Consider the following 144,179-nt stretch of genomic DNA (forward strand, 5'->3'; position numbering starts at 1 on the left):
CGAGTAGACCTGTTGTTTACCAAATGATCATATGCCTTGTTCCTGACAATATTGTTGACAAAGAGAAACTACTGGAGATGCTACTGCAAGTCTGAATCATACTGACAGGTGCAATCTGCAAGACCTATAGAAAAGTGCCACTGAAGAATGGCATTAAACTTAATTGTACCAATAATAGATTGAAGGGCCAGTGGGTGGTGTGATGCGGGTCATTGGGCAAGTCCGAGTTCAATAACTGAGAACAGGATGAGAAATAATAATAATAATAATAATAATTGTACCGGGCGGTACACCTCCACTCCGCTAATTTAAAATGTGCGCCTGTTGAAACTCCTCTGCTGGAGGAAGTCTGAACTTGATTGACAGTATTCATTTTCTACCGTCTCAGAAGATGTCACCACGTGGAAAATTTTGAGTTTTTGAACTGTGTCATTTTTGATGTGTTTTTGTTTTGCTTGAAGTAAGAAGTGTGAACTTTCTCTTCTAGAGGACACTACTGAAGATCTACAATAGTGCAACCTAGTGCGGAGTCAAAGAACTATTTTTTTGGAGAAAATTTAATTTCAAGAGTTTGTTCTTTGTTAAATTTCTTTCTATCATTGTTTAAGTTGGCAATATTTACCCCTTTCTTCCCCTTGTGTTGAACCTAACCAATCCCGAATTTCTTAAATTAATTTCTATCCAATCAGATGTATCTTCCCCCAACTTTAATCTGTTGCGGGGTCCTATCCAATAAAGAGTTTGTGGGAGGGTGTTTTCTTTCCCCTAACACCTAGAACCTTCCGCGAGAGGATATAAACTGCTGATTTTTGGGTCTCCGGGCCACTTCTGTTCCATCTTTCGGTGTGTTAAGTACATAGCAGGGGGCGGGAAGCGCCTCTTTCTTCTCCAGCCGTTCTACACAAGGTAATGGCCGATTAATAACTTCTTTCTTTGCTAGCTCAGCAGTTTAACTTTCGGGGCGGGTTCTAAGCGTTCAGCCATGTAACCTTTTCCTAAAATGTAACTACTCCTTTCATATATTCTCTTTTAAAACGACATATTGGGATAGAGAGTGCTAACCCTCTCGAGCTCCCACTCACATTGTCTTGAGGTGAACTTATTTTCTCAACCTATTTTTCGTTAATGTAAAACAAATTGTTCTTTTCTTAAGTCACCGCTTTAGCATGGGATTAGCCCTTGTATTAACGGCCTAGTGCCAAGTAGGTCTTAGTCAAAGTGTATTAGGAGTGCAAGTTCGCCTCCTCTCAAATTGTTATTTTAGAGGTCATTTAATTAACCTGCTTTTCTTTTAATAGACCTCAGTAGATTGGGTATTTTACCCCTGTGTTTATGTCCGTTGAGGACAACTTGAAGGTGGAGTTTGGTGTGGCCTGGGAGAGGCTTAAATTTTGAGAGCGAGTGGCTCTTTTGAAAATTCTGGGTTGTATGCCTCATGGAGGTTTTTCAGTGTAATTTGGAGCAAGGGCTCCTAGGTATAAATGGGGTTTTCTCCCCCTCTGTTAAAACTTGTGTTTGAGGTAAAACTGAGCTGATTGCCCAAGCATTGTGAAGTCAGGGCGCGAAGCCCAAATTCTGTAAATATTGTAACTAACCCCTTTTGAATTGCTACTTTGTACCTGCCATGCTTGTTATTTCCTTGTTTTCGAAAAGAAAATATAACCTTGTTAACTTTTAAATTAATTTTACATTGCACTATAATTTCGCAGCTTGAAACCCATTCACACCCGCACCTTCTTTCACCTCTACCTACCACGGAAAAGTCCGTAACAATAATAATAATAATAATAATAATAATAATAATAATAATAATAATAATAATAATAATAATAATAATAATAATAATAATAATGATAAAGCACTTATTATAGCGAGCATATGCAGTGCAAAATAATAAGACCAGAGGGTTCCAGGAATTTAGAGAGTGGCAATGATAAATGTAGTTAAAGGAAGTGATAGTTTCAATAATAACAGTTACTTTTACTTCAATAAATATAGTGTATATTTCCGACCAGCAGGAGATAAAAACTAACAGTAGGAGGAATAATTTCCTATGCGAGTTTAAGATAAGTTACACAAAAATGTTAGCTCAAGATGCATAGGTGAACTAATTACATTTTTTAAAAAAAGTGATGAAAACAACTTTGCTGTAGTAAAGGAAGTTGAGCTAGGCCCATATATGTACATACATCTGTGCTGGAGATTTTTACAAACACTAATGTGCCAGGGGAATATATTTGGACAAGAAATAAGTGCTATATAAATTTAGGTAAGAAAATAAGCCTATTTAACATGATCAGCAAACAAATTCACTGAAAATTCCTGGACAGATAACTAAGTAGAAGCTAAGGTTGTTAAATTCTTATACAAAATATCTTAAGGATCTATATACTGTGGTAAAGTAAGGGTGTATTCTGCCCGAAGGCAGGCCCGAACCTCCGCAGAGGTGTGCCTGAGCTGGAGTTTACGCACGGCCGGGTGGCCAGTTCCTTTCCGCTTCTCCATTCCCTTACCCCCTCTCCCAAACAGCACGTGGCAACCCATCCCAATCTTGACCACGCCCAATGTTGCTTAACTTCGGAGATCTCACGGGATCCGGTGTTTCAACACGTCTAGGGCCGTTGTGAATGGTACAAAAATTTTTAACAAGATATAGGATAGGCTGGGAAATGTAGGAAACCGAGAGACACGACCTGAAAATTTTGTTGTTGGATGCACGAAGCAAGGAGTCCAAAACACGCGCAGATTTGCATAATACATTAAAGGTTAGAACAGTTAATAATAATAATAATGCTACTTGCTTAACGTCCCACTAACAACTTTTACGGTTTTCGGAGACGCCGAGGTGCCGGAATTTTGTCCCGCAGGAGTTCTTTTACGTGCCAGTAAATCTACCGACACGAGGCTGACATATTTGAGCACCTTCAAATATCACCAGACTGAGCCAGGATCGAACCTGCCAAGTTGGGGTCAGAAGGCCAGCGCCTCAACCGTCTGAGCCACTCAGCCTGGCGGTTAGAACAGTTTGAATGCACTGAATGACAATGTGAGCCCTAGAGTAGTTCAAAAAGTCTGTAGCCCATTGACGCAGAATGAAAAATAGTGGCCTGTAAGTCATGACTCCCCCAACTCCTTCAGCATTGACGAACAGAATAATAAGAGAAGATATATCACATTATTTGCTATCTGTTTCTCACCTGGAAAATAATTGCAGTATATGGAGCAGAGAACCAGCTCTGTCCAAGATAATGTGCTCACACATCTAGCAGGAAACAGGCCCTTGTTCTACCTGCCGGGTTAGGCCGATAGCAGGTATTTATATGAATGTGAATTCGTCCTGGAAATGACGAGAAATAGAATTGACGTCAGGGGAGTGAGAGAGTCAGGTGATTGACTAAGATGGCGCTCAGTATGAGAAGAACAAGAGTGGAAGAAAGTACTGTAGTTTTAGAATGAAGTACCGGGGATATGCCAAGTAAGTCCGGAAGCGCTCAGTATGAGAAGAACAAGAGTGGAAGAAAGTACTGTAGTTTTAGAATGAAGTACCGGGGATATGCCAAGTAAGTCCGGAAGCGCTCAGTATGAGAAGAACAAGAGTGGAAGAAAGTACTGTAGTTTTAGAATGAAGTACCGGGGATATGCCAAGTAAGTCCGGAAGCGCTCAGTATGAGAAGAACAAGAGTGGAAGAAAGTACTGTAGTTTTAGAATGAAGTACCGGGGATATGCCAAGTAAGTCCGGAAGCGCTCAGTATGAGAAGAACAAGAGTGGAAGAAAGTACTGTAGTTTTAGAATGAAGTACCGGGGATATGCCAAGTAAGTCCGGAATATTTGTATCACAGTATAGCTGTGCCATTTTAATTCAGGCATGTATCACCATTTTTGAATGCGGTTGTTAATCTCATGCTGTATTCTGTTATCACTTGAAATGATGCACCCAAGATATTTATATTGGTCTACTGTTTCCAGTTGTGTACCTTCCAGCATTATTTTTCCTTTCTTCTTCTGCCTGTTGACAGACATAGTAACAGTTTTCGATTTATTTATTGTTAATCCGTGTGCTTTCAAATGTTCATTCCAGGTGTTCAGCCTCTCTTGGACTTCCTTCTCTGTATTTCCCCAAATTACTACATCATCTGCAAATGCAAATGCATTGATGTCCATATTGTTCTTCTGCTTAATTTCTTTCATGACTTCATCCATGACAGTGATAAAAAGTAATTGTGAAAGGGTACTGCCTTGTTGCACTCCTTTAGTGGTTTGGAACCAATCAGAATTACCGTTTCCTATCTGTACGCAACTGCAGCAGTCTTCGTAAAGCATTTAAACTTTCTGGATAAGCCCTTTGGGTACATTCTTCTTTCTTAAACATTCCCATATAGTCTTCCTTGGAACACTATCAAATGCTTTTTCTAGATCCAAAAACACTAGTGTTAAGTCTTTGCTCTTCTCCCAATGCTTTTCTAACAGTATTCTAAGTGCAAATATGAGATCGGTAGTTGATCGGTGTTCTCTGAATCCATATTGTTCTTCCTGTAGTTGTGGTTCTATTATTTTCCTTAGCCTTTTTTCAAGTATTTTCTCAAATATTTTCAAACCATGAGACAATAAAGTGATCCCTCTATAATTGCTACATTTCTTCTGGCTTCCTTGTTTGAAGAGAGGTATTATTATTCCCTTTTTCCAATCATCTGGGACTTTCCTATCCTTCCATATTGCATTAATTACTCTATGAAGCCACTGTATTCCTATTGCACCAGTTGCTTTGATCATATCTGCACTGACTTCATCAAATCCTGTAGATCTTTCTTTGGGCATACTATTAAGGGCCGTCTCTACTTCCTTCCATGTTGGCGGACTCTCTTGGTCAGGCTCATCATTGCAGCTTAAACTGACCTGCGTGGTTACATCATTGGAGTCTTTCCCAGTACTGTTGTATAAATTATCAAAATAGGATTTCATGGTCTTCCTTATTTCTGTCTCCTCCCTAACTATGTTACCATCTGGTTCCTCTATTGCTGTTATGTATTCATTGTCTCTTCTTATATTTCGTATTGTTCGGTAAAGTAGTTTAGAATTAGCTTTGCTGTCTTGCTCGAGTTTATCTGTGAAATCAGTCCAAGCTTTCTGTTTTTGTTCGGCCACAATTTTCTTTACTTGTAACTTCTGATCTCTGTATTTCTGCTGCAGTTCGTTTACTCTAGATTCGTTCCTTTGACTTCCTTTTTGCATTTCTTTGTCTCTGGCTTTCCTGGTTTCATTTTTCACTTTCACAGCAATCTTCACCCGATTGTTCCACCAAGGAGTTTCTTTTCCCTTCATTTTGCTATTAGTTTTACCACAAACTTCTAGTGCAGCTCCGACAATGCTTTCTTTGAATCTAATCTCTGGTAATTGCCTCAATTTTTATTCTGCAGTTATCAGCAATATAAAGTGACAAAATGCAATTTCATCATAACGTTTAACGTTGTAATAACAGAGGTGGGATTTTGGCGAGAGTTTAAAATTCATGATACGGAGAAGCGTCTTGTTCATCGAAAAGTCATGGTTCTGATAAGCATGTGCTAAAGAAATTTAATTGATGTCAGATGTTATGAATCTCGAAGAGAAACAATAGTGGTCCTACAGAGAGTGCAATGCACAGGACAAGGAATATGCAGAAATGATAAAGCCATCCTAAAAGAACGTAGAACCCAGGACATGGCACAAGAGGAAGGAAAGTTGTTAGAAAAGATGGAGAAGGATCCCTTCAAAGCTCTCAACAAGGAAGCCATGTTTCTCCGTATACATCACTATTCAGTGATGGGAACAACGCTTTACAGCCGTTCTCTCACCAAGTAATGTACATGTGCAGGAGTTCGTTTGTGAACTACCCTGCCACTTGGAAGAATTCACTGTCCAAGAAGTGACAAAAATCATAAATAAAACTAAAAACAACAAAGCTGAAAGGTCTGACTACAAATATCACACTCTCAGAACAAGACTGTTGTCATCATCATAATTTCTTCGCTCCAGCAAGCCGGGTGTAACAAGCCTCTTTTAGTTTGTCCTATACATCCACAGATGCTGCTCATAAATGCGACGCCAGTTCACATTTCTAATTTCAAGGTACTTCAATATCTGTTTTTCCCTAACATCACAAGGTCTTCCTCTTAGTCTCTTCCCAGGAACATGGTGGTCAAAGTATGTTCGAGGAGTCCTGTGAGGGTCCATTCTTTTCATGTGACCATACCATTGCAATCTCTTCACTTCTAGAGTCTCCAGCAAGCTTCTTTCCAATCCAAGCTGTTGCCTGAAATCCACATTCCTTATTTTACACATTTTTGTTTTTTCTGTAGACAGGAACGGAGGAATTTAATTTCTGTTGCCTGAAGACGACTCTTTGTTGGTCCAGTAAGTGTTGCTGCTTCCAAGCCATACGTCAATATAGGTACTAGATATATTTTGTACAAGCTGATCTTGGAAACTAATGGTAATGTTTCATCCCAAAGTATTTGAAGTACAGTGTGATAGAATTTGGAAGCTTTCTGTATCTTGTTGCTAATCTCTTGATGTATGGTATTGTCTGATGACAGAACACTGCCTAAATACTGGAAGTTGTCTACAATATCCATCTCCTCATCTCCAATTCTTAGATGAACAGTTGGAGAGTTTCTATTCATCACCAAGCCAACTGTCTTCGTTTTGCTGATTTTGAGACCTAAGGTTGTAAAAGCTTCATGCCAGAGATCTAGTCTAGTTTGTACTTCCGCTTCTGTCTCACCCCATACCATTACAACAACGGGGGTTGAACGTTACTCACGTCCATAGGTATTACCTAACATTAACCTACACATGACCCCTGGGTGGTGCTAAACGAGTGACAGCGTTAAAGGTGACATACAATATACCCAGAAACATAACAAGTAACGGTTCTTTTCAGAACCATCAAACTAGAGGTGAGAAACATCCAGTCTGCATTATGCAACTTAATATTGAAGGCATAAGTTCAGCCAAATGCGAATATCTGCAAAAACAACTTGCATGACCTTAACATTGATGTTGTTAACATTCAAGAAACCCATACCAAAGATGAACAGGATCTCTAGCGTAGAGGACGAATACCCGGTTATACACTGGTCGAAGCTATCCACCATTCACAATATGGTATAGCCACTTATGTGAAGTCAAGTTTAAATGTAGTGCAAGTAACTGGTTGCACTGAAGATGGCTACATTTATACTATAGCAATTCAGATAAATGACTTAAAAATTGCCAATCTTTACAAGCCTCTATGTGCGAATTGGGCTCCTACAGTACTGCCTGCTTTTGATCACCCTTGTGTATACACTGGAGACTTCAACAGCCATTACACAAACTGGCGGTATGACGCTGTGGATGTGAATGGGGAGTCTCTAGTTCTATGGGCAGAAACTAACAATATGCATTTGGTTTTTGATGTAAAAGACAAGGGAATTTTCCACCCCGCATGCTGGAACAAGGATTACAACCCAGACTTGACATTCATGTCTCAAGATCAACTAGACCAACCACTCAACACCACTCACACTGTTCTGTCCAACTTCCAAAACAGTCAACAGCGACCTGTTATGGTGGAAATCGGTCTGAAAATTCCCCTTGTAAACTCAATGCCCTTACCCAGACGGAACTTTTAATGAGCCAACTGGTATGGATTCATAAAAGATCTTGACTCCAGCCTAGCTGCGGAGAATCTTCAGCCGACAGCAAATAACTACGACAAATGTTAAACTAGCTATCAAAGCTACCAAGTCCAACATTCCTAGGGGTTACAGAAAGGAATATGTACCTGGATGGAATGAAGATAATGAGGCTTTATACCAAGAATACCCAAGTTCTGGAAATCAAACAGTGGGCTTACAGCTACTCCACTCTTTAAATAAGAGCAGAAGAGAGAAATGGGAAGCTACAATCAAAGAAATGAACTTCGCAAAGTCAAGCAGGAAAGCTTGGAAAATCTTGAATGGGCTAACTGGCAAGCAACACCCCAAAAAGCCGCATCCTAAACTGAGTCCTGTTATTGCCAACAGGATTGTAGACCTCACAAGGACAGAGGGACAAGAATCACACTAGAATAGTAAAATGTAACCTTTCTAAACTCAAGTGCAGTGCCCCAAGAAACAAGCCGCTTTCCAGACCCTTTTCCACAGTGGAAGTAGAAAATGCAATTAAACAACTGAAAATCGGCAAGGCTGCTGGTCCCGACAACATCTATAATGAATTTATTAAGAACATGGTCATGCATTGTATATACTGGCTCACTTCTCTCTTCACTTACATACTCCAAGAGAACAGATTTCTCAGACAATTCAAACTGTCAAAAGTCATAGCCATTCTCAAACCTGGCAAACCTGAGGACAGCCCCAAAAGTTATCGACCAATAGCACTGCTCAGTTGCATATTCAAGCTTCTTGAACGAATCCTCCTAACCAGAATAGCTCCGTTCATTGAAGCTGTTACTTCTCCTGAACAAGCTGGATTCAGACATGGACGCAGCTGCACCGATCAAGTTCTTGCCCTAACTACACATATCGAAGCTGGTTTTCAAAGACAACTAAAATCAACAGCTGTTTTCATTGACTTGACAGGTGCATATGACACTGTTTGGTGACAGGGACTGATCTACAAACTATTTCAAGTTATACCAAGTCGAGAAATCATGGATCTAATATCCAGCATGCTTAGTGAAAGACAATTCGAAGTGTTTCTAGGCAACACTAAAAGCCACAAACGAAAACTAAATAACGGTCTACCACAGGGATCTGTCTTAGCACTATTGCTATTCAATTTGTACATTCATGACCTACCAAACACAACATCAACCAAGTTCATATATGCTGATGACATTGCATTGGTAGCACAGAGTAATAACTTTGAAGACGGTGAACAATTCTGACTGAGGACCTTAAGAAGATGTCAACATTTTTTTTTTTTTTTGCTAGTTGCTTTACGTCACACCGACACAGGTAGGTCTTATGGCGATGATGGGACAGGGAAGGGCTAGGAGTGGGAAGGAAGTGGCCATGGCCTTAATTAAGGTACAGCCCCAGCATTTGCCTGGTGTGAAAATGGGAAACCACGGAAAACCATTTTCAGGGCTGCCAACAGTGGGGTTCAAACCTACTATCTCCCGAATACTGGATACTGGTCGCACTTAAGCGACTGCAGCTATTGAGCTCGGTCAACTTACTTTAAGACCTCGAGATTGATCCCCAGCACAACAAAAACTGAAGTCTCTTGTTTCCATCTAGCGAATCGTGCTGCAAACTACAAAACAAGAGTAAGAGTTCTGCTCAATGGACAAAAGCTGAGGTACAACCCTTTCCCAAAATATCTTGGAGTCACTTTACATAGAACCCTGAGCTACAAAGAGCACATCACTAAGCTTTCTCATAAAGTCGCCGCAAGAAGCAACATACTGCATAAGCTCTGTGGCACCTCCTGGGGAGCCTCTGCTGATTGTCTACATTTAATGGGCATTAGCCTTGTCTACTCAGCTGCTGAGTACTGTCTCCTGTCTGGTTGGAAAGCGTACATGCTAAGAAGGTAGGCACAAAATTGAATGATACAATACGTTGCATTACTGGTACCATCAAATCAACTCCATGTCACTGGTTATCTGTGCTGAGTCACATCCCTTCACCTCACTTAAGACAGAAGCAAGCTCTACTAAGGGAAGCTAAGAAAATCTTTGGATCACCCTCTTTGCCACTGCACCAGGAATTCTGCCATCTGTCACAGCAGCGACTTCAATCAAGAAGACCAGCAAGTGTCACTGCAGGGCAACTCATTGTGGATGGGTTTGACCTAACTGAAAGCTGGAAGCATGAGTGGTCAACAAAAACATTGGGAACAAGTGCCCACCATTTTGATCCCACGAAGAAGCCAAACGGTTTTGACCTGCCGAGGAACCTCTGGTGCCGTATCAACAGGTTAAGGACTGGACATGGTTGTTGCAATTATTTCAGGTACAAGTGGGGTTGGATCAGTTCACCAATGTGTGATTGTAACCTGGAAGAACAGACAATTGAGCACCTGGTCTAACGATGTCCTCTTCATTCGTACTCTGGCACTCCTGATGATTTGTTCGCTCTCACGGTTAGTTTATCTGAATGTCTGAGAAGAATGGACTTTAAAGTTTGATTCAGCCTTGTGTATATATATTGTATAAATTCATCATACGATTAAATAAATAAATATTACATCATCAGTAAAAACCAGGGCAACAGTTGATGGATCCTTTCTTATAACCACTTTTAAAACTTCATCCATTATGATTATGAAGAGAAGTGGTGAAAGACAACTTCCTTGCTGGACTCCGCTCTTTGTTTTGAACCAACCTGACCTTTCATCCTGGACCTGGACACAACGCTTGGTTTCATCATATAATCGTTGTACTCGTGCTATGATGTCAATGTGCACTTTCTTATGTCTCAAACATTCCTATATATGCCTGTGTGGTGCACGGTCATATGCTTTCTCGATGTCCAGAAAAACAGTTATAAGTGTTTTACTTTCTCCCAATACTTCTCATAGAGCATTCTGGTGGCAAAAATGAGGTCTATAGTTGATCTATGATGTTTAAATTCGTGTTGTTCCTCCTCAGATATATGTTCAATATACTTTCTAATCCTGTTCTCAATGATGGATTCATAGATTTTGAGGCCATGTGACAGCATAATTATACCTCTGTAGTTGGAACATTTCTTTCTATCACTTTTTCAACAATGGGATGATGACTCCTTGCTTCCAGTCATTGGGTATTATATTCTCCTTCCAGATTCTATTTAGTACCCTGTACATCCACTGTTGTCCAACCTCTCCTAGTGCTTTGATCATCTCTAATTCATCTGATCCAGTTGATGTGTTGTTTTTCAACTTAGATATTGGTGTCTCTACTTCCAACCATGTCAGACTAGTGGTATTTGTGCTGCCAAAATCATAAGGTTCGTCGTTTAATGGAGTGATATTTTCATAACAGTTCAGCAAAGTTTCAAATTGCCTTTGGAACTCCTGTAATATTTTGGTCTTATCCCTAGTCACCTCACCATTAGGAAGTTCTACATATTGGATAGATTCATTTTGAGTTCTTCTATTCTTAACAATACTGTATAACAGCTTTTTATTTCCATCCTGCGTTATTTTGGTAGCCAGATCTTCCTTGCATTTCTGCTTTTCAGCTACAACCAACTGTTTGACCTGTAATTTTTTCTTCCTGTAAAGTGACAGCTTCTCCTCTATTTCATGTTGGTCTCCCTGTGTTCTTGGTTGATATAAGGATCTTCTTGCATGGTTTCTGTCATTGATAGACTTTTTAATATCATGATTCCACCAGACAGTTTCTTTAGGTTTTCTTATTTGACTCTGTCGTCCACATACTTTTTCTGCTCTACCAACTACAACCTTCTTTAGAGTATCCCATTCTTCATCTACCAATTTCAGTTCTTCTCTCGGCAACAACCTGTGGACAGCTTCCCTGAATTCTTCCTTTACACTTGGCTCGGTTAGTCGCCAAGTTTTGATTTCTGGGACTCTTTTGTTACAGACTTTGGGAGGTCTTTTCTCTGCAATAACTGCAACCAACAGTCTATGGTCTCCACCAAGATCTTCACTTGGAATGACCTTGACATCATTGACATTTTTCCATACATTTTGATTTATCAGAATATAATCTATTACTCTACCTATTTTATCATCCCAGCTATATCTTGTGGTTTTATGGGAGTCCCTTTTCTTGAACCAAGTGTTACTTACTATCAGGTTGTTTCTCATGCATATTTTTTGCTACCGTAGTTGCTTTACGTCGCACCAACACAGATAGGTCTTATGGCGACGATGGGACAGAAAAGGCCTAGGAATGGGAAGAAAGCGGCCGTGGCCTTAATTAAGGTACAGCCCCAGCATTTGCTTGGCATGAAAATGGGAAACCACGGAAAACCATCTTCAGGGCTGCAGACAGAGGGTTCGAACCCACTATCTCCCGGATATGAGCTCACAGCTGTGCGCTCCTAACTGCACGGCCAACTCGCCCGGTTTTCTCATGCATAGATCTAGCATATATTCTCCCTCTTCATTTCTGTTTCCCATTCCATGCGGGCCCAGTGTGGATTCATATCCTGTTTGTTGTGAGCCAACTTATGAATAAAAATCACCCATTACAATTAGATTGTCATACTCATTGTGTTCTTCCAAGTTATTAAGGAAGTTGGCCTTTTCCTCTTTTGAGCATCCTACCTGTGGAGCATAGACTTGGATCATTTTGTACATCTTTTCTCCTAAGTTCACAGATAACTAAATTATCCTTTCACTAATAAACTCAACTTCACTACAAGCATCTCTGTCTTTATGTATTAAAAATCCTACTCCACTCTTAGACTCTACTTTATTTCCAGACCAGTAGAGACTATAGTCCAATATGATATTCATTTTCCTAGTTTTCTTCAACTTTGTTTCACTCAGTCCCATGATCAGAAGTTTCCTCCTTTCCATGAGGTCGATCAGCTCTTCGGTTTTGTTTTTCAATGTCAGAATATTTAATGTTCCCACTCTGATACTTTGTCTTAGTTTGGTTTGGGTAGCGGGTGTAACATCGGGCTGTAAACTGTAATTCGCATCAAACTGATGTCGTTGTCGTGAATTCCTACATCCGAGGCTGAAAGCAACTTCTTCAATAATCCCTCTGTTGACCTGCTGAGCCTAACACAGATGGAGATTAACCTTTGCTGTCCAGTCACCTCAAGCTACAAGGCAGCAGGTTGTACTCATATTAATCCCTAAATACAGGGCTGCCTCTTCTGCCATCTCCATTGTACCAAAGTCCACCTTCTCCGCTGTAGAAGTCGTTGAGGTCTTCACTCGTAACCCTGAGCTGGGACCCTTACCAGATGTTACACACCGGGTCAGTGTGCTCTGGGACTCACATAGACAGGGGCGCCACTCCCTGGGTAGGACTGCCTCCGAAAAGGGTCCCTACCTGCTACCCAAACAAGACTGTTGTAACTCCCAAAAATTTAATTTTGAGTTACAAACACAAGCTGACATTTTGTCGCCTATCCAGGGTTCCCACTAGTAACCTAAATCTGTTTTCCTTGTATTCACCCTGTTTTTTCCCTGGGATATTCATGTTTTCCCTGCATTAAATTTAGTGGGACATGGTACATAAGGGTGACGCTCGAGCACGTTTATCATACTCTGGAATCACCATCTAGAAATATATTTTGTACAAACACTTACAATGGCATAAAGAACTTGAGTCAAACAAGCTAGAACTAGCCATAAAGTGCCAATCTGTGAAGTGTGTTATCAGTAGGGCTAGGATTATGATTACCTAAAAAACTGCCAAAAATGCAAAATAAAAAATGCATTTATGACCTAAAAATATGCAGAAAATGACCTAAGATGTAAAAGAAATGACCTTTGATTTTCTCTGATTTCTGTATTATTTTATTCTTGTGTGATAACAAAATGAATTCAAGCTATTAATATTGGCAAAACAGACATTTTGTAATACATTTTTGAGTTATGAATTTTGAATTACGTGTTTACAAAACAGACATTTCTCAGTCATAAAGGTCCCAATTGTTCATTCCAAAATGTGTGAGTTGCAATGAACAACTAATACATGGTGTTGATTTTCAAATGATCATGATTGTCTATTATCAGCCAACAAAGCTTTATACATAGAAAAGCTCCTTTCTACCTCCACCGACACAACAGGAGCATACTTAAAGGAAACAATATCACTTGAATTTAAATCTATTACAGAACTATTTTAAATAGTCAGACAAGTCAATACAGGATCAAACAACCATATTAACCTATTATGGTCAAGTTTATCAACAACTTGAATTTAATTCACTGTCGTCAACATCACAAAGAGAAAATTTTTCACCTGATTAACAATTGAACACATGGTCTGATACCCTTTATCTATCTCCAAAACCTTCATCTTCTCAGACACAGCTTGTCCCACTTTGCCACGTGCGCGATCCAAATCATTCACCACTTTCAGCACAAGTTGTAACTGATGCACTAGCGGCACTTCCGACTTTACCAGAGAAGTTATGGGAGTAGGAAGCAATCCAAAATTTGCTTTTATGTAAGCAAGTTTCCCTGCAATTTCACTATCTGCCGTAAGTTTTTGCGCTGCTTTGATTGATGCAGCTTTATTGTTGTCGAATGAATCCACGATTTGTTTCACCACTTGTAAATTCTCGCTATAATACGTGCAGGCTTCAATCCAGATTCCCCATCTTGTCAAAACACGAGGAGGAGGAAGGAATCATCTGGAGCTTCTGACTTGAAAGCTGAAACTCTAGAGGATGCCTTCAAGAATACCTTTTTCACACAACCTATCAATTGGTCAACATCTGGAAAATGATAAATGTTAAAAATTAAATAATTGAAAAGGAGGTTCAACCTATTCAATACTTAAAAGAAGGAAATGCAGTAATCACATTCCTATTTAAATGGGACCGGTTTCGACCTTAGTCCAGGTCATCATCAGCCATAAAAAGATGTACAATGTTTATGAATATTGGAGGTCAGTTTCACACTTTGATAGGCACAAAGACACGACACCACATTCTGTATGCACAAAGTCACAACACTATCAATTAATATACGAAGTTCAAAAATAACTAGAAGTCGCAGACGAATAGATTTGTAGTAGAAAGCCGCCAGCTCCTGGTGATCAGCGCGGCACATTCAAGGTCAAACGCCAAAGTAGAGTGGAGAATGTTTTTGAAGGTCTAGAATTTGTCACGGTTGCGGGAAGTTAAGTACGTATATAAAAATATACGACGCAAATCAGAATAATTGAGTGAGTACTTGTACTCCTGCTAAGTTCTTGGAAAACAGTTGACATTGAAAAAAAACAATTGTAGAGAGAAGAAAAAGTGTAGTAAAAAGCGCAATATCGGAAAACAAATGAAAACTTATATGCACAGTGCGCTATTTTTAAATGAAAAATTTTTAGGTTAAGATTGAAGTAGTCAAAGTTGGTGCAAGACAAGAGTTAAAATTTGAAAGAGGAGAACCGAACTTTTTTTTTTTTTTTTTTCTAGAGAAGGAAGAATAAATTAAACAAGGAAGAGTGATAGTGAAATAAGAGAAAGAATAAAAGAAATTGAAGTTAGATGGTAATGAGGAAGGATAAGATAGGGAAATGAAGGAAAATGATCGCGAAACTCCTCCGCAACTCGGTGTAATGTGTGAGCCAACAAGTTAAAGAGTAGAGAGCACAAAGCGAATTAGCTGCCTCGACTATATAGGGGGCTGCATCCATTACTAAAAGCAACACATTGTCATGGCGAATGCCATCACGACACAACAATATCAACGATTTATCAAGAACATTGCTGATTGTTGAGTAGTTCACTTTTCTAAATGCTCACATTAGAGTAGAAAGTGTTCCCCAGGAACATCCTCGTCCAGTGTTCCTACCACCAAGTTAGCTACATATCGTCCTGAACAGTCTGTCATCTTCGTCCTTCGATACCCATATTTTTTTATTTCCTACTCTTTTTCTGATTTCTTCCAAAGTTTTTTCATAGCATTGTCTAATATAGATTTTCCTTAACGTAGAAGAATCCGGTATGGATTTGCCCGTGTGCTTCTTGTAAGAAATTGTGCACTTTAGGGTGGTTTAACTTACTCAATGGAATATCGGCACAAAGAAACATTCTACACATTTCTTCAAAGAATGGTGAAAAGGATGAATGGGTTTCTCCAAGAAGCTTCTGTTGTAGTAATGTTCCATCATCCTGAAGTCGTTGCAGACAGTGTTCGTGTTTCTCACGCGATATATGTTGTTCAACCGTAAACCTTTTTACAGTGGCCACTCTCACGTCACAAAGTTTGCAGTAAAGTATTGTCTCGTCAGTGGTGAAGACCCTTTCTCCATATTGCAAAACAAATTGTTTTAGTTTAACAGACACACTTTGCTTCACTTTAGACATATCGTAACTCCACGTCTAATAGAACAGCACTTCCAGCTCGAAGAAACACCACAAACTCAATGACTCATTACTAGCTGCAGCCTTCTACCTATGCGAGAGGCAAATGTACTTCCTTGTACGGGCGAGTCCATTATACGCATACTTTTGGGAATAGGGGAAGAGGGTATCCATTTCCTGGAAAATACATGTTATGCTTGTATGAAATCAAACAAAATATTCAACACAGAAATTTAGTAAAATACAGAATTAAAATAGCTAAACATAAAAAAAAATTATCCTTCTTTCTTGAAAATAGTACAAAAAGGACCAAATTGACCTAAAATTTCTCCCCAAAATTCCCTATCCCTCAAAAATGGCAAAAATCGACCTAACAAACAGACTTCATTGAACTCATTCTTTCATGAAACATATATATATAATTGAGCAATGTGTCAGTCTTACCAAAAAAAATAATGCAAAATCATCAGAATCCTAGCCCTAGTTATCAGTAATCCCACTGTACACAGCCACTAGAAGAAATACTAGAACCAAGGAAAATGAACTACATTGCTCACAGCAAGCCATCAGTCAATTGCTCTTCAAACTAATGGCTGTGTTCATCAGGGACTTCATTCTTGAAATTGGCATGAGTGTGCTGGCCAGTTTCTAAACACATTCATAACAGAAACAAATGGGTCAGTGTTCAGAAACTCAGTTTCTTTAGGAAATGGAAGTGTTGTTTGAATACATATGCTGGTCAACTAGTGTGCATAGAAACAAACAACATCAACACATTCCATTCTTTGTAGAATTTTTTTCTGTGATAATTTCGCTTTTCCATAATAATTTCTCCTTAATATGAGACGAAATACGTAATAATTACGAGCAGTCATTAATAGTTAGCACCTCTACGTTATGTACTTGTAAATTGCATGGGTAGCTTTTAAAACACTGGGCGTTTTAAAAAGAACATTAAGAAGACAAGAGTTATTATCTTTTTAATTTCTAATACACACCTCAAAAAATTGTTTGCACCACCTGTATTTTTTGTGTACGTGTACTAAAATTGTTGCATGGCAGACATACATCTGAATGACCTGTAACACTACCTTCTAGGGGCCGTGGAGGTAATACATGCAGTCTCAGAACAGTCCAGAAGATAATAATAATAATAATAATAATAATAATAATAATAATAATAATAATAATAATAATAATAATAATAATAACAACAACAATAATAATAATAATAATAATAATAATAATAATAATAATAATCGTATGGCCTCAGCTACCGTGTGCAGACATTTCGATTTGACACCATCTGGCTGTATGCTCGTCAATTTTGACGTTCCGTTTTACTCTTTTTTTTTTTTTTTTTTTTTTTTTTGCTATTTGCTTTACGTCGCACCGACATAGATATGTCTTATGGCGACGATGGGATAGGAAAGGCCTGGGAATTGGAAGGACGCGGCCGTGGCCTTAATTAAGGTACAGCCCCGGCATTTGCCTGGTGTGAAAATGGGAAACCACGGAAAACCATCTTCAGGGCTGCTGACAGTGGGGCTCGAACCCACGATCTCCCGATTACTGGATACTGGCCGCACTTAAGCGACTGCAGCTATCGAGCTCGGTCCGTTTTACTCTAGGCCCCCACTAGATGGCAGACAGAGTAAACTGGATCTCTCTTGGGTGTCTATGGCTGAGATTTAATGAATTTTGTCGGGTAAATACCAAATGTATCACCAGAGATCTTTTACATGCCGACATCGTACAACATGGAGTGTCGAATGGACTTTTTTCCGCCCTTCATCTGTGGACACATGACAAGAGCATATTTGTGTGCTGCACATTATACAGACATGTCTTGACAAGAAATTACTGCTTTTGACCATATGCGCATAGTGACATTGCATCAGCAAGGCCTGTCTCTGAGGACAGTTGCCGGCCTGGTTGGTGTACACCATAGCAATATTGTCAAGACATACAGCCGTTATCATGTGACACAAAATGTTGAAGATCGTCCTTGTCTGCGATCAACAACAGGAGTTGAAGACCATTACGTGCGAATCCTGCCTTGCGGGAACCCAGTACACACCACAACAGAACTGTGTAATGCCTTATGGCAGGCAACTGGTAGGTCTGTGTCTACACAGACAACTAGAAATAGTCTCCATAGGGACCACCTACATTCAGTTCATTCATTCACAGGAGTTCACCTGCACGTACATTCCAACACCATGGCGCCAGGTACAGATGGGCAAGAGAACACTTGGACTGGACTCTGGAAGAATGGCGGCGGATCCTCTTCACGGATGAGAGCCGAATGTGTCCGATGCTGGATTATCGTTGGAGGAGCGTTTGGAGAGAGTGAGATAATGCCATATGAGTCCTGTACGCCATCCAACATGCCCATCAGGGAAGAGAATCTATCGTTTTGGTGCAGCATTATGTATGAATGTCGGACGCCACTCGTTGTAGAGGGCAATATGTCTGGCACACAATACCAGAACAGCATCCTAAACTCTTTTCCACTAGAGAATATAGTAAGCGTAAACAAAACCACGTGACTTCGACTGCTTCACACTTCTTTCCGTCTTCGTCCGCCCAGTAAATAGTCCATTTTTAAATTTTAAAATATGAGTTGTTTCTAAAGTTTGAAGATTAAAGTACCTAAGTATAAAGTTTTGAATGCAAAAGTGTTTTATTGATTGAAAATTATATTATTGTTCTAAGCTTCTGTTCAATACCCGATATCTGCTTGCAGAAATATCTATTTATCTGATATCGGTAGCTGTCAGCCACGAGGAAAGTCACGCGTGCGATTGCACAATCTTGAGTCAGTTTGCTTTAATGGCTGATGTTGTAAAGTATAACCGAGGGAAACCTCTGAAACGCGGAGAGAAGACCATTGTCTTAAACGTATTTAATGACTTTATGGAAACATATCCTGACAGTTCAATTGACGATATCGTGAAATTATCATCCAAGTTCACCGGCGTGTCTGTTTCAATTCTTTACAGTGCATGGAAAGAATTTTCTAGTACCGATCGTGTTATCACACCAGGTAAAAAGAGGCCAAGTGTTAGAAGTGTTTTGGATGTGGAGTGTGATGAAGTTGTTTCTTTCTACTATATGGAGAAAAGTGCACATATTTTTGAAACACAACGAACCCCCTATGGTTAACAAAGTATTATCTATAAATTCTGATCCTGAACTCCCAGATATATAAAAATCCTCCCTTCACACGCTGTTGAAAGAAACAGGTTTCAAGTTGATCAGTACTTTCAAGACTAATTACTAAGGAACTAAACAAACCTGTAGATGGCACAACACCTGAGGAACAATTTGGCTTCAGAAAGGGTAGATCTACTCTTCAAGCAACAGGCTACAGTATCTTTTAAATGATGTTGAGGAAGCCCTTCAAAACCAAGGGGCAGAACGGTTTGCATATTCGTCGATTTCACCAAGGCTTTCGATCTTCTTGATTATGAAAAAATGATAAAGAAACTGGCCATTACAATTGGGACACACCATTATATTACAAATGCAGTAAGAAACATCCTGGCTAGGAACTTTGTCCAAATACATGACAACCTAACAACATCTAGGCCCATCGAGCAGATAGTTCACGTCTTACAGGGGGGTCCTTTAAACCCGCTGCTGTTTAACTTGGAAACAATGGACGCTATAAGTGTCATAAAAAGAAAGAAGGTGAATGTGTATGTAATGCTGAGGCCATAATTTCTCAAAAACAAAACCTTCTGCAAGATATCTTCGATATATCAGAATGGGCATTGGAGGCAGATCTTAAAATTAATGACAGTAAAACCGTAACTACCTCCCCCAGGGTCTGGTACCTTGACGTGGTGGGGAGGCTTGCGTGCCTCAGTGATCCCGAGAGCGATGCCGGCGGGAGCTTCGGCTCCTGGCAGGGTTACCCTTGCCGGTAAGGTCGAGGATGAGGGGCCAGACTAAATGACAGACCTTCAGCTGTAGGTCCTGAAGGAAGAAAATCTTTGTCTCAGGGAGTAGGGAATGAGAACACCACCAGTCCTGAAGTTGCAGCATGGCAGGGGCAGAGGCCAAAAGAGGGCAGCCCCCTCACTGCCCTATAGGCACTGTGGGCCCATATCTCACATGCCGAAATAATTCTCATGAAAAGTCAAAGCGAGAGATACACCGGACTGCTGAACCCGATGGCAACATGGCGAGGAAAAAGGATTATGAGATTTGGAACATGGAATATAAGAGGATTAGCTGGAAAGGAGAATGAATTAGTGGCAGAATTCGAGAGAGCAAGACTTGTAGTGCTGGCACTGACAGAGACAAAAAAGAAAGGTCAAGGGGTAGATACAATGGTGAATGATCATGTGCTCATTTATAGTGGAGTTAATATCAGATTAAGGGCCAAATCAGGAGTAGCACTACTGATACACAAGAACTTCAGAAACAAGATTCAGGATTGGAAATTCCACACGGATAGAATTCTAACGGTCAGCATACGATTAGATCCAGAGATGGAGCTGATGACATTTATTGTGGTTTACGGAGTGAACGACGATGTAAGAAAGGAGGAGAAGGATAGGTTCCACGAAGAGCTACAGAATGTGGTGGATGACACTCGAGGGGAAATCATTGTATTAGGAGATCTCAATGGCAGAGTCGGAAACCAGCCAGAGGGAAGTGGCGGAGCTGTTGGCCGGCATGGTGAGCCTGTGGTTAACAACAATGGTGAGAGGATTGTTGATTTCTGCGTTGCCAATAATCTCGTCGCAGTGAACACCATGTTCCCGCATAAGATGATACATATGTACACGAGGGAGGAACCCAGCCGAGATGAGCGCTCCATCATAGATTATGTGTTAGTGAAGAGAGATCACCTCCAGAAGGTGACAGACTGTCGAGTATACCGTGGCTATGAAATAGGAAGCGACCATTTTCCCTTGATAACAACAATGGAAACAACAGCAAAGGTACAGAGGAAACAACCTAAGAACAAGAAGCAAGAAAAGATTAAGGTGTATAAGTTAAGAGAGAACAGGGAGGTACAGGAGCAGTTCACACAGGAAGTGGAGGAGGAGTGTCAGAGGATAGAGGAGAGGATCGAGGAAATGGACCTGGAGGGAAAGTGGAACATGTTCAAGAAGATACTATTAGAAGTGGCAAGTAAAGTATGCGGAACAACAAAGGTGGGGGAGTACAATAAAAGAACAAGCTGGTGGAATGATGATATCAAGGAAGAAGTAAGAAAGAAAAAGGAAATGTGGAAGAAATACTTAAGAAGCAAGGATGCTGAGGACCATGAGATGTATAAGGAACAAAGAAGAAAGGTTAAAGACGTAGTGAAAACAGCGAAAAGACAGTCTTGGGAAGAATTCGGACAAAGAATGGAGAAAAATTATAAAGAGAACCAGAAGCTGTTCTATAGAGCACTGAAAAACATGAGAAAGGAGAAACAGTGCCCTCTAGAGTTTATAAAAGATAAGGAAGGGAAAATCTTAACAGAAGAGAAAGAAATAATGGAGAGATGGAAAGAATATTTTAATGATTTACTGAATGGAAATGGGAATGAAGACAGCCCATGGTCAAGTGAGGAAAGAGAGGAGACGGGGGGAGAAGGAGAACAAGAAGAAGGAGAGGACTTAAGGATAAATGAAATGCAGTTGGCTATTAAACAACTCAAGAATGGGAAGGCCCAAGGACATGATGGAATCGCCCCAGAAATGATTAAGAACTTGGGAAAGAAAGCAGAAAACTTTCTATTCAAGATTATGGTGGAGGCCTGGAGAACAAAAAAGGTACCTAGAGATTGGGAAGTAGCAGTCATCATCCCCATCTTTAAGAAAGGAGACAATCGAGAGTGCAGTAATCACCGTGGCATATCCTTGTTATCAGTGCCTGGGAAGGTCTTCTCAAAGATCCTGGAGACTAGATTAAGAAAGGAGGTAGAGGCTAAACTTGAAGAAGCCCAGTGTGGCTTCTGCCCAAATAGAAGCACGCAAGATCTCATATTTACTGTTAGGATGGCCAGTGCAAAGCTACTGGAAAAGAACAAGACCCTTCATGCTGCCTTTATTGACCTGAAACAGGCATTTGATAGAGTCCCGAGGTCCAAACTCTGGAAAGTCCTAAAGGAGTATGGAGTTCGCAAGTCACTTTGCAGTTCAATCATGAGTCTGTATAAGAACTGTCGGAATTACGTGCGGACAGGAAATGTGAGGTCAGCAGAGTTCACTACGAGACAAGGAGTCCGGCAGGGCTGCAGTCTTAGCCCTCTTCTTTTCATCATATACCTCGACCATATTATGAAGCTGTGTCATGAGAAAATCAAGAAATTGACGGTCGGAAATTATCTCATGGGACCAGTACGATTTTCTGACCTGGCATTTGCTGATGACCTGATTGTTGTTGCCTCCAGCGAACAAAACCTGCAGCACAACATCAATGTATGGGTGGAAGAGCTTAAGGAAAAAGGTATGGAGGTGAATGCGGACAAGACAAAGACTATGGCTATCAGCAGGAATGAGGAGAGACACTGTATCATGGTCGATAGTAAACCATTAGAACAAGTCACCAAGTTCAAGTATCTTGGCTCAATCATCAGCTCAGATGGGAAGATGGAGGAAGAAATAACAGAAAGAATAGGAACAGCAGGGCGCTTGTTTAATGCCATCCGAACAAACTTCCTCAACAAGAAGGAGATCTCAAAGGGCACAAAATTAGCCGTTTACAAATCCACCTTTATTCCCACATTGACCTATGGCTGTGAATCCTGGGTGCTAACAGAAAGAACCAAGAGCAGAATCCAGGCGACAGAGATGAGGTACCTCCGGAAAGTAGAGGACAAAACCAGGAGAGACAGGATCAGGAATACAGCCATCCGGAAAGTATTGAATATGAAGCCACTGGAGAAAACCATCCAAGAATATCAATTGAGATGGTTTGGCCACGTCCACCGAATGTCGACAGACCGCTTGCCGAGGTTAATGAGGGAGGTGAGAGTGGAAGGAAGGAAGGCTCGAGGAAGACCACGGAAGACATGGGAGGAGGGGATTAGAGAAGCACTGCAGGAGAGGGGACTGTTGGTACGAGAGGCCGTTGCCATTACCGGAGATAGGAGTAGATGGAGATCTCTCGTATCCTCGACACCTCATGGTACAAGAGGACCAGATTAAGTAAGGAAGTAAGTAAGTAAAGGAGGCAGGGCATCCAAAACTGATGTTATAAAGCTCAATGGTAACCCCGTATCACATAGAAGCAATTTCTTGTATCTTGGAGTCACCCTATAACCACACGGCATGACTTTTACAAAGCATGTGAAGGAGAAACTCAGAGCTGCCATGATAGGGATTCATGATATAGTCAACCTGAGCAAACTATCTGTTACAAATGGGCTGAAACTATTCCAGTCGAGCCATACCGGTATGGGCTTACTGCAGTAATGCAATTTGTCAGATGTATATTGAACGTATTTTGGAAGTACTATTGTTTCCGTAGAACTCCGGGGTGCTGTCATTATATGGTTCTTTGGTGAGAGTTGACCTGTTTGACAAAATATTGATAAAATGGTATTACCGTTAATAAAGTATTATTATTATTATTATTAATACTCCCAATCTTGACCTATGGACCAGAGATAATATGGCTATATTTAGCGGAAAATATAGCTGATCTAGAAAAGGCAAAATCAACATATTGCAAGCATATAGTGCATGAACTGACCAAGGAACCCTTCTTGATGGAGTACCTAAGATACCAGCTCCCACTTTCAGCTACAAAAGCTAGCACAAATTTTCTCAAGATGTGCCAGGAGAAAAAAAAAAAAAAAAAAACATATGGTCTTAATTTCACTGCACGGAAGCAATGACGTTCGACCACTGGAAACAATGCAACTATGAACGGAGAATCTGGTGATGATGTAGATGTTGATTCCCATAGGGAACCTGAAATATTTGTCCCGAATGGTATTATAATAATAAAGTTTTATGATATCTGGTGGACTGCTATTCATGGGTTTCACCAGTCTGTAAGATCACTAGATTCCTCTACCTAGATGAGAACTGAACTATGTGACAAAATTTGTGAACGCTATCATATTCTATGGCAAAAAAAAAAAAAAAAAAAAAAAACAAATTTACACAATTCAATATTATTAGGCCTCCGTGGCTCAGACGGCAGCGCGTCGGCCTCTTACCGCTGGATACCGTGGTTCAAATCCCGGTCACTCCATGTGAGATTTGTGCTGGACAAAGCGGAGGCGGGACAGGTTTTTCTCCGGGTACTCCGGTTTTCCCTGCCATCTTTCATTCCAGCAACACTCTCCATTCTCATTTCATAGCATCTATCAGTCATTAATAAATCACTTTGGGAGTGGCGACCCCATCGTACTAATAGCCTATATCTGCTTCATTCATTCCATCCCTGACCCGGTCAATGACTGGAAAACAGGTTGTAGGTTTTCATTTTCAATAAATTATTAAATACATTAAATACCAGGCTAGCCGTGTGAATTCAAATTGGCGGGTTCGATCCTGGCTCAGTCCGGTGCTCAAATACGCCAGCCTCGTGTCGGTAGATTTTATGGCACGTGAAACTCCTGCATGCCAAAATTCCAGCACCTCGGCGTCTCCGAAAACCGTAAAAGTAGTTAGTGGGACGTAAAACCAATAATTTTATTATAAAATACATTATAACGAGTATTTTTATCTATAGAATTTGTTGGTGCTGTTAAGTGAACACCATCAGAGGACCTGGTGCACGTTTCAAACTTATTTGAGGTAGAACTCCATGAATGAAAAATTCAGAATTTCCAATTTCTTCGCAATCATTTAAGAAAAGGCTAGGAAAACAACAGATAGGGAATCTGCCATCTGGGCGACAGCACTAAATGCAGATCAGTACTGATCGACTGTAACCTTCAAGGATTTAACCAGGGTTTGTTCAACTCTTCATACACTCACTATATTCATATTTTATGTAATTAATTTCAAAAACAACGTAAATGCAGACTACAGGACTGATAGGTTATGTACACAAATATTTCATTGATCAATATTTTAACTTTAAAAAATATATATATATAAGCTGCGGTTGTAGTTAGTCACTTGTTCATATTTTGCACCATGTGGAAGTCCGTTCGTTTGATTGGTAGAACCCCTCTAAGGAGCCATTGGACCTAGTAACGTGGAGCGCATGCGCTGTAGGTCTTCTGGTCAGAGTACCCATTTTGGTCACATGTGAGTATTGCAGCAAAGCGTTGCATTTTTACGAATTATTTTACTTGTTGGGCTTTCTGTGTGTGTTGTGGAGCTTCAAGCTTGTAGAGTGTATGTTAAAGTTCTCGAGAAACTTTGCTGTTTATCTTAATGTCTAGTTTTACGTATTTAAGAAGCTAATGACCGGCAGGTTTGGTTGACATTGCACGTTAGGTGAAACGTTGTTTCCCGCCATGTTGGGGTTTTATTTCGCCGTCTAGATTATTCTCTAGCTTAAAATTTTCTACCCAACACGGCATTTTTGGGACTTTATGCTTAAATAAAGTGCATTTTGTTTGAAGAACGCGTACACGCTTGCAGAAGTGACTGTGTTGTTGTAGTCCTGTTGGGTCTGGTATCCATATTTGCTGTGCAGTGAATTTTTTAAGTGTAATTTCTCACTTTCGTATGTATTTTTCTTTCAAATCAATTATTTAAAGATATTGGGACTACTTGTCAAAACGATTTCAAATTGATCTTTAATTCAGCCGAGTAGCATGGTTTTAACGGGGTAGCCTAGTTGTCCCCACATGGTCGATTCATTCGTATTCATTTGTTACGATTGTCACGTAATTGGAAAATACTCGTGGAATTGTATTTTGTCATCTTGCCCTTTTTTTCTCCTAATTTTCTTATCGCACTTTCTCTGCAGTGGACGGCGGAAGATGGAATTACTTAAATAATGAGCCATATGGGCTTACTGCAGTAATGCAACTTGTCAGATGTATATTGAACTTATTTCGGAAGTACTATTGTTTCCGTAGAACTCCGGGGTGCTGTCATATGGTTTTTTTGGTGAGAGTTGCCCTGTTTGACAAAATATTGAAACGTCTTTTTATTTTTGTTATTGCTAGTACACTTGAAAAATAAATAAAAGCTATTTTTTGGAAAGATCTGTGATGGGTGTTTACTGTTAAGGACAGGCATACTGTAATAATTTTTTGAGCTTATATATTTTATGCACCAGTGGTTAATTCATTAGAATGTCTGTTTAGTAGGAACCCCTAGGGCAATATTTTACTTCTATATATCTGGTTGCAATTTTGAAGGTTATGTGCATGTAGATCCTTAATGTCTTGAATATCAAGGTATAGTGCTAGCTGTGGTATTTTCTCTGGTGATGTGGCATGATAGTTCTAGAATAACTTGGTGTAGTACATTTTCTTAAAGTAACTTGCCTGCTGATGTGGCAGGTATACTGCTTTATTACATTATTAAATGTTTACTCTGAATGAGCAAGAAATCACTCAAACTTCTGAAGAAGGTTCTTGATTATTCAGGTGAACCTAGTTGGATGGTAGTAAACAGATGTTTCAAGTCTTTGTGTTTCCATTCACATGGAGAATTTGTCTTACAATGTAAGTGGTGTTTTTTCAGGGTAGAAATCTTAAATCAAATGACCATCCTTTACAAGGTATTCCACATAAGATTTTTTACATTTCAAATCCCTTATGATGCTATAAAACTTATGCTGCACATACTGAATTTCTACCATGCAAAATAGTCAGGTGTTTCATGCCAAGGAAGATATTTGAGCAAGAAGTTGCCATTGTGTAGTGATTTTTAGCTTAAGAAATTAAACTAAAATCCTAGTGGAGGTGATTATTGTTTAAGGTAAAGCTTCCGTACCCGATGTGCGAAAGTGAGGTTAGACATCCAACATGGCGCTACTCAGGTGACGTCATGTAACACTCAGCAGGCTTGCCAACTTATGCACTCTTAGTGACAAGACCACTGGCCTGGGGGCATAAGCCCCCATGTTAGAAGCCGCGGAGTGGCCCTTAGGCCTCTAGTGTCCCGCGTGACACCTCCATTGGTTTGGATAGTATTTATAGCGAGTTTTCTTACTTTTATTGAACTTTGAAATTCGTGGTTGTCTTGCTTTTAGCAAATATGGCAGCCCTGTACTTGCACGCGATGCAAGTTCTGCCAGAGACATTAGGAAACTTGTCCGGCCAATAGGAACACACCACACGGTAGCAATCAGCTGATTTACACAGCCTCTTGTCTTAATTCTTCTATATAAGTAAAATAATACTTTCTTGGGCGGGGAAGGATATCTCGTTTCTGCTGATTCAGGTATCGTTGCACATAATTTTTATGATTTTTATCATCCCTAAGTCTGCACACTGGGTAAGGAAGCAGCACCCTACTAGGATTATAGAGGATGGTTGTCTAGTTGTACTTAAAACAAGGTGAGGAGATTCGACGCAGGGTGATGCTCCTTTATTAATGTAGATGAGTGCCGATGGGAGCTTCCTTACATGCTATCAACTGATTGGATTAGATTTTGTTTACAGCTTTTCTTGATTGGTTTGTGCATGTCTAGGCTAGTGACAAAAAAACCCATTGGCCAACACATCAGGGGTGTTCAGCAGAAAACCTCTTGATGGGACCGAACCCCTAGCGGGGGCTCTGTTTCAAGTCTGCCATTGGTGTACATTAGAGGTTAAGTGAAGTTTGCAATTACGCCTGATTGCTTCGAATTGTGGGAAGAACGATATGCTAAGTGAATTTTTTCTTAAGGGTATTGTGTTCAGTTGTGGGTAATGGCAGAAGATTTCTATGGTTTGGTTATGTCAGTTTACTTTGAGGCAGGATGTAGGATTCTAGCATTGATGAACTCCTCTCCTCTACAAGCATTTGAAGGTAACATTTATTTTCTCTTGGATTGTTTCATATGCTACCCCCTCCCCCTTCGGTGGATGGTACCAAAATTAGTATCCCAATATAGATGGTTAGAAAATCGTAAATGATAGTTTTTCAGTTACTGTTAGTCATTTACTTGACAGTTTGATAAATAGTTCACTTGGAAAGCTGAAGATGACTGAGTGGTGTTAGCCTGCATTGTTTATGTACGTGTGTATACGAAACTAAAGGCTTGTTAAAACTAAAGGATTACATATAGTATGAACATAGTGGAGTTCATCTGCACTCTGATGAAAGTAACCGAAGAAAGAAAATGTGGTTAATTGAATTATCGGTAACTAATAACATTAAGTGAATTGTGCAAGGTAATATGCCATTCAACATTGACTTGGATTGTTGTAAAATTTACAAACTTCATCGTATAGATCCGTAGATACTTAAAACTAAAAATCAATGTTGGGTTTTGGTCCACCCAATCAATACTCACTAGAAGTGAAAACTATTTAATTATAAAAAACATATTAAATATATTTAGGGACATGTTTTTCTCTATTTGAGACTTCATCGGCCATAAAATCACGTGGCAGATTGATACAAGCCACAGAAATGAAGTTCCTACGTACTATGGTACAGAAGACAAAAAGGGACAGGGTAAGGAATGAAAGAATAAGGGAGGAAGTTGGTGTGTACCCATCCCTGAATGAAAAAGTGACAAGGGCCCATTTGAAATGGTTTGGCCATGTCAAACGATTGGACGATGGAAGGACAGCAAAACAATGGCTACACACAGTCGTGGCCGGAAAACGACCGGTAGGAAGACCTAGGAAGAAATGGCTGGACCAAGTGAAGGAGGACATAGGAACAAGAGGAGTCAGCTGGGATGTCGTCTTGAGAGAAGAGTGGTACATGGACAGACAGAAGTGGAGAGTGCTCGTAAACCACACCCGGGCAACTGGAGTGGAAAACTGATAATTCAGAAATTGAAGAAAATGGAAGAACCCAATGTCTTTTTAAAGACTATTTGAGAAAGTTATAAGGAGATTCCCTTAGTTGTGTTGAGCCAATACGGGACAAAATGAGATTTATAAGCTATTTGAAGAAATGTAAAAAGATATATATATACACATTAACGCAAATTGACCTCACTTCTTGCAAAAACCTTTTTTTTTTTCAATGTTAAAAATGAAATATGACAAGCCTGCCATAATGTCTCGTACAGAATACTTGTTTCTTAGTTTTTTCAGATCGTTTTTTCGAAGCAGTTTAATTCCTGTGGGTAGGGGCTGTAGAATATATCCACAGTATCTGCCTGTAGAATGGAAGTGGAAATGATCCTACATGTACAGTAATGCACTTTTATCCCGAAGCAGTCCAGTACAAAATTAAAAGAAATGTCTTGCAGAGAGCAAAGGGGAGGAAAGAGTACCTCATGGTTCAATCTTTAAGCCACTTGTTCTGGAATCTGATGACACTGCTGTTCATAGTTGAAGCTCTTGAGAATGTTGTCCAGGGTTCCATTATTCTCTTGTAGTTCTTAAAGAACTCCATTGCATGAGTTTATAGTTTGTAGAGTTCTGTTTTCTAGCTTGTTCAGGCTGTTTCATATTACCTTGAGTCTAAATAGTTCATTGTCATATGAAGCGACACTGCTTTAAATGCCATACTGAAACACTATGGGCCGATTGCAGAAACGATGACTTAGACATCGTCTACCTAAACAACGTCTAAATCATTCACAATCTTCCATTGCATAAACAATGTTCAGTCGATGTTTAACTAGACATCCCTTAAAATTTCAATTTTGGTTTGAAAATGGAGACAGAAGTATCTTTCATGCAACTCTTTGCTTGTCGCAACCAATGAAATTCGTTGGTGCGCGTGCCGAACGCCAGTCAGCTGTTTCTTTCTACACATTACTCAAATATGGCTGAGTATAACTTGCCCACAGATAAGAGTATCGCTTTCGGTGCAAATTAAATCTCATAGACACTAAAGCTACATGCCACCATACGGGAAGTGTAGCTTTCATTATAATGTTGTTACAGTGAGTGTAATCTACTCATAAATACAGTAGCTTCGACGAAGGGAAGATGAAGCAATAGTAATGTGTAACCGAGTGTGTTTTACGGGCCATATAGATGTAGCTTGCATTCTGAAGATCGTAGATTCGAAACTAAACATCGACAGCCGTGAGGATTGTTTTCCATAGTTTCCCTATTTTTACACCAGGCAAATACTAGGGCTGTTATTATGGCCATGGCTCTTCTTCCCCAGTCCTCTTTAAACGATAATCACCACCACTTGCCTTTTCCTATCTGATAGTTGTCGAAAACCTATGCGATAATATATATAAAAATCCCATACAACCTACTTTTTAGTTTTCACTATTATGTGTGTTTACCTGGCAGTAAATATAAGTGAATCTCTCCCCAGATCTTTTCGTTAAGCCAGGTGGCAGGAATGAGTAGCCATGTGGGGAATACATAAAAAATCATAACATTTTAATTTATTCCCCTCAGGGCATTTACCTGTAATATCATACAGGTAAACAGCAGAACTGAACTATTTTATTGTCATCACGAATTAAACATAACAGTATTTCATACATGAAGTTATTTTGCTCGATCATAATCGTGTAATACCGGGGCTTACCACTTGGTTGCTATGGAGTGTCATTTGGGTTTGTGACATTTTGCGGAATCGAGTGCTTGCATGCGATTCCACACTTGGAGACATCACTTGCATACGACGTTTAGGTTTGAGGTAGAATGAAAACCGTTCACTTGGGATTCCAGAACTGAAGCTTACACTGACAAAATAAAAACACTGAATTCTTGGAACAGCATTTTAAAGAATTTTATTCCAGAATTCGAAGCAAAACCCGTAGGCGAGAAGAATACTCTAGGTGAGCATTATAATTTTTTTTGTTAGTGGCTTTACGTCGCACCGACACAGATAGGTCTTCTGGAGCCAAGGGGATAGGAAAGGGTCAAGAGTTGGAAGGAAGCGGCCGTGGCCTTTATTAAGGTACAGCCCCAGAATTTGCCTGGTGTGAAAATAGGAAACCACGGAAAACCATCTTCAGGGCTGGCGACAGTGTTATTCGAACCCACTATCTCCCGGATGCAAGCTCACAGCTGTGCGCTCCTAACTGCACAGCCAACTCGCCCGATGTGCGAGTGTTATAAAACGTTTACTACTCATATATGGAAATACAGTATGTAATGCCCATATAAATTCTATAATTGTTTAGATGTACAAGTACCATTGATCCATTATATGGCTATATTAGTGAATTCCAGCTCAACTGGGAAACACTTGTTTAGTCCTTTGTCGTTTCCCGTTATTTCTTCTTTTATGTGGCCAAGCAGTTCGCAAAATGACGACTTTGACATGCGCAGGTAATTGAAAAACTTACTGTCATCGTCATTTAGATCGTAAAACAATGAATCCTCTAGTCAGCTGAGAAATATAGGATGTTTCTGCACTTTCCTAAACCTTCGTTTTTTCCTTTTTAATAGATCGAGAAGTAGTTCTTCGTAGGACGCCATTCTCTCAACTGACTATTCCCCAGTATGAACCGAGCAAGTATTCACAAGTTGCGCCACTGATCGCCTGGTACTTGAATCCACTGGTAACTAGTTGCGCCACTAGTCGCCCATGGCTAATAGCGGCTTAAGGAAGAGATCTGTGACTTTGACAATCCTATTTGATTACCCCAATCAAGACCTTTTCTTTAATTAATACTAGGGTATTTACAGTGATCCTTATGAGTTACTTTTACCCCATCTACACAGTAATTAAATCTGAGCAGACTTTTCTCTTGACGAAACATAACTTGACTTTTCACTCAAGTTACCATCATACCATTTTGTGCTACCCATCCCGCAACCTTGAGATCTTTTTGCAGTCTCTCATAATCCTACAATTTATTTTGGCAAAAGGTACCCTTGGTAACATTAGTACCATGCGTCACCACTTTCATGGCAAACATTTATGCACTGTATGACTGCCGTTTATTTCATGCGGGCAACGTGATAACACGTTGCACAAGTTGCCAACCTGTGTATTTAGGAACTAGGAGCAAGATTATTTGTGTGGTTTAGTGTGCAGCCGACCTGTTTTCTTGCCTGCGGACAGTATGTGTCGCGGGTGGCCTCCCTTGCACGTAGTAAATGACCTGTTCTTGCCGTGTTACAGCACTGCCTCTGTGGGCTAGTGGTGAAAAGCTGGGTAAAGCGTTGCGTCGCGGTCATAGAAAAAAAAATCTTTCCAAAGGGGGTTTTCATGAGATTGGCCTGGAGCTACTAAATGACCTTTCTTCCCGTGCAACAGCAGTGCATTCTGTGTGGGCTAGTGGAGTGGGTAGGCCTATGTATATTTGTGCTTTTATTCTGCGTGGATTGGTACTGGGTGCGGGTATAAAAGTCTTAATATTATAGAGATGCTGCATAGCACAGTGTTGTTTCAAACGGCAAGTTATTAACAATTTTAGGCCCGGATTTGAGTATTTATTATTTTTGTTTCCCTTGCAAAAATATGTTACACTATGTTACCTATGACGATGTCACAGATGTGACAACCAACCACAACAATCCCCCCTATGGGTAGGGGGCGGTAGAATAACACCCACAGTATCCCCTCCCTGTCATGAGGCAACTAAAAGGGGCACCAGGGGCTCTGAACTTTCGAGTGTGGATTCACTCTAACACTCTTCATGGCCCTTGACTTGGTTTGACCAATGCCTTCATTTTTTTGAAGTGTCGGATCCTTTCCAGATTTTCTTAGTGTTTTATAGAGGATGGTTGACCAGTTGTACTTGTTAAAACAATCACCACCTGACACAAACATGGCAGGACAATTCGCCTGGATACCAGGCCTCTAGTATATGTGACACTACTATACAGATGGCGCACAAAGATGGCGCGACCAGTGGTCTGGATAAGCAAAGGGGTCTGGGGGCGAGCCTCCGTGTTCGAACCATGAATCGACCCCAAAGCCTCAAGTATCATAACGCTACCATTGTGCTAGATAGGTTAGGTCTGGCTAGTGACAAAACAATTGGTCTGGGTTAGGTTGGGCTAGTGACAAGACCATAGGGTTAGGTGCAAGCAAAGGTGGTCTGGGGCCTTAACACTCCCAGTTTAGTGCTGTGAAGCAGCTCCCAGCCCCATGTAACATAACCCTTGATCTGGATTGATTAGGTCCGACTAGTGACAAAACCATTGATCTGGATGGGTTAGGTCCGGCTAGCGACAAAGCAGTTGATCTGGATCGGTTAGGTCCGGCTAGTGACAAAACCATTGGGCTGAATAGGTTGTCTTGCTAGTGACATCGATTGGTCTGGATTAGTTAGGTCCAGCTAGTGGCAAGACCATTGAGTTAATTGCAGGCAAAGGGGGTCGGGTGGTGGTGGTGGTGGTGATTGTTTTAAGAGGAAGTACAACTAGGCAACCATCCTCTATATAACACTAATCAGAGGGGGAAAATGGAAGGGATCCGACACTTCGAAAAATATCGGCCAAAGGAAGACAAGGGCCACGGAAGGGCGTGAAAATGAAAGGCTCCCTAGCTCTCGCAAACCTAATAGCGTCGGGGTCGGAAAAGAACAAGAGTTGACCAAGTGAGGTCGGATAGGATAGATGAAAGGGAGGAGCCTGGCACAAGTAAGTAGAAGGAATGCCAGGACTCAGCCGCGGGCCCCGTGGTCGCCAACCCACGCTTCAAAGTTCAGAGCCCTTGAGGCCCCTTTTAGTCGCCTCTTACGACAGGCAGGGGGTCGAGGGAAGCATGTCCTCAGGTTAGAGCCGCAAAGTGACGCCACTATTGGTCTGGATTGGTTAGGTCTGGCTTGTGACAAAATCATTTGTCTGGATGGGTTACGTCCAGTTATTGCAAAGACCGTTGGGCTGGAATTTTCATCACTGATGATGGGAATGTCATATCAGATTAAATGTTGGGGTCTATGGCAATGCTAGTAACTATTCCAGCAATGGAGAATGCCGTGTGCTACTGTTTATTAAGGTTATAAATGTACTTCTAGGGTGGGCTGGTGAGTCACGGGACATGTTAATGAGCATATCTCTCCTCTAAAGGGAATTCCACATAACATTTGCATCATTTCTACTTATGTTATAAAGCTTGCATGAACTATTACATTTTTACCCTTTACTCTTACCAACTGCGACATCATGAAATGTAATTTTTTTTTTTTTATCTCTACAAGGGGGATTGTAAAGTGTTCGAACCAAGAGCTTCCTGTAAAACTGCGTTACTGCGGCCATTGGTTATGGATAGGTTTGCAATCATGTCACGGAGTAGGATCAGTGATGTTAGTGCTGATTTTTTTTTCAATTTTACTTTCATTGTAATCTTGAAAACCTGTATACATGGGTGACCTTGTGCATTCCTAGAGATAATTAAGATGGCGCACGCGTGGCAGTGTTCCGTGTGATGACAAGGCATTTCTACATTTATACGTAGATTCCTTATATGATGTGCTACATGGATGACGGGAGACTTTTATGCAACTCGTGTATCCTTGATCATTAATACAATTGTGTGCGAGAGCGAGTTCCAAACCGTGTAGTCGTGTAATATAAACTATCGCATCTTTCTTTTTTAAACCTTCCTATAGTTATAAGAAAATACTGGAAATGTAGAGCTATTTCCTGGGGCTCCAGTGTGGATGTCAACATGGTGCAGTGCATTCAGTTGCTGAATTATAGATATTTGCAATTATGTGCAGACCGGTTGTCATAAGTATACTTAGCGAATGGGATGTGTATGATGTAACTGCTGACACTAAATGGGGAATAACGGTGAAGAAAAATCTTTGTATACTTGAATAAAATTGCACAAATGGGGCATTTATTACACTGCTCAGAGGGGCTATTAAATGGAGCCACAAACCGTACTGCTTTGAAAGTTATCACACCATACATACTAAGCAACCTAGTGAGTATATATTCAAAGTTTGAGGTTAATATCTTGAATACTTTCAGAGTTCTTTTCTTCATGGGGCCTAATTAGTGTTATAAGATCTTTTGCTACCATGTTTTTCTTTCATTCAGACCTAGATATACCTTATTGGATATTCTGTGATTTTTTTCTCTCTTCACCTGGTAGTCCTAGAGTGGAGAGTCTGATTCTATCCAGCGCCTCGCATTCGAAAAGTATGTGTTCAGCTGATTCCTCTGCTTCATTGCATATCCTACATATATTGTCTGTTAATACTCCAATTCTTTGTAGGTATTTCTTCAAATGGTAGTGTACTGTCAAGTCCTACTACCCATCTTATATTTTCTCTGCTGAGTTTCAACAGTTCTTTAGTGTGCTTCCTGTTTGGTCCTTTTATCAGTTCCTTTGCAAGCCTGCATCCTTGAGTATGTTTCCAATTCTCCATTTGTTTTTTTTGTACCTATTTTCCTATGTAGTGTCGGGCTTGTCCATAAGAAATCCTGCATACTGGTTCTGGGCCTACAAAAAGCATTTCTGCCCCTTTCCTGGCCAGTTTATCTGCCTTTTCATTTCCTTCTATACCTACATGCCCTGGTACCCATATTATTTTGACAGTGTTGTACTTTGAGAGCTACAGGAGAAGTGAATGGCAATACCAGACAATTCTGGATATTATCCAGACTGCTTCTAGTGCCTTAATGGCCGCTTGGCTGTCCGTAAAAATGAAAATGTTATTCCTATACATCATTTTCAGATTTTTTTCAAGGCGAGTGACAGCGATCACTACCGCTTGAAAGGCTGTAGTGTGTTTGCCCAGGTTCATCTGGATTGATCTCTCAGGTCTTCTCCCGTTGATCCCTCCTCCTGTGCCATCCCCAGTCTTTGAGCCATCAGTCCACCACACTATATCTTTTTCAGTATTCCATTTGTTGATATCCCCGTCCTCTTTTTTTATTATCTGGTTCTCAAATGGTTTTTCAAAGTTGGTATATGATCAGAAGGCCTGTGTAGAACTTCCTGTTATTACTCTGTTAATTTTAGTGTCCTAGATTGTGTCTTTGTGCATTCCAGCACACTGATTGTGCCAGTCTATATGAACTCATTCCAGCCTGTCCTTTTATGAAATTGCATAGCGATGGGAGGTCTAGTAAAGTATTCAACGCTTCTGTCGGTGTAGTTCTCATAGCCCCAGTTATGGCTATGCATGTCATTCTCTGTAGGCTATCCAATCTACTACTGAGGTTTCCTTGGCTTACTTTCTGCCACCAGATTATTGCAGCGTAGGCCATCAACGGTCTAATGATCATTGTATGTATCTACATTACCATTGATGGTCTTAGGCCCCATGTCTTCCTGACGGCTCTTTTACGTGCATACAGCAAGTTCTTGGGCCGGGTTATGTTCCTTTCTATATGTGGATTCCAGGTTAGATTTTTTTCTAACACTACACCTAGGTGCAGTGCCTGTTCTTCCATATATACAGGGTTTTTATTTATGCTTGGCAAGGACTTTCTTGCTCGACCTTGGCCGCCAGTGACGGTTCAGTTGCCGGCTACCGCGTGTGCGTATGTACGGTAGAATACGGTGCTCAAAATCATGCATTTTACTCACCATGTTTACAATTTATGCTCAAAATTATCATGCATTTTACTCACCATTTTTACAGTTTATGCTGAAAATGTTCCTCATGCGCTGCCAAACAGTCACCATCTCCTAATGAAGTTTCCGGTTACTAACAAGTTCTTCAGCACTGATGGATGAAATTGCAGCTCTGATATTGTCTTTAAGTTTAGTTTGTGAGGGTTGTTCCCATATACTACATTTTTAACATTCCCCAAAAATAAAAATCACATGCTGTTAAATCTGGGCTACGAGGGGGCACAGATTTTTAACTATGATTCTCGTACCAAACATGCTTCAGTAAGGAGATAACAACCTTTACGTCTATTTTTGTTTCCTGAACCTGTACGTTTAAATCTCTTCGCCAGTCGTTTTATTGTCCGATTTATAGGAATGGGTCTCCCTGAAAATTTTGCTCGAACTTTTGTCTTAACCTAGCACACGATTTTCTGCATTTAATGTAAGTATTGTGCAGATATACACGTTCACGTAACGAATGTTTCACATACATTACAGCACTATACACAATAACACTATAAAATACGACATAAAGTACGCAGTAGCTTCATTGAACACCCTACTATCTCAGAGCTCAGCTCTCAGCAACTGCAGGAAGTGCCGGAAACTGCGTGCGGTAGCGGCCTGTCATCGGCAGCCAAGGTCGAGCGAGAAGTCCTTGCCAAGCATAAAGACCCTGTATATATATCTTGCCTAAAAAGCTTCAGTGATCTCTTTCCCTCTAATTTTCTCCTTCTTGTGATAGGGACTAGTTATCTTGTTTGGGTTGACTGATAAGTTAAACTTCCCTACACTGGAGAAAGTGGACAACATAGCAATAATTCGCTTGTCCTTCCAAACCAAGCAAGAAGTGTTATCTGTTTGGAGTGCAATGTCATGTTTCATTCTCTTTGTTGCGGCTTTTCTCACTTGTAATGGTAGACCTCTCCTATTTACCATTACAGTGCCTGTAATATGGACCTTTAGTTTCAGTAGCTCAGCTGCAAGGTCGTAACTGGTATAGAACCGGTCCGTAAAGACATGAAACCCAGTTTTGTTGGTGGCTTGCAAAACTTTTGTAACCAAATGCATAACTATCCTGCAAGTGAAGGGTAAATCTTGCCTAACAAGTGATTGTGTGGCTATTGAACCATTATGGTTCAATAGCACATACGTATCCGGTACTAGTCTGACAGTACATAAATACGGAGTCCCCACTTTGTTGGTTTCTGCTTATTGTAACACTTAACACGACACGACCCTTGAAGCCTTCAGTGCTTTCATCAACACTCAGATTTTTTCCTGGAATGAAGTGTTCCCTGAATTTTGTGTCCAGGTACGATACTATATTTCTGACCTTCAAACCTCTAGATTGTGGGCCTGCCCTATCAGCATCAGGGGATGAAAGGTGGAGATTCCAGAATATCTGTAGAAATCTGTCTCTAGAGAACACATCTTTGTAGAACACCTGCTTATCCAATTAGTCTTCACTAAAATAATCCTGCATTTCTGCCTTACTGTTCATCCCCAGGTTGATAATTACACCAATAAATGCCGTCAGCTCTTCTAAAGTCACAGCTTTCCAAGTAAACCAGATAGATCTCTTCTGACGGAGTATTTTGCTGTATTTTAATTTCGGCAAATTTGTTCGTCTCGTGGACAATAGAGGATAGCAACTGTTCAGTAAAAAATAGGTGCCAGTACTCTAGTTCTATTTTAGGTCTGTTGCCACAACATATGAATCCACTGACTAACCTGCAAAGAAATTTGGGTAAATCCTGCATCACCAGTTCTCCACGATCTCCAAGGTATATTTGAAGTCAGCACTGTATGACTGGAACCGGGACAAGTCATAACACTACCGCCTCCTCTATGATTTCTTGCGACACTGATATCGATATAATCACTTGAATCACTAATGGATATATCACTTTCATCGCCAGATCCAAAATTTTTGTCACTTTCATGGTCACTATCAACAAAATCAGCCGAAAGAGACTCAAGAATCTTGGCTTCGGTCAGACTGTGCGCCACCATGTTGCTTCACGCGACTGCTTTCCATTGTCAAGGAAACGGAACAATTTTGCCGAGCAAAGAGAAACGAAAACACTCCTATTTGGTTTATTTCGGTTTCCGGAAGGGACCAGCACTTATGAAACGAAGTACAAAAGTCCTGGCTTGCCATGTAACCTAGCAATGAGCGGCGAAACATTTGTGTTGACTCAGGGTCGACACACGAGCTATAACTCTTAAGTGACAGCTGTTGACCTCAGGTCGACACACGAGCGGAAAGGGTTAAGTGATCTTTGCATGTGGTCCTGGATAACACTCATCACCTTACCTCGTACCACAATCACTAGGTCAACTGCATATCCTTGTGTATAAAAACCTTGTTCGTTGAGCATAGCTATGATTTTGTTCACCATGAGGTTCCATGGCAGAGAAGAAAGAACTCCTCCCTGAGCACAGCCTCGGTTGGCCCTAACCGTCAGCGTTTCTTGAAACAGGGTTGCTTTTATCTTTCCGTTGAACTTGGATTTAATCCATTTGACAGTTTTGCTCGCCTTGCTCTTTTCCAATGCTTTTATTATAGTCGCAGGTTGTATTGCTGAAGGCTCCTTCTGTATCTTGAAATGCTGCCAGTGCAATTTCTTTATATTCTAAGCTTTCCTCTAGTTTACAAACCAGCTGGTGGAGTGCTACTTCAGTGGATCTGCCAGGTCTATATGTAAACTGATTTTTTTTCAGTTGCTCTGTTCTTCTGATATACTTATCCAGAATTTTCTCCATTGCTTTCAGCATGAAGGAGGTTTAACATAATGGTCTGTATGCTTTGGCTTGGGCATAATTTGCCCTTCCAGGCTTAACTTCCACAGTTACAGTAGTTTGAGTTCAGCAGTGTAATATCTTTCTTGGAGGTTTGAACTACCTGGTGTATGAGGTTTCCAAAATTAGCTTATTTTTTCACCTCGTGCATTATTTAAGGCCCTTCTGTTTATATGTGCTGGTTCATTGATTCATAATATGAAGGATTCTCAGGATATCAGATTTATAGGAAATATTTGTACTCAAATACCATAAACGGCTGCGTGTTTTAATATTTCCTATCTTGTGCTGTGTGGGATGCCTTTTTTTTTAGCTAGGTTTTATTCAAATGATTTGATTTTGGAAATTGTAGGGTTGTCTTATATAAGTATATATTTACCCCAAAGATTTAAGTTACGGGAAGAAAAAAAAGTTAAGCTTCAGCTGACAATTGGCGAAAGGTAAGGTAGGGATACAAAAGCGTGGCTTCAACGTCGTCACCAGTAATAAACAGGGGTTACCAATACTGACAAATTAAGAGGCATTGTATGGAATTTCTTTCTGGTTCTTAAGACAAGAGCACTGGTCTGTGGGTGTAAGACCCCCCAGGTTTGGGTCCCAGAAGAGGCAAACAGTCCTCTAGCATCCCTTCACTGCGATTAGAAATGGTTGAAGTCCTGATACAAGCTTTATCGGAGACGATAGGAAAATTATCACAGCCAAATTTACAGTCTGTTTTAATTCTCCTATAAGCAAGAATACATTTGGAAGTAGGTTGGTGGGCCTCTGGCAAGCATAAAGGAAGTACCTATCTGGGAATCACCTCTTCCCATTTTTAAATTTCTACATCTTTACGTGGTTTCAAGAAGTTTATCTTTAGAAGTTTTGTAGTTGGTCTTACAGCCTGCAACAAAGCAAGTAGGCATTCTTTTCCTCAGTATGTTTGTAAGTTTAGTTCAACACTATGTTGACTAAATGAAAGCTTTTACCAAATCATGCGCTCCTCACTTGGCAATAATGTACAACACTTAGGTTCTTACCTTTGCAGAACACTACAGTACATGCACATTACAACTACTGATATTAACCCTCACATAGCAGTGGTGCTGCTTCTAGCGGATAATTCACCACAATCCCCATACTAGCCAGTAGTGATCAACTTAAGAGCTCGCCCTTTCTCTTCTATTCGCTCTGGTACCATTACCCCCTGTGGGTGGGGGGCGGTAGAATAACACCCGCGGTATCCCCTGCCTATCGTAAGAGGTGATTAAAAGGGGCCTCACGGGCTCTGAACTTTGGCGTGTGGGTTGGCGACCACGGGGCCCTTAGCTGAGTCCTGGCATTGCTTCCACTTGTGCCAGGCTCCTCACTTTCATCTATCCTATCCGACCTCCCTTGGTCAACTCTTGTTCTCTTCGACCACGGCGGTATTACGTATGGAGGTCTAGGGAATCTTTCATTTTCACGCCCTAAGTGTCCACTAATGACATATTTTCATACCCAAATAATCTGGATTAACCCCTAGCACAGGGTAACATTGGACATGGATATAAAACACATGCTAACTCTCTATGCACTTTCTGGGGGTAATTTTGGAGATGCTTGTTTACAGGTCAGGAAAGTTAATTACAAAACAATTTTACATTTTAAACGAATACTAAAAATCATACCTGCAATAATTATAATTGAATAAACCATGTACTATGTACACTGTATGACCATTGATCCGTACCTTACATCACACACTTCTGTCACTCCTTTTGTGACTCTAACTTCTGTAACGCGAATTTTCAGATGACCAACAGCCGTAGGACATTTAAAACGGGCAGCTTATTCCCTGCTACAAATGTTCGTTTCTCTGTGGAAACTTGCCGGTTAAACAGGTTAAAGGCTAGGGGTCGGGATATAGTGCCATATGTGAAATACTTATTTGATTACAGTTTGCATGAAGGAACAATACCAAATGAAAGGGAAACTGCAATAGTAGCCCCAGTGAAGAAGGGAAAGGGAGACACATAAAGCAGATGATTACAGGCCAGTCATATTGACGTGTTTAAGTTTTGGGAAAGCATTCTTTCAGATTATATTATACATGTTTGCAAAATTAGTTTGATAGAAGCTTACAAATTTTTACCAGTGTAAATATTAGGGATGGACACAGGGTTACATTACAGAATCATTTCAGTTTCCATTATAGTATAATATTAGGTTGGAATATTAGGATATAAAAGTAACATTACAAGTTGCAGGTCAACTTTCAGGAGGAACAGTCACTATACCTGCTGCCTCTTGCAGCTGCTAGTCTTACCTTAAGTACATAAATAGCCCTACTCTATCTCTCCAACTCTCTCCCACTGTCCTTTTCATCTGCTCATCATTCACATTCTTAACTATTCCTAGAAAAATGTTTGCAGTGACCCATTTACACTTTGAGAACTACTGTAATATTTTAAAACCTTGATTTATGAAAAGTGCTGCAACTGCTATGTAGCTCTGTGTATTCCTAGATGTGCAAAGGATCTGTAATTAAATATACCCTGGGACCCAACATTATAAAATATGTTGATTGGGTGTCGCACACTGTTTATATCCTGCCGGAGTGAGGGATAAGAAAATAGTCCTATCAAGCAATACATAAGCAGATTTGAAGATCCAGTACTTTATTTTTGCTATTTGTGTGGGTTACTGTAGTCACGTCCTAGTTCGTGAACCATGGGCAACGGCTGAGTGGCCTAGTAAGTGGTCTTGAGAGTCGGAATACCAGTTGCTATGGAATGGGAGTGGGCATCTCGGACATATTCTGAGTCATGGCCCTCCTTGTGCTCAGGCGGCTAGGACTATACAATTCACCGATGGTCCATAACCTGTTAGGGGAGAGATGCCCACTTGGACTATGTGCAAGTAGGGCAGTATCCTGCTTCACGACTTTACCAAGCTTGAAACATTTTAAGCAGTCCTCGGACTTATGGGAATAACGGAGTCCCACTCCCATTTGACAAGCAAGGGACTCCTTGGAAACAGCTTGGCGAACGAAATGGAATTCGATGGGGAGCTATCAATATTAATGGGGCTTATGGAAGAAAGTAGAACTAGCTGAGTCAGCAAAGAGGATCCATCTGGATGTGCTAGGAGTAAGTAATATTCGGGTAAGGGGAAATAACGAGGAAGAGAGAGATTATAAAGTGTACTTGGCAGGTGTTAGAGAGGGAAGAGCAGAGTCTGGGGTAGGGCTCTTTATCAGGAATACCATTGCACGCAACATGGTTTCTGTTAGGCATGTACAGTAAATTAGCGAATGATGTGGGTAGATTTGGCAGTTGGAGGAATTAGGACAAGAATTGTCTCAGTGTATTCATGTGAGGGTGCAGATGAGGATGAAATTGACAAGTTTTATGAAGCATTGAGTGACGTGGTCAGGGTCAACAGCAAGGATAGAATAGTGCTAATGGGCGATTTCAATGTGAGAGCTGGGAATAGAACTGAAGGATACGAAAGGGTGATTGGTAAATATGGGGAAGATCAGGAAGCTAATGGGAATGGGAAGAGTTTGCTGGGCTTCGGTGCTAGTATGGGTTTAGCAGTTACAAATACATTCTTCAAGCATTAGGCTATTCGCTGCTACACATGGGAGGCTGGAGGTACTAGATCTATAATAGACTATATATCTTAACCGACTTTGAATTCAGGAAATATGTTAGGAATGTATGAGTTTTCCAGGGATTTTTTGATGATACAGACCACTATATGATCTGTAGTGAACTAGGTATCTCTAGGCCTAGGGTAGAGAAACTGAAATCTCTCTGCAAACGAATAAGGGTAGAAAATCTACAGGACTAGGAAATTAGGCTGAAGTACATGGATATGATTAGTGAGAAATTTCGAACAGTGGAAAGTAAGGAGGTTCAGGATATAGAAAGTGAATGGGTGGCATAAAGGGATGCTGTAGTAGAAACAGCAACGGAATGCCTAGGAACAACTGTGTGTAAAGATGGGAAAAGGCGAACATCTTGGTGGAATGATGAAGTGAGAGCAGCTTGTAAATGTGATAAGGCCTATCGGAAATTGCTCTAAACAAGGGCCGAGGCAGACAGGGATTTGTACGTAGATGAAAGGAACAGAGCGAAACAAATATTTGTTGAATCCAAAAAGAAGTCGTGGGAAGATTTTGGTAATAACCTGGAAAGGCTAGGTCAATCAGCAGGAAAACCTTTCTGGACAATAATAAAGAATCTTAGGAAGGGAGGGAAAAAGAAAATGAACAGCGTTCTGAGTAATTCAGGTGAACTCATAATAGATCCCAGGGAATCACTGGAGAGGCGGAGGGAATATTTTGAACATCTTCTCAATGTAAAAGGAAATCATCCTGGTGGTGTTCCAAACAGCCAAGCTCATGGGGAGGAGGAAAAAGATGTTGGTGAAATTACGCTTGAGGAAGTGGAAAGGATGGTAAACAAACTCCATTGTCATAAAGCAGCAGGAATAGATGAAATTAGACCTGAAATAGTGAAGTATAGTGGGAAGGCAGGGATGAAATGGCTTCATAGAGTAGTAAAAATTAGCATGGAGTGTTGGTAAGGTACCTTCAGATTGGACAAAAGCAGTAATTGCAACTATTTATAAGCAAGGGAACAGGAAGGATTGCAACAACTATCGAGGTGTATCTCATTGATTAGTATACCAGGCAAAGTATTCACTGGCATCCTGGAAGGGAGGGTGCGATCAGTCGTTGAGAGGAAGTTGGATGAAAACCAGTGTGGTTTCAGACCACAGAGAGGCTGTCATAATCAGATATTCAGTATGTGTCAGGTAATTGAAAACTGTTACAAGAGGAATAGGCAGTTGTTTTGTAGATCTAGAGAAAGCATATGACAGGGTACCAAGGGAAAAGATGTTCGCTATACTGGGGGACTGTGGAACTAAAGGTAGATTATTAAAATCAAAGGCATTTATGTTGACAATTGGGCTTCAGTGAGAATTGATGGTAGAATGAGTTCTTGGTTCAGGGTACTTACAGGGGTTAGACAAGGCTACAATCTTTCACCTCTGCTGTTCGTAGTTTACGTGGATCATCTGCTGAAAGGTATAAAATGGCAGGGAGGGATTTAGTTAGGTGGAAATGTAATAAGCAGTTTGGCCTATGCTGACGACTTGGTCTTAATGGCAGATTGTGCCGAAAGCCTGCAGTCTAATATCTTGGAACTTGAAAATAGGTGCAAAGCGTATGGTATGAAAATTAGCCTCTCGAAGACTAAATTGATGTCAGTAGTTAAGAAATTCAACAGAATTGAATGTCAGATTGGTGATAGAAAGGTAGAACAGGTCGATAATTTCAAGTATTTAGGTTGTGTGTTCTCCCAGGATGGTAATATAATAGTAGTGAGATTGAATCAAGGTGTCGTGAAGCTAATGCAGTGAGTTCGCAGTTGCGTTCAACAATATTCTGTAAGAAGGAAGTCAGCTCCCAGATGAAACTATCTTTACATCGGTCTGTTTTCAGACCAACTTTGCTTTACGGAAGCGAAAGCTGGGTGGACTCGGGATATCTTATGAGTTAGAAGTAACAGACTTGAGAGCAGCAAGAATGATTGCTGGTACAAACAGGTGGGGACAATGGCAGGAGGAAACTCAGAATGAGAACGTAAAGGCTAATTTAGGAATGAACTCTATGGATGAAGCTGTACGCATAAACCGGCTTCGGTGGTGGGGTCATGTGAGGCGATTGGAGGAGGATAGGTTACCTAGGAGGGTAAGAGAAGTAGAGGTTGACCACGACTACGATGGTTACTCGGTTTCTATCGATTTGAAGATGAGAGGTATAGAACTAAATGAGGCCACAACACTAGTTGCAAATCGAGGATTGTGGCGACGTTTAGTAAATTCAGAGGCTTGCAGACTGAACGCTGAAAGGCATAAGTCTATAATGATAATGTATGTATGTGTTTTACATCGCACCGACTCAACTGTTCTTAAGGTGACGATGGGGTAGTATCGGACAGGGCTAAGAAGGAAGCGACTGTGGCCGTAACTAAGGAACAACCCTGTGATTTGCTGGGTACGAAAATGGGAACCTCAGAAAAGCATCTCCTGATTGAAAGCTAACAGCCACATGATCCAAACTGCGTAACCAACTCAGTTGGAAAATCCTGTATAAAAGTCTCCTAAATCTAGTCTTCTGCCGTAGAAATATGGTTGAAAATATAAGGTGAACTGCTTAAGTGGTTTATACAGTGCCTTTTCTGTATATCACTCCTCTTTTATACTGTTAAAGATAATAGCAGCTGTTGCTGCACTGACCTCCAGGTTGCAGTCGATGACTAAGTGATGGCATTTACGATAGCTTTTCAAAGGACCTGATATTTGAGTACTTGGTACATTATCAGAACTACGTGAACTGGTAGAATTTTTACATTTTTTTAAATGATCAATTGTTATTGGGTACGTTTTTTCAATAAGTTTCTTGAGATTAGAAACAGTTTCCCTGTAATTGAGGTAATATGTACTATAGATCAAAGAATACTTGGAGAGACAGATCATTGAACACTGGACAGACTTCTGTAATTAGGTGTTCTTTTGTGAACGTTCTTTTTGTGGAAACAGGGGAATTGCTGTATACTTGAGGTGCGCACATCCTGGCCACAGCTTGACGTCAAATACCCACATCGTCCCTTATGTGACCAAACAACATTTGATGTTTACATCTAGCGATTGCATTGATACCCAAACATTTTGGGAACGTCAATTTATTTGAAAACAAAAACCGTTCACGAGAGACTCAGAAGGTCAAATGCCAATGCTGTAGCCAGTTTCTTTTTGTGGAGCGTGGGGTGTATCCATTGATATTACTTGTTCTTGTCCTGACAGACACCACAAAAGATAGCTTCAAAATCACAAGGCTGAAGTATGTCAATTCAATATATCCAGTTTCAGTCGCTAGCAAAAATCTGAATCCTAGCTACAGCGGAAGGATATCAGATCATCTCTGAAGTAGTGAGAAATTCAAATCTGAACATGTCAACAATCATGATTATAAGAAATTGGTTCAAGATTTCACATTCTTCAATCAATCAATACTGATCTGCATTTAGGGCAGTCGCCCAGGTGGCAGATTCCCTATCTGTTGCTTTCCTAGCCTTTTCCTAAATGATTTCAAAGAAATTGGAAATTTATTGAACATCTCCCTTGGTAAGTTATTCCAATCCCTAACTCCCCTTCCTATAAATGAATATTTGCCCCAGTTTGTCCTCTTGAATTCCAACTTTATCTTCATATCGTGATCTTTCCTACTTTTATAAACGCCATTCAAACCTATTCGTCTACTAATGTCATTCCACGCCATCTCTCCGCTGACAGCTCGGAACATACCACTTAGTCGAGCAGCTCTTCTTCTTTCTCTCAATTCTTCCCAACCCAAACATTGCAACATTTTTGTAACGCTACTCTTTTGTTGGAAATCACCCAGAACAAATCGAGCTGCTTTTCTTTGGATTTTTTCCAGTTCTTGAATCAGGTAATCCTGGTGAGGGTCCCATACACTGGAACCATACTCTAGTTGGGGTCTTACCAGAGACTTATATGCACTCTCCTTTACATCCTTACTACAACCCCTAAACACCCTCATAACCATGTGCAGAGATCTGTACCCTTTATTTACAATCCCATTTATGTGATTACCCCTATGAAGAGCTTTCCTTATATTAACACCTAGATACTTACAATGATCCCCAAAAGGAACTTTCACCCCATCAACGCAGTAATTAAAACTTAGAGGAAATTTCCTATTTGTGAAACTCACAACCTGACTTTTAGCCCCGTTTATCAACATACCATTGCCTGCTATCCATCTCACATTTTCGAGGTCACGTTGCAGTTGCTCACAATCTTGTAACTTATTTATCACTCTATAGAGAATAACATCATCCGCAAAAAGCCTTACCTCCGATTCCACTCCTTTACTCATATCATTTATATATATAAGAAAACATAAAGGTCCGATAACACTGCCCTGAGGAACTCCCCTCTCAACTATTACAGGGTCAGACAAAGCTTGTTCACGGCTGTAAATCTCCTGCCTGGTCCTAAACATCCAGCAAGCCAATTTTGAGGCTAGGTAAAGAATGTCTTTTAGCCCTTGGTGATAAACACCATAGTCTCTTGTCAAGTACAAAGCGTGCAGATAAACCTGCACACGAAAGGCGAAACAAATATAACTGAACCTACTCTACCAGTTTTAGAGAGCCAGAAGGCAGTGAGGAGGGTGTTGGAAAACAAGCCCGAGATGTGTAAAATTGGAAACATCCATAGTTTGTTTTGATACCATTTCCCAAAAAGGAAACATCCTTCTAAAGTCACTGAATTGTCCGCAGTTTCACAACTATTTTTTATTTTCCACCTTGTTGATACATTAATTGCTTATGTTAATTTTAAGGACACTTCCTCTCAAGCATTGATACTTTGTCAATATATGAATTTTTTATCTAAACAGTATTATGTGGCTGAAGATGTTAATATATGAAACGTACCATTTTTATCCAATAAGTTGCCTTAAGCAATTAATGTATCGACAAGGTGGAAAATAAAAAATAATTAGTTGTGAATCTGTTCAAGTGCAATACGGACCATGAAGCTGATTTTGTGTCCACAGTGTTGAAGTAAATGGCTGTTGCCATCTTATATCGCAGTAGATACAGCACCAGGCCCAGATCAGATTTTGATGTGCCCTTAACCCTTTCTTGAACCTTTGCTTGAAGAAGCTCAAACTAATTTGTGATTTTCCAACCAAATTACAAAAAATCAACATGTAAACAGTTTAACACATTAAAATAAATTGCACTAATACAGGAAACTATGAGCATTTCAGAAATGAATATACCTTGTACGTATTATTGATAAAGCCAAATAAAAAAAAAATATTCATCATTTCCCTTTATCCAGCTGTAGCCGGGTAAGGGCAAATATGGTTCCTCTCCATTTTCTTCAGTCTTTCCACCACTCCTCTTCCAACACTGTGCCCAGTCCAGGTTTCTTCCTATAATACTGCGTTGGATTGTGTCCGTCCATCTCAATCGTGGTCGTCCACGGCCTCTCCTTCCTTGCATTTGCATTTCCATCACCTTTTTTTGGCATTCTTTCATCACTCATTCGCTTTATGTGCCCGAACCATCTTAGTCGGCTCTTCTCATTTCTATCCATTTTTTCCACTCCAATTTCTTCCCAGGTGTTCTCATTTCTTATTTTGTCTCTTTTACTCTTCTGTACCATACTCCTCGCCCCCCTGTGGGTGGGGGATGCAGACGAAGAATACACCAATGGTATCCCCTGCCTGTCGTAAGAGGCGACTAAAAGGGGCGACCAAGGGATGATTGTCTTGCAAGCATGAAACTACTTGTGATTAGTACCACCACGCGGAGGACATCATGGGTCGCTCTTGCGCGTAGTACCACTATATCAGGTACCAAATAGGTTTGTGATTACTAGCACACAGGAGCACCGTGCGGTCGGCTTTCGCAGTACCTGTGATTGGTACCACCATATGAGCGGGACCATGGGATGATAGCTACCATGGTTCTGCCTTGCCTATGATTAGTACCCACTATATGAAGAACATCACGGGATAGCCGAAGGTCCCTGTGGTTAGTACTCTTGTGTGCTGAACACCATAGGGTTGCGTTGCCTGTAAATGGCGCCGCAATGTGAGAAAAACCATAGGTCTGTAGTATATGTCGAATTTCATAACCTGTGAGTAGTACCATAATATGTGCAATACCGCGAGTCTCTGCTACTTTCGATTAATACCGCAGCATTACAAATACCATGGTTCTACATTCCTAGTGATAAGTACCGTTATGAGGGGCCGATAACTAGGATTTTGGACCCCCTTTAGACTGCAAGCATCATTGATTCCATGTTATGCTATGGCAGCATTCCCTTGGTCAGTAATCATATTGTGTTATGTCAGAATCTGTGAATGTAAGGCATTGCAGGTTGCATCCACTGATTGTTTTAAATTCATCTCCATCCATTCATTCTTCGTCCTCACGTTTTGAATTCTGGTCAGTGGAGAATATTGGACTTTTAATTTGTCATTTCATTTCGTACCATTAGGGGCCGATGACCTCGATGTTAGGTCCCTTTAAACAAGCATCGTGTCACACTCCTCAAGAACTTCATTTCGGCTGCCTGTATTCATCTCTCATCCGTTGTCATTGTCCAAGTTTCTGCCCCGTAAGTAGTTATGGGTACGTAATACATTTTGTACATAGTTTCCTTTGCTTCCATTGGCACATCTTTGTCCCATAACATGTTTTTTACACTATGATAGAAACAGCTTCTAGCTTGAATCCTCGTACTAATTTCAGCATCCAGCCGGGCATTCACCATAATTTACTCCCCAGGTATTTAAATGTTTAAAAAATATATATATGCTTTGAAAATTAATTTTTAAAAAATTATGGTTTTCAGTGACAAAGATCAGACATTGTCTTTCTTCTTTACTCTTAGACCTGAAAGAAAGAACATTTAATTCTGAATGATTTGATATCAATATGAAGTGTGTGCTGCAGTTCACTCCTGAAGCACGGCACAAAGTTATTCACTGTACATGTAACTGTCATGTCAGTTCCTTGCGGTCTGATGCACGGTGAGCAGCTGTGACTGTGTCGCTTCCCACGTAATGGGAATCACCTTTGGCAAAAAGCGGTCATTATTACTGTCCGAATCATCTGAAAATTCAAGGAGATCGGCGTTGGCCTAGCCATTATGATAAAGATGATGCAAGCATGTGCAACAACAGAGTAATGAGAAGGTGTAAAATTATAGTTCGCGAAGTACAGCGAACATATGATATACCAAAGAAACAAAATAAACTCTAAACTAAAACTGATAGCAAAATCAAATCGTTGTATTCATAAGCCAACCAAAACAGTTCCTTGCAATAACTTTGAATAACTACAACATAAACATGCATGGTAAACAGATTTCATTTGTCAAAAATAAAAATATTTTGTAGGGCTGGTGGATATATCTGTAGAGTAAAACTCAAATTCAATGCTTTAAGTTACTGTCACGATCAACTTTTACCATTTAACAGCCACGCAAATGACCAAAATCCCTAAATAGGCTGTGAGCATTCTCGCCATAACCTCTTGCGCCGATCTATCAGCGCACTGAGTGCAAGAGGGGTAGGTGACATATAGACTGTATTCTCAAAAATAGCAACCGGAATGATACACACTGGAGAAATTCTTGAATGTTTACAGAAGGTACGTACAGTTTTGTTATATAAGAAAGGTGACCCATTGGTAGAGTCGAATCGGCGACCCATGACTTATCAAGTATTTATTTATTTTCCACCTAGTCGATACAATGATTGCTTAAGGCAATTTTTAATGGTCAAAAGTGGTACATGTTTCGTATATTATCAACATCTTCAGCCACATAACACTGTTTAGATGAAAAATATATAAAATTGACAAAGTAATGCTTTAGAGGAAGTGACCTTAAAATTAACATAAGATTGACAAGATGAAAACAAACAAATAACTCAAGAGAAAATATATAAATTATTTCTACAATAGAAAGCAGTCGTCAAGGAAACACTTGTACAATATTCCATAGAGAAATTGTCCTAATAAATATTCTTTTCTTAATAATTCATGAAAAAAGATCAATTTATAAATTAAAAATTATACAATTTATAAGTAATTATCGAAATGAAGAAATCCTGATATCACAGTGTGGCTCTTAACATAGATGAAAATATAACTACTAATTCCTAGTTGTCAAATCTTATTAAGCCTGCTTTCCTTTGGAACAGTAACTCCTGTCATTCTTTCACAGTTTTGCGCCGGGTGTAATATTGATGATGCGTTCTTCCTTGCTCTTGCACCTGAGGAGGTGGAGGAGCGGGGGATATAGGTGTGTCAAGAATTTCCTTGCTGTCACCTATAGCTTCAACTGAGGAGGAATAAGTTGTAGGGCTATATGTAGGTGGAGAAATTCCAATTCTTTTTTCTTGATCCTTCTCAAGCATTTTCAAATATACTAGAATTTGATAATATAATGGATTCTTATATTCTACAGCCTCATTAAGGTTATCATTTTTCTTTACAAGTTGGTCTAATGAATGTACAGGTCTTCATATGTGTTCATTAAGCTGCCCTTTTTTAACTTTTTTATGATGGTCAGGTCTTGTTCTATGTTGGTAAATTTATGACCTGTGGCAGTCATGTGTGATCCCATTGCTGAGAATCTTCTATGTTTTTCAGCATTCACATGTTCCAAATATCTAACTTTAAAATTGCGGCCAGATTGTCCTATGTATGTATTCTTACATTCAAAGCATGTAAGTTTATATATACCGGAATCAAAAAATTTATCTTTTTCCGAGAGATTTATTGTATTAAGGTTGAAAATACTATGTTTCATGTTGTTATTGGTGGAAAATGCAATTTTGAAATTTTTTCTCTTAAATAAATTTGTTATTACATGAATGTTTGGATTATTATATGTGAACTTGATATATTTTTCAGTTTAACTAGGTTCGACTGCTAATTTAGATTATTGCTTCTCCGAAAATTTATTAATTATTTTATCAATCATGTTATTGTTGAAACCATTCAAGAGGGCTTGTTGTCGGATAAACAACAGTTCTTTATTCCGTTCAGATTTGGATAAAGGAATACTAAACGCTCTGTTAACGTAACTATAATATGCTGATCTTTTCTGTGCCTCAGGGTGTAACGAGTTGTTCTTGATAGTGGTCAGTGTGAAAGTGGATTTTCTGTGTATTTTGAAAGAAAATCCTTTTTCTTCTCTTGTTGTGTCTATGTCCAGAAAATTCAGTGATTTTTCAACCTCTTCTTCTAAAGTGAATTTTATATTGGAATCCAAATTATTCAATATATTTAATACTTTATTGCTATCGGTGAGTCTGTTATCTATTATAGCGTAAACATCGTCCACATAACATGTCCAAAAATCCAAACCCTCTATTTGATTAATAATTTTCGTGTGTTCCAAATAGTCTAAGTATATATTAGCCAATATTCCTGATGCTGGGGCTCCCATTGAGAGTCCTTTTTGTCGGTAAATTTTATTATTAAACGTAAAATAATTTTGATTTAACATGAATTTTAAAACATTAATAAAATCTTCAATTTCTGGTATGCTTACTAATTTGTTCTTCGTGGCTGAAGATGTTGATAATATACGAAACATGTACCACTTTTGACCATTAAAAATTGCCTTAAGCAATCATTGTATCGACTAGGTGGAAAATAAATAAATACTTAATTATGAATCTATTGAAGTGCGATACGGACCATGAAGCTGCTTTTATGTAATCCATGACTTATCAGTCGTTAAGGGGGTGGTTAGAAAATCTTTGACTCCATATTTATATTAAAACATGCTTTATTTTCTCTCGTGCAAACTCAATTGATATTGACCTGCAATTTTATAAAATAAAACAAGAACCACATTATTAGCATATTACCCCATGATAGTTACTCCTAAGAGATCTGAATCAACAGTTCATGAAGATAACAAATTCAGAGAGTACAAACAAAGAAGTATTTATACCTCCAGAGGGTAAAGTCTTTCAGTTGGGTGAATCAGAACTCCTTTCGTTTTCAGTTTAGCCACACGTGCTGCACCAGCGCGACCAGAGAACATTAAAATTCTCACAAAAGGCCATTCTACCCTTTTCAGTTTCTCAGAACCGAGTAATACCATGTCACCTCCTTTCAGAGATTTTGCCGTCTTTCCTTTGGGACTTCGGACCAACTATGAGAGAGATTCTTTCCTGAAGCGCTTTTTCAGTTCTTCGTTTGTACTCTTTGAATTTGTTACCTCCATGAACGTTTTGTGTTTTTGATCTTCATAAGAGCTCTGAATCAACAGTTCATGGAGGTAACAAATTCAAAGAAACGTAAGCGAGAACAGAACCTTTCTCCCTCTAATTTATCTAGATCTGATAACATGGGTAGGATTGATCTTGTGTAGAAACATACTTGGAGTTCAGTCTCCTGAGTCCTCCGATACGTTAGTGGTGGGCCATTAATCAGACTCTACATTACACAGTGAAGTTGACAGTTCATAAGTCAGAACTATTTCCTGAGCATCCTCTTCAGCAGCTCCTTGACAAAACTAACCAGGTGCTCCCACCAACCTCCCCACCAATAAGCTGTGGGAGGATTGAACTTCCACTCAATTTCTTGTAGCTGAGATTCATTTAGGATTTTTCAGACAGACATTTCTTTTAGCATATTTGCAGCTCCAATAAAATTAGTTCCGTTGTCACAATATACAATGGATGGACGTCATCTTCTTGCAATGAATCCCTTTAATGACGGAAGGAATGCTTCAGTGCTGAGTGAAGATAACTGTACAGCCCTATAAATTGCGCATGTATACAATGCAATCCAGACCTTCGAATCATTCTTTAAAATCAATGGTCCAGCTAGATCAATTCCAATAATGTCAAATATTGCAGCATCCTTGATACGATCTTGTGGTAGCTGAGTACTCTCTGATTCTGCGTGCTTAGCACTGTCGCTTGCACTGTATGCACTTGGAAATCACATTTCTAATGGTTCTTCTACTTTGAATGATCCAAAACCTTTTTCTCAGATGTACAAGGAGAAATTATATGCCAGTGTGACTGAACTTTTGTTCTTTGATCTTCATAAGAGCTCTGAATCAACAGTTCATGCAGGTAACAAATTCAAAGAGTACTAACGAAGAAGTATTTTTAACAAGAGTAATGGGAGTATTCAGCAGTCATCTACATGAGTACATCCACTTTAATGAACATCAGCGAGAATTCTGTTAAACTCCAGGCACCGTATAAATACTTCCATCCTCAGTACATTGTTGAAATCTGTTAAACGAAGGAAAGAAGTCATTGTAATATTTTTGATTTTAAAGGTACTTGACCGGTCAATGTCAGGAATCTGTTTATTAGGATGTGGCTTTTTGGGTGTTGGTTGCTAGTTAACCCATTCAAGATTCTCCCAGCTTTCCTGCTTGACTGTTCTTATTTAAAGAGTGGAGTAGCTGTAAGCCCACTGTTTGATTTCCAGAACTTTGGTATTCTTGGTATAAAGCCTCACCATCTTCATTCCTTCCAGGTACATATTCCTTTCTGTAACCCCTAGGAATGTTGGACTTGCCAGCTGTGATCACTAGTTTAACAAATTCGTCGTAGTTATTTGCTTTATTTAAACCTAAGAATTTCATTTCTGTCTGTATTGAACTGAGAATGGATGATAGGAAAACTTAAAACGGTCCACCTTTTCAATACAAAAATGTTAGTTTATTTATAACATGTATTTGCACTTGGAACTAGTTTCGACGCTGTTTTGCGTCATCAGCCAAAATGTGGGAAATAGGCCAGCATGTAGGCATTTATATTACACAAGGCGTTACATTAAACAATACACATCTTACAAGGAGATAAAAACAGGGACGAATATAGAAACAAATGAATCATTGAGAAGGCAAAAGTTATACATATTAAAAATAACCTTAACACACATCTTGCAGTGTGAAAGTGTTCTTCTTGAAAGATTCCTGAATATAAAACACACACGCACACATTTCTGAAGAGCCAGCAGGCAGGACAAAGTAAAGTGAAACCTTAAGAGTTCTTCTGAGAAGAGTTCATAATTTTTTCTATGTTCCGACTAACTAGTGAAGTCTCCCTTGAGTTCCTGATAAACATACACAACAGGAAATTCTCCTTCACTCTCAACAATAGCTATAAAGACCAACGGTAAAATTTCATTTTAAATATTGTGCAGAGACGTGAAAGCATGATCTTGAACATGATATAACTCCTTCATATAACCCAATTTTTTACACAAGGTGTTACATTAAATAATACACATCTTACGAGGAGATAAAAACAGGGACGAATGTAGAAACAAATGCATCGTTGAGAAAGCAAAAGTTATACATATTAAAAATAAGCTTAACCATACAACTTGCAGTGCGAATAGTTATTTACTGTCGAAGATTCTCCGGAGCTAGACTGGAGTCAAGGTCTTTTGTGAATCCATCCCAGTTGGCTCGTTGAAAGTTCCATCTGGGTAAAGGCATTGAGTTTACAAGGGGAATTTTCTAACGGATTTCTGCCATAACAGGTCGGTGTTGACTGTTTGGGAAGTTGGACAGAACAGTGCAAGTGGTGTTGAGCGGTTGGTCTAGTTGATGTTTAGTCACGAATGTCAAGTCTGGGTTGTAATCTTTGTTTCAGCCTACGGAGTGGAATGTTCCCTTGCCTTTTACGTCAAAAACCAAGTGCATATTGTTAGTTTCTGCCCATAGAACTGGAGACTCCCCATTCACATCCACAGTGTCATACTGCCAGTTTGTGTGATGGCTGTTGGTCTCCAGTGTATATACAAGGGTGATCAAAAGCCGTCAGTACTATAGGAGCCCAATTCACACACGGAGGCTTGTACAGATTGACAATTTTTAAGTCATTTATCTGAATTGGTATAGTATAAATGTAGCCATCTTCAGTGCAACCAATTACTTGCACTCCATGTAAACTTGACTTCACATAAGTGGCTGTTGCATATTGTTGATGGTGGATAGCTTCGACCAGTGTATAACCGGGTATTCGTCCTCTACGCTGGAGATCCTGTTCATCTTTGGTATGGGTTTCTTGAATGTTAACATCAATGTTCAGGTGATGTAGTTGTTTTTGCATATACTTGCATTTTTTGGCAGAAATGCCTTCAATATCAATATTCTCAGCTTTCAAATTATATATTGCAGGTCATGCTTTTTATGGACAGAAAGCATAAAGTAGTTGTAGACAGCTACCTGCTGGGTGTCTATGCATGAATGGTCACTGCATATGCCTATGAGTTAATGATTGTGATTAGTGCCATCTGGCTAGAATAGTCTGTTGTAACACAGCTACAGTGGCTTAAATCACATCCTCATTCAATGCAGGAGGTACCAAGAACCGTTACTTGTTATATTTCTGGGCATATTGTATGTCACCTTTAATGCTGTTACTGTTTTAGCACCACCCGGGGGTCATGTGTAGGGTAATTTGAGGGGATACCTACGGTTGTGAGTAACGTTCAACCCCATTTTTCTGAAGTAATGAAACTTTGGTAAAATTTGATATTATGTTACCTTACTTTAAAGGCATAGTGTAAAAATAGGAGGTTGTTCCTTAATAAATGGAAATATATACACATATGTTAAGGGACTTCAATATTCTTTCATTTTCAATTGAAAGAAGGAAGTATTATTGAGGATGGTAAATTTCTGACAGGGCAGCAAGAGTGGAGAAAATCTCTATTGTTCAGGTTTATTATTAAGTTGCGGATGTGGCTGCAATTTCGAATGCAGTTCCTTTTGTATAATTTGTTCCAAGATAACGCGTGTTCAGTTTCAAGGTTGTATATAGGTGATAGTTTGGAATATATCTGAAAATCAGAAGCTCTGCAAATATAGAGTACGTGGAATTGTAAGTGATACAGGATTCATATTGTTCGCTTGTTTATTTGCCTTTTACTTTGCAACCTTTCCCTAGGATTTTTAAATATTAACTGTAGTTTTCATGTATGATATAGAAATATGGTGCTATGTATGGTGTCTTATGTAAAAATGCACTTCTTTTTAGAGCATAGAAATCTCTCATCATGGCTGATATCGAAGATACTCATTTTGAGACTGGAGACTCTGGAGCTTCTGTAACGTACCCTATGCAATGCTCTGCACTTCGTAAGAATGGTTTCGTTATGCTTAAGGTATGTATTATATTTCCCATTCAGCAATACCATTCTCTTTCAGTGAGTTTAGATGACATTTTATGTGCAGTCCTGATTTGAACAGTGTCAACAGGTATAAATTACTGTATTTATTGTTTAATTGACCTTCTCTTTCTTTTGCATTAACACTGTTAAATCTTGTATTGCTGTACAGTAATAATTAAATCATATTACACAATTAGTACATTGAAGTATAATTGTATTCAGTTTATTATGGTTTAAAGGTTAGATCACTTGTTTTAGTGAAAGTTTCCTTTTGCAAATTCTTTGGTTTGGTTTACCCCATTGGTAGTTTGTTGAACTTGAGTTTTTGCTGGAATGAAACTTGTGGACAAATAGAACCTCAGTTGTCAAAATTTTTTCAATTTTGAGAATGAACAAATTCCTGTTACATAATGCAATCTATGATTATTCCAGTACCAAGAAAGAGGAGATTCTCAGCTTTCAAATTACATACTGCAGGTCATGCTGTTTATGGACAGGAAGCATGAACTAGTTGTAGAAAGCTACCTGCTGGGTGTCTATGCATGAATGGTCACTACATATTCCTATGCGTTAAAGATTGTGATTGGTGGCATCGGGCTAGAAATAGTCTGTTGTAACAGACAGCTACAGTGGCTTAAATCACATCCTCTTTCAATGCAGGAGGTACCAAGGTCAGTGCAGCATTCTTTAATGCCCATGTAATATGGGAGCAGAAGACTTACCAGAGTGCCCTTGTTAACACCCTCAGGCACAGCATTGCTAATTACTCTTGAGGACAGGCGACATGTAACTTGATCTGATGCGTCAGTGTTTCAGTTGTTTCGATGGTAGGGTTCTGATGCAGCTCAGGCCCCGTGAAGCCACGGATCCCAGTTGTAACAAGGCACTACACAGGCTGGTGGTAGCTCCGTAATGGTGTGTTTAGCTGCATGGATCGGATCCACTGATCCGCCTGAACACGGTCATTGACCAGTGACTACTACATTCAAGTGCTTAGTATGCACTTGCTGCCCATCATGGACTTCGTGTACCCCTACAACTATGAGATATTCCAGCAGGATAATGTGCAGTGTCATAGGGCCCAGCTTGTCAAGAAGTTGTGCGAGGAGCTTTCTGGAAAGTTTTGACTACTTTGGCCACCTCGTTCGCCTGATACGAACTCTTTTGAGCATTTATGGGATGTGATGGTGAGGTTTTCACACCGAAGATCCTGCAAATTGCAGGAAGCTTTGGTTAGCCATCCAAACAGCATGGTTCAGAATCTCAGGTTTTTCTCTTACTTGTGGATTAGATTCCACGAGGAGTTGCTGCACTCGACAGAGTTAAGAGGGCCCCTATCCCATGACTTTCAGCATGTCAGTGTGGTTTGTTTGCATAGCTGAGGGTAAATAATGAAACCTTTAGTATAGGAGCAGTTGAGGAAATATTAAACTATAAGTTAAACAAAGCTCAAGAAACTAGTGTGAGTTTGGAATTTTACTCACCTTGTAGAGAATTTTAGATTGGAACATTGCAGCTATTTCAAACACTGCAGAAAAGATCATAAACACTGTGTTTTTACATAATCTTGTTAAAAAGGAGGGATAATGCCCTTGATCGTGTGGGCAAATTCATTTCAGAACTCTTTAAAGAAAAGTTCTTCTCGGAACATTCAACACAACATGGCAACAGAGTAAGAGAGTATTGGTGGTTAGTCTGAAGATTTATTGTGTTTCTATGGATATTAGTGATTCTTGGTGACTTAGTTATGGGTAACAACTATCTGTGTGTGTGAAAATTGTTTGAGATCAGAATTTTTGTTTGAGGTTATCTCCAAGAACAAACAAAAGAGTCGCGGTAGCATGGAGATGGCAAGCTTGGAGCAGCCACAGCAGTGCAGTGCAGCAGATGGGAATGTGAGGACTCCACCAAACGTAAACAGTCGCTCAGAGGATCTGTCGGCGGTGGTGGATAAAATACTTCGTGAGTCAACATTTTTAGATTCAGTTATGGATGGATTAGTTGAGTTATTGACAGGCTGAAGGAATTGATTTCAATACTAAAGTAATTGAAGACTTAAAACTGGAAATCAATAAACGGGATGAAAGGATCAAGGAACTTCAGCGGGAGCTTCACAAGATGAAGGCCGATTCCCATGATGAAGTGGAGCATGTTAACCAATACTTAGAGAAACAATATTGAAATCCATGGTGCACCAGAACTTCTGAACGAAGGCGTTTATAGTGTTGTGACAAATATTGGTAAAGCTATTGGATTTGAATTAAATAAGTGTGATGTAGACATTGCTCATAGAATTCCCTCGGCAAACAAGACACTGCCCAGACCATCATTGTCAAATTTGTAAACAGATGGAAAAAAAAACAGGAATTTATGGCAGCAAAGAAGAATGTCCGGCAGATATCATCTGTAGCAGTGGGCTTCAGTGCTTCAGATCATGTGATTTACATCAATGATCTTACACCCAGGGCCAAAGGTCTTCTTAAGAGGGCTAAGGATTTAAGACTGAAAGGTTATAAGTATGTGTGGACATGGGAAGGTAAGATTTTTGTTAGGGAGGAGGACAACTCTGTGATAAGCATACGAAATATTGAAGATGTTCTTAATTTAGAGTCAGTTTGAATGGAAATTTTAGAGGCTCAATTAACAAACTTAAGACAACTTGAAACCAGAGATTGCCATCTGAGAATTTATGCTAACTCGCACAGTATCTGTAATAAATGTCTAAACATAATCAGTTTAATTGTAGATGTACAGATGCCAGAAGCCATTATACTGTAGTCAGCGTGTGTTGGGGTAATACGAAATCACTCGTGAAAGTCCGTTGAAGTGAGTTTATGAAAATTAATCTCGTCTTTGTAGGTTCTCTTATTGGATTCTTCATCACTGTCCTCACTTGATGCTAACAAAAGCTCATGTCGTAGCATGTGTATATCACTAAACAAAATTCTACGCCGAGAAACTAGTGTATATACTTGTTAATTAGCAGATGAAAAGGGAATCATCTCTTTGCAAGATTTATGAAAACTTTTCACTTCATTTCTTTGCACTTTGCATTTCTGTACCAAGGGAGGAACATAACAGGCTTGAAAAGTGAAAAACAAACAGGGAGAAAAGGAAATAATTCAGTGTCCTATAGCAGTTTCTGACTATAACAAGTTCATGGGAGGGATAGACAAATTTGATCAGCTGATGGCCACATACTGTGTTTCATGGAAATCTAAAAGTTGGGGGCTAAAATTATTTTATTTTTTGGATGCTGCAATTGTTAATTCATACATTCTGTATTATGAAACTGCTAAATTATCTCAATTTTACAAACGTAAGCCTATGACATTTACGGTTTTGAAGTGCACTAGCCAATCAATTGATAGGAAGCTTTTGTTCCAAAGGAAAACATGGGTAGGAAGCTTCTCCCAAAATTGTCATATTGAAGGGAAAAAAAATGTTAGAAAAGAAGCAGCCACAGAAGCAAAACGATCCAAATGTAATACAAATGCAAAATGTAGGAGTACATATGTCAATGGTCACCACAGGCAGGTGGTGTGCCTGTTGCAGCACAAAGAACAAGCCCAAGTGCAGTACGGTAATGTGTTCAGACTGCAAGGTGGCATTGTTTATAGAGGTTTTCTGCATTCCATCTTAAATGAAGAGCATTCCTGAAAACCATGTTTCATTATAATATATATATTATATAGTCATTTAAGTTCCTTGGAGTTCATTGTATTTTTATGTATGTTGGGTGATGTGGTCTATGTATATATTTTTACAAGGCTTACCATAATTCGAACTTGTCATTGTTATACAAATTTCTACAATACAAACTTTTATTTCGAAGATGTGTATCTTAGGAGAGGTAGTTGATATGACCACTGTCCACAAGTAATTCAATGTCATCCTAAATGAATGGTGGTCACAATGCTGACCAACTATTTCCTTCATTTATTTTTGAAACCTGACACTATCTCTTTTCAATGCATTTTTACTTGCAAATTAGACCCATTTGTACATACTAAAACAGAAATGACCTTTCTGAAAAGAAAAAAATAATTCTGTCCTATAAAGTGTTAAGAGATGCTGGCTCTTCAAATCATGTCGTTGGGTGCTGTTCTTATATTTCTCAGGCTAAGATAAAATTAATATTGTGTGGCTGTTCCAGCCTGGTGGAGCTCTTGTGAATGCAGATCCTCCATTGAGGGTGGGAGATGTATGGGAAGGAATCTGTTACTGTAATGTAGGAAAGTATACAGTAGGTTGTAAGTTGAAGACATGTCAGGTGCAGAACAAACATCCTTTGGTAAACCAGTACAAGTATGCATACACGATTAACTCATTTATGCCCAACTTTTTTTATTTCACAGACTGGAGATTTACGCATAGATATGTTCAATATGGACTGCTACTCACGTAAATATGAACTGAAATTATTTCTTCCAATTTATGAATTTCATGTTTTTGTTCCATATTGACTTACTAGAATTCAATTTTTTGTCCTTCATTGGAAAATGGCATCTTGTTTCACCTATTAAATAGTGCATGTTTCTACGGTGATGTGCATTAACCCTTTGCCGTTCACCATTTAAGGGCGGCTGCCTGCTCTGAATTAGTGTTTTCTGACGGGCATTGAAATCCCAATAGATGCAGCAGCATAATTGTCACCCTTAGAGAAAATATGGAAGTCAAGTGAATAAAAATATGAATATAATTCCTTTTGCATTTAGTTTCTAAATGATCAGTACGTATATATTTGTACTCATCCTAATTTTGTATCTAAATATTGCCCAACTTTCCTAAACCATGCAAGTTTCATTGCTCACCTTAACGGGCACAGGCAAAAGTATCATGGGGAGTAATTGTCAGTTTCAGATAAAACTACCAAGCCTGCATAAATTAAACACCTACATATGCCCTTATGTCAGTGTAATGTTTTGCCAGGTAGTATCAACAGTGCCAGTTTTTCTTTGTAAGTATTTGGCATGAATATTAGTCTGTTTTACTAAAAGTTCATAAAATTCCTAACCTACAAATAATTTAAAAACTTGTTCCGAACCTCTGGAAACTAAAATTCATGATTTGAACCAGCATTGTTTTTGCCATATTTCCAGTTCATTAGTACGATTTTAGGTATATTTCTAGTAACATTTCTCTGTAGCCCTGTCCATTTTCACACTATTTATTCATGTTTAACAAACTGGGATATTTCCCAATGGTGATAAATATTTAATAATAATGATTCTCGGAATAATTATCACTACATTTATCAGAATATTATTCTGAACCTCCTCAACTAGAAAGTTTACTATCTCCTGGTTTCTAACGTACTCTAATTTTGCATTATTTCAAACCTTGACATCTTCCTCGGTAAGTAGACAGTGTGATGAAACCTCTTACATAATCTCTAACGGCAATACAGTGTTGATAAACTAGGTCTGCTTGTGAAATACACACACCAAGGTATGCCAACAAGGTGCTGAGAGCTTATTGAGTCATGGGAATGCACCATGGTTTCACAAGACAAGATATTTGTCAATACACTTCTAATGACACCATATGATGAGTTCTTTGGAGCATTCAGCACCACAGGCGAGTTGAAACTTCAGCACTCTGGAGTGTTAGGAATGGCATAGGGTAAAAAATTGTGAAAGATCCTCTTAAAAACTGTCAAACTTGAAAACTGTTAAGTGTTTTAATTCTGGTATTCTCCATGTTGTTGGATGTCTATTAAAATACACTGTTGGTAATGAACGTAGAATGTGTGAAAGTAAGGTCCGCTTATTTTTATTGCTGTAAAATGTATGCTCATTGTGGACTTTTGAGGTATGTTGATAGCATGAATCATGGAAGGAGCTTAAAAATATTTTTAGTGCCAACACAAAGCAAAAAGATGTCAAATCAAATGAGTAAATGAGTTTTCTGAATTAACATCTACAAAGAAACATGAAAATGAATGTCATTATACTCCGCAGGCCTTACTTCTAAATTGAAGTTTCGCAAAACAAATAAGCATTGCCTTCCCTCCGTTGCCAGCGCGCTACGCCTGCGAGAACAGCTGATGCAATATGACTGCGGTAAACAGCCCTTTTAAATTGTAATACACACTCAGAAAAACGAATGAATATGGACTGAAAACTAATTCACAAGAACTACACTTTCTAACAATATCTGGTACTATATTAACAATAAAAGAGAATAAGGAAATAATACATCACTAACGGCTAATAGCTGGCACAGAAAGGAGGTTATGGCCTACAAAGGGAACACTCTACTGATCTCTGAGTCACTGGAACCCTCCAACAATATGAAACACACTAAATATTGAAGGAAAATGCAAAAGAACGCGAACCGTACCGTACCGAATACCACACGCTGAGCAAGATAGGTTAACCACGTGGCGAATGTAAATATTAGAGTTGGCAACTGGGTTTCGAGATCGTGCTCTTCCGATATAAATCGATATGAATGGCAGTTTGGGATTGGTTGGATGTCTATGCTTCAGCGCATAACCACCAGACAGAGCCAAAATCTGCTAAAACGTCAATTTAGAAGTAGAGCCGTACGGAGTATAGATGAATAAGAGAGATACCATGTACAAAAGACAAGTTAAAATGCAGACTTGCTCCTTGAGATAATTTTAACCTAGTTACAGAGCTCTTGAGGATCCAACCAGCCTTAGGGCTGAAGACTGAACATACTGTTGTGTAGCGTGTATCCTGCTTTGAAGACTGACTGGGTTCTAATCAGGTCTGCGGGATCTATCTAAGATGCACAAGATGCACTCCCATCAGACCCAATATTAATTGTAAAAAAATTCTTGTTTACAGAGGCTGTTTTATCAAAGATTTTGGAAAAAGAAATTTACCAAAATTAGGTATTCCATACAATTTTGTGATGGTTACAGTTTAACTACTCAAGTCATTCCTTTGATATGACGAAATATGTATTCTAATATTCCCTCAGCTGAGACTATTCAGATAACCAACAATTTAAACTTGCATCCGGGAGATAGTGGGGCTCTAATCCCACTGTTGGCAGCCCTGAAGGTGATTTTCCGTGGTTTCCCAGTTTCACACCAGGCAAATGCTGGGGCTGCACCTTAAGGCCATGGCCGCTTCCTTCCAACTCCTAGGCCTTCCCTATCCAATAGTCGCCATAAGACCTATCTGGGTTGGTGCGACGTAAAGCAAATGTAAAAAATATTTCTTGCATTATTTTCGCAATGTACAAATTTCATTACATAGGTCCGTATTTATACAGCTTAATTAAGAACTACAGTAAAACCTTGTTAATTCGAAGTCGTTGGGACTCAAAAATCGGACTTCGAATTATGTGATTTCGAATTAACCGCCAATTCGCAATTCAGAAGCACCCACCCTTGCCGCGTTACGAAATATTCTAAGGCCCGTTACTGCATGCAGTTAACCTTGATTCACAGTTTATACCTTTCAAATGCCATGAAAAAAGAACTAGTTCCAAAATGTATCCAAGAAGGTGCATTTACAGTATTCAGATAATGCACTTGGATATCTTACTGGCAAACATAACCTCACGCAACAAAAGAAAGGGAAAAAAAAAAAAGCACGATTCAAAAATGGGGAGAAATCTGTGCTGGCTCCCATGTGCAAGTGCTTTATTCATTGGAGTACTGTACTGTATGCATTTTAGATGCCTTGTATTTACACAGAAAGTACCCGATGCCCTTAACATCAAACTTTCCTATGACTATCCTTGTACGATTTCCCGCAATGGCACTTCTCTCGTACTTCAGAAATGTAAACACTTGCCGCGTCACGAAGTATTCTAAGACCCATTAATACATGCAATCACCTCGATTCACAGTTTAAACCTTTCCAATCCCATGGAAAAACTATTTCGGAAATGTATCCAACAAGGTGCATTTACATTGTTCAAATAATGCACTTGGATAAATCACTGACGAACATAACCTCACGCAACGAAAGAAAAAAATCACACAATTCAAAGATGAGGATAAATTATGCTGGTTTCCCTGTGCAAATGCATTATTTTTTGGATATCTCTACTGTTTGCATTTTTAGATGCTTTATACTGGGACGGAAAGTGCCCGGCGTCCTTAAAACATTGTAGCTTATCGAACTTCTCTATGACGAGGGAATAAAGTTTCTCGGTTCCATGTGCATTGCAATTGCAACGCACTACAATGACCCCCATCCCCGACCCTTGTAAGATTCTCCGGCTGGCACTTTCTCCGTTAAAACCATAAGACCGTTTGGGCTCGCATTAAAATAAAGCAATGCATTTTCATCGGCAATGATAGTATTCGGTGCCTACGAATTTATTATGAGCCACGCTTTTTCGTCAACTGTCGGCATCGCCAGTGTTCGTGCATTCTGCTTTCCCGCACACTGCCTGTTGCGTGGTATTACGGCGTTCCTGAAAAGATTGAATACAAAAGAATTCCGATTTCATTCATAAATAACACGCAAAACTGTATCTCATGTCTCCGGGAACGAGAGCTTCTTCGAATTACGTGGGATTTTGAATTAACCGATTTCGAATTATCGAGGTTCTACTGTAATATTTGGTTTAATGATCCAGCCAATCAATACACTTCACTTTACACTTTGAGAATACACTTAGTCTCAAAATAGTTTATGCTTTCTTTGGTACATGTTTAGTCTTTTATTTAAGACTTCCTCAGCCCTAGTATCTAATTACAGTTTTGTATCTAATTGTAAAATGTTTAGAAAACACTAAAATTAGTACCTTCTGTTCCTATAATACTGTCCACCACTTTTAGAAGAAATCTTTTACTTGTTAAAATTTGATTTCATACCTTTATCCTTTAATTTTGCTAGAGGTTTGACATAGCTTCAGTGTATTGCGGTAGAAGTTGAGCTTTGGCCTTGGAAATGGGAGAATAGGACCTTATTTCTTAATTCGTCAACTGGAGAGTACTGAAGCTTTCAGTCTGATAAAATTCAAGAGACAAGGTCTGAAAAGAAAAATATATTAGTGGGTTTGAACTTTCGGAGGTAAGACAAGTGAGTTTTTTGTTAACATTGCGTGATAAGGAAACTTACCCTCAAATTGATGTTCTTCCCCATGGCTTGGATGAGTGTGAAGGAGAGAAATGGGCATGACAAAGATAATGGACCTGACCTTAATTTTGATATTATACTGGCAAAAAGAAACATGCGAGTGCCAAAAATTCCTGACCAGACCTGCTATTATGATAGACAGCGGTATGTTTATAATTTTACAATAGTAAAACAATAGGAAAATGAGGGAATCTGCCACCTGAGCAACTGCCCCAAATGCAGATCAGTGTTGATTGAGGGCTTGATGCCGTTTAAGTCTTAGTTTAGGCTCAGCCGAAGTGGTGGTTAAGATGGGTTGCAAAAGAATGTCCAGGATGTTATAGTTTATGGATGTATTTATGTATGTTCCAGAAATGCTCTCAACCAAACTCTGACGGATATGATTTACTATCTTGAATAGATACTGTAGGGGTAACACACCCCTAGGGGAGGGTGCGACTTGTAAAATAGTAAACTTCAAATATTTTTGAATCCGTAGTTTCAGTGGTTGCTGAAATGTATTGTGACACTGGATGCCGTTTAAGTACCAGTTCAGCTGCGTAGGCACGGAGAGATGTGGTGATAAAGAAAATGTTCAAACTGGCAGAGATTAGTTTAATGAACAAGAAACAAAATAATTATAACTAAAACTTGACATTAAATGCATAAAAATAACTTAAAATACAAAATAGTTCTTAAAATATCAAAGTTATAAAGTAATGTACAAACTTTTACTTCGCACAGGTAATAAAATTCCTAAAGGTAAACAAAGTGCTCGAGCAGAGCCAGCTAGTATAGCTATGGGTGGGCCGGCACAAGGTTGCACTTCATAGTTGTAATTCACGTTGGCACCACTACAAGAATGGAATGATATCATCCGTCAATCAGAATCACCAACTTACTACTTTTTATGTCAGATACAGTTAAGCATTTAATTCCGTATAGTGCTTATAATCATTAATTTTCTTACATATATATGAGAATTTAAAAAAAATATAAGGTTTAAGCGAGCCACAAAATAAATACGAACTATTTTCAGTTGATTGTTGTTGGCAATATGGGTAGTATACTGGTGCCATCTATAACTAGCTTGACTACCTGTTGGAGTGTTGCAGTTTTATCTATCGCCGCTAGCAGATGGTCAGGTGTGATTCGCGTGTTTATGAAAGTTTTGTTTTCTTTGTGAGAATTGTGAAATTTTATGTTAACGAATGCAGTGCGATGTCACGGAAACCTCAGTCGTGAACCACGAAGTGATAATGTGTGTTGAAAGTTCTATTTTTGTCGGCTGATTTCATTTCTATTGTGTATCATCGCGATGACATTAAAAGCATTTCTCCCATGTTTTTAAAAACTCGCGTGTCTTGGAAGACACGGCGGCGGCAACATCGCTTCGTGCTCAATTGCAGTGTGACCAACATTATGCACAGCTGTCATGTGCAACCTTACGCTGGCCCACCTTTAGTAACCAATATAGACCAATGGGTCCTACTGCTTTTATCATTTCCACACATTTCATCCATCCCTGCTGCTTTTACTGTTTTCATTTAACAGCCATTTCCACCTCTGCCATTGCAGTGTCACTTCTGTTTCTGGATAATCTTAATTTACCACTACACTCTCTCCTGCATCATTTCTCACATTCAGGAGTTATTAAAATAGTCTTTCCATCTATTCTTTATCTCCTGGGTCTGTTGTTACATTTCCACTTTCTTCCATCACTTTTGTGTAGATTTTGTTTTCTCATTTTTCAGTCCATACATCCTTTTTCCACCATTTAGCTACATCTTTTTCCAACTCTTCTGTGAATCTCTCCCAACATTTTTTCTTTTACTCATTTACCACTTTTTTACACTTTTAATTTCCTGATAATCTTGCTTCTGTCTTTGCTATCTCTGTTCCATTCTTGCCGTGCTTTTTTAATAACCTAACACACTATCAATATATATTAGCAAGGAGCATATAGCATTGGGGAGAGAGTTAACACAGGTCACAAATGCAACTCGCTCTGTCATCTCACGAGGAAAAGTTGAATTACTAGTAAAAATGAGATGATGGAACAGTTCTGTGGTCCGGCATTCGATCCACCAAGATGAAGCGCGCGACGGTTCCGTGGCATACGCCCAATGAGTTAACAATGTTCTACTGTACCAGTAAAAGTGTAAATTATCTTGGATATGTTGTGATGTCTGAACACCTTCGCCAACCTTGCTTGTCTTTCCTACAGTTAAGTTTAGAACACGGTATATATTACTGTATGTTTTTAATGTTATAATGTAATTTTCAGTCACGTCCCTGTAAAATTGTTGAAATGTCTACATCGAAGACTGGTAAACACGGGCATGCCAAGGTACATCTTGTGGGTATCGACATCTTCAATGCCAAAAAGTATGAAGATATATGCCCATCAACTCACAATATGGATGTGCCTTTTGTCAAGCGTGAAGATTACCAAGTGAGTATTTTACAAGTTCTTTTTCATGTTGACCTGTTTTGCAAGTTATTTTTTCTCATGTTTTGTAAGGTGAGACAATTTGTAACATATTTCTAATGCTCATTTTTTGGAATGCAGTGGGAAGGGGGGTGGTTACTTTGTGGTTTTGAATTCGGGTAGGCTCTGCTGATGGAAATTACTCTTGGTCTATAGCAGTTTTGAATCTTGCTGTTTATCGTATGACTTTTAGTGCTGCGATTGTCAGAGGACATGTTCAGCTCACCCAGTGCTGGTCTATTTGACGGTCATGGGCAACCTGAACATCTGCGTGTGAAGGGATGATAATGCGCTAGGGAGATGGTGAAATCTAGTGTCGGTACATATTGGTATTGAATAGGTGGACCTTTCTCTACCCTTTAATAGTGATCAGTTCTCAATACGGACCATAATGAAATTCATAACTTATGACAAGGCCTTCTCCTGTAAAGTAACATCTCAACGGGTCTGCTCTAGTCTTAACATCTGCATCACTTCAAATCACCAAGTTATATGCCCTCGCTTCATATGAACACAACAGAGCGGTTTGGAATTTAATCTGGACTTTTGGCACACAATCTAGTGATTTTGAATTGTACTCTGCCAGCAAACATTCTGATTTTTTCCACAAATGGGACAACCTTCTAACCTGTGTCAGACCATATACAATTTTGACACCTTAATGATCATAGCCACTGGGGAGGCTTATCTTGAAGTGCCAAATAGGTTGAAGTCAGGTATGTAACGCACCTTGGGAACAAGAGGGCCCCAAATGCAAAAATAATACCTCTGAGAAAATTGCGATGTATAGTAGAAGTCCGTTATAGCGAGAATTCATAACAGCGAAGAATTTACTTGCTATAACGGATTGACGTTATAAAAGTATAAAAGTTGGAAACCCCCCCCCGCCATATACATTCAAGTCAGTATGAAACGGCAATTGGTTTGTTCAAAACTTGAGTTTCTGCAGACGATATCCACACTACGGCTTGTTTATTTTTCAAAATCCGATACTATATGAAAGTGTGTGTTTAATTTCATTCTGAAAAAAATATAGTACCGTATTTCTTCGAATCCAAGACGATCCCCACTTTTTCCTTCAAAAAATGTAAATCAGGCTCAAAAAGTACTTTGTAAAATCACGTGAATGCCTTTGTTGTACAGTAAGCCTACGCATTTTAGACTATTTTAGACGCCGTGCATTAACTTTCGTCATGCCGTTTTTTGTGGTTTTTTTTGCGGCTGCACAATTTATTTTCGCAGGTTTAAGGACCATTAACTTAAAATTGGCATCATAATACCAAAGAGAATCCGTCGGAAATTTGCCGGCAGTACCTACTCCATGCGTCTCTACAACACGATCCATCGGGAAATTATTCTTCCTGTCTGTAAAACTGTTACATTTACTCGGCGTCAGATATAACAGGCTACTGCTACACGCACGTCTCGCTTGCCGGGTCCGGCTAAATTCAGCGGCTAGCGATGTGTAGGTCTAATCACGGATGTTGAAAGTCAACGAACGAGTTTATTGCGCCAACGTATGGCCATTCCGCCCTTGTGTTTTTCGTGCACATACCTTACAATTTCATCTTTGACTTCTTTAAAGCGTCCTTGTTGCGTACCACTGTACAGTAGGCCTATGCATTTTTTAGCTCTGTCTTCACGCTAACGCCAAATATTGGCTTTAGTGAAGCCTATGCCGTATTTTCTTGCGGCTCCACAATTGTTCATTTCTGAGTGTTTAATAACCATTAACTTAAAAATTTTCATCAACAAGAACCCGTTGAAAATTTGCCGGGAATACCTTTTCCACGTATCTTTAAAATACGACTAACCATCACGAAAATATTCCTGCTTTTTATAAAACTTATGTTTACTAAGCGTCAAGTATAATAGAAGCGTTATAACTCTGCCACTGAGTAGCCATGGCCTTTCTAAGAATCAAACGGCTCGCCTGTTTTGATGCCATTCTGCTGATTTGAGAGACGTTTTTGTAGAAGCTAATAGAGCACCATACTGTGTTCACTGTTTCCTGAGATCCAGCGACGTTACACAAAGGCACTGTACAACCGGTTGTCGCGGCTAGCAATGTAGCCTATAGTAAAGAGGCGGTCGTTTATTGTCAATGAGTTTTGTGCGTGTGTGAAAAGCAGCAGCGTGGTTACCGCGGTAGTTGCCAGTGGCATCCATTAACCTACTGTTAGGCCGCAAATGCAAGACAACCCTCGAGTTTTCGCATGAGATTCTGAGAAAAAAGTTTTGGATTCAGAGAAATACAGTATCACTCCAGAGGTTTCTGCGGCACACACTTTTCTTCTTCAAATAGCGTCACCTAATGTAATATCAATATAATGGTCCATTATTGGACATCATAAATTTTCCAGCTAACTCATTCTTGGTTGCCTGCGTTTTGCCCTCGTGTGCTAAGTTGGACTAGTCAGTTGGGACTTAGCACACCTCCCAAGACGCAAGGCTAGTGCATACCATGGAGGCCACTGCATAGGCTACCTGAAGCCACCAGCAGTGCCAATGCACTATGAGAGCTATGTCTCATTTCCAAAAATTGATGCCTGCCTGGCCATCAGATGATAAAGATGTTGAATCCCATGGGGAACTTAAAATATTTGTACTGAATGAGTAAATTTATAATACCAATATAATGGTCCATTATTGGACTTTATAAATTTTCCAGCTAACTCATTCTTGGATGCCTGCGTTTTGCCCTCGTGTGCCAATTTGGGCTCGTCAGTTGGGACTTAGCACACCTCCCAAGACGCAAGGCTAGTGCATACCATGGAGGCTACTGCATAGGCTACCTGAAGCCACCAGCAGTGCCAATGCAGTACGAGAAGCCTATGCAGTGGCCTCCATGGTATGCACTAGGCTTGCGTCTTGGGAGGTGTGCCAAGTCTCAACTGACGAGCCCAAGTTAGCACACGGGCGAAACGCAGGCAACCAGGTATGAGTTAGCTGGAAAATTTATAATGTCCAATAACAGATCATTATATTGGTATTATAAATTTACTCACTCAGGACAAATATTATAAGTTCCCCATGGGATTCAACATCTGTCACCTAATGTAACCGTATATGTATCACGAAAACATATTTACAACGCATGTAGAGAAATGATAACCTACTCGCGAAAAATTTACATGTAAATAGCCTTTCCGAAATTTAACTAGACGCGAGAAGATATGGAATATCCTCTGAAATCGGTGATGTACTCTGCCATATCTTGAGGTGTATCACATTCTTACTTAATTTCCATATACAGTAGAGTCTCGTTAATCCAAACTAATTGGGACCGCAGTCTGTTCGGATTACGAAATTTTCGTATTAACCGGAAATATTTTCGAATAATAATGTTATTGCTTTTACGTCCCACTTACTACTCGTACGGTTTCTGGAGACTCCTAGGTGCCGGGATTTTCTCCTGCAGGTGTTCTTTTACGTGCCAGTATATCTACTTACACGAGGCTGACGTATTTGAGCACCTTCAAATACCACAAGACTGAGCCAGGATCGGACCTGCCAAGTTGGGGTCAGAAGGTCAGCGCCTCAACCGTCTGAGGAAAATAGTTTCTACAATACAGTACAAGCTGTAATGTGAAATGCCTATTATTTAATAGTTACATTAATAAAATACTGTATAAAATTACAGTAGGGTAGTTAAGAACCCGTAGAGGAGAAAACGACTAAAACTAGGTTAAAACTTGTCTCCTAAAACTGCTAAAATACGGTAACAGGTTACACTAGTCTCATATGCAGATGCCGCGGCCGCCTAGAACTTGCCGTACGCTACGTCGAGCAACACTCCGCTACTACGCCCATTGATGTGATGTTTGAGATTCTGGTTTAACACTGCATCTTCGAGTAGGTCCCAATCACTACGGCAAATGAAACTAGTAGACTTTGTAAAGATGAACGCGCAGTGATTGATGGTTTATGATGTGTAATTATGTTTACATTAAGTTATTCTAGTAAAATATGACTAATAAAGTGCAAGTAAGTCTTCATTCTATAATATGTTCTTCCATTCCAATAGGAAAACTTTTTTTTAAAAATTGAATATTTCAGTTCGGATTAACCGGACTTTCGGATTAACGGGACTCTAGTGTATAACATTCAAATCAAGATACCTTTTACTTCAGTCATTATTTTTAACGAGTTAACTGCTATCGGCCATGTTATTTACGCATTTATTACGAAAACGTGTTATCCTTTTTCATTTCGAATTTTCTTTAGACAACAGCAGTCGACGGGTATTACTTATTCCAACATCGCCTTTGAATGTCCACGAGAGCTCGCAAATGCACCAAATGAGAAAACTATACCGTACCGAAGATGATCGATCGCATGTTGTTGCAAACGTTGCCGTTTTCTTATTCAAGCGGCGTCACCTATCCAAACTTAACCGTACTATACGTATGATGAAAACACACTTCATGCGCCAGTAGAGAAATTATAACCTTCTCGCTATAAAGTTTCATAATAGCCTTTCCGTAATTTAACCAGACCCGAGAAAATATAACCTAACCTCTGAAATCAATTAAGCACTCTGCCATATCTCAAGGTGTATCCCATTCTTGCTAAATTGCAGTATTTAGCCTCAAAATTAAGTGGTCGTTTAGTCAGCCTTGATTTTTAACGAGTTCACAATCTTAATCGGGCACGTTATTTACGCATTTATTACGAAAATGTGTTATCCTCTTTCATTTCGAATTTTCTTTCGACAATAACAGTTGACGGGTATTACTAATTCCAACATCGCCTTCGAATTTCGACGAGAGCACTCGCTAGTGCACATAGCGAGGAAACGATGCCCAACGTAATCAATCGCATGCAATATAATCACTGGGGTACCTAAATATCAGTAATGGACAAAATTGTACGCACTTAATCATTTGTAATAACGGATGTCAGTGATGGGGCTCTCGCTGTAACTGAAGGACGATACACATTTTAATATAGGAATTTTGAAGGGACAGAAGACAATCATCGCTATAGCGGAGTTCGCATTATATGCCGAACTCGCTATAGCGGACTTCTACTGTATATAAAAATGTATCAAATACATAATACAGTCGAAACTAGTTAAGGCGTCCCTCTCTAGTGCGTTTCACTGGTTATTACGCCATTGTTCCGAAGTCCCAGGACGAGTCCTATTAAATACATGCTGGAGAAACCTGGATAGCACATTTACGTCGCTCTTTAGTATGTTCGTAACTCCCACCATAAGCAATATAAATTATCTTTCCCAGCCACATTGCGCGCACGACAGGCCAGAGACAACTGGCCTGGTTAAGAATTTGGTAGACAACTCAATTTCACAGCTGCAGAGCGCGGTAGCGTGTCGGCGTACAGTTGCAGAGGGTGTCAATCCCAAGCCAGTCTTGTTCTCTTTGTGTCTGACGTGTTGGTACTTAATTTTACGTTCATGAGGCCTCTTTCGGACGGCACGTGTTCAGCCCGCTTCTGCGCTGAGTCGCCAGTCTGCCTAGACCTAAACTAACAATGGATTGTTCAGATGATGCGGAGGCAGAGAGTAACAGCGCGCGGGGGAAATGTTTGAGCGAGCAGTCCGTGGCGAGTTGCTGTCTCAGGCCCACAGTTACTTATTATTGGACATTAGTTTTTATGCATGTCGTCGTACTCAACGGATCGGCCATGCTCGCGACATCAGTACAGAACCTGATAGTGTACCTGTAAGAAGGTAGAAATGGATTTAGACGAAACAAAAGTAGGTAGGCCTGCTCCTGCCCACCCATTTGACATACCAGTATCATTTTGAATTTAAGTTATTCGTGTGCTTTTTTCTTTTACTGTGTGATGTACAGCAGTCATTATGGAACTCGAAATAGACCTTGAGAACTTAATAATCTTTAATGTCGGAAATACCAGTGGTCTCGTGTTTGGGATAACGTGATATCATTTAGACCCGTTATTGAGAGCGTATCTTCAAAATTGTACCTATCTTCTCTAACGAAATGTGAAGGACAGAGCATGTGTGAACTATTTTTGTATTTTCTTAAATGTAAACAGACTGCAATGGTCCATATTTATTAACACACTGTAAAGAGTGTTGAAAATGATCCATTGGAAAGTGCGGTGAGTTTTTCACCACTCGACCTGTTGTGTACATGTGTAATGTATGTAAATTAGGCCGGCCTACTGTACAGCTGACATGTAAGGTGCTTACTTTTAAGTTCGTGAATTAATTGTGTAACAACGTACATAAATTTATTAGGCCTACTGTACTTACGCATAGTGGTTTGCAGGACATTATGGAGAAGAAAGCTAGACAGTTTACAGATGATAAAATTAGTATGTTGAGAAAGTGGACACTAAACCACACATTAAACGTGTGCAAATCGCCCAGGTGTTGGGCTTTCCAGTGACAACTTTAAAACATAATTGTAAGTGACGTGTATAGTTCGCGTTTCTAAGAACATTTTCCCTTGAAGTTTTACGATGTTGGTGTTCTTGAAATGTATTATATCTTTATTTCATTAATTATAATTGTAAACATTTGTTTCTTTGTTTTTATCGTATTATTTTTACGTTCAAACCTAACCTTAAATTTAACAGCAAAATTGTTTTTTCATTTTGTAACAGGTTTCCCTCTTCATGACGTTTTTCGGTCCCGATAAAAAGTCCTAATCAGTTTTGGCTCGATATTAAAAAATGAATTTACTAGACCTCTCCAAACCTTACATTTCAATTATCTCATAAGTATCATTTTGATCTCTTTGGCCTTCTTCCCAAGGTGTGATAAGTGGGTTGATAGGTACTAGCCATGTGCCTCAGTTTTAAGGCTAATTTTGTGCTCTCAGTACACACGAGTTCATCTGTTTATATATGTATGCAACTAAAGCTGCTTGGAAAATGAATTTTTAATGGGTAATTAGGCTGGATATTAATGAAACAGCAGTGTGAGAGAGGGAAAGACCTAATTGTAGTTTTTTTAGACCTTAAAAAGGGCATACGATAGTCATATGGGAGTGCCTGAATATTTCATAGGCAAGGTCCAAATGCTGTACCACAACTGTAGCAGCTGTGTACATGTTGGGGATAGCCATTGTCAGAAATCACCAATGTGTGTGTTTCTCTATCGTTCTCTTTTCAGGTTTTTAAGAATACTATCCACGACAGTAATGAATTGCAATGGTGAGAGCTCGCTCCCTTGGACACCCTGTGTGGTATTAAATCTATGAAATTATATGAAACAGCAGTCCGAGAGAGTTTCTTTACAAACACTACAGCATTGGCGCTCAGATGGTCAGAAAATTGCACCTGTTTATTTCTGTGAGAGTCTGCCGAAAGGTCATAAATCAGTGCCACTACAGCAGGGCCAAACTGTCATATACTTTACGTGAGAAACTAACGGCCTGGAGTTCTTCTCTTAGCTTAACTTCATAAAAATAACACCACCAAAACTTGAATTATCACTCTTTTCATCCTTAAGAAAATCTGAAGTAGCTTTTATGCTATGCGTATTATCTCCATAACCACACTTAACCCTTCTGCAAGTTTTCTCAAGTGATTTTCTGATGGCAGGGGCAAGAGGTTATGTCGCCGGTAATGACTGAATCCGTTCGATGATATTATTCTCAACAATACTCTCTCTAAAATGAATTCATTGCTGTATCTCATTCCATTACAATTCACCTGGCATTTCTTAAGCATGGTGTTGATCATCTTTTCCTTCTTGCTAAGGTGTTTGTGTAATTAAATTCCTGTGTATTTCTAACCTGCTTCTCCAGCAAATTCTCTATTTTGCTGAGTTGAGACTGGATCTAGCTCGAATTCAATTTCAATTGCCGGGCGAATTGGCCGTGCGGTTAGGGGCGCGCAGCTGTGGGCTCGCATCTGGGAGATAGTGGGTTCGAATCCCACTGTCGACAGCCCTGAAGATGGTTTTCCATGGTTTCCCATTTTCACACTAGGCAAGATCACAGCCACTTCCTTCCCACTCCTAGCCCTTTCCTATCCCATCGTGTCGACGTAAAATAGATTGAAAAATCAATTAGCATTTTTAGACGCCTTTTGAGCGATAATGAATTTTCGGCATCAGAAAGTATACTGGATTAACCCAAATTTTGATCATCATTAGACTGCCCTTTTAATTCTACATTCGCTGCTGCACTCCAGTCTTCAATCTTTCTCCTTTTCCTGGTGGTGTCTAGGTTCTTGTTCCTGTTGGGAGTTTCACAGGATTTAATTTCACTTGACAGTTATTTCGACAAATAGGGAAAATGTGAGGCTGTGCTCCTGGACGTAATTTCCATTTCACAAAATAGCCACTTTTCACGATTCAGTATAGTTATCTGATTTTACTATCAGATCTTCAGAGAAATGAACTTACAAATTCTACTACTACATGTTAACTTGGTATCCTTTCATGGAATAGTTCTGGCACATTAAAAAAAATTATTTTTATCTTTCGGTGGTGAAAAGAATCTTGTATAATTAACTACTCAACCATAGCCTGACTTACAGCCAGGCTCAAAACGATACAGAACGTTGAACTATTAATTTAATCAAGCCACGTAAGATTCGTGCTTGAAGTACACAACACACAATGAACTGAGTTTAGGAACTGAAAGCAAAGAAAATTCAACTTATTGACCAAAATATCTTGCACAGTAACGTCTCCCGCACTTTCCTATACCTGGCTTGCCGGAACTACTGTATAGCACGTGTTGGACAGAATCGCTTGCAGAGGCGGGGCCACAAACTACCATGCTCACACTTGGTTTTTATATTAGTCATGGTACTAGTATTAAATGCATTGGTTTGTTTTGGAAAGTATGTTGAAGTATGAGAACATCCAAATTATATTATTTATAGTACTGTTAAGCATTTTAAAGTTAACATTTTTATGTTAACAGTTGACGGACATTTCTGACGATGGATATTTGTGCCTCATGGCTGACAATGGTGACCTCCGTGAAGATTTAAAGATTCCAGAAGGTGAATTGGGAGCACAACTAAGGGCTGATTTTGATGCAGGGAAGGAGCTTTTGGTAAGTTTTCTGTATAATTAAGGCAATTTTTATTAAGGATTCTTGTACTGAATATCCACTTTTCTTGGCCTTTATATCTTGTCATATCTTTTCTCTTACACAGGTTTCCCCCCAATACTGCCTTTTCAAAAACATTTTGGAGCTAAAGCATAAAATTTGAGATTTTTTGGGTTTCATGCTTTTGTGTCTTTTGTCTTGTTTGGATTAGTAGGCTCTGCAGATTCAAGATTCAAGATACCCGTCTCCCTTAGTCTCGAAAATCATAGATTAGGGAGAGGGTATTGTTTATTGTAATCGTCTCATAATTTCATAATTTGTGATACATGCCGTATACAAAATTAGGAGTAAACTTAAATAACTATTGTGAATAGTGTTAATAATTGTTACATGCGATGAATGTTCATATAAAGCAGGTGCATAGAAATTGAACAGAGAAAGAATACTATAAACTGAATGTTGGAGTTCCATTCATATATAGTATTATGGCAGAAAAAACCAAAACATCTATTTATAGTGATATCTTTTCAGATTTTCAAAGATATTGCCTTTGCTGGCTGTTAAGAAAAGAGAGAAAACGGAAATTATTATTAGACAATACATAAAACTAGTAGAACTAATGTAACGAGGTAGTTCCATGCTAACCCTTAAGCCTATGTACCTAATGGCTCTAGACTTCAACGGAGTTATATTGTCTAGTTTACCTTAGGCACAATTCGGTTCCTGGCTGACATGTATCACATCCTTTCCTTCCTTCAATTTCCTGCTCCACCTTCCCCTAATAATGTTAAATAATTTCGCAATTCTATCTGGGTGCATCCATTCTCTGTTCAATAACTTTACAATTGTATACAACTGATTTTCGTTCTCAATTTTCTTTACATCCTCATCGTCTATGAATTTTTCTCGTATTTCCTTTGTCATAGGGCAATCTTTTATAAGGTGTGCCCATCCCATCTCTTCAGAGCATATTAAACATTTTCATCCCTGTTCCTTCTATATGCTTTATTTTTATGTATCCCCATTAACCACCATATTATACCCCTCATTCTCTTTGTTATAAACTCTACATTTATTCTCATTCTTCCCATATATATTACAAAATTCTTCTAATGACCTCTTATTTCTACATTGTGTATCAATGTCTTGTTTTTCAATATACTTAATTCTTAGAACTATTTTTTTACATATTTTCCACTTCTCTATACATTCTTTTTCCCAGTAACATCCCATTCCAATCGTTTCTAAAATATTCCGTACCCCATCCACCCAGTATCCTTGGTTCTGATGTTTCATTTGGTGTTGATATGCTATCTGTAAAATCTCGCCCCCTTCTCGCAACTTCATTCTCAACCAATACTTCATTATAGTAGGCTCTGCAGGTTTGTCACGTCACAACCCACTGGTCTTTTGTATCAGACTGTTAAGATCTTGACCTAGTTAGTCTTTTTTAGGATTAACTACCTGCTATGATCTCAAGACCCTTATTACTATTTAATAGTAACTTACATTAAATTTACTGTTTTATTTTTCCATTTCCAGAACTAACTAGATTGGTACTTTAAGTTCCTTTCTACTTTCCCATAATCCAGTTCACTTTCCTTTGTCGTATACTCGTTCTAACACGTTTACATTGTTCCTGTTGATGTTTGTTGCTCTCTTTCAATGTCTAATATGTCCGGACCATCTATTTCTCCATTTGTATCCTTTTGACTTTTCTACCGCAGAGTAATTCTTATTTACGTGCATGTCACTAATGGCTCAACCAGTTCAATCATGATATGATCTGGTTGTATTTGAAGGTTTTGTTTGCCTTCCCATGGTTGATGGATTTACGACAATAATACCTCTCCGTTTATGAAAATAGAATTTTGGCTGTAAAATTATTAGTTCGAGGCACGTTTGGAACTGAAGCACCTTTGGTCTTTAAAAAAATTGTTTTGTATTAATTCCAGCATCCCCTTTCAAGGGGGCTGAAACTCTTCTACCAGCAGTTTTTATAACCCAGGTCCCGTTTAAAATTGCCTTTCATATTACTGCAAAAATTTTTGTACCTTTTTTTTGGTGTTCTCGTGAACTTGGCTTTGCAAGAGTAAATAAGTTACCTGTAACCATGCGGGCAGACTCACATACTCTCAAATTGCTCTTGTAAAGAATGTTCATTAAACACTGGAACATTTTTTCATTGTTGACAAAGAGTGCATTATAATTTTTTCTGTTCAGTTTGTTTGAAATGCCCTCCACATGTTGAATTTATGACTTACAGTGTGTCCCGCTCCCAGCGGGACCGGCAAAGGACATGCACAGGCACACACTCAGTAAGGATGGGACAAATGGTTACTTTACGGTATCATGTTCCTTTGTATCCGTTACACTGTAGTATTAGGTTGGAGTATTACGATATAAAAGTAACATAATACAAGTTGCAGGTCAACTTTTGAAAGGAACATTCCGCACCGTAGTAAATACTTATAAATAGCTATACTATATCTTCATCTCACTTTCTTCTCTCCCACTGTCCGTTTCATCACCTCGTCACTCACATTCTTAACTATTCCTAGAAAAATATTTGCAATGACATTTACATTCCGAGAACCAATACTTCAAAATCTTCATGCATAGAAAGTGCCGTGGCTGCTATTTGCATTCATAGATGTCCAAGGATCTGTAGTTGCAGACATTAGGACCAGACTTGATAAATTTTGTTGATGAACGAGTGTCATATTCACTTCTGATGCCACCGGAATGGGTCATGAGGAAATAGCCCTACCAGGCAAGACGTAAGCAGAGTTTAATCCGGTACTTTATTGTTATTGGTTTTTTATTACACCGACACATACTGATTTAAGTAACTAATCTCATTTTGGTCCGTATTGAAGATGCAATAAGTAAAACACTTTCAAGGTTAAAATTATTGTGTCTATCTTTTCAATACAAATATATTTTTTGTTGTTTGAGTCATCAGTCCATAGACTGGTCTGATGCAGCCCTCCATGCCACACTATCCTGTGCTAACCTTTTCATTTCTACGTAACTATTGCATCCTACATCTGCTCTAATCTGCTTGTCATATTCATACCTTGGTCTAACCCTACCGTTCTTACCACCTACACTTCCTTCAAAAACCAACTGAACAGGTCCTGGGTGTCTTAAGATGTCCTATCATTCTATCTCCTAGTCAAATTTAGCCAAATCGATCTCCTCTCACCAATTCGATTCACTATCTCTTCGTTCGTGATTCAATCTATCCACCTCACCTTCAGCATTCTTCTGTAACACCACATTTCAAAAGCTTCTATTCTCTTTCTTTCTGAGCTAGTTATCGTCCATGTTTCACTTCCCACTTCCATACAATGCCACGCTCCACACGAAAGTCTTCAAAAACATCTTTCTAATTCCAATATCAATGTTTGAAGTGAGCACATTTCTTAAGAAAGCTCTTCCTTGCTTGTGCTAGTCTGCATTTTATGTCCTCCTTACTTCTGCCATCGTTAGTTATTTTACTACCCAAGTAACAATATTAATCTACTTCCTTTAAGACTTCATTTCCTAATCTAATATTTCGTAAATCACCTGCCTTCGTTCGACTGCACTCCATTACTTCTCTTTTGGACTTATTTATTTTCATCTTGTACTCGTTACCCAAGACTTCATCCATACCATTCAGCAACTTCTCAAGATCTTATGCAGTCTCAGATAAAATAACAATATCATCGGCAAATCTCAAGGTTTTGATTTCCTCTCCTTGGACTGTGATTCCCTTTCCAAATTTCTCTTTGATTTCCTTTACTGCCTCTTCTATGTAAACATTGAAAAGGAGAGGGGACAAACTGCACCCTTGCCTCACTCCTTTCTGGATTGCTGCTGCTTTTTCAAAGCCCTCGATTCTTATCACTGCAGACTGATTTTTATACAGATTGTAGATAATTCTTCGTTCTTGGTATCTGATCCCTATCAACTTCAGAATCATAAATAGCTTGGTCCAATCAACATTATCGAATTCCTTTTCTAGATCTACGAATGCCATGCACGTGGGCTTGTCCTTCTTGATTCGATCCTCTAAGATCAGACGTAAAGTCAGGATTGCTTCACTTGTTCCTACATTTCTTCTGAAGCCAAATTGATCTTCTCCCAACTCAGCTTCAACTTGTTTTTCCATTCTCCTGTACATAATACGTGTTAAAATTTTGCAGGCCTGAGACACTAAACTAATGGTGCGGTGGTTTTCACACCTGTCAGCTCCGGCTTTCTTGGGAATAGGTATAACAACATTCTGCCGAAAATCGGATGGGACTTCTCCTGTCTCATACATCTTACATAATAAATGGAATAACCTTGCCATGCTGGTTTCTCCTAAGGCAGTCAGTATTTTTTAGCGATTAAAATCTACATGAATTAAAAACACCAGTTAGGGACATTTGCCCTAGTTATGGGCATCCTCAGCTTAATATAAATCTTAAGGTCAAGAATTAAAACTATAAACATCGGAACTTAAAAGTAAACTTAATACTAAATACAATGGTCTTATGCTTTTTACATAGTTTACAATGTACATTAACTTTGCCAGAATTTACGAACAATGAATTAATTCATTTTATAATGACTAGACATCCAATGTAGATTTGATTGATCCTAGTGTGAATTGGGGTTTCTCAAATTGTATTGACTAGAGATTTGTCACAGCGCGAGTTGGGGTTTCTTCAATTGTTATGGTCGCCTGAGTCGTAAGAAGTGTTACAAAACCGGAACCTTGGTTAGTCTTTCATGTTAGGGTATGAATCAGTTTGAATATTCCTTTAGAAAGAAGCATGGTTATGTATTAAGGTTGAAGCATGTATGTTGGAAACTATTGATCGGATAAAATTTTTGGAATATTAACGTCATTCTTGTTGGTTAACTTTCCATTGGTGCATTGTTCAAGCTTGGGAGGAATAAGAGTTGTCTGTAACTGGATAAGAGAAAAAACGGGAAATTAGAATGATGAATGTGGAACCCAATATAATTGCAGAGTGAGTGTTTATCACATGAACGTGTCTTGTCGACGTTAGCTGGGACCGGTTGTTCCGGTTGTGTCTGAACGACTAAGCTTGCTACTCCTAGTGTAGTATTGATGCTGTAACGGATGGGTGGAGCGTGGAGGGGAAGGGGGAGCAAGTTTTAAATCGTCCGTCCGTGTTGTTGCTTGAGAGGTGTTACTCGAATTGGATTGGGTGGGTCTAGCATTAGGCGTGGCTATTGGAGCGCATGCGTTCTGTGCTTTAAACCCCTGGGAACTTTATTCTGATTTACGGCCTGGATTAACCTCGAAGTTGTCTCATAACTGATTTTTGTTATGAACGACATCGTTAAGATTATTATTTTTATTGTAAGTTTGTTCCAAATAAATGTGCAAGTTCTCCGTTTCGTTCAATAATTTCCCTTTGCCTAGGCTTTTAACGATCGTCAAATCATTCTCTATTGAGGTGAACTTATGACCTGTTTCAGTCATATCCTGGCTCATGGCATGTTCCAGATACCTTGTGTAAAAGCTCCTCCCTGTTTGTCCAAAATGTGTGCACTCCCATTGGGCACATTTTAACCTATAAACACCAGATCCTGAGTAAATATTATTGACTCTATTGTGGTTGAGGAATATGTTCTGATTATTATTTATTTTCCTGAAGGCTATGTTGACACTGTGTTTTTTAAAATATTAGTGATATGATGGATAGCCGGGCTATTATACGTAAATGTGGAGTAGCTGTTGATCTTTGATTACGCTAGGATTAGGTTGGAAGATAGCCTAATTTTGATCTTATTAATTAACAGATTGATTACATTTACCTTAAAGCCATTGAACAGAGCTGACTGTCCTATGTAATTCAGCTCTGTTTCCATACTTTTTGGCGAAAGAGGAATTTTTAGTGCCTTATATATTAGACTATGATTAGGCAGCTAGTTTTTTTGGGTCTTAGGATGTAAGGACGAACCTTTGATAGTTATGGGTGACGGTACTCTGATACTTTCGTGATCATCGAGGACATTACTGACAGTCACGATATATTAGTTTCACTGAACGAAATAGATCCCAACGTCAAATTCACCAAAGATGACGAGGTCAATAATTCTTTAAATTTTTTAGATTTAACAATTACACGCTTGAATAATACTTTAGAATTTCAAATTTTTAGGAAACCTACGCATTCACCCATAACTTAAAAGATTTGTCCGTACATCCTAAGACCCAAAAACTAGCTGCCTATCATAGTCTAATATATAGGGCACTAAAAATTCCTCTTTCGCCAAAAAGTTTGGAAACAGAGCTGAATTACATAAGACAGTCAGCTGGGTTCAATGGCTTTAACGTAAATGTAATCAATCTGTTAATTAATAAGATCAAAATTAGGCTATCTTCCAACATAGTCCCATAGAAATCAAAGATCAACAGCTACTCCACATTTACGTATAATAGCCCGGCTATCCATCATATCACTAATATCTTTTTAAAAAAAACACAGCGTCAACATAGCCTTTAGGACAATAAATAATAATCAGAACATATTCCTCAACCATAATAGTCAATAATAATAATAATAATCATAATAATAATAATAATAATATTTACTCAGGATCTGGTGTTTATAGGTTAAAATGTGCCCAATGTGAGTTCACATATTTTGGACAAACAAGGAGGAGCTTTTACACAAGGTATCTGGAACATTACAATGCTTCCAAGCATAACAAGTATTCGGCCATGAGCCAACATATGACTGAAACAGGCCACAAGTTCACCTCAATAGAGAATGATTTGACGATCATTAAAAGCCTAGGCAAAGGGAAATTATTGAACGAAACGGAGAACTTGCACATTTATTTGGAACAAACTTACAATAAAAATAATAATCTTAACGATGTCGTTCATAACAAAAATCAGTTATGAGACAACTCCGAGGTTAATCCAGGCCGTAAATTAGAATAAAGTTCCCAGTATGTTTAAATCACAGAACGCATGCGCTCCAATATCCACGCCTAATGCCAGGCCCGCCCAATCCAATTAGAGTAACACCTTTCAAGCAACAACAAAGACGTACGATTTAAAACTCACTCCCCCTTCCCCTCCACGCTCCACCCATCCGTTACAGCATCAATACTACACTAGCAGTAGCAAGCTTAGTCGTTCAGACACAACCGGAACAATTGGTCCCAGCTAACGTCGACAAGACAAGCAAGTTCACATGATAAACACTCACTCTGCAATTATCATATTGAGTTCCAGATTCATCATTCTAATTCCCTGTTTTTTCTCTTAACCAGTTACAGACAACTCTTATTCCTCCCAAGCTTGAACAATGCACCAATGGAAAGTTAACCAACAAGAATGACATAATATTCCAAAAATTTTATCTGATCAACAATAGTTTCAAACATACTTGCTTCAAGCTTAATACATAACCATGCTTCTTTCTAAAGGAATGTTCAAACTGATTCATACCCTAACATGAACGACTTTAACCAAGGTTCCGGTTTTGTAACAATTCTTAAGACTGGCGACCATAACAATTGAAGAAACCCCAATTCACGCTGTGATCAATCCAATCTACAATTTGGATATCTAGTCATTATAAAATAAATTAATTCATTGTTCGTAAATTCTGGCAAAGTTAATGTACATTGTAAACTATGTAAAAAAGCATAATACCGTTGTATTTAGTATTAAGTTTACTATTAAGTTCCAATGTTTATAGTTTTAATTCTTGAGCTGAAGATGCCCATAACTAGGGCAATACATGTCCCTAACTGGTGTTTACAATTCATGTAGATTTTAATCGCTAAAAAATATATTTGTATTGAAAAGGTGGACACAATAATTTTAATCTTGAAAGTGTTTTACTTACATACTGATCTTACGGTGACGATGGGATAGGACAGGACAGGACTACGACGGAAGCAACCGTGGCCTTAACTGAGGAACAGTCCCAGCATTTGCTTGATGTGAATGGGAAACCACCGAAAACCATCTTGAGAACTGCCGACAGTGGGGTTCGAACCCACAATCTCCCGAATACAAGCGCAGCTATGAAACAGTGTAGCCAACTCGCTCTGTAAATCAAGTACAAAAGGCTCCAAAATAGTCTTTCGTCATATACAGAAGGTTGTGGATATGTGGTAAACAGTGTAAGCGGTCTGTCCAGAGTCTTTTTCTTTCTTTCTGTATATCACTCCTCTTTTGTGCTGGTAAAAATGATAGCAGCTTTTGCTGCACTGCCTCACAGGCTGCAGTCAATGACGAAATTTCAGGATTTACAGATTCACGTGATGGGACTTGCGATAGCTTTTCAGGACCTGATATTTGAGTACCATGTACATCATCAGAGTATTTCAACGTGTTTCTAAGAAACAGTTTTCCTGTAATTGGGTTTTTGTCCACATAAATAGTATCGGATGTAATATATCCACTCGCTCATTGTTCAAAACATGGAGTGAAACTAGAGATGCAAGGTGGGAAGACCACGTGTAACTGTTCCGGGGAACTACGCTACTGTAAGTATTACCACCAGTAAGCCTAATACAAATCACTTCAAATAACTAAAGAATATCTGTAACCGACCAGCAAGTAACAAAGTAGGAATATCAGTACTGCCAGTAAACTCTTAAAGTATCACTCGCGCCTGCGCAGGAGTGCACGCTTAAAGTGAGCTGCTATGCTTCCTAATACCCGTTAGCCAATGAGAAACTCCCTACCCTTCCCTTGGTTTTGTCTATTAGGGTCTCCGGAGGAACATAACTTTTGTATTAGGGTGTCTGGTGGAACATAACTTTTGTATTAGGGTGTCTGGAGGAGCATAATATTTATGGAACAGCTTACTGTTGTGGATTAGGATACAGTATCGTGTTAAGATATGTAACTCCCATCTCTAACACTGAGTGGTTTACTCATAACCTCATGCTAACTCGCTGCCTAGCCATGAGGCCGTCAATTACCAGAGTATGTGTGCCATGGGAAGCCATGAAGTGATAACGGGATCACTTGAGTTTTTTCAGGTAGAGAATCAGTCTCGTGATTAAAGAACGGGATCACTTGAGGCTGTAATTCTTGAACAGATTACAAGATATTAGAATCATTCCGTATTGACGGTTTTCACTTTACAATGGCGAAAAATGAGAGGAGGATACTCTCATTTTTTGCCATTGTAAAGTGAAATTCTTGAACAGAAACGAAGGGTTCTATCAGAAGAAAGTCTACATTAACAAATTATTCATACAATCTCCCACTAAATCTGTATGACGTGTTGTACAAGAAGGTGGTATTTGAATATTCTTAGTATATAGGGCTACTAAAATATTGAAATTAAAACCTTACAGAGCGACTCATCCTCCAATTAAAACCCTGTGATGAAGACAGGGTAAATTTCTGTAATCGGTCATTGCAAAAATATTGCTGACGGCATTGTTGGCCCACATTTAATACTTTTATTGGATGAGGCATGGTTTAATTTGAGTGGTATTTTTTCTTCACAAAAGAATAGGTATTGGAGCACCAAAAGTCCATGATTAATATCTGTATCAATTCCTTTACATGATCAGAAAATTGGTGTATGGTGTGCTGTAATTGCAGAACAGATGTTAGCGACTGTATTTTTCGATGATACCTTAAATTTAGTCCTACCGCGTGAATATTCTCGCACCAGTTTTTCAAATGCCGGCAGATAATAAGATATGGCTATTTCCAACTGGATTCTGCCGTAGTTCATACTGCACAGGGTTCTTTGCAGGACAGGCAATTTTTGATAGGATGATATTGGAAGGGTTATGGCTTCCCGATCTTAACTGTGCGACTTTTATTCGTGGGGAACCCTAAAAAGTAATTTACAGAAATATTCTTGCACCATAAATGAACTTATAAAACAATATAATAATAATCAGGACAGTTATGCAACAGGAACTTCTGAGTGTGAATAGCAACTTCATTAGATACCAGGAATGTTTGCATGCCTAAGGACACCATGTTTATCACTGACTTCAAAAAATGGTTAGTACTCATGATAAAGGTTGTTTGATGCATAAATGAGGCCCCATTGGAAGTGGGACACATTGTATTGAAAAATATACTTAGGTTGTTATTTGTGATATTATGATATACTAATTTTTTCCAGTTCATCCTATTTGACATACAAGAATTGAATCGAGTCTAGAGTCACCAGTATTGTACATTCCTGACATACTGGTGCTAAATGCACTCGGAAATTACTGGTCTCTTATGCCCTGGGTGATGCATTCATAATCACTCAGGTACCTGGAGAACAACACACACAGTATATTCTAATGAACTATCCTTGCTTTCTCTTTGTTTTTTCTTTCAAACTCACATTTTTTGTGATGGAATGTAATTCTTGAATATAATAAGACTACTTGCATGATTTGTACTCTTATGTGAATTTTCACATGCCTGACATGTGAGAAGTCCTGAAAAACCATTTTGACCCCCTATTGAATAGACAAGTTCAAGAATGAAATGAAGAACTGGAAATCCAAGCATGCAATGAGGGTACCTCCCATCACCTGGACAGAGACTGAGACAGCCTTAACCCATTGCCATGCAAATATTTTCCTTTTGAAATGTACCTTAGAATGCAATTCTTTTTTCTACATTTTGTGTTATGGATGCTTAAATGGTTACAAAAGCATACTGCATCAAACTAACAAGATTTCGGGTTAGAGTTTGCACTTGAACAAGATTCCTTCCGGATTCCATGCTCTAAACAGACTTTACATCTCCTTGATGTGGCTGATTTACTTGCTGTTGGAGCAGTCGTTTCAGGAAAATGACCCCAGTGCCTTCCCTGTAGTCTCGTTGTGCTACCTTGATGTCCCTTCTGTAGTGGGGTAATAAGGAAGGGTGACATCTTCCAGAATTTTATTTGGATATGCATTGGTTTCCTTGCAAATTCCCCCCATAAGTGTCAGCAAGGAACTGACTCAAGTCATTCTGTTGCTTTATCATCCAGACGCTTCCTGACTACATTATTTAGCTCCCGAACAATTGCACACGCATTGCCTTTCGGAAAATTACTTGCCAAACTCGGTTTTCAATCGTTTGATGCGGTGAGGTTACAAGAGATAAGATCTGGGATTGCCTAAAAAAAAATGTGCCTGAAGGACTGGTAAGGAAAATTCAGATGTACAGACTGTTCCAGCTGTGTACAAACTAGAGAAGGTTGATCATGATGGTTTGAGACCAAGAGTGGAGTTCAGCAAGGAAGTGCACTGTCCCCACTACTGTTAAGTCACTGTTAATGGATGATATAATGAACATCAAGGAAAAGTTAGGTGAACTGAATGTGGTGGCCTTTGCTGATATGATTTGGGGTGAAAGAAGAGGAAGTACAGACCAGACTCAACATATGGAAATCCCAATTCCAGCAATATGACCTCAACATTGAGACCAAGACAGTGGTGATGACAGTCATCAGAGAAGGCTGTCCAAGTGTAAAAGTAGGAGACCACCAGCTAGAGTGTGTGGATAGTTTTCCTTACCTTGGAAGTGTAATCTCCAGTGATAATTTGGTCAAAGGAATTTAGAGTGCAAAAGGGATCAGAATTCTACCAGTGAGTAAGAACATTTTTATAGGATGACATGATTCCAAAAGCCCCAGGGGCTCTGAACTTCGGAGAGTGGGTTGGCGACCACGGGATCCTCAGCTGGGTCCTGGCATTGTTTCCACTTGTGCCAGGCTCCTCACTTTCATCTATCCTATCCGACCTCCCTTGGTCAACTCTTGTGCTTTTCCGACCCCGACGCTATTAGGTTTGCGAGGGCTAGGGAGTCTTTCATTTTCATGCCCTTCGTGGCCCTTTTCTTTCTTTGACCGATATCTTCATTTGTCGAAGTGTCGGATCCCTTCTATTTTTCCCTCTGATTAGTGTTATATGGAGGATGGTTGCCTAGTTGTCCTTCCTCTTAAAACAATCGCCAATCGCCATGATTCCAAAACCGGCCAAACTGATGTTTTAACAGCTTTCATACCCATGTTGACCTATGGTATTGAAGCGTGCACCCTCACAATAAGATTCATCAAGACTGCAAGCATCAGAGATGAAATTTCTTAGATCTACCATCCAGAAGACCAAGATGGACAAGTTAGGAAGGAGGAGGTGAGGAAAGAAACTGGAATAGTCATCCCTATTAGACTGAATCCGCACATCCAGACTACGGTGGTGCGGGCATGTGATGAGGATGGAGCCTACAAGAACAGCCAGAATAAATTTGGAAAGACAGGTGTAGGGGAAAAGACCAGCAGGAAGACCTAAAACCTGATGGGTGGACATGATAAAGGTTGATCTAGTTGCCAGAGGATGGACAGTGGGTGGTGTTCTCCATGGCAAGTTGTATATGGACAGGAAGAAGTAAAAGAGGCTCATTAACAGTACCCGGGAAACTGGAGCTGTACGATGATGTGAATTTTTATGTTGGTTTGCACAATGTTTTCTTAGTCGGTACACCTTGATCTTCTATTTCTGTTAGCTCTCACTTCAATTAAAATCCAGAGACTGAACTTAAAATGGTAGCTAGGCACAGTATCTGAACTTTGCATTTGTATAAATTTATTACATTTAATTCTTTTTGCTTGAGATGTCCTAAGAAATCAACCTTGTAAGTAGCATTGCCTCTTGTTAATTGCTCTGTATCAGTAGTTGTGACACTGAAGATGATCTGATAGTGAAGGTTAAGTTGGAATCAGAGGACAAATTAATGCAAATACTCACTCATAGTAATTAGGGATTGGAATAATTTACCAAGAGAGATGTTTGATACATTTTCAATACCTTCAAAATCATTTAAGAAAAGACTAGGTAAAACATAGGTTAACTTGCTGCTTGGGTGAAAGCTAAATACAGATCAGTGGTGAATAAGTGTAAATGTGTCAGGAGTGCAATATTAATCCTGTATTTACTTTTTGAAACTATCCCCTAGGTCCCTGAATATTAGCCATAAACACTATGCATAATTCTGTGCCAAGATTTGGTGCAGAACAAAATGGATTTGCTCAATGAAACTAACTGAATTATGCAATTTTGAGCAAAAGAATGCATTCTCTTTGAATATCCAAAGAGTTGTGCTTTCACACAGTATTTTCAGTTTAGTTTAGCAAGTTTTTCTTGCTTCATTCCTTTATCCATTCAAGGAAGCACTGGAACCAAATTTCAGCCACATAACCAGCACACCAAAACATCCTGGGTTGTATGCAATATAAACTGTATCTTTTTCAACCTTCTGCAAGTACAAATAAATTCAGCAACCACCACTCTCATACTCAATGTGGAAGTTTCTTTCAAGAAGCAAATGCTACTTTTTATGTGAGTTAACCAATTAAAATTATGATGGTAAATTTTTAGATCACTAGGGATGAGTTTTTGCTTATTTGCCTATTTCATTCCTGTATATGGAAACGTAGGCTTTTAAGATATGTTTTAAGCTCTTTTTTTGCAAAAATTTATTGATTTTATTGTGCCTATAAATGTCTATATCAGCGTTCTAGTTTATTTGGAATATGTTTGCCTATTTAATGCCTCTTTTACAGTCTTTTAGACAATCCAATTTTCTTCAAGTACATTATATTCTAGCTGGTGTGATCAACAGAACGAGAGAATAATTCTGTTGATCACACCAGCTAGAATATAATGTATTTGAAGTAAATAAGGAAAACTCTCGAAAGTCTCCAGAAATAGTGCCTGGGGAATTTTTCATGACAAGGAACAATTTGACCTCAGAGCCTTCCAATCCTCCCATATTCTAAGATGATATGCGAGAACCAAAGTCTGTTATACCCATCTGTATCCCCTACCTCTTGCTGCAAATTATTGGACGATTTGTCTTGATCGTTTTGAGATGTACCTTGAAGAACCGATTATTGTTATTTATCGTATCAGCACTAATGTGTACATATAAATACAAACTGTAAAACCAGAATATAAATATATAACAATCGTAAAATAAAAGGGTGGGGGGGAAAGGTCGCAATGTGATACATTTGGACTCGAGTGACTTTCTCCGTTGGCAGAACTTGCGTGGTTGCTGATCAATAGCTGCTTTCAGGGACTGAGGTGTTGCTTGTGTGAGGTCTTCCTTAGTACATGAAGTTGGACACAATTTGCATTGGAGAACCACAATCACATTACGGCGAGTCTAAGTGAAAACCCCTTTTCAACAGATTAGATTTGCATCTTGTAACACCTGAGTGCAAATGTTAGCCAACTTTCTGTATGACCAAGATGGAGTTCTTCAATTGGAGTCGGCTATTATTCTGAGCGTTTAAACCTCCCTCGCCATTTACAAATTCGGGCTTAGTGTGCAGTCTCTACGAGAGCCTTGTTCTGAGGAAATTTTTCCTTGAAGTCAAATGTGGACGAGCTGGCTGATCACTGTAGACCCACCGAAGTCAGTGTAAGTGCGGAAAGCTACCCCTCCACGTTCCGGAACACGCGTTCTACTATGGCGCGAATAAATTAAGAGTTGAAATTTCTCTGTAACATACTATTCTTTCAAATTGTAAAGGCAGTTTTGAATTAAGTCTGAATTTCGGTAATGAGGCGACATTGTACTTCGAATTACGAATTATCCATATTTCGAATAAAAAAATTTAAATAACATACAAAACTGTATCTCATGTTTCCAGGAACAAGAGCTTCTTCGAATTAGGCGGGATTTTGAATTTTCGAGGTTCTACTGTACATGCGCTGTAAACCTAAGTTGACACCGTTTGACGTAAGAAAAGTCTCTGGAGTGATGCTGTTACAATTTTTAAGAATGGGACTGAATATGCGTGTTCAGACTATTGGAATTAGGAAATATTTACTTATGAATAGGCTGCTGCGTTTGAAAACATCTGCAAAAATGTTTAAACAAACTAATTGCTGTTTTATTCCTATTTTAATGGGTTTTTGCGACCAGTATCTTTCCCGACTTGTGGAGAATCGTGTGTAACGTTCTAGGAACAGCCTTAAACTGGAGCGGTTTTGCATTCTCCTACAAAAATCTGTCAAAAGAAAGGGTTAACTGCGGGGTCACCATTATCGGGAATAATAGCGAACATATTCCTTAATAACATTGAAACAATTCCTTAACCGACTAAGAAATGTAGAGGGAGACAAAGTTTTAAGAGATGTGCAACTACACTAACTGGTGAATTGAATGGATCACTTGAATGTTCCAAGGAAAAAGACTGTTAAATTGTGAAACATTTGTTTTATTATTTACACTGGTCATTTTCAGGGGAAAAAATGTACAGTAAGTAATATTGTCTTATTGCTGCCCTTATTTACTTAATTTTTTCATAAAAATAATCAGTGTGAATAACAAAACAAATGTTCCACAATTTAACATGCATTTTTATTTGAAGATTCAAATGATCCATAAATTTTGCTAGTTAGTATAAAAGCTACAGAGCTGTTTACAAAGAGAGAATTATGGAAGCACTTAATTTGCAGAGGCTTGCTGACTGAATGCTAAGAGGCATAAGTGTACAATGAAGATGCATGTATGAGATGATATATCATCCAGCAAACACATTTCCTTATGCATGTGCTTTCAGCAATTCAGTTTGGTTCAGCAAATAGCATAGGTCTGTTATCTGATGATAGTGCAAAAGAACAGATTGTTAGGGCGTACCCAAGCCTTTGATTAAATTTATTTTCAAAGAACAATCTGAGTCAAAGTTGCTAGTTATGGTTCTATACAGGTCTCTTGCTTAGATAGCAGAGCCAGTTTAGCACAAGAGTACTTTTCAGCCCAAACTGTAAAATGTTGTAACTACAATACAGTGTGTAGGGTGTGTTTTATTGCTGTCACAGTGTCAATGAATGATTGCAACTTATAAATCTTATTCCGTATTGACAGTTGTCACTGCACAAATAAAAGTATTTATAAAGTCCTTGTATTGATAAGGAGGATTTAAATACTTTTATTTGTAAGAAATAATGAATGATACAATTTGTAAATATAGGCAAAGATCTCTGAAAAAGGTATGCTTTTTACTGAAACCTTGATTTAAGATAAATCCCCTTTTAAGGTTAAAAATATTAGTTTCTACTGTATATTTTAAAATTGTTACAGCTGAGCAAGTGGCCTTTCGGTTTGGGTCATGTAGCTGTCAGCTTGCGTTCGGGAGATATTGGGTGCAAACCCCACTGCAGGCAGCCTTGAAGATGGTTTTCAGTGGTTTCCAATTTTCGCACCAGTCAAATGCTGGGACTGTACTTTAATCGAGGCTACGATCGCTTCCTTCCCACTTTTAACCCTGTCCTATCCCATTTTCGCCATACGACCTATCTGTGTCAGTTCATGTAAAATAAATTAAAAATAGATAGGGAAATTTTGTCTAAGCTTTCTAAGTATCCTTTTCTGCATTAATTGAAGTAATTTTTTTTTTTTCCAGTGCACTGTACTCAAATCATGTGGAGAAGAATGTGTTATTGCCATCAAAACCAACACAGCTCTGGATAAATAATTATAACAGGCTGTGGGTAAGGAAGGAGATTGTACAAGAAGGAAGATATGATTGATGCTATGTGTACTGCAGGGCATTTGCTGGGTGAGGTCTTGTCACTGTTCCATTTGCTTGAGAAAACAAAAAAACCAGTTGTTCCAAATTTAACAATATTGTACCGTAGCTATTGATCCGGACCATCATGGTATTTCGTAATGCTTGTTTGATTTCTTTTTACGTATATAAATAAAAACTAGGTATAAATAAATGAAGAAATGACATTACATAAATGTAAATTTTTTGCCTCTGCTCTCTGCAAAGAACTGTTCATTATCCCCCATGAGTGATGGAAGCCCATTCCTAGTGTTGAAAAGAGGCTTGTGGTGCACATTTTAATTGTTGGCCACACTTATTGTCTACAGTGTCACGTGTCTCTGGGATGTTTTAACTAGGACATTGCATGTGATTGCTGTTGTGACAATACCCTGCCTACCTCACCCCCTGCTCTGAATGCCACCCACAATTGTCTTTTGTGGTCCCTCTTTGTTGTTTATGAGGAATCTTGCATAGGTCTATATTGTCATTGCTGACGGGACGAGGATGGACGGGGAGATGGTGACGGTAGTCTTTTTTTATATATGAATATACTTTGCAGTCTTAAGTAAAATATTTTGAAGATGTTTTAAGAAACTATCTCCTGAATGTTGACTTGCTTGTACAGTACAAATTGGTGTAAAATGTCCCTCTTAATGTAGTAAATCAAAAATTTTAAGAAAACTGTGTGAAAAACTATTAATTTTACTTGATCGGTGTAAAATCAATGGTTCAGGGAACAGTGGGGGGAGGTTTTGATTTCATTATGATGAATTATTGTACATTAACCAGCCATTTTTTCTTATGTCGGTAAGAACAGCCATTTTAAAATCTGGCTGTAATAAAGGAGTGATTATAGATTTCTTGAGGACTACTGCTTTCAACATCTTACTGTTTCAAAGGCTATGCTAAACATAAAGGTTATAAAATAAAACAAATCATTCCCAATCCCTAGAAAGTGTATTAATTTTGAAGTACCACATCAAGATTTCTATTTTTGTTTTATTCTTGTCAGGCATAGTAGTATAGTACAAAGCCATTGGGAGCATGTGGCTATTTTATTTACTCACCTTGTAGTCCTGCAGACTTGACTGGAAGTTACTTGTGGATAGTGTGTGATAAGGTATCTGGAAGAAGAGATGTGTGGATGACCAGGGATCACTTCATAGCCCTATCAGATGAGAAAGTTGCTGCTTGCAGGGTTTTGTACATGCTTTGTACCTTACCTGTTCTTCAAGAAAGTATTTCCCCTAGCTACGTTGGGGGAGTTTCATCCTGCAGATACATCTACAAACTGTGAATCTCAAGTAACATATCACTTCGGTTGCCAAGCATTTCACCAATGTGCGGTATCTTCACTTGCGCCCTTACATTTTTTCTTAGTGCCCTACAAATCGTGAATATGCAGCACATAGGGAATGAAATATCAATAACCAGGCTTGGCTTCAAATGAATTGGAGGGAAATGTCCAATGAACTGGCAGTTGAAAAGGTCTGGCCAGGGGTGGGAAACTGTTGGCCTGGTCATCTGGAGTCACAGGTGTAATGATGCACATAACTGGTACAGTAAGAGCTAGTATACTGTAAGAAAGAGAAGGGAAAGTGAAATATTTTCTTCCTCTTCTGTCTAATTTTCTCCATCTTTCCTGGATCTGTTCCTGACACTGAAAGCATGGTAAATCATTTGCTTCATTTCAGGTTAAGTAATTTCTAGGTCAGATAACTTTATTCATGCAGTTTTCATGTTGTCATGAAAGTGTAATAATGTTGAACACCAGGTCAATTAGCCATTTTTTGTAATTTTATGTATAAATTGAAGATGGATATATGCCATTTATCATTTATTTTCCTAATTTTCCTATACCCAGTGCTAGTAGCCTTTGTTTCCATTGTAAATAGTTGATCTGTTCTTGTGTTCTTACTCAAACCTATCACACACATTTACTCTGCTTGTAATAGTAAAATAACTAATAAGTACCAGCAGTTTAATTACCCTCAGTTGACATGTGAAGGTATTTTGTTATTTATTTCTCATGAAGTTTGAAATGTGGGATGTTTGTATGCTACATTCTGGTGACTGTAGTATGTTGAAAATGTAACTTTTTACAGAATATATGGTAAAAAATATATATACTGGTTTGTGATGCATAATCCATACTTTTAGATGGATGTTCCACATATTCTGCAGGATCCTATGAAGTACCATTCAGCAGTGAGAAAGTAATTCTTTTTGCTTTTGTATTAACATTTCTATATCTTTTAATGCAGACTAGCTAAAAAGATTTGCTTTTTTGTTCAGGGGTATCTGGTGACAAAATCAAGAAATTCATAGCATTTCAATTTACTTAGTTACCAAAGATGCAAGAATTTAATTACTTGGTGTTATCATTAGCTTTTCTTGTTATAAATATCACTTCTACACGAGCTCATTATACACAAAATAAGACTGCTGTAGTTAAAAGTTCACAAATTGTCACTCATCCCAGCCAAAGTTAATTACTGAACTGTAACTGATCGAAATGGATTGGCTTAGTTCTCTTCGCCCTTTTTTTTGTTTATGCAGCATTTGTACTTTAAAATGTCCATTGAGTTGCTATTAGCATTGGAATAGCATCATCCCAGTGTTCATTAAAAAAAAAAAAAAAGCTGTATTAATGTTCTTAATGGAATAAATATGCAGGTCATTATTGTTAGAATGATGATGCACTAAATTTAATTTGAAGTTGTTTACTGTATCATTTGTTGATCAGTGTCCAAATTATGGCTTCATTATGAACACCATTCCCATACAAGCTGTGTACAGTTATAATTTTTATGGTCTCTGTATATAATACCGGGTGCTTAGAAAAAAGGTATCTTGGAAATTAAAGATTTTTAACTCTTATTTTATTGTGCTGGTGTAGTTTTCTATCGCCCTTCATATATCTGCTAAAATGTCTTTTTGGCTATCTTTGTACCTTGGGGTGTACATAATTGTTTTTTTTTTTTTCTGCAAAGTATGTGATGCTATATAATTTTAATTTAATGGAGGTGTACATTTCTGTAGTCCTCAGTGTGAAGGCTCTAAATATTTCCTCTTCCTAAATTCTTTTTGGACAAGTGTATTAATGTGTGTATACTTTGTGGAGGCATTTTTAAGCCCCCAGGAACTTGAGTGTAACATTACTTACCCATGTATGGCTCCTCTAGTCTCACCTTTCCTGTTTTTATCAACTGTTTTAATATAACCTTGCAAGTATTAGACTTGCAAGAACTTGGGGTGTCTGCAGTTTTCTTACCTCTCGTGGCTCTTCTCTTTCTTGGAGTATCCTCATACTTCATGCGTCGTACTGTTACTCAGAGTGGCTCAGATGGTTGAAGCGCTGGCTTTCTGACCCCAACTTGGCAAGTTCGATAGTGACTCAGCCCGTGGTATTTGAAGGTGCTCAAATACGTCAGTTGGTTGGTAGATTTACTGGCATGTAAAAACTCCTGCGGGTCAATATATTGGCACCTTGGCGTCCCAAACTGTCAAATCTGTTGACGATTACTAATCTCTCAGTATTTATTCACATTCAATCTGCTTTGTCCCGATCCTTTCCCCTGTACTCTGGCTCCCTAATTTCTGTATAATATTTTGCTATGATATACCCAAACACTTGCATATTTTTTTAGTACGACAGTGTTATTTTTTCTTTATCTAATAACCTCACTACCCTTGCAAATTGAACGCAGTTCTACCTACCTACGAAATTAGTACTTAGCTGTTGGGAGACCACTTGTAGAATATTGTCCATTGGCCCAGTTGGGAGCAATCAGAGTTCGGCATCTACTAAGTTCCATTGAGCACTCGGCACTTCAAATTGCCTACAGAGTCGGTATGTATTCACACAGTGGAGTAAACTCAGCCGCCCTGAAAATCGTTCTCCGTGGTTCCTGATGCAAATGCTGGAGCTGTACCTTACAGCCACAGCTGTTACCTTCCCAATCCTTACCTTTTCCCATTCCCTCCATCGCCATAAACCTTCAGTATGCTAGTGTGACTTTAAGTAGGTAAAAAAGTAGTGATCCCCCACACGAGTACTCTTCCACCTCTTTCCTATCTAACCGCCCTTGGTCAACTCTTGTTCTTTTCTGACTTGGGCAGTATTAGGTTTTGCCAGGCCTAGTGTCCTTCATATCCATGCCCATACTTTCATTTTTCAAAGTATTGGACCTCTTCTGTTTTCCTTTTGATTACTGTTAAAGGATGTTGCCTAGTTGTACTTCCTCTTAAAAATGTAATAACCCTTCCCTCGAGGCATCCAACCCCAAGGTACAATTTCCATGTTAAACCGCCGATTTTCTTCTGGCCCAGAAAATCCTCTTGCCCTACCCTTTTTCAACGTGTCAAAGGAGGAAATCTCCAATATTTGCACAACCGGCAATGGCACAAAATACTCGGCCCTGCTGACTGGACTGTAAGTTAAATTTTAGAATATTGTAAGTCCCCATCCTATCTACACACTTTTGCCACTGGCAAATTTCTTCATCCCATTTTCAAATGGTTGCTGGGCATGTCGAGCAAATTGCACACACTGTTTCACCTTCTCGTTGGTTGTGAGGCACTCTCCATGAACAGCATGCTGCAGCAGCCCAAACATGTGGAAGTTATACAGTAATGAGACTGGCAGGACTGTCCAGTGAATTTGTGTGCGGGTTTGCTGGGCAAGTCTTGCGGTGTGGGGTCTGGCGTCACGGAGTGGTACCAATCTGATTGGGATGCCACGCCTTTTTTTGACCTGTAGGCAATGCAAACCTGGCAAAGATTGCGGTAATGGTCACTTTTCTTGAGAAAGTCAACCAGCCATATCTGTAGTCCCAGAAGACCGTGGCTAAGACCTTCCCTGCAGACAACCGCTTCTTGGCTTTCAGTTGTGGCCCCTCACCTCATCTCTGCCACTAGCCCTCTTTGATGTGGGAGAGTGATGGTGGACTCAGCTGTTGTCACAAGTGAAGATTCATCTAAAAAACGGAGTAACCTACTGCCTTGTGCCTTGTCAAGCTCGCAAAAATTGCAGCCTTCTGCTTCTTATTTGGCAGCCTCGGGACTGAACGAGTTGACATCTATCGGAATCCCAGGTTCTCAAATGTCAAAACAGGTCAGATGCAAGGCCCTTCAGGCGTCCGCTCTATCAACCAGCATTTCGTCTTAGGTCTGACACGACTCGTCAGTGGGATGTGTCTCCTGTATGCAGTTATCAGACTGTGCCTCTTATAAGGGCCTCTGACAAGTTCACCTGCATACACCCCAGCGTCAGTGGGTGGGGTCTGACACATCCCACTCAGTCTAGTGTCAGACCTAAGACGAAATGCTGGTTGATGGAGTGGATGCCTGAAGGGCCTTACATCTGATCTGTTTTGACATTTTTGACATGCTCTATTGGTGAAAAATATCTAATTCCCTCCATGGGAATTTAGAATTTTCCATCCCAGGTTCTTCTGGATGATTGTTGGAACACTCCCATGGCTGATCTGAAGCACAGTTGTTCATGTATCTTTAATTACTGTCGGTAAGTGAGGTTAAATTGTTTCCAGATGTTGAAAGTATCAATACTGTTCACTAAGTGTTCGAAAATATCCATTTCCGTGAGCGAAGATGCACAAGCCATGTTTCAAGCTATATCAGTGAACTGTCATCAATGTTCTAGAATAACAGAAGTTAGTCATTACAATTCCTGCAGGCTATAGTAAATAGGGAAAGGCGTTCTCTCAGCTCTACAATACTGGTACACAGCACAGTAGCCATAGGAGCGCTGAAAGTATGAGCTGTTGTCATGTCAAGTGGGACTATACATCAGAGTGAAGTCTTAATATTTTAATGTCGAGCCCCCCTCGACATAGTGCAAAAGGTTTCTTTCTTCCCATTTGCGGAAGACAAGTGTTTGCTACAGTTATTCCTGGACTACTTCCAGTTATTTAAGCTCACTCTAAGTAAATTTCTGCTGGGGAATTAAGAGCAATGGCTTCTTCCTTCCCACTCTTTGGCCTTTCCTGACCCATCGTCATAAGACCTATCTGTAGTGATGGGAAATGCTCTCTGTCAAGACCAATTCTTCTGTGCGATGTCCGAATTAGTGATGGGCAACTCGAGACTGACGTCACAAATCTCGAATCTCGAGACCAATTCTCCTGTGCTGCGAGCTGTGTGAAGTCCCAGCAACTACGTTTGTAAACGTGATAGTTATCATCAGCAGTTATTGCGTGAAAGAAGGTTCTTATACGGAACCGTGTGTGCCGATAAATTTTGTCAAAAGCCTAAAAAAGTACTGCATGTTGAACTTTGAGTTAGTGATGGGAAGTCTGAGACGAGGTCTCGAGATTTCTAAAGTTCTAGAGACTAGCGCAGGCACTACTTCTCGCGAGAGATCTCTAGTGCGTTTTCCCTGCATTGTGGCGAGAAGCGTGTCGTAGGCCTACAGGTACAGGGAGCTGAATGTTGTTTATGCCAAGTATGTGAATAGGAAACCACGCGCCTTCTCCATTCCGTAAATACGTGTCGACAAGCGACTAGGCCGTTCGTTTCTAACAGTCTATTGTGATGCAGTTTAACATAATTATATAGAATATGCATTCTGGCTTTGTATTTAGCAGAAAGTACACGAACGAGCAGGCTAAGTGCAGAAACTGGCGGCTTCTGTAGGTACACCTACCCACCTTGGATACTAAAGGCATGCATTAGGCGAGGTGCGCCTTGCTTCAGATGCAACCACCATTACGCATGAATGAAACGTGTAATTTACAATGCCTGAGTTTGCCCAAGTTATTTCGACAGGTAGGTGTACATCGTTATCGGACCTTACATTCGATATATCACTGCTTACGTTTACCACTATTTTGGTGACACAGGGAGCAATTCCTTAATGTTATAAAGTATACGCGTCGTAATTAGGTACTTCGGTATATGACGGTTCAATTGTGTCAGTCTTAAAATTGTCACATACAATGTCCGAAACAGAACGTAAGTCGTGGATGTAGGTTATTTTGAAGAAGTGGCACGTAGCACAGTCCATTGTGTTGTTTATTCAAAGGAAGTAAAATACGTCAGCAAAAGTTTTTCTGGGATCCGGCACGGAAAATCACATAATATCGCTGAAAGTAGTGATGGGCAGTCTGAGACGAGGTCTCGTAATTTCTTGATTAGCGCAGGCACTATTCCTCGCGAGAAATGTCGAGAGATCCCGAGCGTGTTGTCCACGCATTGTACAGCGAGAAGCGTGTCGTAGGTAGTGATAGTCAGTCTGAGACTAGGTCTCGAGATTTCTCGGGTCTAGCGCAGGCACTATTTCTCGCGGGAAATTTCGAAAGATCTCGAGTGTTGTCCCCGCATTGTGCGGTGAGCAGCGTGTCGTAGGCCTAGAGGTTGTCGGAGCTGAATGTTGTTTGTGCCGAGTATGCAAATAGCCAACCACGGGCCTTCTCCATTTCGTGAATACGTGTCAACAAGCGACTAGGGCGTTCATTTCTACCGAGGTCTATTTTGACGCAGTAAAACATAATTATAAAGGATATGCATTCTGGCATTGTATGCACACGATTGAGTGGTTTAAGTACAGAACCTGACGGCTACTGTAGGTACACGTTCGTAACTGGATACTAGGAGCGTGCATTATTCGAACTCGAGACGAGGCAAGATGCGCCTTGCTGCATATGCAACCACCATTACGCATGAGTGGAATGTGTAATTTAAAATGCTCCAGTTTGCTAAAATTCTTCCGACAGATAAGTGCACATCGTTATCAGACCCAGTAGCGGCGACAAAGGGGGGCGAGGTGGGGCAGTGCCCCCGCCCCCACTTTGTGGAGAAAAAATTATTCCGTCTGAAACTAGGAACATAGTAATTTTTTTTATAAAAGAACTTTGTACAAGCCCTGATTTCTTACCAGCTAATTCTTTACATTATTTTCGTTAATTATTAGCGGAAATAGGCACAAAATGTCGCTCGTCGCGGCTAACTGATTTGCATAGCGCCACAGCAAGTACAGTAGTGGGGACTTTGCATATGCTGTGAGGAAGGGTACCAGGGGTATAATTTTTTGCCAAGATCATGGACACAGGTATGATTCACCGACTTGCCGCGCACATTCGTCCGTCTAACCGTCTCTTTACTGTCTATTAGTTTCTTAGTGTATAGGCCTAGTCAAATACTAAATGATTTTAATTGCATAATCACGCCATACTTTAATTGTAATAGATGTATATATTGTTCTTTGGTGAAATTTTTATTGTATAGTCTATTATTGAATCAGAATCTCAAATTATTGCCACACTTAAGTTGGTAAAACATTTACCTCTGTGGAAATGAGCTCAGAGAGCATAAATAATTCCCACTTTGGAGGTTTTTTTTTTCAGTTTATATGCGTACACCACGCCGTCTTCCTCCTCCCCCCCCCCCGCTATATCCCACTAACCCATGTACTTTTTGTTGTCTGTACATATTTCCCCCCCCCCCCCCAACTTTTAATTCCCAATCACCGCTACTGATCAGACTCCACATTCAATAACATATGACCACTGCTTGTGCTTATCGATATTTTGGTGACGAAGGAAATGAAATATCGTATGGCTTTTAGTGCCGGGATATCCCAGGACGGGTTCGGTTCTTCAGGTGCAAGTCTTTCTATTTGACACCTGTAGGCGACCTGCGCGTCGTGATGAGGATGAAATGATGATGAAGACAACACATACACCCAGCCTCCGTGTCATTGGAATTAACCAATTGAGGATAAAATCCCCGCCCCGGCCGGGAATCGAACCCGGGACCCTGTGAACCGAAGGCCAGTACGCTGACCGTTCAGCCAACGAGTCGGACGACGAAGGAAATAATTCCTTACAATGTTGTAGAGTATTCCCGTCACAATTAAGTACTTCGATATGTGACGGTGAAATTGAACTAGTTTTACGCAACAACTTGTAGACGATGTCCGAAACGCAACGCAAGTCGTGGATGTCGGTTATTTTGAAGAGATGTCACATAGCACAGCCCGCTGTGTTTCTTGTTCATGAGAAGTAAAATACGTCGGCAGAAATACTTTTGGGATGATCCGGCACTTACAAACGTATAATATCAATGAAGGGAATCGTTACAGAACACCTCCGGCCCGGTCTGAATCACAGGAAGCTACCCTACCGACAACTGTGAGGCATCCAGGTAGGTTTACATCCTAATAACAGTTATTAACAAATTATTCGGGTTATTCAACTAAGAATTCCACCTGAAATAACTCGTGAACAATTTAAGATAGGCCCTACTATAATTCTGTCTTCACTTTCGTTAATGCTATTAAGGAGCTCATAGTTCAACATGTAGTGCTTTCCTAGGCTTTTGGCAAAATTTATCGTCACACAAGTTTCCATATGAGAACTATTAATGATAACTATCAAGCTTACACTCGTAGTTACTGGGACGTCACGTCGCACAGCTCGCAGCACACGAGAATCGGTCTCGAGAGCGTTGCCCATCACCCCTATTGAAAAAATTGGAGCAAAGTCGGGCATTTTAGATTACACGTTCCACGCATGTGTAACGGGGGTTGCATATGTAGCGAAGCACATCTTCCCCCGAATAACGCACGCCTCTAGTATCCAAGTAGGTGTACATCCTATCTACAGTTATTTACAAATTATGCAGGGTTATGTCCACCTCAAATGAGCCGTGAACAGTATAAGATACTGATATTCGGTTTTCACTTTTATTAGTGGTATTAAGGGGTTCATAGTTGAACATGCAGTACTTTCCCTGACTTGACAAAATGTATTTGCTCACACGTTTTCATATGAGAACGTTATTTCACGCAGTAACTGTCAGTGATATACTATCAAGTTTACAGTCGTAGTTACTGGTACGTCGCACGGCTTGCACTACAGGAGGATCGGTCTCGAGATCTGCGACGTCAGTCTCGAGCGAGAGCGTTGCCCATCACTAGTCGTAGGCTCGGAGGTAGACGGAGATGAATGTTGTTCGTGCGCAGTAGGCGAGTAGCCAACCGCGAGCGTTCTCCATTCCGTAAATGCGTGTCAGCAAACAACAAGGCCGTTCATTTTTACAGAGGTCTGTTATAAAGGATACACATACTGGCATTGTACGCAGCGGTAAGTACACGAATGAATAGGCTAAATACAGAAACTGGCGGGTACTGTACGTCCTACATCGTTATCACTAAATTTATCCGACCCCACATTCAGTACCCATTTGACCAGTGCTTGTATGTACCGACATAACAGTGACGAAGTAAAGAATTCCTTGCAATATTATAGAGTATTCGCGTCATAATCGGATACCTTTCAGACGATGTCCGATATCCAACGCAAGTCGTAGAATTGTTATTTTGAAGAGACGCCACATAGCACAGTTCGCTGTGTTTGTTCCAAAGAACTGAAATACGTCAAAAGAAATACTTCTGGCATGATCCGGCACTTGAAAACACATTAACATCTCAGCGAATGAAGTAGCTGCCGCAGCAAAGGTTTCCTTGACCACAGACATGTAGACATCGATGAACTGTGAATCGTACATGACCATCACAAGTCTCGACAATGAATGGGTCATGCAGAGTATACCGCTCGAAACATTTCGATTTCGCTAGACACACTGCGTTGAATATTAGTGAAGCACTGGATACGGTAATTACAGATTGGGGGATAGGTGAAAAAGTAGTATCAGTTACGGACAATGCTGCCAACACGACAGCTGCTATGAACTGGGTCCTTAGCGGAGATGAGGGTGTGCAACACGGATCATTCATGGCGCGCACGCTTAACGTAGCTATAAAGAAAGTTTTTGTGAGCAATGAAGTGTTATCAGCCATACGGGAAAAAAACGAGAAAAAGTCTCACACTTCAAGTTCAGCTGCACTGCTAAGGAAAAACTAACGGAGACAAAAAAAAAAAAAAAAAAAAAAACTTGAAAAATCTGAACACAAGCTCTTTCAGGAGGTGTAAACTCATTGGAATAGTACGTTTCACATGTTTAGGAAGCTGCAGGAGCAAAAGGAGTGCAATGCAGCCTGTAAGACAGCTCTCCGTACAGGCATTGAATGTCTGTTGCAGGAAGAATGGCATTACAACCATTTGAACACATTACCACAGATGTCAACAGAACAGCATATTTCGATATCTAAGGTTATGCCTATCAACAGGCAACTTCGTTTGGTGCTGTCAAGAGGAGGCGGGAAAATAGAGGCAGCGCGGCAATTCGAGAGTGACTTGCGGGAATCCGTAAGTATAAAGCTGCGTGACCCTGAAACCTATCTCCTATTCGCCACCGCGACCATTCTCGACCCTCGTTTCAAAACGTTGCCATTCACGGGCGAACATCATGCGACAAGCGCAGCGCAGTGGAGTGTTTAACGACACAGTGTACGGCTTTGCTGACCAATACATCGAGTCGTGTATCAGATACCTCAACCTTCATCATCAGAGGCATTTTCATTGTGGGCATCATATGATGCCGTAGTAGCAGCAAGAAACTGAAGCCATAACGCTGCAGCCGATGCTGCTTAAGAGATGCAGCGTTAATTTGGTGAAGCCTATGTTCAGCGCACAGGCAATCCTCCACAACACTGGCGCTGCTGCAACGGGAGCCGATATCCAAGATCGTATGTTTTACCCAGGAAACACCTCTCCATACTGGCTACATCAGTTCCGAGTGAACGGATTTTTCCCAAATCTGGTTTTCTGATTAATGAATACACAAATAGTTTGCATAGGAATCTCGTAGATAAACGTATATTTTTGAATAAGAATTATGTGGCTGAGACTGTGTAATCAAGTTGCATTGTGATGAAGCCCACATTATTGTTACTAATTAATTATTAATTCCAAAGAGCAGTTTGTTCGGACAACGTATTTCAAATGTTTGGAGCATATACAGTATAATTTCATAAGTAGTTATCAATAAAATTAATCACAAGGTTATTCACATTATGAGGTATATTGTACAGTAAATGTGTTATTGTTGTATTCTAACACAAAGAATATTGTACTCTTACGTGGTCTCATGTGTGTCAAACATTTACATTGTAAATTATTTTATCACATTATTAAATGTTACTCCTTCATTGTCTGGTTTTCACCGTGCAGTATGTTCACATCTGGTTTGCAGTCACATCTTCTGTTTGTGATATGGTGCAAGGACCCAGCCGAGTAAACTGATAATGCTTTTGCGCCCAATATTCCTCAGTATGAAACTAAGTTGGCAGTAATACTCTTATTCAAGTTCACCCAGTAAAGCCATGATTTATGTGCGAGAACTCTTGGATTATAGAGGTCGCTCTAATGCTAAATTATGTCATGTCTAGAGGCTGTGTATGGAGGTACAGTAGTAACTAGCGATGGGCAGTCTGAGACGAGGTCTCGAGACTAGCGCAGGCACGATTTCGAGAGATCTCGAGAGCGTTGTGCGGCGAGCAGCGTGTCGTAGGCCTACGGATAGTCGGGGCTGCATGTTGCTTGTGCCGAGTATGCGAATAGCCAATCACGGACCTTCTCCATTTCCTAAGTAGGGCGTTCATTTCTCTCATTTCTAGCGAGGTCTATTTTGACGCAAGATAGCATAATTTTAAAGGTTACGCATTCTGGCATTGTATGCAGTGGTATTGTAAGTACACGAATGAATAGGCTAAGTACAGAAATTGACGGCTACTGTAGGTACACCGACCTGGATACTAGAGGCGTGCATTATTCGAACGCGAGACGAGGCAAGATGCGCCCTGCTGTCTATGCAACCACCATTACGCACGAGTGGGATGTGTAGTCTAATATGCTTGAGTTTGCTTCAATTCTTTCGACAGGTTCGTTATCAGATCCCACATTCAATATCATATTATGACCACTGCTTGTATTTACCGATATTTTGGTGACGAAGGAAATAATTCCTTACAATATTATGGAGTATTCGCGTCATATGTAAAGTTAGCATAATTAGGCCTACCCAACAACAAGCAATTCCCTGGAAAGGAAATATATGAAGTACTAATAAATTAACATTATGAATCCAGCATCATCATACACAAATTCAGTATTTCCAGTGTTTAACACTACCGCTTACAACACTATAGGTTGAGCTTTCTACTGGCTTAACATTACAAGTGATAAAGTTAAACCATCATTACCCTACAACTATAACGACAACAACGAAATGAAATATGACAAGAAGTTTGACTACCGAAATTCAGCATCTCTATACACAAAAAACGCATTCCCATTACCTAACAATATGGCTTACAATACTATAGGTTGAACTTACTACTAGCTTAACACTACAGGTGATATCAAAGTTAAAACATAACTACCCAACAACTACTACAACAACAAGAAATCCCATGGAGAGAAAGTATTAGAAGAAATACTACTAGTTTAACATTCTAAATCAAGCTGAAAATCACCAATTCAGTGTCCATCGTTTACAGCTTTTACTTTACACTAGCGCTAATCATCTTCTTAAACGATATGATACCGGAAGAGAATCTATCAAATACTGCTGCAGGTAATTTATTCCAATCCCTTATGGTCATGTTTACGAAGACTTGCCCACATCAGTATGCTGGTTATTATTACACTGTAAGTGACCATTGCCACCGGGATATTTCCCATTTGCGATGTATTTGTTAATAATAATAATAATAATAATAATTAGGTGCTTCGGTATATGACAGTGCAGTATGTAATTGTGTCTAGTTGTACGCGACAACTTGAAGATGTCCGAAATGCAACGTAAGTCGTGGATGTCGGTTATTTTGAAGAGATGTCACAAAGCACAGCCCGCTGTGTTGTTCATTCAAAAGAAGTAAAATACGTCGGCAGAAATACTAATGGGATGATCTGACACTTAAAGCACATACTATAAATGAAGAGGAATAGTCACAGAACACCTCCGGCCCGGCCTGCATCACAAGAAGCTACCCTGTCGACAACGATTGCGAGGCATCCAGGTAGGTTTACATCCTAATAACAGTTATTAACAAATTGTACGAGTTATTCAGCTAAGAAATCCACCTGAAATAACTCGTGAACAGTTTAAGATACTGGCATTCTGTCTTCACTTTCGTTAATGCCATTAAGGAGCTCATAGTTCAACATGCATTGCTTTCCTAGGCTTTTGACAAAATTTGTCACATGTGCACCGTTCCCGCGTCCAGGTGAGGATACATGAGTTCCAGACTAGCTCTTAATAAACGATTCTATTTGTTTAACATTGCTGGGTTGTGGGTTCCGCTTGAGAAAGTACGCCGATGGCCTATGGTAAATCTCAACCTACGCAGAAGGACGTCTCCAACACGCTATCAGTCGGATACCATACTCGCATGTCGCCGAAATTTATCGCAAATTCCAGGTTACTACGACATTTCAAGAAATTCGTGCATGTTGCTACCGAAATCGCAATCAGAAAATGAGTCATTATAGCCTTATATCTAGCTCTTATCTAAGTAGGCATTAACAGAATTTTATAGTTTCACTACTCAGCTTTTATTGGCAATTCAGTCTAAGTATCATTTAAATGTTATGTAAAATATCGTTAGAAATTGCCTCATATAATGTAGACAGTCTCATAATGCTATCAGCATCTCTATGCGTTGTGATTACGTTGCAATAAAGGAAAACAGATTTTGAAAAACCTTTAACAAGTAATTGAAAACCAGGCCTTAATCATCGACACACTAATTCTGGCCTGTCGAAATACTATGTTGTAGTTAGGTAATGTTCGTAAAAATCAAATGAAAAAGAAAAATTAAAATATATGTAATCAAATGAAACATATTAAATATAGTTGAAATAATTAGATGCATCCAATTGGTTAAAATGAAAATAAAATTATACTCCCTACTATATACAACGTTTCAAATTAGAATGTAAAAACGCAGTGAAAATAACCAAATAATTAATTAATTAATTAATTAAGATCTGGAATCCTTTCTTAGTGAGCTGGATTGCTCCTCAAAATTACCAAAAATTCTATCATTTAATCTTTAATTCACATGTGGCTAGTGAAATGAGTATCACTTTGCTGTAAACTTAACATCCGTGTCCATACACAGTAGAAAATCGTGTGAGAAAGCAATGTTTGTCTCCTTAGGACTTCAATTAATTCATAAGTTTGAAAATTTCCATGTTTGTTTCATATTTCACAATGTCTGATCTCCATATAAGCAAATTCAAGTCCACTCTAAGTCGTAATTAATCTCAAATTAATTCTATCATAAGACTTATGTGGCTAACTCACTCAATTATTATCTTAATCCATGGTTGAAATTCAATTTAAGTGCGTATCTGGCTGAATGTAGCATTGCCAAGTGTACTTAACTAACTTTCCAACAAAGTATACCATAAGTGGAAAAATTGGCATATTAGAAGACTCTACCTTCATCTAAAAGTCCATATATGAATGACTAAGTCACCAGTGATGTGTCAAACTGCTCCCATAAAATCATAAATTAAGTTACCGTGTGTGAGAGTACTAAAAAATGATCGTTGTCGTAACAGACAGGATTGAGCTTATAGGTGAGCTCTTAGGAAAAGTCAGATTGGTTGGATCGTTCCCGAGCGGTTGGAACGTATAGGTTGGGAAGTTTCAACTAAGGTGCAGATCAGGAGGAAGACGAAGAAGTGGATTCCCACGAAGTTAATATATTCTGATACTGAAAGTTGACTACAATATGTACACTATGTACAATTAAAATAAAGACTTAATGTTGGCAAGTCTTGAGCGAGAAGTCTGTCTACTAGTCGTCCGTTGAAGTATATAATACTTATTATTATTACTGATTGCGTAATCGTCCTACCGACCGGCAGGGATTCTATTGACAACTGGTCCGCGAAGTGAATGATAGAAGCCCTGAATAATGACTTCCTTGCCCTTATATAGCCTCCGGGGCCACGCCCCATGTTCTCGAAGCTTGTGGTAACCTGCGTACCTGACCGCCTAACTTTCCGTGATTCTGGCCAATCAGAGCCTGTATCCAAGAGACCCTTCTAGTATATTCTTACTGCGTCTACGCTGCTGAACCATGCCCTGTCAACATGAGTCACATCCTGTATGACAAACTTTTCTGTTACTCAAGATTTCCTAACATGCAAGAAACATGATTTCCACTCTTAACTGACTATTCAATTCCATGAATATTTTACATCTTTTAATTATTGTCAGGTACGCCTATTAGGTATGCCTATACCTGACTCCTAGCCTCTATTACAGGCTGATCCCAATATGTCAGGTACAGCTATTCCTCCTACGTTCCCTGGGTTCGATCCTCGGAGGGAATAGCAGTCCTGGGTTCAAGTCCCTGGGAGGACACGACACCTCCCTCCCCTAGGGAGAAATGAATGCAAACATCTCTTGCATTCATTTCGTTACTCTCAAACTGTAATCTTTACAGCTTATGATACTTATGAATTACAATCTTTTGGAGCTTACTCTCCTACCAGTGGGACTATGCTGTGCCAATGTCTCTTCCGGTAACACCCTTGATTCTGGTGTTTCTATTAATTCTAACTCTGACTGCAAAACAGGCTCACTGGGGGCCCTTCCAGTAGCCCTGTGTTGCTTAAATTGGACGGTAATATCTTCGTCCGATACCCTTGCCTTACTGTTGGCAGTAATCACATTTTGATAGATACAGAGATTGGGGCAGCGTTTCTTGTAGTCCTCAATGCACTTGGGTTTATACTTACAGCTTTTACAACAGCCACAACAACAACACAATATTACTATCATTATGGTTAAAACACTCCAAGTTACAATTTGATATACACTTACATATCTTAATGCTATATTATGCTTGAGTTCAGTTTCTTGCTGTTGCACTAAGCGTTCGACATCGCTTACTTTCTGGCTTGTCCATTTCAGGTCGTTTACATGATTCAATAAGTTACCTACAGTCACTTTGTTTAATTCAGGAATTTCACTGAGTTTTATATTACTATAACTTGATTCACAACAATTATATTCAGGTATAATGTCCTTTTTCATGGTGGAGTTTATACTCCCTGAACTTTGTATGTTACTGTCTACAGAATATACAGTACACAATTCCATGAAACTTATTATACCTAGGCCATGTAATTTTACATCACTAGTAGACTCTTTACAAATGCATGTCACTTGGGTTTCATTAGGGGATATGTAAATGTATTTATTATCATTCACAGGGATCCAAGTGAGCTCGAAAATTGGCAATACTCTCTTTTCAAAGTCTTCGGGAAGGTGATTCACACCTGTTAACAAACTGATTATACAAGGTCTCTTGGTAATTACATTTCTTAGAGGAAAATTATATTTACACAACCTTTGATTGTCTTCTATTAATTTGAACTCTTGCACTTGTTCCTTACCTGGTTGTGCGTATGTTTGCTTCTCTTTGTCTAAGATTACATACTCCTTTTCTTCCTTTAGGTATACAAAATGGTTGGGGTTGTTATTTATTTTGGTAGGGAAGGGAACACATTTATACAGGGAATATTTAATTCCGTTTGTCAATGGAAGCTTTAAAATATATACCAAGGAGTCTTTTGTTAGGTACACGCTCACTGTTGAAATTTGATATGTGAGATACCCATAACTTTCTCTTATCTCTATTGGCAGGTCATAACCTTTGGGAAATTCCCCTTGTACCTTCTTGTAAGCCTTTAAGATATAATCTGGACTAAGTATTCGTACTTGTACTAGTCCTAACCGAGCATTTATAATACTATCTAAAATTATCTGATAGTGTTCATGCAGCTGAAGTAACACACCTTGCAATTCAATCAGGTGTTTATTTAACATTATTTGTAATTCTGAATGTCGGAAGGCCTCTGAAATTTGCAAAGTTTCATTCTGTACGTATGTCTTTAGCTGCTCAAAATTTTCGCTCAATTTCAATTCGTTAGCTGTGACGTCATATAGTGTGCTGTTAACTGACTGAAGAGTCGATCTCACTACTACTAATTGTTCCTTGGTTGACTTTATAAGGGATAATTGTTCCTGTTCTAGCTCATTAATTTTACCTTGGTAAAACCTTGCGTCCTCGTCATCAAGGGTTCCAAATAATGTTTTAGCTATGGTTCCTACTACGTTAATTAATCCCCTTTTATTTCGTTTACTGTCTAACGTCCTTCCCCTTGAAATTTTCTTTATTATATCCTTTAATCCCTGTACGCGTGCAAACTGGAGTTCTACTAGCCTTATGTCGTGCTGACATGATAAGTGCATTTCTCTTTCAATATCAATACAAAGGGTCTGGGTCCTTTGTAAATTCTTACGGGCTAAATTGTACATCTCGGACAACTTATTTAACTGAACGTACGTAACTAGTGTCCATTCGGTGTTGTTCCCTTATCTTCAAAGTACACTCCAGGTGAGTTGTCGTAGGGAGTTATTTGTAGATCTAACGGCTCGCAGGCGGCTACCAGCGTTATCAGCACCAGCAAGGTCGCTGTCCTGGGCATTGTGCCTGCAAATGAATACGGTCTATCTTATCTTCTGACAGAGTAACTTCGCGCTGTCTTACGCCTAATCTCGTCTTACATTTAAGTTAGATAATCACAACACTAACGTATTAATACAACAAGTTGTCACTATTCATTTCCGAATGACATTCGAGTAACTCTCTGGGGATTACTGTTTATACTGACCACACGCTCGCTTGTGGAACCGTGGGTCTCGGGTTCGATTCCATCCCATGAGTATGGTATTTAATTCATTTTTCCTTATTAATCTCACGGCAATCTTCGGTATCATGAGTCCTGAGTTCGCAAGAACCCTTTCCAATGTGCTATTGGATGCAGATTATGGTTCTTCTTACCTGGCTTATTCATAAGCACTCAGGTAACTACCCGCCTTACGGGGTCTTCTCAAGGGGTGACTCCCGGCCAAAGGGTGGCTCACCTTCTGCCTTCAACATCCTCTGATAGGAGACATAGCGTTGCCGGCCCAGGGTAACGGCTATGTAATTTGAAGGTCAGAATTTTACCTTGAGGGTAACGTCTTATGGGACATACATTCCCCAGTTATTCACTGTGCGCAGAGTGGCACAGAGTAACCGTGCATGGAGCTTGATCTAAGGTGTAAGATTTCGTACCCAGGAATGATTGGATACTTCCAATGTTTTATGCAGAGTGGCATATGATGCCTTGGTATGGATTCATTATAATTCATGCCCCTAGTATGACTTTCCTGTCTAACAACAACAAGACCTGGTTGTAGTTCACAACCTCTCTTTGGGTGGGTTTCTGCGCTTGCAGATATCACACCTCCTTGAGTAGCCACCGGCTCAGTGGTGACATACCCCAGGTGGAATCCGTCCCAAGGGATTCACACCTCCCATAGGGCGCCCGCACTTGTGCTAAAGACTACATGCAAGGCCGCTCCCTATGAGGATCCATTTGTCGCCTCCTACGACAAGCTGGATCGGCTGTGGTGCTATTCTGGTATACAGGACCATTTATGTTAATCCCCGGCACCACACGGGTTTTTTCCGTGTGTCTTACTACAGGACTCATTCTATTCTTTCCTTCGTGAGAGAATCACTGTGTATGTGACCGTATTGTTTAATTCTTAACACCGATTTGTGACTCTGTGATTGTACCTATTCACAATTTCCTACCTTACATATTAGTGATTTTTGTGCAGCCTTTTTCTATCATGCCCGTTCAATAAAATACTATGTTGCGTATTAGCAATGTTCCTATTAACTCTGAACTAAATTGTAAGCCTTCCGCTTTCACTACAACTGTGAGCCTTGTGCTCAGCTCAAGACCTCGTGGGTCAAGTTTGGCGAGGGTTGACATCTAGACTCACAGCCTCGCCACTGTGGTCCTTCTGACGGGTACTGAGGATCGTGCACTGTTTGACGTCCCGTACCAATAATCCTTGGCTCTGAAATTTCTAGGTTAAATTTCTAACATCGGTATCCCTAATTTGGCACGTGACTTGACAGGGTATTTCATACTAACCTTATCAGCAGTCATCGAAAGTTCACAATGCCGTTGAGGTAAAGGGAGTGTGTTTACCGCGGCCGAAATCAGAACCAAATACAACTATTCATGCCCGCTTCTAATCATTACAGAGCTTCAATCTATTTTTGTGGACAGTAGTCCGTTTTCCTCGCTTATTCAGCTCCAGTGTGCAGTTCACACCATTTACCCTTATGACCTTATAGGGGCCTTGATATGGTGGCGATAATTTTGATTTGTTACGCCCTCGTCTTAGAGCATCATTACGGAGCAATACTAGGTCTCCTTCCTTAAAGGAAACTTCGTTCTGTGATTCATCGCACCTACACTTCTCTTGCTCTTTATTCTTAAGTAGAGTTTTCCTGGCTATTTCGTGACTCTCCTGGAGTCGTTGTGTTAATTCTTCTACCACATTCTGATATTCATTGTAAGTTGGCTCAGGTTTTCTCTGTAGTACGCCTGGAATATTGGCCTTTCTTCCGAATATCAATTCAAATGGTGTATAACCAGTGCTAGTATGTTTGGTAGTATTATACACAAACATAGCCATTGGGAGATACTTATCCCAGTCATTCTGAGAGCTACCCACATAATGTCTCAGAAATTCACCTAGCACTCTATGTGACCTTTCTAGACTTCCGTTTGATTGTGGACGGAAAGCGGCTATGTGTACCTTCTTAATTCGTAAGGTTCGACACAGTTTCTTAAACATGTCCGCCATGAAATTCGCGCCTTGATCGGTTAAGATTGTTCCTGGTATTCCAAAAATACTGATTACACTATTTATCAGTGTTCTAGCTACTGTCTCTGTAGTCTGATCTGGCATTGCACTCACGACCAGGTACTTCGATAACTGGTCCTGACAGATGAGTATATATCGATTTCCGGCCTCTGTTAGATCTAGAGGGCCTACGATATCTAATGAGACCTTATCAAACACTGTCGCTGGAGTGTCCGTTATTACCATTGGGGCTCTCACTTCTGGCCCGGTAATCTTATTCTTTTGGCAAGAAGGACATGAACGAATATAGTTTTCTATGTCCTTATGCATCCCATCCCACTGGATGTGGTCTTTCACCCTAGCATACGTCCTGGTAATGCCTTGGTGACCTCCGACCAGCGAAGCATGCGCTTCTTCAATTATGTCTCGTTTTTCCTGCTCTGTTAGCTCAGACTTCGAGTTGCTTGTAGCAGGCGTTCCTACCTCATTCTCAGGCTCTGTCACCTCTACCGAAGCGTCCTCGGATTCAGAGCTGAGTCTGCCTGTCTGCTCACTTTCCCCGTTCGACCTCATGCTGGGAGTCGACGTCCTGTCATTACTTCGTTCCCCATTGCTTGCCATGTCTGGCTCTTGGCCTTCAGAGCTAACTATTCTCACTTCCTGTTTAGGGTAGCAGGAATTCTACTCAGAGCATCTGCGTTGCAATTACGCTTGCCCTCCTTGTACACAATATCAAAATCGTATTAGGCTAACTTAAGCCTAAATTTCAGTAGCCTAGAGGATGGGTCTCGTACACTGAAAACCCACTTTAATGGTTTATGGTCGGTCACAACTGTGAAATGCCGTCCAAACAAATAAGGACGAAAATATTTCACACCGAATACAATGGCTAACGCTTCTCTTTCCGTGGTACTGTAGTTCCTTTCTGCTTTATTTAGTGTCCTACTAGCATACGCCACCGGTAAATCCTTGCCTAGCGGACCCTGAGACAGTATAGCACCTAGCGCTTCCCCACTTGCGTCTGTGGTTAAAATGAATGGCTTCTCAAAGTCGGGGTACTGTAAGACTGGTTTTTCAATGAGTTTCTGCTTCAGTACCTGGAACGCATGTTCCTGCTGTTCTGTCCACACATACGGTACGTCCTTCTTTAGGAGTTCGTACAGTGGCTTCGCTATCTTACTATAATTAGGTATGAACCTACGGTAATAACCTGACAACCCTAAAAATCCCTTCAACTGTTTCGTGGTAGTGGGTTGTGGAAAATCCCTCACTGCTTGGGTTTTCCTCTCATCGGGTTGGACTCCGTCCTTCGTAATGACGTGACCTAAGAATGTGACTTCAGTTCGTAAGAACTCGCACTTGTCCGGTCCTAATTTTAAGTTGGCTTCTCTTAGCCGTTGCAATACGTCTCGTAGCTTCTGGTTATGGTCATCTATCGAGTTACCATACACGATGACGTCATCTAAATAACAGAGGCACTTTATGCCTTCTAGCCCTGTTAATACGGTTTTCATTAATCGCGTGAACGTCGCGGGACTGTCCCTGAGCCCCATGGGCATTCTTAAATACTCGTAATGCCTCCCTAGTGCAGAGAATGCGGTCTTTTCTCTGTCTTCTGGCTTCAACATGACCTGATGATAGCCATGCGCTAGATCCATGGTGGAAAAGTATCGGGCTTTTCCTAGGGCATCTAATATTTCCGTAATTAACGGAAGTGGGTACGCTGTACCGATAGTAATCCGGTTGAGCTCACGAAAATCAACTACGAGACGGTACTTTTGCTTCCCAGAGGCGTCCATTTTCTTGGGGATCAAAAGTATGGGCGAGGACCATGGAGAAGTAGAAGCAGCTATAATTTGATCATTTAGCATTTTGTCGATTTGTCTACCTATCTCCTCTTTCTGGGCTTCGGGCAATCTATATTGCCGTAAATGTATGGGAGGTTGATCCGCGGGTGTCGGAATGGCATGTTGCAGCACATCCGTGTGCGTTAACTTATCACCTTCCAAGTAAAACACATCTTGGTAGGCGGTACAGATCGCACATATCTCTTCGCGATCTTTAGGCGCTAAGTGGTCTAAACGCAACTGTTCTCGCAATCTTTGAGCCCTAGACTTGGTGACGGGAGACCTAATCTCCACTTGTTCACCACTGACATTATTATTATTATTATTATTATTAATATTATTATTATTATTATTATTATTACTACTGCCATTCCTTGAGTGCTCTTGCGTTCCGCTGCTTGTTCTAGATAAGACGCTCGATCTTATTTACTACAGTGGGTGATTCAGCTGTCTCTTTCCCTACAGCATGAAGTTCTACCACTGGACTTAGTAATCTCCAAGTCTTATCAGTAGTGTTCAACATACTGACAATAGTCGTGTAATCTTCCGACTTGGTCAAGCACTCTGCTAAGTAAACGCCCGGTTTTACTTCTTGCTTTTCAACAAGGCCTTCGGCATTATTCTTATCTACTTCGATAGCCACTATCTTTTCGGTTCGGGGTTCCAAAGTGACCGATACGGCTTCCCGTGCACCAAAGGGATATTTCTTTCCTGCTATTAGCGCATATCCATCCTGGTAATTTAATATGCTATTATGCAGGATATCCTTCCCAATGATCCCATCTTGCTTCAGATTGAAGTCATTGCCTACCAGGTGGAATTCTAGGATTTTTCCTCCTATCGGGATTCGAACTTCCGCTTTCGTGAATACTACGTCTCCACTGATGCCTTTCAGTTGGAGGATCTCCTTTCGATTCACGTAAACGTCCTTAGGTGCACACTTTTCCTTAATGAGAGATACATCACTACCTGTATCTATTAAAAATCTAGTAGGGATCTTCTGACCGGCTAAATCTATTAAGATTGAGCCTTCAGTCTTAGATAACTCTGTTACGGCGGGACTTGATACTTTCGGGGTTGTCACAGCAGTCCCTTGCTCGTGACCCCTTGTTAGTTTAACGTGTCCCGGGTATTGAACCAACAGTCTTTGCTATCATGAGACCATCGCTTACATATTTTACACCGTATTTTATTAGGACTATTCGGCTTCTCTTGGCTGTTTTGTGTTACACCAGCCTGAGTTACTACCCTCCGACCCTTTCCTTGAGGGCTAACTTGTGCCTCTTGGCTTTGCTTGCCCCTTCCTTGAGGGCTGACTTGAGCATTTCGGCTTTGCTTGGTGGTACATTGCCACCGTAAATGGCCTTGCCTCCCACAGGCATAACACCGCTTACGTGTGCGTCCACGGTCCTTATTTCGTCGTGGGCACTCGGGCCTCTTATGGCCCACTTAATTGCATACGTAGCATCGTATGACGGGCTCAGATGGCCCCTTACGATTTCCTGCTCCCTGCGCATGCTGGGATTGTACCTTGATTGGTACTTTCGTGGACCTGACTATCCTTACTTCCCCGGTAGTAGGTTTCTCTTGGTCTCTTAATTTCCTTCTACATTCTCGCTTCTTATGGCCTAACTTTTTGCAGTACGTGCACTTAGGAGCCGGTGTGTCAGACATGGTTCTTGGCCGTTCGCACTCTTTTGCGATATGGCCCTCTTGCTTACAGTTGAAGCAAGTTACCAATACGTTTCGGGATTTGCCTTGCCTATTTCCCGTTGCCTGACGTCGCCCTAAATTGCCCTTAAAGCTGCCCTTTGTAGGCACTACCTGCCAACTTTCCTTACGAGGGATTCTAACCAGTTGTGGCTTGTACAGGGCTTCACGCTCTTCCTGAGAGAGCAGTAATGCCTCTTCCTGCCTGGCTGTACTTACAGCCTCTTCGAAAGTTCTAGGATCTCTGTCTTGCACCTTGTGCTGGATCCTCCTATTTCGGAGCCCTTGAGTGAAACCGGCTATGGCTATTTTAACTATAATTCGGCGCTGATATTCGCGGCCTTCTATCGGTTCTTCCTCTAAAATCGCGTTTCTGAACATGACTACGATTTCTTCAACCTCGTGAGCCCACTCAGCTACGGAATCCTTAGTCCCTTGCTTGGACTGAAATAGTTTGCATAAATATAGTTCAAACGTACCTTGTTTGCCATAGTATTCCCATAACGCGTTCTTTGCGTTCCTCCAATTTATGATATCCCCCCGTGATAGCAACTTCTCGCGAGCTGGAACCGTTATCTTCGTTAGGATGTATTTAAAGAATAATCCTTTCTCATTAGCTCTTACCATGCAATGTGCGGCTTCTACATTTGCAATAAATTCGCGGAGGCGTTCCGGCTTACTGCCGTCAAATTCATGACCGATTAACCTATGGCCTTCTGATGCCGATATAAACAATCGTTCCTCTGCATGCACACTACCCGTATCCGAACCTGCGTCACTGACATTATCTACCAGGTTACCCGTTACATTTGACTCTGCCATTATAGAAGAGAAAATTATAAGCACTCACCCTTAAGGTTGATCGGTGCTAAAGAAGGGCTGGATCCTCGGTCTCTGGATGCTGTCTGCTACCGCGCGCGGGGCTGGTTCAGTAGGCTGCTGTCGAGATGCTGGCACCTCTCACTGGAACGGGAACTCTGCTGGGCCGTTACTTCTTTCTTGAGCTAAGCCTCTTCTGCGGGGCTTAAAATAAATCGTCTCCTTCTCTGCTGAGGTTGTCTGCTTCCCACCCCACATCCCACACCAAAATTTTTTTGTCTTCTGTCGTGACAGACAGGATTGAGCTTATAGGTGAGCTCTTAGGAAAAGTCAGATTGGTTGGAAGGTTGGTTGGATCGCTCCCGAGCGGTTGGAACGTATAGGTTGGGAAGTTTCAACTAAGGTGCAGATCAGGAGGAAGACGAAGAAGTGGATTCCCACGAAGTTAATATATTCTGATACTGAAAGTTGACTACAATATGTACACTATGTACAATTAAAATAAAGACTTAATGTTGGCAAGTCTTGAGCGAGAAGTCTGTCTACTAGTCGTCCGTTGAAGTATATAATACTTATTATTATTATTACTGATTGCGTAATCGTCCTACCGACCGGCAGGGATTCTACTGACAACTGGTCCGCGAAGTGAATGGTAGAAGCCCTGTATAATGACTTCCTTGCCCTTATATAGCCTCCGGGGCCACGCCCCATGTTCTCGAAGCTTGTGGTAACCTGCGTACCTGACCGCCTAACTTTCCGTGATTCTGGCCAATCAGAGCCTGTATCCAAGAGACCCTTCTAGTATATTCTTACTGCGTCTACGCTGCTGAACCATGCCCTGTCAACATGAGTCACATCCTGTATGACAAACTTCTCTGTTACTCAAGATTTCCTAACATGCAAGAAACATAATTTCCACTCTTAACTGACTATTCAATTCCATGAATATAATTATTTTACATCTTTTAATTATTATCAGGTACGCCTATTAGGTATGCCTATACCTGACTCCTAGCCTATATTACAGGCTGATCCCAATACGTCAGGTACAGCTATTCCTCCTACGTTCCCTGGGTTCGATCCTTGGAGGGAATAGCAGTCCTGGGTTCAAGTCCCTGGGAGGACACGACATCGTAGATAACTCAGTGAAGGCCTAAATATTAACGTTATTCGCCTCTTGGCTCAAACGATGATTCTACATACTCAAATAACTCTGTATTGATGGCATTGAGATCGTATCCTAACCTATTTTGTGTATCAGGGAATAAAAACAGCAATTGAAAACAGTACGTTTCAATATATACCTTAGCATGCGCAATTTACACATACTATCATCTCTCAGAAAAATACTATGACCAACTTTTCAAATAACAATAACTATCACCATCACAACTTAACATCAACTCATATTATTACTTCATTCACCATTTATCACTTCAAATATCACGTACCATTCATATTAGTGCGTCTCAGGCACTCATCTCATCAAATACGCTGCATATGTGCCATAACCTACACATATAAAAACATTATCCTTACCGTCATAGTATCAAAGAAAAATGCATCACAATACTAAGCTGTGCTACTATACTTCGTCGTAAACATTCCCTAAATACGATCTCCAAGCTTGTTATTCTGTTAAAGCCATCACACATGTATATTAACCTTCATATAATACTCTAACACTTCACTGAGAACGATTTAAAAATATCAATCACTTTCTCTAACACCACATTGATAAATTTGCGAACGGCTTTCACTGGTATTTTACGCCTATATATGGGATTAACGGTAACTTCAGATGAATACCTACTTCCTTGTAACTACACTCGAATATCATCTACGCACGCACAATGTCACAAATCATATCACACACAGCCAAAAATAAAGGTTTCTACTTACGAAAAACGACTCATAGGGGACTTAACTTTGCTTAATGGGTCCTGTCTCCCATCTCGCTGTTGTTCATCGGGAATGGTAGGCCTCGCTCCATGGTCCTGCTTAGGTAATCGGGTCCATCTCGTCCTCTCAGCTGATTACCAACCCTCCTGGGTCATCAATCTCGTAAAGCGCCACCATAGTCGGAGTAGTCTCTGCCTTGGTCTTTTAGAACATCATAGTGGTCTCTAGTACGTCAGGAACAGCATAATACAATGCATTAGTTGATATTGACATGCTGCAATTCGTTTCGTACTGCCAATGATATAGGAATATATGTGCTCTGGGCCGTCTAGTTTAGCTATAACAGCTCTAAATGTGCTATTATTTGTCAACACTCTTGCTTGCTGAACGAATGTAATTTTCCGTGCTTTTCAGAATTGCACTTTACAGCCGGTTGAATTCCGCTCTCTACGATGTGCAGTATCGGACAAAATATAATGCTTCCAAGTCCAACCGTGACGTAGTAGCTGAACAAGACTTGACGATTCGTTATCGCTGGTCTTAAATTTCGCGTATATATGTCAATCTATACAGTTGACGTTGAGCGGGCTGCCGCGGATTTACTTCTCCTCCAATAATTGATCATAAAATCAGATAACTGGCTTGTTTCTTTACTCGATTCCGTCCTATTTGCTGCAGAGCTGGATTGAGTCTAGTGTTCTAACAGAAGTCTCTTTTTTAAATAATTAGTTTAAATAATCCGCTTCTGTCATTCTTTTCTCACAGCCTTCTACGAATGGTTCTTTCGGTGACTACCGGTTGAAAGGATTATCTTTTCGGCTCGTACCGATGTTAATTGCTTTCATATTGATCTTTTAATGGCAGGAACGCCATTTTTGTTCCTAATGCTGCAACTATAGAACGGTGAAATGGCACATTTACTCCTCCCACGTTGATTTAAATATATGGCTTGCTATATATTTATTTTATCTATTTCTAATATCATAATGGGACTTTTCACTGTTCTTAATCAGAGTTTTGAGTGCGTTATTGTAAACTTCTACAGATCAATTCGTTCGTTCTTGCCGTAGTCAATATCAGTTCTCATTTCTTGTTTAACCGCGATGTTTGAGAGACTCTAATCCCTTTGTTCCTTGAAGTACAACTTAATATTTGCGGCGTTGTGTACTCCTTTACTTTTAGCGTTCAAGTCGTGAACTTCGTATGCGTTGTTCCCAAATGATCGATGTATAACGAATGGTCCATCGAATAAATGCATGAATTTGGCAAATACTTTAGTTGACACATTCGAAATTGCGGGTTTCTTTACTAACATTTCCGAATTGATTTCCCACGAGTCTACTTGTGTTGTAATAACTATGAATTTTGAAATCTCCTGCGTTTAACATTCCCCGTGTCTCTCTATAGATAAGTTAACATTCCTTTCCTTCTGTCTGGTAATCTTGACGTCCATATCCGTTCGTCTTCTTCTCTTCTTGCTTTCGTCTTCACCTTCGAATATGGTTCGTTCTTTTCATACATACTTGCTTGCCAATTCTCTGAAGTAACCTTTAGTTTTCTTACGAATCGTTTGGTAAGTACGGTGCTAGCCTCAAGTAAATGGATTCCTTCCTCTTCTTCCTGTAAATCTGCCCGATGCATATTTATGTGATTCTGCATCTACAATATTTCTGCTTGAACTATCCTGGTTTCCACTTTCCTTCTTTTTCTTTGTCTCTCCTCCATTCTTGCGATTTGCTTCAGCTGCTCTCGCTGCCATTCTTCTCGTATGTTTGGTTTTCCTGGTCTTTCTCTTCTTATTTCTTCTCCGAGTAGCTCTCGTCGTTTCTCCTCTGGTTGTTCAACTATTTTCAGTAGCTTTTCTTCTCGGTTCTCAACATCTTCGTCTTTCTTCTCCTCCGGTTTCTCAGCTTCTTCTTGTGATGATCCCCGTTGATTCTCGTGTTCATCTTTCTCCTTTCTTCCTTTAATTTCGGCTCTCCATTCATCTATGATGTTATTGATCTTGTCCACATCTGATCCTATTTTCAAGATCTCTTCCTTCATCTCCGTCATTATTATTTTGTGTCTTTCTTCTTGCTCCCTATGACATTTCTTCATCTCCTCCTTCATTTCTTGCTTCATCTCCTCCATCACCTGCTTTGTTGACTGTTGCCATTCTTCTTTCCACTTTTCATTCATGTTTTCCATTTTCTTCTTCAGTTCTCTGATCATCTCCTCTTGATCTTCTCTCCTTTTCTTCCTCATTTCTTCCACATTTCTCTTCCCATTCTTGCTTCTCTTTCTTTCTCTCTTCTTCCTGCTCTGCCTTATCTTTCTTATTCATTTCTTCCATCATTTCCTTTAATCTTTCCTCTTGCTTTCTCATTTCTTCTTGCCTGTCTCTCTTAGTTTCTTCCTGCTCTGCCTTCTGTTTTCTATCCTTTTCTTCCTGCTCTTCCTTCTGTTTTCTCTCCTTTTCTTCCTGCTCTGCCTTCTGTTTTCTCTCCTTTTCTTCCTGCCTCTTCTCATTCTCTTCCTGTTTCCTATTCATTTCCTCCATCATTTGTTTTATGGCTTGCAACATTCCCTGTTGTTCTTCTTTCTGTCTCTTCTCCTTCTCTTCTTGTCTCTTCTTGCTTCTCCTCCTGTACCTTCTGGTACTCTTCAAATTGTGCTCTTAAGTAGCTTAACGTCGACATCTTGGTTTTCACGTATTATTCCCGAATTCTCTATTATTCCTAATAATACTTTAATTCTTCCCTAACTTCTCTATAATTCAATTCCTCCAATACTCTTATACTTATCTCACTCAACTGTACTTGTACTATGCTTAAATACAGGGTGTTAGGTGTATACGTGCAGATATTTCTTGTAGCAATAGAGAACGATGTCACGAACCACTATATATCAAACTTTTAGTAATCAGCGGAAGTTATTTTCGAAAGCAAAGGGGTACGATGTTTTTAGAATAGGTAGTATGCCTTGTTCTGCGAATGAATAGCTTTCCGTTGATAACAGGCAAGTCACGCGCCACCCGTGCCAAACCGGTTTCTGTTTATGTTTCAGAGCAAATGTACTACTGTAACGAGATGTTACGTAATATACTTGCCAAACTGGTTTTATGTTTACGAGCAACTGAAGTACGATAGCAGCTGAAGGCTGCTACCGGTGTACGTACCTACATTTCGTGCTTCCTGCCGGGCTGTATGGCACAGACGGTTGAGGTGCTGGCCTTTTTACTCCAACCTCGCAGGTTCGAACCTGGCCCAGTCCGGTGGTATTTGAATGTGCTCAAATACGTCACACTCGTGCCGGTCGATTTAGTGACACGTAAATAGAACCCCTGCGAGACCTCATCGTCTCCGAAAACCGTAAACGTAACGCAAATACCATCATCATCATCATCATTATTATTATTATTATTAATATTATTATTATTATTATTATTATTATTATTTTTATTGACTACTCGCCAATAATGTCTGCCCAGAACATACTTATCATCGTTTATAACTATGGATCTCGACAGTTGTATAATGTCCTAAATATGATGATTTTCAAAATTGGCTTTACGTCGCACCGACACAGATAGGTCTTATGGTGACGATGGGAGAGAAAAGGTGTAGAAGTGAGAAGGAAGCGTTCGTGGCCTTAATAAAGGTTCAGCTCCAGCATTTTCCTGATGTGAAAATGGGAAACCACGGAGAACCATCTTCAGGGCTGTCGACAGTGGAGTTCGAACCCAGTATCTCCCCAATGAAAGTTCACAATTTCGCGCCCCTAACCGCACGACCAACGTATTCCAAGCTCTAATGCCGGGCTGAGTACCTCGGACGATAGTTCGCTGGTATTCTGATCCCATCTTGGCAGGTTCGATGGAGGCTCAATTCGGGGGTATTTGAAGGTGCTGAAATACGCCAGTTTCGTGTCTGTAGATTTACTTGCATTAAAAAAAGTCCTGCGGTACAACATTCCGGCGCCTCGGCGTCTCCAAAATCTGTCAAAGTAATTATTAGGACGTAAAAAATTACATTATTATTTCGTGCTTACAAACGAAAAGCATATGTGTAATGGTAAAATAAAGTATAACGTACTGCTTCCTTTGCAGTGCTTAATAAATTTATCAAAATAAAAGTGGCCAGTCTGAGTTGCTCAGACGGTTAAAGCACTGGTTTCTTGGTTCCAACTTAGCAGGCTCGATCTTGGGTCAATCCGGTGGTATTCGAAGGTGTCGGTAGATTTACTGGCACGTAAAAAGAACTCCTGTGGGACTAAATTAGGCTACAGCGCCTCCAGAAACAGTACGAGTAGTTAGTGGGACATAAAGCAAATAACATTTCCGGTATTATTACTATTATTATTATTATTATTATTATTATTCAGTCTTATTATTATTGCTACTACTCATATTGAACTACTTCTTATTACTCTTTTCCTCGTCTGATTATTATTATTATTATTATTATTATTATTATTATTATTATTCACCTGTTCATATTTTCGTCTTATTCCTCTTTTTACTCTCCTTTTAAGTCGTATACTTCTTATTCATATTTGATATTTTGTTATTAATATTATTGTTATTTTTATATTATTATTGTTATTTTTATTATTTAGATTTAGTTTATTTCGTTTATTTATAACTTCTCTTTAGCTTCACGTGACACAATACTTTTTCCGTCTTTAATTCACCTTTTGTGTCGTGTGCCGGTACATCTATGTTTCTGTCTGTGCTTCAAGACAGTGCTGCAAGGTCTGTGTTTGTTTTCCCAGCCCGGATTGCGTTTCGTTTCTCATGTGTCACAATTACATCTTACGTTCTGTTACATGTTTAAGTTTGACCTTGTGATACATCACCTTTAATCTGCTCTGTAGCCTTTAAGAGTGTAGCATGGTCAATGACCTCAGTGCTTGTTTTGTTCACATAACTGGACTAAGAACGCGTCTCAATCGGCCCAGCAAGTTCAAGGCCAACCACTTCTCTCTGTTTGTTTGTTTATTTACCAATGTATGTATGTATGTCAACACTGTACTATGTCAACATCGTACCATGAAAATTTACTCAATAAACGGGGTGTTTGGGGGGACCTCTGTCCTGGGTGGGGTGCTCTGCGGACCTCCTCTTGGGTCCGTGTTGTTGCTGCGGTTATCTATCTGCGCGGTCAGGTATTTACTAACAGGGCCGATGACCTCGATGTTAGGCCCCTTTAAACAACAAGCATATTTACTAACGTATTCAATTCAATTTATTGTATGTACAAGACATACGTCCAACTTGAATTATTTCATCCTCACAACTCTACTTTCTTACTACATGGCCCATGAGCTACACGCATAGCTGAAGGCCCACCCACTCCTCCACGAGGTCTGGGAATGAAATAACTAATTTGATTGAATTTTTTCCTATTTCAGTAGTGATGAATATAACACAAGCATTTTATTGAATTTTTATACGTGTTAATGATGATGATGGTGATGATGATGATGATTGCTGTTTTAAGGTCATCGGCCCTTAAAAGAGCCTTTTGTTTTAACTCGTAGTGAATAAGAAACAAAATATAAATTGCTCGAACACACGTAAAAAACCAAAACCACATGCAGGGTAGAATTGAGGAACTGCCAAAATGCGTTCAAGGTCAATGTCTAGAGTTTTAACAAGCACGTCTTCCCTGTGTTGTGTTCAGCTTTCGGCACGTACAAGTCACTCGCGCACTGAAACTCTCGATTTATAATTTTTGTTACCGGTACTTCAATTTCACTGCTCGGATTTATGAGAATATCGAACTATCGGGACTCAAAATACTATATCGATACTGTACTGTACTCCCAAGTCATTACGGGGCAGAAATGGCGTAACATCTGACATACCAAAGCGAAACTCGTAGCAATTGTTCACAGTGACCACCCTGGGCTTCTCTGCAGGCTTCACTTCTCCGAATGCAGTTGCGACGCATTCGAGACAAGGAACCTGTGTTGTTCAGAATATCCTCTGGTGCCGAAAAATTATGTTTACAGAGGTCATCCGAAGTGGTTACTTCAGTTCAGTATACTTTGTGTTTCATGTCCCGCCAGACATAACAATCCACTGGAATAAGGGCTGGCCAATTGATAGTTCCACATCGTCCTGTCTACCGTTGAGGAAATGTCTGCACCATCGTGTAAAATCCACGTGGTTCGGCGTAGTCGAAGCGACACATCCTCTGAAAGCTCCAGTAACGTACTGCCTCTACATTAATAAAAAGATGTAACCGACCTCCAACTACACCCATCCAGATGTTAATTAGAAGCGGTGCTGGAAATCGCCTTGTCCTATTGAATGGAGATGTTCCACAGCTCATGAGTGGGGTATAGTGGGTTCGAACCCCTCTGTTGGCAGCCCTAAAGATGGTTTTCCGTGGTTTGCCATGTTTACACCAGGCAAATGCTAGGGCTGTAACGTCATGAAGGCCACGGCCGCTTCCTTCCCTCTTCCTTGTATATCCCTTCCAATCTCCCCATTCCCCCGCAAGGCCCCTGTTCAGCATAGAAGGTGAGGCCGCCTGGGCGAGGTACTGGTCATTCTCCCCAGTTGTATCCCCCGACCCAATGTCTCACGCTCCCGGTCACTGCCCTTGAGGCGGTAGAGGTGGGATCCCTCGCTGAGTCCGAGGGTAAACCTACCCTGGAGGGTAAACAGATTAGGAAAAAGAAGAATAAGCCTTCTATTAGAAATGCCCGGCGGCAATTCCACAGTAGACCGAGCTCGATAGCTGCAGTCGCTTAAGTGCGGCCAGTATCCAGTATCGGGAGATAGCAGATTCGAACCCCAATGTCGGCGGCCGTGAAGATGGTTTTCCGTGGTTTCCCATTTTCACATCAGTCAAATGCTGGGGCTGTACCTTAATTAAGGCCACGGCCGCTTCCTTCCCACTCCTAGCCCTTTCCTGTCCCATCGTCGCCATAAGACCTATCTGTGTCGGTGCGACGTAAAGCAACTAGCAAATAAATCCACAGTAGCTATTTTTCCTTCGAGCAATGTTCACGCATGGTTGCAACTACGGTTTTTGAAATCTGTCTCATTAATAACAATATGACTGAATACTTACAGCCTTTTCTTTCAGTGTCCACCGTCATTTCATTGACCTGAAAAGTTTATGAATAAGCATAGACAACTCGCATTGTCTATTGTCAGAAATTCATCGTAGCCTGTCGCAATAACAGCACCGAAATGTTGCGCTCATTTTTCATTTACGTATTAACTATTTCCTTTCATTTTGTCAGCTTGGATCACTGACTATTGCCATTGACGTCTTATGAATCACACACACCTACACAATACTTGATTCGCATGTATGTGCTGGTACGTATCTTCGAGGTCACTGTAACGATTCTGTGTACATTTCATACAGAGTACCCTAGACCGGTTTTCAAGTACAGCAAGTGGCTGGCACGTGAGCCATCCTCTCCTACTTGCCAAGCCTTTAGGGGAAGTGCACAACAACATGCTTTGGCCTGCGATAAGAAACAGGTTCAACAAGCCCTATATTCTGCTACTGTACTTCCACTACGCGTGGACAGAATGACGTAACCGGCATAACCTGCTACGGCCGTTCAAAACACATTAGGTCCTGAAATGTTTGGCTCAGTTATGGGCAAACTAATAGGACAAGGTAAAAAGTACATAGCATATATTGTGATATGTCTTTTTCTTTGCCGACTAGCTTAATATCTGCACGTATACACCTAACACCCTGTATAGGCTTAACTACTCTGACTAGGCTTTGCTTACGAGGTTGACCCAATTACACTATGAAATATAAAACGTTTACCCTAATGACTGCGATTCCAAATCTTAATTTTAGCATGAATAATTTAAAAAGGTTCAAATGACTTAATTTCTTATCGTCTACTTCCTATATCTAAGTTATCTCATAATAAATTGTGACTAACATATTAACATCATTCCTTAAATTCACTTCCAACTATTCATATTTACAATTGTAAAGTCTTCATATTCTACATCAGCTTCCTCTATACTGAAATTCAATTGTTTCCAGTCGTCCTCGGACATTTCCTTCAGCTCATACATCCATTTCTTCTCTCTCTTACTTCTGATTATTAGTATTGGGCATCTATTCGACTTCACAGTTCATTGTCCTCCTGTGTTTTCTTCGATCCCAATATAAAAAAATAATTGTCTGGTCAAACGACAACTTCTTTTACCAGATACAACTAAGTTTTGTACGATACTCCCATTTTCATTCAATCATCTCGTCTGTACGTTCAAAATCCATTGTCAATCAACTCCTAAAATACCTTTCCTTCTTATCAAGGTTTCCTCAGTAAGTTTTTCTCTCAGACTGCCACATGTTTGCGTAACCAAATTTTACAAGACTCGACGACTCTATTTCCTGACCCTAATGCCTTTCTCTTCATTATGAACACGTTGTGGCATCAAATGTACATGGTTTGATGACCAACTTCTCACTCCCACGGTGTTTTTCACTCTTTGCCAACTTCAAGTGCGACAAATGTACATGCTCTGGTGACCAACGGTTCTTGACCTCGGTGTCTTTCTCTTAAATTGCCACGCGTATGGGCGACAAGACTACATGCACCGTTCCCGCGTCCAGGTGAGGATACATGAGTTCCAGACTAGCTCTTAATAAACGATTCTATTTGTTTAACATTGCTGGGTTGTGGGTTCCGCTTGAGAAAGTACGCCGAAGGCCTATGGTAAATCTCAACCTACGCAGAAGGACGTCTCCAACACGCTATCAGTCGGATACCATACTCGCATGTCGCCGAAATTTATCACAAATTCCAGGTTACTACGACATTTCAAGAAATTCGTGCATGTTGCTACCGAAATCGCAATCATAAAATGAGTCATTATAGCCTTATATCTAGCTCTTATTCTAAGTAGGCATTAACAGAATTTTATAGTTTCACTACTCAGCTTTTATTGGCAATTCAGTCTAAGTATCATTTAAATGTTATGTAAAATATCGTTAGAAATTGCCTCATATAACGTAGACAGTCTCATAATGCTATCGGCATCTCTATGCGTTGTGATTACGTTGCAATAAAGGAAAACAGGTTTTGAAAAACCTTTAACAAGTAATTGAAAACCAGGCCTTAATCATCGACACACTAATTCTGGCCTGTCGAAATACTATGTTGTAGTTAGGTAATGTTCGTAAAAATCAAATGAAAAAGAAAAATTAAAATATATATAATCAAATGAAACATATTAAATATAGTTGAAATAATTAGATGCATCCAATTGGTTAAAATGAAAATAAAATTATACTCCCTACTATATACAACATTTCAAATTAGAATGTAAAAACGCAGTGAAAATAACCAATTAATTAATTAATTAATTAAGATCTGGAATCCTTTCTTAGTGAGCTGGATTGCTCCTCAAAATTACCAAAAAATCTATCATTTAATCTTTAATTCACATGTGGCTAGTGAAATGAGTATCACTTTGCTGTAAACTTAACATCCGTGTCCATACACAGTAGAAAATCGTGTGAGAAAGCAATGTTTGTCTCCTTAGGACTTCAATTAATTCATAAGTTTGAAAATTTCCATGTTTGTTTCATATTTCACAATGTCTGATCTCCATATAAGCAAATTCAAGTCCACTCTAAGTCGTAATTAATCTGAAATTAATTCTATCATAAGGCTTATGTGGCTAACTCACTCAATTATTATCTTAATCCATGGTTGAAATTCAATTTAAGTGCGTATCTGGCTGAATGTAGCATTGCCAAGTGTACTTAACTAACTTTCCAACAAATTATACCATAAGAGGAAAAATTGGCATATTAGAAGACTCTACCTTCATCTAAAAGTCCATATATGAATGACTAAGCCACCAGTGATGTGTCAAACTGCTCCCATAAAATCATAAATTAAGTTACCGTGTGTGAGAGTACTTAAAATGATCGTAGATAACTCAGTGAAGGCCTAAATATTAACGTTATTCGCCTCTTGGCTCAAACGATGATTCTACATACTCAAATAACTCTGTATTGATGGCATTGAGATCGTATCCTAACCTATTTTGTTTATCAAGGAATAAAAACAGCAATTGAAAACAGTACGTTTCAATATATACCTTAGCATGCGCAATTTACACATACTATCATCTCTCAGAAAAATACTATGACCAACTTTTCAAATAACAATAACTATCACCATCACAACTTAACATCAACTCATATTATTACTTCATTCACCATTTATCACTTCAAATATCACGTACCATTCATATTAGTGCGTCTCAGGCACTCATCTCGTCAAATACGCTGCATATGTGCCATAACCTACACATATAAAAACATTATCCTTACCGTCATAGTATCAAAGAAAAATGCATCACAATACTAAGCTGTGCTACTATACTTCGTCGTAAACATTCCCTAAATACGATCTCCAAGCTTGTTATTCTGTTAAAGCCATCACACATGTATATTAACCTTCATATAATACTCTAACACTTCACTGAGAACGATTTAAAAATATCAATCACTTTCTCTAACACCACATTGATAAATTTGCGAACGGCTTTCACTGGTATTTTACGCCTATATATGGGATTAACGGTAACTTCAGATGAATACCTACTTCCTTGTAACTACACTTGAATATCATCTACGCACGCACAATGTCACAAATCATATCACACATAGCCAGAAATAAAGGTTTCTACTTACGAAAAACGACTCATAGGGGACTTAACTTTGCTTAATGGATCCTGTCTCCCATCTCGCTGTTGTTCATCGGGAATGGTAGGCCTCGCTCCATTGTTCTGCTTAGGTAATCGGGTCCATCTCGTCCTCTCAGCTGATTACCAACCCTCCTGGGTCATCAATCTTGTAAAGCGCCACCATAGTCGGAGTAGTCTCTGCCTTGGTCTTTTAGAACATCATAGTGGTCTCTAGTACGTCAGGAACAGAATAATACAATGCATTAGTTGATATTGACATGCTGCAATTCGTTTCGTACTGCCAATGATATAGGAATATATGTGCTCTGGGCCGTCTAGTTTAGCTATAACAGCTCTAAATGTGCTATTATTTGTCAACTCTCTTGCTTGCTGAACGAATGTAATTTTTCCGTGCTTTTTAGAATTGCACTTTACAGCCGGTTGAATTCCGCTCTCTACGATGTGCAGTATCGAACAAAATATAATGCTTCCAAGTCCAACCGTGACGTAGTAGCTGAACAAGACTTGACGATTCGTTATCGCTGGTCTTAAATTTCGCGTATATATGTCAATCTATACAGTTGACGTTGAGCGGGCTGCCGCGGATTTACTTCTCCTCCAATAATTGATCATAAAATCAGATAACTGGCTTGTTTCTTTACTCGATTCCGTCCTATTTGCTGCAGAGCTGGATTGAGTCTAGTGTTCTAACAGAAGTCTCTTTTTTAAATAATTAGTTTAAATAATCCGCTTCTGTCATTCTTTTCTCACAGCCTTCTATGAATGGTTCTTTCGGTGACTACCGGTTGAAAGGATTATCTTTTCGGCTCGTACCGATGTTAATTCTTTCATATTGATCTTTTAATGGCTGGAACGCCATTTTTGTTCCTAATGCTGCAACTATAGAACGGTGAAATGGCACACATGTCTATATGAGAACTGCTGATGATAACTCTTACACTCGTTGTAACTGGGATGTCGCACAGCTCGCAGCACACGAGAATCGGTCTCGAGAGCGTTACCCATCACATCTGCTGAAAGAATTGGAGCAAAGTCGGCCGTTTTAGATTAAACGTTCCACTCGTGTGTAATGGGGGTTACACATGTAGCAAAGCAAATCTTCCCTGTCTCAAGTTCGAATAATGCACGCCTCCAGTATCCAGAGTAGATTTACTGTCCATCCTATCTAGAGTTATTCACAAATTATGCGGGATTATTCAGCTAAGATGTCCACCTCATATAAATCGTGAAGAGTTTAAGATGCTGACATTCTGTTTTCACTTTCGTTAATGGTATTAAGGGGTTCATAGTTGAACATGCAGTACTTTTCCAGGCTTTTGACAAAATGTATTGGCTCACACGTTTTCATATGAGAACGTTATTTCGCGCAATAACTGCCCATGATATACTATCCAAGTTTACACGTCGCATAGATCTCAGGACAGGAGAATCGATCTCGAGATCAAGCCTGTCGAAAGAATTTGAGCAAACTCGGGCGTTTTAGATTACACGTTTGACTCATGCGTGATGTTGGTTGCATATGCAGCAAGACTCATCTTGCCCCGTCTAAAGTTCGAGTAATGCACGCCTCTAGTACATTCCATCTAGTGATGGGCAACGCTCTCGCTCGAGACTGACGTCGCAGATCTCGAGACTCTTGCGAGAATTCCGAGACCGATCCTCGCGTAGCGCAAGCTGTGCGACATACCAGTAACTACGAGTGTAAAATTGATAGTATATCATTGCCAGTTATTGCGTGAAATAACGTTCTCTTATGAATACGTGTGAGCCAATACATTTTGTCAAAAGCCTGGAAAAGTACTGCATGTTCAACTATGAACCGGCTAATACCATTAACTAAAGTGGAAACAGAATGTCAGTATCTTAAACTGTTCACGACTTATTTGGGGTGGACAACTTAGGTGAATAATTTGTGAATAATTGTAAATAGGATATACACCTACTTTGATACTAGAGGCGTGCATTGTTCGAACCTGAGACGGGGAAGATGTGCTTTGCTACATACGCAACCCCCATTACACATGAGTGGAACGTGTAACAGGGGTGATGGGCAAAGCTCTCGAGACCGATTCTCGTGTGCTGCGAGCTGTGAGACGTCCCAGTAACTACGAATGTAAGCTTGATAGTTATCAGCAGTTCTCACATGGAAACGTGTGTGACGATAAATTTTGTCAAAATCCTATGAACGCACTGCATGTTGAACTATGAGCTCCTTACCATTAACGAAAGTGATTACAGAATGCCGGTATCTTAAACTGTTCACGAGTTATGTCAGGTGGACTTCTTAGCTGAATAACCCATATAATTTGTTATTAATTGCTTTTAGTATGTAATCCTACCTGGATGTCTCTCAGTTGTTGTCGGCAGGGTAGTATCTTGTGATTCAGACCGGGCCGGAGGTGTTCTGTGACGATTCCTCTTCATTGATATTATGCGTTTGTAAGTGCCGAATCATCCCATAAGTATTTCTGCCGATGTATTTTACTTCTTTTGAATAAGCAACACGTGGGCTGTGCTATGTGACATCTCTTAAAAATAACCGACATCACCGACTTACGTTGCGTTTCGGACATCGTCCTCAAGTTGTCGCGTACAATTCGACACAGTTCACATTGCACCGTCATATATGATGTACGGTATCTACCTGATTATGACGCGAATACTCTATAGCAATTTAGATTCCACATTCCACTCATGCGTAATGGTGGTTGCATATGCAGCAAGGCGCATCTTGCCTCGTCTCGAGTTCAAATAATGCACGCCTCGGTATCCAGTTACGTGTACCAACAGTATCCGTCAGGTTCTGTACTTAAACCACTCATTCGTGTACCTACCAGTGCATACAATGCCCGAATGCGTATTTTTTGTAATTATATTATACTGCGTCAAAATAGACCTCGGTTTAAATAAACGCCCTAGTCGCTCGTTGACACGTACTTACGAAAATGAGAAGGCCGTGGTTGGTTATTCGCATATTCGGAGCAAACAACATTCAGCTGCGACTACCTGCAGGCCTACGAAACGCAGCTCGCCGCACATTATGGGAACAACGCTCTCGAGATTTCTCGAAATTTCTCGCGAGGAATAATGCCTGCGCTAGTCTCGAGAAATCTCGAGACCTCGTCTCAGACTGCCCATCACTAATCCCATCTACTGTACAGTTATTCACAAATTATGCATGATTATTCAGCCAAGATGTCACACCAAATGAGTCTTGAACAGTTTAAGTTACTGATATTCTGTTTTCACTTTCGTGAATGGATTCATAGTTGAACATGCAAGACTATTCAAGGCTTTTGACAAAATTTATCGCCATACACGTTTCCATATGAGAACATTATTTCACGCAATAACGGCTTATGATATACCGTCAAGTTTACACTCGTACTTACTGGGACGTCGCACAAATCGCAGCACAGGAGAATCCCTCTCGCCAGAGTCTCAAGATCTGTGACCTCGAGCGAGAGCATTTCCCATCACCACTATGAGCTCCCTAATATCATTAACGAAAGTACAAACAGAATGTCACCATCTTAAACGGTTCACGAGTTATTTCAGGTGGACTTCTTAGCTGAATAACCCGTATAATTTGCTAATAGCTATAGATAGGATGCACACCTACCACGATACTTCGAGTTTTTAAGTGGAGGATTATACTGGTGGGTTATGGGAATTCCAAAAAATTTAGGATGGATAGGTCGAGAAAATAAGGATAGATGTATCTTATGTGGAGAGGGATGGTCGGATATGCACATATTTTCTAAATGTAGTGAATTAGAAGAGATAAAAATGAAAGTGTTGAATAAGAAGGAGATAGAAAAAGTAGAAAAGGGTCATAAGAATACGGCATGGCTATGCAGAGAATGGGAAAGAGGAGCAAATATATCAAAATATTTAAATTTGGTTAGAGCTGGGTTTGTAAAGAAATTAAGTGAACAATAGGAAGGTGTTATGTTCCAGATTATGAGTGCTAAAAGAAAAGGACTGTACTATAGTGTTGGAAATATGAAGAATGTACAAATTGTGAATGATATTTAGGCTAAGTGACGCAGATTTAAAAAAAATGTGATTAATAATACTGGGACAAAGCGTTGAAAATAAGAAAGAAGTGTGCTAACTAAAATGGGAATGTATAGAAGTGTATAATAGTGAGTGGTTTTTTAGACTAAGTGATGCAAATATGAGGAAAGAACTAAGATGAGTAAGAGAACTGTTGATATGTGAAATAGATTAACATTAGATCATAGTGGATAGAAAAAATTAAGCAGGGTAAACAGGTGTATTGAAATTGGTAATTTAATGAAATGTGTAATTAATTAGTGGGTTAAAAATCTAACAGATATAAATAAGATGAAAGATCGGTGAGGAATAAGAAAACTGTAAAACTGTTGACAGTCCAGTGTTGTTAAATGGTGTATAAAAAACTCTAAGACATAGTGTTGACAATATAGTGGATAAGTTATTATAAGGTAAATGAATAGGTGTAAGTGAAGAAGAGAGTCGGAAAGATGTGAAAAAGAGAGGGAGGGGGGAATATAAGGGGAAGGATGGGGTGTGAAAGACCCATCCCAAGGTGTGATAAACAAACATGTCAGCACATAGAGAAAATGGAGGTTCAAGATGAGAGTAGGCAATGTGTAACAAGACGACTCAGATTAGTAGGCGGGACAATAGATAAGAGCGTGACGAATCGCAGGATTGTCTGGTTTCCACCTCGGCGATTCGCCACGCAAAGAATGGGAGGGAAACACATTGTCATAGAGGTTTAGGTGGGGATGAGATCTGACCCACGGGTGTGGCTGAGAGCGGTATCATGGCAGGAAGGGGTTCCCTCATTACCAGGGGATACCGCGATCAGTCAGGTGTCTCTTTTTTCTTTTGTTAGTCAGTTGTAGGGAGTAGAATTTTTAGTTTTAGTGAAGGGTGGTGCAGCTTATGGTCCGGCTATCCGCCTCTGCAGCACCACCAAATTAGTTTAATTATGGAGTAGTTGTTTTATAGAGTTAAGTAGTTTTAAGAGAAATATAGTAGATTTTGTTAGTTTAGGGTAGGGTGGCGCAGCCCATGGTATGGGGATCCGCCTGGGCTACGCCACCAAATTAGTTAGGGTATGTAGTTAGTAGTTTTAAGAGACATAGATTAGATATTGTTTGCTTAAAGTTTTGTTTTGTTTCTGTGTGTTTTGTTGTCTTTATTGCCTGTAAGCCGATGGTGGATACTAGGGTGGGCAATAAAGAGATGTTCATATATTCATATATTCGATCTGACGGACCGAAGCCTAGCACATTTATCACCCCGGTGCCCGCTCCTATCTGATATACGGCAGCAAGCCGCGAGTCGAGGGGAGAGAGACGAGAGGCTGGGCTGCAATATCAGTATCTGATGCCCTGCTCATAGATATACGTCCGACGTTTTTTCTCACTGCTTTCAAATTCTGTAAATGGAACAATATGGAACGAAATGTCATATGGCTTTTAGTGCCGGGATATCCCAGGACGGGTTCGGCTCGCCAGGTGCAGGTCTTTCTATTTGACGCCTTTATGCGACCTGCGCGTCGTGATGAGAATGAAATGATGATGAAGACAACACATACACCCAGCCCCCGGGCCATTGGAATTAACCAATTAAGGTTAAAATCCCCGACCCGGCCGAGAATCGAATCCGGGACCCTCTGAACCAAAGGCCAGTACGCTGACCGTTCATCCAACGAGTTGGACGGAATAATATGTCGGATGCTTACATTATAATGTGCTTTAGACTTCCATCATTCTCAATTGAGGTTTGGGCTTCACTGATAGACTTGGTAGCTCTCCGTATACGCCACTGGCTACCACCATTACACATTACTGGAACGTGTAATGCCACAGTTTGCTCCAGTTCTCGATGCCGATTCTCCTGTGCTGCGTGCTTTGCGATGTCCCAGTGACGAGCGTAAGCTTGATAGTAGTGATGGGCAGTCTGAGACGAGGTCTCGAGACTAGCTCAGGCACTATTTCTCGCGAGAAATTTCGAGAGATCTTGAGAGCGTTGTCCCGCATTGTGCGGCGAGCAGCGTGTCGTAGGCCTACAGGTATTCGGAGCTGAATGTTGTTTGTGCCGAGTATGCGAATAGCCAATCACGGGCCTTCTCCATTTCGTAAATACGTGTCAACGAGCGACTAGGACGTTCATTTTTACAGAGGTCTATTTTGACGCAGTATAACATAATTATAAAGGATACGCATTCTGGCACTGTATGCACTGCTAGGTACACGAATGAGTGGTTTAAGTACAGAAACTGACGGCTACTGTAGATACACGTACCTGGATACTAGAGGCGTGCATTATTCGAACTCGAGACGAGGCAAGATGCGCCTTGCTGCATATACAACCATCATTACGCACGAGTGGAATGTGTAATCTAAAAATGCTTCGGTTTGCTCCAGTTCTTTCTACAGGCAGGTGTATATTGTTAACCCTAGAAGTGCCGAGTGTTTTTACCTAAATGCCAAGCCAATTTCACATGTATTACACATTTACGGTTTTGACAAATTTAAGCACGTTTAGATGGAGATAAGCCAGGCAAGCAGCACACCGTATTACTCAGAAAGCTTTATTTAAGATGCTTATATTATTAGATCATTTATTTGCTTATCAGGTGCGTATCAGGCGATCAAATGTTTGGAAAACTAAAAAATTAAAAAAAAAGTATTTTCAAGTTCACCATTAGTAATAAATAACCAAGCATTAATAAAATCACTATATACAAAACACGCAAAATTTTCTCTAGTTTTAAGTTCTCAAAAGTAAAAGTAGAAATAAAATCACAAAAGAATAAAAATTTCCGAACTGCACACAGTTCCGTCAGCCGCCGATCACTACTGGGAGTCATTCTCGGAGAGTTTTCTTTTCTTGCCAGGCCTCATAGGCCTCCAGAAATATTACAATTTATGAAAACATTCACGGTGCAGCCCATATTTATTAGAATTGCAATTTACTTTTTCATTTCGGAGAGTTACATCAAACCAGGTTTGCATACGAGAAAAGGCCTTCATTTCTCCAGAATGTCTTTTAGTTTTTTTCGCCGCATAGTCGTTACTTTCTTTCACACCAAGAGCTTCCAAATCAAATCCGTAAAATGCAAGTACAAATACATAAGAGGTGAACTGTTTCGGGGTGGACAGATCCTAATGCCAGAATCCCTTACGCGGAACTTCTCTCAAACTTCGAACTCCTGTTCGGGTAGATAAACCCTGCACCACATTGGTGTTATGGAAACGGTACCATCTGAAATGTCGGCAGGCCCGCTCTCTGCATCGGAAGCACTTTCAACTTCAGATTCTGGAATATATTCTTCTCCGCTCTCAGAGGAATCATCAGCTAAAGAAAATATGTCGCTGGAAGAGGAAGTATCCCAATCATCTTCAAGAACTTTGCGAATATCACTTGGCATGGAAACGGTACCATCTGAAACGTCGGCAGGCCCGCTCTCTGCATCGGAAGCACTTTCAACTTCAGATTCTGGAATATATTCTTCTCCGCTCTCAGAAGAATCATCAGCTAAAGAAAATATGTCGCTGGAAGAGGAAGTATCCCAATCATCTTCAAGAACTTTGCGAATATCACTTGAATCACGTGGCTCATCATCCATGTTGAAAGTTTACACTTCAAAAGAGCCAATTTAAGAATAAATTCAATCTGTTGAAAGATAACGAAAGATATTCATAGAAACTAACAGGAACACCGAGCGAGCGCGAAGTTACGTAGCATCTGAGACGACAGGGGGATGAGGAAATAGTAGCTAAATTTATACCTACCCTGACCTTGACTGAGTCATTTCCGGCTAGTAAGGAATGTGTGATGGAAGACTTGAATCTTCCTCTTCAATATCTTACTTATTAAAATAGCGCAAGTGAACGGTAAATGATGTAATGACTGATTAAGCGAATCCATGTACTATGCGTCGCGCGTGCGACGTTGGCATTCTAGTGACATATTGAGTCGCAAGCGTGACGTTTGGCAGTTCTAGGGTTAACAGACCCCACATTCAATAATATATTACCGCTGCTTGTATTTAGTGATATTTTGGTGGCGAAGGAAGTAATTCCTTACAATGTTACAGATGGTTCGCATCATAATTAGGTACTTCGATATATGACGGTTCATTGTGAAATTGTCTAGTTGTACGTGACCACTTGAAGACTATGTCCAAAACGCAAGGTAAGTCGTGGGTGTCGGTTATCTTGAAGAGCACAGGCGCTGTGTTGCTTGTTCAAAGGAAGTAAAATACGTTGGCAGAAATACTTCGGGGAAGATCCGGCACTTACAAACGCATAATATCAATGAAAAGGAATCGTCACCTAACACCTCCAGCCCGGTCTGAATCACAAGAAGTTACCCTGCCAACAACGATTGTGAGGCATCCTGGTAGGTTTACATCCTAATAACAGTTATTAACAAATTATACGGGTTATTCAGCTAAGAAGTCCACCTGAGATCACTCGTGAACAGTTAAGATACTGGCATTCTGTCTTCACTTTCGTTAATGGTATTAAGGAGCTCATATTTCAACATGCAGTGCTCATCTAGGCTTTTGACAAAATTTATCATTACACACGTTTCCATATGAGAACTGCTGATGATAACTATCAAGCTTACACTCGTAATTCTTGGGACGTCGCACACTTCGCAGCACACGACAATCGGTCTCGAGAGCGTTGCCCAGCACCCCTACTGAATTCGGGCATTTTAGACTACACGTTCCACTCGTGTGTAATGGGGGTTGCATACGTAGCAAAGCACATCTTCCCCCATCTCAAGTTCGAATAAAGCACGCACGCCTGTAGTATCCAAGTAGGTGTACATTCTATCTACAGTTATTCACAAATTATGCATGGTTATTCAGCTAAGATATCCACCCCAAATATGTCGTGAACAGTTTAAGATACTGACATTCTGTTTTCACTTTCGGTAATGGTATTAAGGGGTTCATAGTTGAACATGCAGTACTTTTCCAGGCATTTGACAAAATGTATTAGCTCACACGTTTCCATATGATAACGTTATTTCGTGCAATAACTGCCAATGATATACTATCAAGTTTACAGTCGTAGTTACTGGTAAGTCGCACAACTTGCACCACAAGAGGATTGGTCTTGAGATTCTCGTGAGAGTCTCGAGTTCTGCGACGTCAGTTTCGACAGTCTCGAGCGAGAGCGTTGCCCATCACTACTTGATAGTATATCATCAGCAGTTCTCTTTTGGAAATGTACGAGCCGATAAATTTTGTCAAAAGCCTAGCAAAGTACTGCGTGTGGAACTATGGGCCCCTTAATACCATTAACAAAAGTGGAAACAGAATGCCAGTATATTAAGCATTTCACGTGGTCATCTCAGCTGAAAAACCCTTATAATTTGTTAATAACTTTAGATAGGACGTACACCTACCTGGATACCTCGCAGTTGTCGGCAGCATAGCTTCTTGTGATGCAGACCGGGCCGGATATGTTCTGTGACGATTCCCCTTCATTGATATTAGGCGATTTTAACCGTTTATAAGGCATAAGGTCCTCTGGCAACTTTTTTTCCATGACTTAATACAATGCATGCTGTTGGTAGACTTTTGATTTTACAATTATTTATGACCATTTGCCAACGGCCGTAGCCGTGTTGAAACACCGGATCCCGTGAGATCTCTGAAGTTAAGCAACATTGGGCGTGGTCAGGAGTTGGATGGGTTGCCACGCGCTGTTGGTGGGGGTAAGGGAATGGAGGAGCGGAAAAAAACTGGCCACCCTACCGCACGTAAACTCCGGCTCAGGAACACCTCTGCGGAGGTACGGACCTGCCTTCGGGCAGAATAACCCTTACCTACCTTATGACCATTTGATCAGTCAAAATGGGTGGTACATTGTACCAGTGCCCTATAACAGTCATGTAAAATCTAAAGTGGGCATGGTACAATATTGAACCACCTCATTCTCAAAATATTACAGTAGATTGAGTCCTTTATCACATATGTGATGAAAGAACTGAAGAAATACACAATGACTCATTATTATATCATTTTATTGAAAAATATCAAAGAACATTCAAGCAGAATTTTTTATGCATTGATGTTTTACTTTACATAACATACTGCACTAAACTGCGAACACTTACTGTTTCGTCTTATGGAAGAGAATGAAACATGACTTACATAGTGCTAGAGTGCACCTTTTAAAAAAACAGTGTACATTTTTTGTACTTTTTTGTGCTACAATAAGCACACCGCCTACGAGTACCAACCTGACCCATAGCCTATTGACCTAAAAATGTGGATCACTCTACCAGTACAGTCTCATGCTTAGTAAGGTTTGGAAACCCATTATTATGAGAAAACCTATGAAAGATTTCAATTATTCAACACTGGTGGCAAGATTTACCACATGCATACATATTACTTTATTCTATGATATGTTCCCATACATGAGAAGTCAATAAATTAATTTAAAATTTGTAAAGGACCTTTCTCATTTATATGCACCTTTGGCCCATAATCTTGTTGAAACGGGGTATTTTTAAAATCATAAGGAATTTTACACAATTTGGTCCAATGATATTGATCTACTGGGGTATGATCATCTTCCTCCGATTCAGATGACGACTCGAGTTAATTTCTGCTGGCTAGCAGTTTGCATGAAGTCTGGATCCACTGCAGAATCATCTGATGAGAAATCGTTAGATTCCCTCGATACTGCAGATAAGAATTAAAAGTTTGAATTATATTAACGTATTCTGTAAACTAATAAATTGACAATATACAGTACATCTAAGCCTATTTCCAGTCAAAAGGTCAGGAATGAAACACTGCCACATGTAGTTCAAGTTATTGAACTGGGCTGACTGTAGAGGCCTGCTATATACCTGCTCTTTTATGATTTGATAAGTAAGTGAATGAAATAGCTGATTATGGGACAAATGGATTGAAATTGAAAAGAGCCTGTCTGACTTTCACTTATTTCAGTAAAATTCCAGTAAATGAACCGATCGAGACTTGAACCCAGGAAAGACAGTGAAAGTCTCACTTCTAATCATCCATGTCACAAAGGGGCTTGATGAACCAAGTAAAAACATTCTAAAATGGCAGACTAGGTCAGTGGTACAAATTATTCAGAAAAAATCATGTTTACCTTCAACACTAAGACCGATGACCTCGTTTATCTGCGTTAATGGTGTTACTGGAATATCATCTTCAGCATCATCATATTTTCCATCATCCGACTCAAAGGCTTGGTTTTCGCACATTGATATCAAAATATCTTCTATTTCATATTTAGACAGACCCTTCATGGCCTACCAAAGAAAAGTACCATGACATAACTTGACTGAATCAATTATATTATCTTTCGGCTATCAATTGCAAAGGGTAACTACGAATACATTTATCGGTAAAGTTATGATTTTACTATTATACTATAAATTATGTTACTATCTCTCCAAATTTTATTGTGAGAATACGTAATATCATGGAGTTAAAATTTGAGGTTAAGTACTTCTGCATATTTATATTGCAATACTTAAGTAATATAATACTATTTTATACACATGTGTGTAGTTATCTATCTTATCAAAAAGATACATACACTGGAACTGCAAGAAATCTTTTACTTTCTTCGAAATTCAGTTGTAAAGCGAAGACGAACACAAGCGCACGCTAACAGCTAGACCTCTCAACGGGCGTGGTACAAAGTGTACCATTTCACAATCATGTCACTGGAGAGAGAACAGTGGGTTTCTAGACCTCAAACTAGCTGGCAGCATAATCCACAAGTGCTGGTACATCATCCCAGGCATTAGGTACACGCTTGTACCACGATATGATATCGTTAATATAAAATGATGGTACATTACTGTATCAGGCATTATAAAGGGTTAAATGCTGGATCATCCCAGAAGTATTTCTGCTGACCTATTTTACTCCTTTTGAATAAACACAGGCGAGATGTGCTATGTGGCATATCTTCGAAGATGACGTACATCTATTGCGTTTCGGATATCTTCGTTATCTCGTGCAATTAGACACAATTAGACGTTGTACTGTCATTTAGTCTGAGACGAGGTCTCGGGATTTCTCGAGACTAGCGCAGGCACTATTTCTCGCGGGAGCGTTGTCTCCGCCTTGTGCGGCGAGCAGCGTGTAGTAGGCCTACAGGTGGTCGGAACTGAATGTTGTTTGTGCCGCGTATGCGAATAGTCAACCACGGACCTTCTCCATTTCGTCAATACGTGTCAACACGACTAGGGTGTTCATTTCTACCGAGGTCTATTTTGACGCAGTATTCTGGCGTATGCACTGGTAGGTACACGAATGAGTGGTTTAAGTTAGTGAAAGGCAGTCTGAGACGATGTCTCGAGATTTCTCTGGATTTCTGGAGACTAGCGCGGGT

The 144,179-nt window shown here is 39.8% G+C and overlaps 1 protein-coding gene across 3 annotated transcripts; it reads left to right on the top strand.

The window, feature by feature from the left end:
- The first annotated feature begins 25,043 nt into the window (after positions 1–25,043).
- eEF5 (eukaryotic translation elongation factor 5) lies at positions 25,044–97,008 on the top strand. Of its 3 annotated transcripts, none has more exons than XM_067138614.2 (5): positions 25,044–25,194; positions 56,888–57,014; positions 68,361–68,528; positions 77,438–77,572; positions 93,982–97,008. In XM_067138614.2, exons 2-5 carry the CDS (start codon positions 56,907–56,909, stop codon positions 94,051–94,053), a joined length of 483 nt encoding a protein of 160 aa, XP_066994715.1. In that variant the 5' UTR covers positions 25,044–25,194; positions 56,888–56,906; the 3' UTR covers positions 94,054–97,008. The 3 variants fall into 3 exon arrangements, with proteins under 3 accessions (XP_066994715.1, XP_066994716.1, XP_068081792.1); XM_067138615.2 differs by having other exon boundaries at positions 25,194–25,284; XM_068225691.1 differs by lacking the exon at positions 25,044–25,194 and adding an exon at positions 25,989–26,007.
- The last annotated feature ends 47,171 nt before the right edge of the window (positions 97,009–144,179 follow it).

The sequence above is a fragment of the Anabrus simplex genome, chromosome 1 (genome assembly GCF_040414725.1).
Source record: "Anabrus simplex isolate iqAnaSimp1 chromosome 1, ASM4041472v1, whole genome shotgun sequence".
NCBI lineage: Eukaryota > Metazoa > Arthropoda > Insecta > Orthoptera > Tettigoniidae > Anabrus > Anabrus simplex.

Excerpts from the sequence above, each read along its gene's own strand:
- eEF5 (XM_067138614.2), top strand. The coding sequence starts at position 56,907 with ATGGCTGATATCGAAGATACTCATTTTGAGACTGGAGACTCTGGAGCT. Across the intron at positions 57,015-68,360 it reads ATGGTTTCGTTATGCTTAAG|TCACGTCCCTGTAAAATTGT; the intron begins GTATGTATTATA and ends TGTAATTTTCAG. Across the intron at positions 77,573-93,981 it reads ATGCAGGGAAGGAGCTTTTG|TGCACTGTACTCAAATCATG; the intron begins GTAAGTTTTCTG and ends TTTTTTTTCCAG.